This window comes from Cervus elaphus, chromosome 2 (assembly GCF_910594005.1).
Source record: "Cervus elaphus chromosome 2, mCerEla1.1, whole genome shotgun sequence".
Taxonomy (NCBI): Eukaryota; Metazoa; Chordata; class Mammalia; order Artiodactyla; family Cervidae; genus Cervus; species Cervus elaphus.
Genome location: NC_057816.1, coordinates 656,872 through 785,044, shown reverse-complemented (window position 1 = coordinate 785,044; position 128,173 = coordinate 656,872). Strand labels below are relative to the sequence as shown.

At 57.2% G+C, this 128,173-nt stretch overlaps 3 protein-coding genes across 6 annotated transcripts; 1 reads left to right on the top strand and 2 right to left on the bottom strand.

Moving 5' to 3' along the window:
- The first annotated feature begins 29,235 nt into the window (after positions 1-29,235).
- On the top strand, positions 29,236-41,625 carry MUC6 (mucin 6, oligomeric mucus/gel-forming). Its single transcript, XM_043877185.1, has 32 exons — positions 29,236-29,349; positions 31,144-31,206; positions 31,587-31,830; positions 31,898-32,024; positions 32,246-32,336; positions 32,406-32,515; positions 32,692-32,899; positions 32,994-33,116; positions 33,426-33,546; positions 33,629-33,767; positions 33,857-33,961; positions 34,098-34,170; positions 34,257-34,394; positions 34,613-34,774; positions 34,852-34,946; positions 35,033-35,165; positions 35,327-35,576; positions 35,655-35,707; positions 35,799-35,908; positions 36,363-36,514; positions 36,670-36,811; positions 36,891-37,001; positions 37,325-37,510; positions 37,586-37,825; positions 37,922-38,078; positions 38,416-38,553; positions 38,730-38,792; positions 39,272-39,304; positions 39,631-39,822; positions 39,916-40,143; positions 40,762-41,397; positions 41,612-41,625. Exons 1-32 carry the CDS (start codon positions 29,292-29,294, stop codon positions 41,623-41,625), a joined length of 4,695 nt encoding a protein of 1,564 aa, XP_043733120.1. The 5' UTR covers positions 29,236-29,291.
- A 33-nt stretch (positions 41,626-41,658) lies between these two features.
- On the bottom strand, positions 41,659-50,874 carry LOC122677234. The gene is made up of 6 exons (XM_043877180.1): positions 48,388-50,874; positions 46,843-48,201; positions 45,577-45,660; positions 44,672-45,471; positions 41,872-42,532; positions 41,659-41,666 (listed from the first exon to the last, which is right to left on the bottom strand). The coding sequence occupies exons 1-6, from the start codon at positions 50,687-50,689 to the stop codon at positions 41,659-41,661; spliced, it is 5,214 nt and encodes a 1,737-aa protein (XP_043733115.1). The 5' UTR covers positions 50,690-50,874.
- A 5,729-nt stretch (positions 50,875-56,603) lies between these two features.
- On the bottom strand, positions 56,604-126,484 carry AP2A2 (adaptor related protein complex 2 subunit alpha 2). 4 transcript variants are annotated; one of them, XM_043922751.1, is made up of 22 exons: positions 126,273-126,482; positions 92,864-92,932; positions 84,827-84,969; positions 81,976-82,169; positions 80,840-80,969; positions 78,780-78,881; positions 75,423-75,531; positions 73,988-74,138; positions 73,066-73,234; positions 71,944-72,081; positions 70,845-71,027; positions 70,235-70,332; positions 69,640-69,871; positions 68,631-68,804; positions 64,186-64,346; positions 61,550-61,632; positions 59,888-59,977; positions 58,976-59,099; positions 58,149-58,265; positions 57,995-58,064; positions 57,720-57,854; positions 56,604-56,994 (listed from the first exon to the last, which is right to left on the bottom strand). In XM_043922751.1, exons 1-22 carry the CDS (start codon positions 126,337-126,339, stop codon positions 56,917-56,919), a joined length of 2,817 nt encoding a protein of 938 aa, XP_043778686.1. In that variant the 5' UTR covers positions 126,340-126,482; the 3' UTR covers positions 56,604-56,916. The 4 variants fall into 4 exon arrangements, with proteins under 4 accessions (XP_043778686.1, XP_043778687.1, XP_043778684.1 ...); XM_043922752.1 differs by having other exon boundaries at positions 73,988-74,135; XM_043922749.1 differs by having other exon boundaries at positions 56,831-56,994; positions 57,649-57,854; positions 126,273-126,484.
- Positions 126,485-128,173: the final 1,689 nt, after the last annotated feature.

Here is a 128,173-nt window from a genome sequence, read left to right as displayed (position 1 = left end):
TGCCCCCTCCCTCCTGGGGGCCTGCCAAAGGTCGTCTGGACCATAGCCGACCCCCAGGGGCCTTGCCCTCCCCGAACCCTGCTGCCCGAGGCAGGGCATGCATGGGGTCCTGGGGGCCCAGGGGGTCCCCAACTTCAGCACAGCTCCTTCCTGGAGCCTGCGAGCTCCGTGAGGGCCCGGCTCCAGCCCACTCTCTAATCCCTTCCCCTCCCCCAGCCCAGCCCGCCTCTGGAATTACATGTAATTGGAACTTGGGGAGCCCAGCATCCTCTGGGACACAGGGCACCTGGCTCCAGGCCGAGAGTGGCCATCCCTGAGGAAGGGGCCAAGTCCTGGCAGGGAGGCAGCTCTCGGGCCTGGCCCTGCTGCCTTCCAGGACGGTGGGAAGGACCAGGGCAGCGGGCGGGGGGGCGGGGGGGGCGGCCTGCAGGCGCTCCCAGGCCATGCCTCTCACGGAAGAGGGTCCTGCCCCCAAGAGGAGCTGTGGCCTCGGGCGCGTCTCAGACCCTCAAAGCCAAGCCCAGTGCGTCTGGAAACGCCTCCGGAAAGGGGCGCTTGAGCTGCGCCAGCCCCAAACCTTAGCAGCCTCTGGGCAGTCCCCGTAACTGGTGGATAAGCTGAGGTCAGGCCTCCCCTCCAGGCAGTCTGCTCGTCCTGAAAACAGGTTGCATCCTGGATTCAGCTTTTGACTCTGGCCAACACGAGCGTGGACAACCGCTCGGATGGGGGGAGCTGAGGCTCCAGCCTCACGGTCCCCGGCTTCAGGGCAAGCCAGAGGGGCTCATCTCAGCAGTAACTCTGGACAAGGGGGCTACCCGGGGCGGGGGGGGGGGCCGTGGGACCCTCTGCGTCCCTGAGCCCAGCGCCCCCGCAGAGGCCCCTCCCGGGCCTTCCTCTCCTGACGGCCCATCCTCCCACGGCAGCACCCAGGACCACAAGCTCACCCCCAGCACAGGTGCCGGCTCCCGGGGCCCCCGCAGGGCCAGGACATCAAGGGACAGGCACTCCAGGGTCTGAAAGGGTGACTGGGAGCCACAGTCCCTGGACCCAGCCCTCCCGAGGGTGAAGCCCCTCATCCCGCCCACCGCAGGCCCCAGGGACCCACACAGCGTGGAGCTGGAAGCGGGAGGCCCGGGGTTAGGAAACCAGAGCAGCAGGCCGGCCGTGCCGCTTCCCCTGGGGCTGGCACGGCTGGCGCTGAGCCCTGGGAAAGCCCCAGGATGGCCCGCCGTGGGCCCCAGGGGCAGCCATTTTCCCCGCCAGGCTCCCTCTGCCCTGGTGAGGTTGGGGACTCCTGGCCAGACACAGGGTGCCCAGCACAACCCCTGGTCTGAGAAGGAGGGGCCCCCTAGGTCTGAGGAGGTGGGGTCCCCTTGTGCCTGAGGTCAGCCTGACGGGCCCTCTGGGTGGGCAGCAGGCCGCCCGAGGCCCCCGTGTCCGGCCCCCATCCCTCTGGGCACAGTCGCAGGTTGTCAGGCGGGCCCGTGAGCAGTGGCGTCAGCCCCCCGGACTAGGGCGGGCGTGGGGAGGGCTCCAGCCCCTGAGCAGGGCTGCGGACCCCCGGGCTCTTGCATACGTTCACCCATCCATCACACTAACCCTCGGGGACGCGGGAAGAGGCCCCGCAGGCCCTGACACTTCCTCAGTGTGGCTGGAGCCCTGTCCCCGCCCCAGCGGGACCCCCACTCCTCGCCGGGAGAGGGCTGAGCAAACTGCCCACTGTCCCTCTCTGATGAAGCTGTGACACCCCAAGGCCACCAGGACAGCACTCTGCCCACCGCAGCCGGGGCTGCCGGGGGTCCTGACTGCCTGCCTGCCGGGCGGACTCCCCGCGGGGCACAGACACGCCGACAGCCTGGGCAGTCACGGCCCCACACCCAGCAGTGTTTACCCTGACAAGACAGTGTTCCTGAGGACCACGTGGGTCACCACTGACCAAGGGAGGGGCCCAGAGACGTCACGCAACGCAGCCCAAGACGGCTGTGTGTGTGGTCTGTTCACAGGCCCTGACTCATCAGGAAGGGAGGGGAGAGAGGGGGAGGGGAGGGAGGGGGAGGCCAGGGCCTCTGTACCTGTAGACCTTGCTCAGACCCTGGGCCCCACCCCGGGGCCTCGGTTCTGGTCCGACCTCCGTGGGCAGTTGGAGGGTGCACCCAGGGAAGCCCTCTGAACACCCAAGGGAGACCCCAGCCCCAGCCAGGCCCAGATGGAATCCCTGGTGGGTAAGTGTCTGAAGAATCAGTGAGGGGCAGACAAAGCATCAGCTGTGCCCACCCCCTCCCCGAGTCCTCCCCGAGACGTCGGAAGGGGAGTCTCAGACCTGGTCAAAGACCTGGGGGTGCACAGGCTCAGGCCCCACGTCACCCCCAGGCCTGCGAGGATTTACGAGAGGACATGGCCTCCCCACCCCTGCCGCCCCCACCCTGCACCGTGTGAAAGGTGGGCGGGTCCGCACACACAGGTGTTTGTTCAGGTGTGAGTGGGGCAGAGCCGGGTCAGTGGGCTGGGCTCCTCATCCAGGCTCCTCGGAGCAGGCGGGCACGGGCATGGCCTCCCTGGGGGTAAAGGGCGACTGCCGTTCAAGAGATCAGTTCACGCAGTCTCCACCTTGAGACCCGACGTGTACCCTGAGCTTGTCCTCACCGCCCTGACTGCACTGTGGGTCCACTGCTGCCTTCAGACTGTGAACGCTTGAGGGAAGCAGCCCAGGTGGGCTCCTCCACGGACTAGCGTCACAGTAGACACTTACAAACTTCCCTCCTGGATGCGTAGGGGGGTGGATGAGTGGATGGATGGATAGGTGGGTGGATGGACAGCTGGGTGGATGGGTGGGTGGATGGATGGATGGGTGGGGGGGGGTGGCTGGGTGGGTCAGTGGGTGGGTGGGGGGGTGGCTGGCTGGCTGGATGGATGGATGGGTGGCTGGATGGATGGGTCAGGGGCAGTGGCTAGGTGGGTAGATGGATGGCTGGATGGGTGGATGGATGGCTGGGTGGGTGGATGGATGGATGGGTAGGTGGGTAGATGGATGGGAGACTGGATGGATGGGTCGGGGGGTGGCTAGGTGGGTGGATGGCTGGCTGGGTGGGCGGGTGGATGGATGGCTGGGTGGGTGGATGGCTGGGTGGGTGGATGGGTGGGTGGGTGAATGAATGGATGGATGGACGGATAGATGGACAAACAGCCTCTAGGAGGGATGGGGTGCGCCTTCTGTAGCAGCTCCACATGGCTGCCACCTCACAAGGACACGGTGTGTGCAGGCAGTGGCCAGGAACTCAGTCAGCCCACCTCATTAAAGCCCTCCACAACCTCGAGAGGTGGGCGCTCACAGTGCTTCGTTCTGGACACGAGGAAACCAATGATCAGAGCGTGCAGAGCCAGCTGTGCTCGCCCGGCCTGCTCACAGTGGCCTCTCTGCCCTCTGCCCACCTTGGCAATGGTGTGGCCATTCTTCACAGAGAGTTGACTGTCGCTCTTTGTGGAAACCCAGTATGAGCAACAGAAAATCCAATTCCTGCGTGCTCATAGCCCTGGAGAGGAATTTCTTCCCCTTCCTTCCTGGAGTGCTGCCCTGGGACAGAGCCCCCTCTTTCCCACCCCCACTGGGGCATCTTGTGTGTTTACATACAGTGAGATTGCTTTCTCACGCGCCTGCACACCATCCTGGGGTCCCCAGCCTCCTAACTCACTCCTGTACTTCGCACATCCTGAGGCTCACTCTTGGAGCTGCAGCGTTCTATGAGTTTCAGCAAATACAGTCGTGTGCCCCATTACAGTATCAAATCCCCCTTCTCCACCTCCTCAACCCTCCCCACCAAACCCCTGCAACCAATGATCTTTTTCACCATCACCTTAGTTTTGGCTTGAATATATTTTTATGATTAACCCCAAATCTCTAATTGCTAAAATAATTCTGGAATGTCATGCCATGGGCCATGCTGTGCTCAGTCATGACTGCCTCTTTGTCATGCAGCCATTATAAATTATGGCTATGATTTTCTGTTGCTAGAAGGAAAACACGATTCACTGGTCTGGAAAACTTAGTTTTGTCTAACAGCACTAATCTGAAATATGTTTTCAGTTTGACGGAAGTGTAATTGATACACAATAAGCAGCATGTGTCTAAGTGTGACCTGACCTAATCAGATCAGTTTTGACGTAATACACACCTGAGACCAGCACCACCTGAATCGAAACGGTGAGTGTGCGTGCAGCTGGCCACCCGGGAAACCTCACGCCCCTCGCCTTCGCTCTGCTTCCTGGCCCCTTGGGTGAGTTTGTGTTTTCTGGAGTCTTATGCAAACAGCCCCACACACTGTACTGTTTGCTGGTTTGGTTTCTTTCACTCAGGATAGTTTTTCTCCCAAAAGAGAGACTTCTAGTTTGGAAAGATCATAGAAGCAATCACCCTCGGGAAGCACCACTCCGAAATCATGGAACTTGCCGATTTTCCGGGTATATCCGTATCTTTCGGCCATTATTAATTCTGAGAGCCCTTCTGTACTTGTGTCTAAGCTTTGAACTAATTTCCCCCCTACCTCCATTCATTGGGTCAGCCCGTATTCCTCACGCACGTTGGTGGGGAAGAGAGAGCTCGCTGTGGGAGGATTGGCTTCCGGACGCGAGTGGTCAGTTTCTCAGGGGGTCATAACGGCTTTTGTTTTCCTACCTTTTGGCCGCGCCATGCAGCATGCAGAATCTCAGTTCCTGGACCGGGGGTGGCACCCGCGCGCCCTGACCACTGGCCCCCCTGGGAAGTCCCCCACCACTGGTCGTTCTTATTTTCTGGATTCTGGTCTCTGGCTCCTTCCTCTGCTGCCTTTATTGCTGCTGGCTCCTCGCAGAATCAGCATGATTATTTTGAGATCCATCCACAATGGCACTTGCGTGCACCGTCCATTCCTTTTTATGACTGAGTGGCTTTCTTTTATGTGGAAATAAAAGTGTGTTCGGGGCATCTCAGGTCGCACAAGTGGTAAAGAATCCTCCTGCCAATGCAGGAGACGCAAGAGATTCGATCCCCGGGTCGGGAAGATCCCCTGGAGGAGGAAATGGCACCCCACTCCAGTATTCTTGCCTGGAAAATTCCATGGGCAGAAGAGCCTGGCCAGCTCCCGTCCATAGGGTCGCAAAGAGTCGGACAGGACTGAGCGGCTGAGCACACATAGAAGTGTTCATTTCTTCTGCTGCTGATGGGCTTGGGCTGTTTCCAGTCTGACAGCATCACAGACCACACCGCCAGGAGCTTGTGCCGGACCTGTGTGCCTGGGAGCCAGGTGTCTGGGCCACACAGTAGGTGCACGTTCCAAAGTCTCAGAAACAGCGGGCTGTTCTCCAAAGGCGTCGTGCGTCACATCCCACCCAGTGGCGGGTGAGCCCCCACTCCCCACCACGCACCCCATTCCAGCCACACTTGTTCCGATAGGTGCACAGTGATACCTCACCCTAGTTTGAGTTGCATTTCTAATCACTACTAAAGTTGAGAACCTTTCCGTGTCAGAAAGCTTATCTGTCACCTAGCTGTCTTCTCTGGTGAAGTGTCTGCTCAGATCTTCTGCCAATTTATTGGGTTATTTGGGTGGATTTCTTTTATTCAGCTCCAAGACTGGTTTATCTATTCAAGATACCAATCCAGTACCAGAGTTACCCTTTGCAAATATTTTTCTTCCACTCGGTGGCTTGTTTTGCTCAGTGTCATAACAGTGTCTTTGGAAGAGTGGAAGGTTTTCATTCTGATGAGGTCCAGTTCATCCGTTTACTCTTTTACGGATGGTACCTTGGGATGATAGAGTACAGGCATGGCAACCCACTCCAGGATTCTTGCCTGGTGAATCCCATGGACAGAGGAGCCTGGTGAGCTGCAGGCCGTGGGGTCGCACAGTCAGACACAACTAAAGTGACATAGCAAGGAAGCTTTGCCCAACCCAAGGTCAGGAATGTTTCCTCCTGAGTCCTCCTCTAGAAGTATTTATTATACCTTTAGGTTTTGAGGGGGTTTGTTTGCTTCCTCTGTTTTTTATTGTTTGCGCTGGGTCTGTGTTGTTGCACGGGCTTTCTCTACTTGCAGCAGGCGGGAGCTACTGTTCATTGCGGCTTCTCACGACGGGGGCTTCTCTTGTTGCAGAGCATGAGCCCTAGCGCGTGAGGTCAGTAGCTGCGGCGTGGGCCTAGTTGCCCCAAGGCACGTAGGATCTTCCCGGAGCAGGGATCGAAGCCGTGTCCCTTGCCTTGGCAGGCAGATTCTTTACTGCTGAACCCCCAGGGAAGCCCTATACCTTTAGGTTTTACATGATAAGTTGAGATTATTTTTTCATACAGTGTGAGGCATGAACTGAAGTTTCCTTTCCTTTCTTAACCCAGCTGTTCCAGCTCCTTCTGGACAAGGCCACCCTTGCCTCCTTGCATTGTTCCTGTAAAAGTCTAGTTCTTTATATATGTGTGTGTTTATTTCTGGACTCTCTTCTATTACACTGAACTATTTGTCCATCTTTATGCTAATACCACACTGTTCTGATCACTGTAGCTTTGTAATAACTGTAATATCGCTTGATGTTCATGCCCCAATTTTGTTTTTCTTTTCCAAAGTTGTGGGTTTGTTTTGTTTTGTTTGGCTACACTCTGTCCTCTGCGTTTCCATCTGAATTTCAGAAAGTATTGATCTCTACCAAGAAAAATCCTGATCGTATTTTGACTGGGATAGCATTGAATATCTGGACCAATAAGATTTATTGGAAGAATTAAATCTTAGCAATACTGAGTCCTCCATCCCATGAACAAGGTCTATCTCTCCATTTATTTAGATCTTTGATTTCTCTCAGCAATGTTTTATATTTTTCAGTGTACAGGTCTTTCATTTCTTTTGTCAGATTTTTGTCTGAGTATTTCATGTTTTTTATGTTCTTGTAAAGGGTCGTTTTATGCCAATCTCTGATTGTTCCTAGCATATAAAAATATAATTGATTTTTTTATACTGATCTTGTAGTACCAACAACCTTGATAAACTCACCCACTAATTATAGTAGCTATTTTGTTATATTCCAGGTTCTCTACATAGAAGATCATGTTCCCTGTGAATGAAGGCAGTTTTACTTCTTCCTTTCTAGTTTAATTATTTTTGTTTTTGTTCCTGGTTGCACTGGCAATGACTCCCAGCATGGTATTGATTAGAAGTGGTAAGAACAGGTATCCTGATCTTGTTTCTGATTCCAGAGAAAAGCATTTAGGCTGTAAGTGTGACGCCAGCCGCAGGCTTTTAGTAGATGCCCTCTACCAGGTTGAGGAAGTTCTCTTCTATTTTTAGTTTGCTGACAGATCTTATCAGGAAGGGATGTTGAAATTTGTTACATGTCTTTTTCTGCATCTGTTGAGATGATTCTATAGTTTTTCCTCTTTAGTCTGATAATATTGTGAATTGTATTGACTCATGAATGTCAAACCTATCCTGTATTCCAGGAAAAAAAAATTTAGTCATGATTTTCATTTGTTGCTGGATTCAATTTGCTAAAATTTTGCTTAGACTTTTTTCATCTATGTTCATGAGGGAGGTGGGTCTACAGATTTTTTTCCCCCTTGGGTGTGTCTTTGTATGATTTTGGCATCAGGGTAATACTAGCCTCATCAAAAGAGTTGAAAATATCCCTTCCTTTTCAGTCTTTCTGGAAGAGTCTGAACAGAGTTGGTATTATTTCTTCTTAAATGCACGATGGAATTCACCACTGAAGTCATCTGGGCCTGGAGCTTTCTCTGTGGGGAGGTTTTTGGTTTGGTTTGGTTTTCTAGTTCTTTAATATATGTGGCTATTCTTTTTTTTTTTTTTTGCCAAAAGTAAAGGGGTGAAAGGAAGCTCATGAGTAAGATGAAGCAGGGAACCAAGAACTAGAGGAAAAAACAAGGAACCCTTGCAGAGGAAGCATGGAGTCCTAACCACTGAACAGACCAGGAAGTCCTGTTCTTGAGTGAATTATGTCTTTCAAGAAATTTGTCCTTTTCACTCAAGTTGCTAGATTTATTGGCAGAAAATTGTTCATAACATTCCCTTATTACCCCTTTAGTATCTGTAGAATCTGTGGTGATATCACAACTCTCATTCCTAAGATTGGTAATTTAAGTCATTTTTGCTCAGTCTGGCTAGAGGTTTACCAATTTTACTGATCTTCTCAAAGTCCCAGCTTTCGGGTTCCTTATTTTTCCTCTAGTACTTTGTTTTCCGCTTCATCTTATTAATGCCCTTCCTTTCTTCCCTTTATTTGGGGTTTAATCTGCTCTTTTTCTTTTGTGATTTCTGACAGTCGACTCTGAGGCCTTGACCTTTCTGTCTTCTTTTCTATTGTAGCTGCTTCGTGCTGACACAGGTCCCCTGAAAACTGCCTTCTCGGCATCCCTGCCTGACCCGGGGCTCTGTGTCTGGGCCCCACCTGCCCTTGTCTCTTTGTGCCTTTGGACCCAGGACTGACCTCAGAAACCCATCCGATACCATTACTGTCCCTCAGAAAAAGGAAACCGCAGAAGGTGATTCAAACAGAGCCAGTTACGCAGGAGCTGGAAGCCATGAGGACAGGAGGCCCTGGGGGCCGCAGGGAGTGGTTCCCACCCCCAAGGCTGGAGGGGCAGAGAGGAGGGTCTCCCGAGGGGGAGCACAGCCGGTGATGGGACTGCCTGCCCAAGAGCCACCGTGGTGACGGTGGTGCATAGGTGCTCCTTGCCCTCAACCAAAAGCACTTTCCAGGGAGCAGCTGCCAGGGAGCCTGGAAACACGGTTTTCAAGGTCCCAGCAACACTGTGAATCAGCTGTCAACTCACAACACAGCACCTCAGACCCAGTGGGTTCAAACCATAAGCACAAGATAGATGAGAGATTCATAGATGATAGATAAACACACAGAAAGATAGATACACAGATATACAGATGATGGCTAGGTGGTAGATAATGGATAGACAGCCATGAAATTAAAAGACCCTTGTTCCTTGGAAGAAAAGCTATAACCAACCTAGACAGCATATTAAAAAGCAGAGGCATTACTTTGCGACAAAGGTCTGTCCAGTCAAAGCTATGGTTTTTCCAGTAGTCGTATATGGATATGAGAGTTGGACCATAAAGAAATCTGAGCACTGAAGAATTGATGGTTTTGAACTGTGGTGTTGGAAAAGACTCTTGAGAGTCCCTTGGACTGCAAGCAGATCAAACAAGTCAATCCTAAAGGAAATCAACCCTGACTATTCATTAGAAGGACTGATGCTGAAGCTGAAACTCCAATATTTTGGGCACCTGATGCAAAGAACTGACTCCTTGGAAAAGACCCTGATGCTGGGAAAGATTGAAAGCAGGAGGAAAAGGGGATTGGTTGGCTGGCATCACTGACTCGATGGATGTGAGTTTGAGCAAGCTCTGGGAGTTGGTGATGAAGAGGGAAGCCTGGTGTGCTGAAGACCATGGGGTCACAAAGAGTCAGACACGACTGAGCAACCGAACTGAATGGATAGATGATAGATAGATAATAGATATATAAATAATAGCTAGCTAGATAGATAATAGATACATAGATAGGTGATAAATGGATACACAGATGATAGATAGGTGAGATAATAATAATGGTAGATAGATGGGTGACAGATGTGTCTGCAGTTGGTGTCTTTCTAGTGCTGTCCACCGAGAGGGCCTGCAGACAATAAAAGGAACTGGGGCTCCCTGGGGAAGCAGGTGAGGTTCTGGGTGAGAATGTCGAGATTACCTGGTTTGTGGCATCAGAACATGAGGAGGCAGCCAGTGGCTGGAGGTTTGTCCGAGGCCACAGGGCGGCAGGACGCAGCCCTGCTGGCAGAGACGGGTAGGCTGAGCCACCGAAGCCGTAAGTGTGATGTGTGACCATAACCCAAGTATCGAGTCCAAAGTGACACCCATCATTGAAGAAATAAACAAACGGGAAGGAACCCTCACTCATATAGAAAAATCCAATCAATCAGTTTAGAGGGGAAGAGAGAATTCGCCTTCACTGCCGCACCTTCTGTCAGCGCGGTTGGTCGTGGACCCCTCCTGCAGGGCTCACTACTTAAGAAGTGGGGGGGGGGGTCCTCGTTATGCCAGGGGCAGGATGGTGCGGCCACGCTCTCCCACACAGCGCTCTGGGGAGCCCCTCCTCCTGCATGCCTCCTTCCCAACCGCGAGGAAGCCCGCAGCAAATTCGAATCAAGGGGCGTCATGTAAAACACCCACACTGGCGCTTCAGAGAGTCCACAAAACAAGCTAAGCCAACGGCCAGGGCAGGGGGTCCAGCAGGCCCCCACCAACACCCTAGAAGCCTCACCAGACCCATGAGGGGTCCCCAGCCCCCTGCAGACCAGCCTCATGCCTCCAGGAGAACAGGTCACATCACCCTGCCCTCCAGCTGCCCCCTGGCCAGCGTGAGACCCTGGCCCACAGCTCCTCGACTGGAGGGTGGTTGACCGTTCCGAGAAACTCCACGGCCTCCAGCTGGCGGGTGCCCGTGGGCCGCGAGCACCGCCCACATCACGAGGAGATCGCAGGTGGGCGCAGGAACTGGGGGCTCGGAGGCAGGGCTGGGGGGTGAGCAGGGCCGTGGCCCCTCTACGGGGGCTGCGCCGGGGTGCCCAGGTCACTGACGGTTCAGAGAAGTCAACGGTATTCAGCAAAGAGAACCAGGTACAAATCGTCCCCACCAAATTCAGGCAGAGCAGGGGGGCGGTCGGCATGTCCCTGCTCAGAGCTGAGAGCAGCCCGGGCAGGAGCGGCGGGTGCCTGGCATCCGTCCAGCCCCGCCCACTGGCCTGGGCCGGGTGACGTCACGGCCCTCAGAGCCGCCGCCGGCCCGCCCGGGCCATAAACGCCCGCTTCCGGCCGCGGGCACCTCCTGACGCAAGCACTCAGTAAAGACGTCAGCCCAGGGCCCACATCCGGTGCCCGCCGCTGGCAGGGCAGGGAGGCCCGGGCCTGGACCCCAGCTGTCGTCCCGGCCTCGGTTCTGAAACCCCAGACACGATGCCTGGGCCCTGGGGGAGGCTCCGCGTTCAGAGACCCCGGGACATACGTCCTGACAGCACCCTGGCCTCTTCCCAGACCGGCGCCACGGCCAGGGGCTGCCCAGGGCAGGAGCCGAGCGGGGGGCTGGCCCCACGGCAAAGGGGTGTCTGAGCCCCAGGGCCCGCTGAGAACGGACCCCGAGCTAGAGGACGGCACAGCCGTGTGGGAAACGGCACGGAAGGGCCTCAAAACATTTAGCGGGCAGTCCCGCCTCCCGCATCCCCAGAGACGAGCAGGCGGGCCTCACTGATGCCTGCACGTGTTCACAGCAGCAGCGTCACAACAGCTAAGGGGGGGGAACCCAGCGTCCATCCGTGGACGGTGCTCACAGAAGAGGACGTCCTGACACTGTGAACGCGGGTGGACCTCGAGGACGTGATGCTCAGAGAAGTAATCCAGTCGCAGAAGGACGGATGCTGTCTGACTGCCCCACAGGAGGTCCCTGAAGGGGTCTCATCCACAGACACGGGAAGTGGACGGGGGGCCGGGGGCTGGGGCCGTGGGGGAGGGGAGTGAGTGTCCAGTGGGGACGGAGTGTCCGTTTGGAAAGATGAACAGATTCTGGGGATGACGGTGGGGAAGGTAACACAGCCTGGTGAATGTCTCAGGGTCCCGAGCCGTCCGCCTGGAAATTTTGTGTTATGTATACTTTACCAAAACAAAAAGACATTTTTTAAAAGAGAAAATTTACTTGAAGTCATAAATAAATAAAAGCAGGTCAGGGAAGCAGCCCCCATCTGAGACCCTCAGGGAGGGGGGCAGAGAGGGGCGGATCTGTTGAGTGGGGCTCCCGAGCAGCAGCACCTCTGCACAGGGCCACCTGCCCTCCTCAAGGTCAGAGTCCCCGAGCAGGACGAAGACGAAGTCTCCCCCCTCCGACGACCGGACAGACTGCCCCACCTGAAGACCCCTCCACAAAGAGCCTCGGCGGGGTGATATCTCTCAGTATTCGCCATGTTAGGCAATAAAAATGAGAAAAATTTAAATGTTTGTTATTTCAGTTAAAAATTAAATATACTATATGCTAACATAAATAACATTTTTACCAAAAAAAAAAAAAACATATTTTCCAAAACAAAAATGCAGTAAGAAGAGTGGCATGAATACATGTCTTTACGAATCTCCCTGACATCGGGCTTCCCAGCAGCATCTGGACCTCATCCGCGTGTCCACCTTCGCTCTGTTGGGGACACCATCCTGGTCGAAGCATCCGGAGAAAACCCGGCCTCTCCCGGCCTTGCAGCTAGAAACCAGGAGCAGGTGAGCGGCCTTCTCGGGTCATCGAGGACGTTCTCCGATCAACACTGAACCCCAGCTCGGGGCATCTCTCTGGGCAGCCGCTGTCTGGACCAGGAGCCCACCCCAGGCGTGGCTCATTGGGGCCCCGGGGAATCTTGGTCCATCTTGCTCCAAGGACGGGTCTCTAGCCCCCGTGATTCTGTAACATCACGCATCAATTGTTTGGAAAATGCTGATTCAGAGTCTCCCTTTCCATGTCCACGTGGGACTCACACCAACATCACATGCTCGGAGAAGGGCCTTCAGGTCGGGGAGCTGTCTCACTGATGCTGGCAGGTTCCAAAATTCTAATTTCCAGTAGAAAGCTCGAATTTACCATGGCAACAAAGACTGCTGTTTCTCTTGTCTGGGGGCAAACGCCTGCCAAGACCCCAGGTGTGAATAGCACGGCCGGCCCAGCACGGGTCAGGGTTCGCCCGTCGCCCGAGCGAGCACTGCAAGAGGCTGGCACCTGAGGGCTCTCGCTGAGGGCCCAGACTGGCGTCCACTGAGTCAGGGGCATTTGCCGGCTCACGCCGAGGCCCCAGGCTCACTCAGGCGCTTCCTCCCAGGGGTGTGTGTGAGGGGGTCCTGCCCGTGGCCATGCCGGGATCCTCACCGAGGAGCCAACAGCTTCACCTGCCGGGGCTTCTGCACCATCCATGCCCACAGGAGCCCCGTGAAAAAGGCAAACCACTTCTCAGTCTTGTTATGAAACTAGCTCAGCGCTCCAGCCTCCCCCCGGGCTGTCTCGGGGACCATGCTGGGAGTGGCTGGGACAGGGCACCCTCCCGAGGGCTCTGGTACAACCGCCCGCTAAAGGCTGACGCCTGGGTGCGACTCTGCGCAGGGCAGCCAGCAGGAGCTGGGGGAAACCCTATAACCTCCCCGCTTTCAAAACTAAACGAAAGTGGTTGTTTCTGCCACAAATGACCACCACCTTCCTCTACCCCCGGCCACGGTCCCAGCTCAGGGCTGGGTGAAGGCTGAGTGGACGCACACAGGCCCGGCCTTTGATCCACTGGTGGCCTCTACAGGCCTGTGCCCCACTGTTGGGTGGGTGGGCCTCACTGCAGCCCCAGGCCCCCTGGGGAGCCCAGCCACCACCGGCCCCTCCCCAGGCCCGCAGAGGAGCCCGCCAGGGCCTGGGCGGGCAGTCAATGACACCTGAGCTCTCAAGGAACAAACAAAGGTGCCCATTCCCGGGAAGGGCTGACAGCTGGGGGCCAGGCTGGGGGGAAAGTCCAGCAGGGAGGGTCAGCGGTCTAGACCGCAGCCCCACCCCTCCCCAGTTTATGGCCAGGTCCTGTTAGGGCACCATTCCAGCACCCCACCCTTCCTCCTCCAGCGGCTTCTGGGGGCTCGTCGAGGGTGCAGGCCAGGAGGGAGCTCCCCAGAGAGCAGGACACAGGCAGCTGCTCTCTGGTCCAATTCAGAGTCGGGGGCAAGGGCAGGGCGAGTGGAGGACAGGCGCCCCCACAGCCCAGGCTGCCCTCTGCCCCGTGTGCCCTGACGAGGCACACGGCCACACACTCGGGGTGCAGCCTCGACAGGACCCGCCTGTCTCCCCTGAGCCTCGTGTGTTAAACCCACTGAGGAAGGTGGGGAGGGTCAGCCCAGAGGCCCAGGGGCTTCTAAGAGACAGGTTAGGGCAGGGGTGGGGTCGGGGTACAGCTTTGGGCACAGGGCTGGGTCTGAGGACTAAGCGTCAGAACCAAGGGGGTTTGGAGGGGGGTACTTAGGATCAAGAGCCCAAGACCACCGTCAGCTGCCCAGTGGCCGGGCATGCTGCCCTGGCAAGCAGCGAGGGCGCCCACCCCATGCGGCAGAGCCTCCAGGAGCAGCTGGGGGCCTCCTCGTCCCTGCACGTGAGTCAGGGACTCACGACCACAGCCGCTGACCACTCCCTCCGGTCAGGGCCCAGGTGACCACCAGGAGGACCCACTGCCCTCAGGCCCAGAGCCACCAGGGGGGCCACTAGGCGCCCCTTACAGCTGATGGGCTAGTGCCCAGGCCACCCATCCGGCTCTGCCCTGGGGGGTGGGGCGCTGAGATGCAGACACTGGGGCTCACCTCTCCAGCCACAGGTAAGGTCACCTGGGAAATTACTTCCTCCAGGCTCATCTATGGGCTGGGGGGTGTGGGGGGAGCAATGTCCAACCTACCCAGTAGCCCCCCACACAAGCCCCTGCAAGTAGCTCCCCCAGGCAGCCTGCAGGACACCAAACAGCTAGGGGAAGGGGGGGAGGGCAGGGAGAGGGGTCTTGGCACAGCCATGGCGAACTTGGAGAGTTCTCTCAGCCATGGAGAGCTCCATCCTAGCGCCCCTGATGCTGGTGAACGTGTGGGAAGAGGTCCTCCTGGGCCTCCCACCCTCAGCGCGCCCTGCATTCAGCTGGCGTTCAGGAACAGCTTGCAGTTTTTCTGTGGTGGAGGGCGGTTCCACTGCACTCCATGGCACTTCAGGGCCCTGTGTGAGCTGCCGCCTCCTGCCCCCACCCGTGCCTCCTGCCAGAGGGTGGCCTTGGGAGGGGCGGGGTCCTGGGGGTGGTCCCCCCAGACTCAGGCAGAACCTTAGGCTGGGGTGCAGGGGCAAGGGGTGCTGTCCCCTTGGGGGGCGCTGCAGGGGCCTGGCGGCAGATAGGGGTCAGCTCTGAAACCGCACATCATCGTGGAGGGCCATGAGCAGTGGAGGAGGGCAGAACAGGCCTCCTGTATCTGGGGTCTGGGGTCTGGGGTCTGGGGTCTTGGCGGCAGCTGCCTCTTCTGCACGTTCACAGGGATGATCCAGGAGTGGGCGGAGGCCTGGCACAGCCGTGGAGAACTGGCGACCACCAGGTCCCTCGGATCAGGTCCAGCGGAGCGCCACCTCCCACCCCAGAGGCCCGCACAGGCCCTGCCAGGCCCCGAGGTCCCAGGAGCCAGAGGCCCCAGGGCCCCCCCGAGCCACCTCGTCGTTGCCCACTGCAGCGCTTCCTCTGGGCGCTCCCGCAGCCAGACGTGCAGGGAGCTCGCCCCCCACCCCGTCCAGGCATCACAGGCAAGCCCATGCCTTGATCAGCGCAACCTGACCAAGGAAGGTCGCATGGGCGGGAGGCACCGGGGATGCAGACGTTGGCCAGCAGGTGGCGCGCGTCGCCCGCACAGTCGCCCAGAGGGAAGTCTGCGCATGTGCACTCCTGCGCCGGGGCGTGGGCAGGGCTGGTCGGGGGGCGTGGCTCAGTGAGAGGGTCACGCCCCTCGGACCCTGCGTGGGCGTGGCTTGAGTGGACCACGCCCACCCGGAGATCCCCGGGGTCTGCGCCGGCCTCAGGGCCCCTGCAACCGGGTGCCGGGGTCATTCCGAAGGCGTCTCGCCGTTCCCTGACCCCACCTGTCTCTGCACCGCGGCCCTGTGACAGGTGAGCAACGCATGCTGCGGAGTCAGCATCCTGATTGCGGGGCTCACAGGGTGGACCGGAGAGAGCTCTGCCTGACCTTGGGCAGGTCACTGGCCTCCACACAGTGATGGCTTGGAATCATCAGTCGCTCTAACCATCACGACTGCTGGAGACCTTTCGCCCTGCTGGTCCTGGCCCTGGGCCCTCCCTGCCTGGCCCTGCACCACAGAAGACCACCCACCTCTGAGCCAGCGCAGGGAGCCAGGTGGAAGCATGCAGGTGCGGGGGAAATGGGCAACCCGATGGCCTCCATCCTCCAGAGAAAAGCCCCCACCCGGTGGTCCTGAGGTCCTGCCTACAACCCCCTGGGGATGGTCAGGGCTCTGAGGCCTCAGTCCCCACCCTAGAAGGCCCTTTGCAAACAGGCTATCTGGGGCCCACCTGGCCTAAACCCCTCCCAGGGGAGCCAGGGGGCAGGATGAAGGCAGCAGGGCCCACACTGCCGGCTAGTCCTTGGGGCAGGGGGTTTGTGAGGGTCCAGAAGTGCCCAGAGTGACCACCCCAGCTCTGGGGGTGGGAAGAGGTGGGACCCTGCCTGGAGTCGGCCACAATGCCACCCCCTCCCCCTGGGCAGTGAAGTTGGACAACTAGAATCTATCCCCGCTTCCCCCAGAGAGGAGCCGGTCCTCCCAGGCATGGCCACGTCCTCAGCACAGTGACCGTACAGAGAGCCCCTGATGCCCTGCCTTCCCACAGCAGGGAGCACAGCCTTCAGTGGTGACCCCCCAGGAGGGGTGACCCTGCAGCAGGCCAGGGCTAGAACCGGAGCCAGGCCTGGGTGACACAGCGCGGTGGGAGCAGGCCTCAAGGAAGCGGATGTGGCCTTTGCACCAGCAGATTACTGAGCCAGGTGAGCAGGAAAGTCAACAGAAAGCTCTCAAGGAGCAGCTGGGGGACCTGCCCTGCCCATCACCCACGGGTCAGCATCACCCCAGCGGCAGCCACACAGGGACGGGGCCCGGTGGGCAGTGCTGGACTCCAGGTAACCCCACCGACCACAGATATGCGAAGGGCAGGGCCTGGCATGGGGCTGTAAGTGCGGGCTGCAGTAGCCGCCACTGCCACATTTGTTCCTGTTGCTGGAAGCCCACCCTTGTTCTACAAGTTGTGAGTGCTTGGTGAGGCTGTACCCAGAGGGCTGGGGGCTGGCTCAGGCCATCAAGGCCCAGGCCTAGGGGTGCTACATTCATCTCAGTGACGCCCAGAAAGAGGTAGGGGGAGACTCCTACCCAGGGGTGGTCCCCCAGTGGGGGTGGGGACAGTGCTCTGGCTCAGAGGGTGAACCCACAGCCTCTGGAGACCCCAGCAACAGTAGGCAGGAACCCTGAGATGGGCCTCTTCTTTGGGACAGTGGCCCAGGCGTCTGCGGGATGGGGGGTGCGGGCAGAGCTTCGGGAGGAATGGGTCTGCCCCTGGCTCTCCAAAAGATGAGCAAAGCACACAATGTAGCCCCCAAAACGGAGTCTCCAAAGGGCAGGCGGCCCCTTAGAGAATGCACACATTCACGGTGGAAGCCCTGACCCCAGCCTCAGAAGGCGGCCTGACGTGGAAGTCAGGTTCTTACACACGTAACCACTTCAGGGGAGGTCACAGTGAAACAGGTGGGCCCTCACCCACACGGCGGTGGCCTCATAAAAAGAGGGGGCATTTGAGTTAGACACACAGAGGGAGAACGCCACCTGAGGATGCAAGCAGATGCAGTGATGTGTCCACCAGCCACGGAACCCCAAAGGTGGCCAGGAAACACTGCGGTGAGGGGCAGATCGTGGACCAGACGCTCCTCCCAGCCTCCGGGAGTCAACTCTGCTGAGGCCTGGACCTCAGACCTCAGCCTCTAGAACCGAAAGGTGATAAACACCAGGCACTCACCTTGGAAAAGTAAAACAGGCATCCTGGTGGTGCTGCCCGACGCCTCACTCAGAAAACAGCCAGGAGGAGACGCCCCGAAGGGCCCGTGCTGACAGCGTGGGTGTGGGCGGGGGGCTCCATGGGAGGGTGCCTTCCTTCTGGCCACTTCTCTGCATTTCCCCACATTCTGTCAGCAACTGTGAACCACATTACAAGGTTTAACAACTAAAGGATGGGAAAAAATATGTGAGGTTGACTGTGGTCAAGACACTGAACGTCAGGCAGTGAAGAACAGGGAACACAGAGGAGATGGGCACGCATGAGGTGGGAGCCACCTACAGTCCTGGTCGCTGCCCTGTAACTGTTACCAGGATGAGGTGTGGGGAGGGGGCTGAGACACCTGCAGACAAGGTAGGTGGGGTTCAGGGGATGCTGGAGAAGACGGGGCTACACAGAACAAGCCCTGGGCGGGCAGAACCCCGAGCCCCACGGGGCAGGGCACGCAAGTGAGGGATGTGCCCAAGCTGGGAGGAGCCACCTGCAAGGACCGGGGAGCAACACCCAGGGGCCCCACGGGCAGGGAGCAGCCCCCAGGCCACGCTGGCAAACCCCAGGATCACAGTGCAGCAGGCAGACGGCCCAGGCCCTGCCCACAGAGCACTGCGCCAGCCCCACCAGTGGCCACCAGCACAAGACCTGCTGGACCAGATGGCATCCGCGAGCCTCGACCCTGTCCCGCACAGAGCCCAAGATGCAGAGGTGGCCGAAACACCTGGCCCCACAGGGCAAAAGTCACAGTGTCTGGCATCCAATCAAGACGTATCCCAGGAAGGCAGAGAAAAGGGACCGTTCAACCCACAATCAGGAGAAAAATCAGTCATTCAGAACCAGCCCAAATCTGACATGGATGTTAGAGTGAGCAGACAAGGATGTTAAAACAGTTATATTCACCCCCAATTAAAAAATTAAATTTAAAAATTATATTCGCTGTGTTCAGTTCAAAAAGCTGGAGAAGGAAATGGCAACCCACTCCAGTATTCTTGCCTGGAGAATGCCAGGGACGGAGGACCCTGGTAGGCTGCCGTCTATGGGGTCGCACAGAGTCGGACACGACTGAAGTGACTTAGCAGCAGCAGCAATTCAAAAAGCATAGAAAATAAGCATAGGTTGACCATGTTAAGTAGAGACGAGGAAGATATATATATATATATATAATCCAAATTACAATTCTAGGGATGGAAACCATGACCGCACAGGAGATGAAAAGCGCCCCGGAGGGATTAACACTCGCTTAGACCCCACAGAAGAAAAGACTAGTGAGCCTGAAGAACAGCAATGAAAACCATCCGAGAGAAAACACAGGAAGACAGAAGAAGCCAAAAAACAAACAGCTCAGGAGTGAGCAGTGGGGAAACTGTAATCAGTTTAATTTATGTGCAGCTGCTTCCACAACAGAGAGAGGGACAGGAAACACACTGAAGAAATAATGGCCAAAATTTGTTCAGAATAATGAAAACCAGAAGCCCACAGACACGAGACACTCAACAGCCCCAAGTTCAAGAAACATGAAGAAAACTACACAAGACAAGTCGTCACATTGCTCAAAATCAGTGACGAGAAGATTCTAAAAGGAAGGACTTCCCTGGTGGTCCAGTGGCTAGGCCTCCGCGCTCCCGATGCAGGGGCCTGGGCTCATCCCTGCTCGGGGGACGGGGTCCCACATCGTCGTTGTGTGCCACAGCAAAGACCCAACACCCTGCCTGGGGCTTCTCCAAAGGCCCGCCTGCCATGGCGGGAGACGCGGGTTTGGTCCCTGGTCTGGGAGGATCCCACGTGCCGCAGGGCAACCCAGCCCGTGAGCCACAACTCTGGACCCCAAGTGCCCAGAGCCCGTGCTCCATGACAAGAGAAGCCGCCGACGTGAAAAGCCCGCACATGGGACTCGAGGGCAGCCCCGGCTCGGGTGGAGAGGCTCTCGTCCAGCGATGAAGCCCCAGCACAGCTGGTTAATTCATTAAAAAGGGGATCTCACGTGCCGTGACTAAGCTCTGGTACCGCCACATAAACCACTTTTTAAAGAAAAAGACTTCCCTGGCAGTCCAGTGGCTAAGACTTCACACGTCCAATGCAGGGGCCATGGGTCTGATCCCTGCTCAGGGAACTAAGATCCCACATGCCATGGAATGCGGCCAAAATAAAAAGCCAGGGTCTTTTTATTGGTCTTTTTTATTTTATTTACATGGAAGATGAAGATCCAACAGAACAAAGAAAGTGATCATCCTGCAAATCACTGTCCAAAAGCAGAGGCAAAGTGAGGGTGTTCTCCGACCCGCCATCGCACAGGAGAGGTTCACGCCAATCCTCTGGGCAGCAGAAAATGACCCCCAATGGTAGCATGGGGTCACACAGAGATGGAAGCAGCTGGGATGGAGGTCGCACGGGTAAATACAGGATATTTAGGATTTTTTGCTCATTTTATTTAAATCTCTTTAGAAGATAACTAAACAACACTAACCCTGTAAGGTGTGACAGTCCAGCTCACAGAGTGCGGGGGGTGAGGACGGCACTTCAGGGTCTCCCCTCACACGCCGGGTCTCTGAAGGTGGATCTAACCCTGAAAGCGACTAAAAACCAAGATGAAGAATCACAGCAAAGCAGCAGCAAAGGAGGTAAGCTGAGTCATGAAAGCTACTCAGTGGATGCAAAACAAGGCAGAAGAGATGGAAGAAAGAGAAACCAACTAACAAGGCGGCAGGCGCTAGCTGCCCCAGGTCGGCAACTGTAGTCAGTGCAGCCTCTGAAACCCCAAGGAGACAAGCGGACAATCCAGCCCGGGGTCAGGCTGCGTGAACAAGCGAGACCTGGAGAAACCCACGCTAAACACAAAAGTACAATCATTGGAAGTAAAAGGACAGGAAAAGACGTGCCAACACACAGCAGGAAAACGCAGCGGCAATGTCAACATCAGCAAAGAGGGCTTTGGAGCGAAGGGTCCCATTAGGGATTAAGCGGGGGTCACGTCATAATGAGAAAATCTGATTTCTTAGACATGACACTGGAAGCACAATCCATAGAAGAAAACTTGGTAAACTAGCTTTTGTCAAGATTAAGAACTTCAGCTTTGTAACAGACATTGGAACAGACTTTGTAACAGACACGGGGAGAGGGGAGGAGAGGGTGAGATGTATGGAGGCTAACATGGAAGCTGACATTCCCATGTGTAAAACAGCCGACGGGAATCTGCTGTGTGGCTCAGGAAACTCAAACAGGGGCTCTGTACCAGCCTAGAGCGGTGAGGTGGGAGGGAGGTGGGAGGGAGGTTCAGAAGGGAGGGGATACATGTACACCTATGGCTGGTTCATGCTGAGGTTTGACAGAAAACAACCGGAGTCTGTAAAGCAATTATCGTTCAATTAAAAAATAAATTAATTAAAAGAAAAAAAAACTTCAACTCTCTGAAAGATACTATTCAGGATTAAAAACACAAACCACCTGCTAAGGCAGGGTCACGGGTTCGGTCCCTGGGCCAGGAAGACCCTGCATGCTGCGGGCACTACATCTGTGTGCCACAACCGCAGAAGCCCACAAGCCCCAGAGACTGTGCCCCCAAACGGGGAGCCACCCGGGGAGAAAGCTGTGCCCACGACTGGAGAGTCGCCCCTGCTCACTGCAGACAGAGGAGGCCCACGTGCCGCAGTGAAGACACAGCACAGCCAGAAATAAATCAGGATGTAGATTCTCAGACAAGCCACGACTAGGAGAAAAACCTTTGCAAAGCCTGTACCTGGTAACTAATTTGTATCCAGACTAGAGTTTAAAAAAAAAAAAACTTTCAAAGTTGAATAACAAGCAAATAATCCAATTATGCAAAGATTTGAAGGACACTTGACCAAAGAAGACATACAGATGGCAGGTAAGCACGTGTATGTCAGACCCCACTACCTGTAAGAACGGCTGAAACTCGAGAGACTGACAGTGCCAAGTGCTGGCAAGGACATGGAGGAACCAGAAGTCTCGTCTGTGGTGGGCGGGCTTGCAGGCGGTAGGGCCACCCTGGAGAGCAGTTTGGCTTGAAAATTCCAATGGATACCAACTGTACAGTGCAGCCCTGCCCCGGTACCTACCCAAGAGAAACAGGAGCACGTGCCCGCCTGAGACCAGACACACCTGTTCCAGCCGCTGTTTGTAACGACCACAAACCAGAAACCTCCCGGTGGCCCCCAGCAGGGGATGGAGGAGCAGACCGGCTCACCCGAACCAGGGCGACTGCTCAGCGGCAAGATGGAACCAATGACTGGATCAAACTACAACGTGGATGAGTCTCAAAACATTTCACTCAAAAAGCTGAGTGAAAGAAGCCAGACCCAAAGAGTACATAGCGCTTGATACTGTTTACGTAAAATTCTAGAAAATGCAAATGAATCTGTGGTGACCAAGAGGAGGTCCACAGCTGCGGCAGGCTCCGGACAGGTCATTCCCAAAGGGGCACAGGACACTTCTGGGGACAAAGGAGGTGACTGCTGTCCAGGGAGGTGGTGACGTTTTCACGGGTGTGAGCTTGAGATGCAGCTGATCAAACGGGACTCTTCAAGGATGGGCAGACTCATTCTACGGTGCTTGGCAAATATCTGGCCTTTTTTCCCGCAGACTGAAGACTGGCAGCAACCCTGCACCAAGAAAGCTTACAGGCCCCATTTTCCCGCGGCTTTTGCTCACTTCCTGTCTCCGTACCACATCCTGGTCATTCTCACGGTGTTTCCAACTTCTTCGTCATTCTGTCTGTTGTGGTGACCTGTGATATCAGTGGTCTTTACTAACAGCTCCTGTGATGGTTAGCATTTTTCAGCAACAAAACATCCTTTATTTAAACTGTTTATTTTATACAGAGGATAGCTGTGATTAACAATAGTTAGGTGCACAGCAAAGCAACCCCCCCATATACATACACGTATCCATTCTCCTAGCAATAAAACATTTTTAAATTAGGCTATGTGCATGGTGTGGGTTTGTTTGTTTTATTTTTTTGGCTGCACTGGTCTTCGTTGTGGCATCCAGGCTCTCTGGTCGTGGAGCACAGACTTAGCTGCTCCACAGCACGTGGGGGGAATCTTAGTTTCCCAACCAGGGATTGAAGCTGCGACCCTGCATTCCAAGGTGGATTCTTGGCCACTGGACCACCAGGGAAGTCCCAGGGTGTGTGTTCTAGAAATCATGCCACTGCACACTTCCTAGACTACAGGAGAGCATAAACGCAACTCTTCTATCAGCTGGGAAACAGAAGGTCACGTGACCCGTCATGATGCCATCTGGGTGTTGCTGTCTCTGGAACTGACCTGCAGTACCTCCCAGGTCTGCCTGTTTATGCGTTTTCTGTGTGTGTTTGTTACACACCCACAGAGCTATTAAAAACAAGACCCATCCCCCAGTTATGCTTTTAACCTCTGGAAGGAGAAGCAGGGGGCTTCCCAGTTGGCACTAGTGGTAAAGAACCTGCCTGCTGATGCAGAAGACGTAAGAGACGCAGGTCTGATCCCCAGGTCGGGAAGATCCCATGGAGGAGGTCATGGCAACCCACTCCAGTATTCTTGCCTGGAGATTCCCATGGACAGAGGAGCCTGACGGGCTACAGTCCATGGGGTCGCAGACAGTCGGACATGACTGAGGCGACTTAGCAGCAGCAGCAACAGCCAGAGAAGCAGGAGGGGAAGGAAGAAGAAAGACCCATCCTGAGCCTTGCACCCTGCTCCCTCACTCGGAATTGCCCCTGAGTGCTAAGATCACAGGTCATGGCCCCCAGCGCTGAGCCTGGAGCAGACAGGCAGCAGCGGAGGGGCGCTGTGCCTCTGCAGCGGGGCTGGGTCCCGCCGGGACCGCTGCAGCCCGAGCCCCGCCCACCTGCCTCCCCCAGCCCCCAGGCCCCTGTCGCGCAGCCCAGGCTGGGCCCTCCAGTCCCACAAGTTCTGGGGCCCCAAGCAGCTGCCTCTGTGCCCCAAGCCCAGCGGCCACTCACTGTCCTGGGCCTGCAGGGACCTGCCTGACACCCCCCCAGGTGGCCAGAGGGACCCATGGCCCCTGGACAGCAGGTCTGGCCCCAAGGCTCCCGGGGGTCAGGGCCTAGCCTGAAGGGCCCCGGAAGTCCGCCTGGTCCCGTGCGGCATCTGCTGAGTCTCCGCGACCAGCCCTGCAGACCAGCCCCTGTAAGCCCGGGAGCCCGACCCTGGGACACTTCCCACCTGGTCTGCCCACCCTCCCTGCTTCCCACCGGTACCCAGGTCACTGCCCTCACCTTCATCCTCAGTTCACCCCCTCCTCCCAGTTCACTCGAGGCTCACACACCCTCTGGCCTGGCCCCGCTCCTCAGCACCGTCCCCAGGCCACACAGGCAGCACTTCCAGCCTGGCCAAGGCCTCTCCCCACTCCAACTCGACTCTTGGCCTGGAAGGTCTGGCTGGCCCTCCTCTAGCCCACCTTCTCCAGGAAGCCTTCCTGGGCTACTCAGGGCTCTCCCTGTTGTGTTTGCCCTCAGAGACCACTTGACGTGTGCTTCTGGGGGTCCCGCAGGGTCCCCCAACCTGATGACCCCCACAACTCAGGACCACTTATTTCGGGCAGCATATTTGCGTCTCCCCAAAATTCACACCAAGGTTGAGACCGTGGGGCCCTCTGGTGGGCTCAGTGGCCCTAGAAGAGGAGACGCTGGAACTGCCCTCCCCCTTCCACCAGGCAGAGGCGGGGCCCTCCCCAGAGCCGGCCCCGCGGATCTGACCCAGACCCCAGCGGCTTGGGCTTGGAGCCGCCAGGCCCGCTCTGCCCAGCAGCCCGACCTGGACACTCTGCCAAGAATGCCCTCCCCCCCACCACCACGCCGCCCCATCCTGCCCCCTCCCGTCTTCCCCACTCTCCTCCCCTCCCCTCCTCCATCCCATCCTTCTCCCCTCCCCGTCCTCCTCCCCCGCCCCAGATAACCCCCCAACCCCAACGTGGGCCCCCCGCGGATCCCTCCGGCCAGCCTTATCTGTTTGCTTTTCACCAACATCCGCCAGCTCTCAGCACAGTGAAGCTGGGCAGGCAGTGGGGGGGTGACGGGGGGGAAATGGGGGGGGGTGATGGGGGTGGGGGAGGGGAGGGGATGGGGAAGGGTAGGGTGGGAGTGGAAGGTGGGGGGCATGATCAACTGTGGGGTGGGGCTCCGAGCTGGGCCAGAAGCTGCAGACATCAGTGTCCCCCAGCATCTCCAAGTGGAGCCTTCAGGACCCTCAAATGGGGGCGGGAGTGGGGGCTGGAGCCAGGCTCGGAAGAAAGAGGACTGGGGTCCGGCAGCCGGGAAACCGAGAGGGGCTGCCCCAGGCCCCCAGCGGCAGGCAGAGGGGCAGAGCTGGCCCCCACAGGGGGATCGGAGGCCCCTCCCCCCGGGTCAGAGTGGGTGGCGGGCCGTGCAGAGCACAGGCCAGTGCAGTCACCGAGAGACTCAGCTCCTCCTCCCCAGCAGGAGGGCCAGGCGGCCAGGGCCCGCTTTCCCAGCCCACCTCGGCTCAATGTGCCCCTAAGCCTCCTGGTCCCTGGTAAGGGCCCCGCCAGGCCAGGCGCTAAAACGGACGCTAAGGACCCCAGGCCCAGCCGGCAGGGGCGGGCAGTGAGCCTATTCAGTCCCACCCGGCAGGGGCGGGCAGTGAGCCTGTTCAGTCCCACCCGGCCTGCGGCAGCCGTGGACTCAGGCAGTGGCGTCCCCCTCCCCAGGGCCCCCCCCCCGTGCCAAGGCCAGTCCTACACCTCACCCCCTCCAGGGACATGACGTTCTGTCCATCTGACGGCGCCTCGAAGGAGCTGGGGGCCACGGTCGGCCCTGGGGCTGCCCTGCAGGGACGGCACCCACCCCAAATCCAGGCCCAGGAGTCTGCAGGAAGAACTGGGGCCCAAAGGCAATGCTAGGGGCCGGCAGGGAGGCCCTGGGCCGCCAAGAGGAACACCTGCCCCAGCCCCTTGCAGCACCCTCACTGAGGGCCCCTCCCGGCCCCTCCTGGCTCACTGGCTCCACCGATGCCAGCTACAGGGCCGACCCCAGTAGCTGAGGGTGGTGGTCTGGAAGGGCCAGCTAGAAGCAGGCCAGTTGGGGAGTGGACAGGAGGCCAAACAGCACAGATGAGGCGGCTGAGAGTGATGGGGGGGCCTGGGGCCCCTCCCAAGCCTCACGCGGCCGCTCCCTGCTGGCTGCAGGTGGGGGTCTCAAGGAAGGGGCTGTAGGCTCAAGAACCACAGTCGGGGGGCGCCTGCCCAGCTGGCCACACACAGGACGCTGGGGTGGGGGTGGGCGGGAGAGGGCAGGCGACTCCGCCCTGGCAGAGGTCCCTCGGGGAACCCCTGCTCGGGCTACTCTGGGCCCAGGGTCTCCGGGTCAGCACGTCTCCCCAGCATCCGCTCTCAGGCCGCGGACGGTCCTGGTCCACGGCCACTCGTGGCCTCACATCTCTCCTGCCAAAGACTCAGCCAGCAGCCACTCACTCCGGGCCTCGACGCCCAGGTCCAGGGCAGTCGCAACGTTGCCCCCGGCTCAGCACAAGGTCACCGCTGCCCCTGCGTGAAAGGCCCAGCTCCCCAGTGCTCCTGGTCGTCACGGCCCCCTCTGCCACCCGGCCAGCTCACAAACAGGCCAGGGCGCGGGCACTGCAAGGCCAAACCCTCCAGGCTGAATTCGGCTGTGCTGAAACCACCACCCTCGAGCCTCAGGGCCTCCAGCGTGACACGCAGCCCCGACGGGAGCTTCTAGAAGCATCCACGGGCCGTGAGTGCAGAGTCCTCACCTGGGCCCTCGGCCACCACCCCGGCGAGCCACGGCCTAGGGGTCGGTGCCCACCCTCCCAACTGAGCCGGGAGGCTGGGGTGGTGGCTGTGAGGCAGGGCTCTGCAGCGAACAGTCGCCCGCTTGTCTGGGGCTCCGTCCCCGAGGCCGGCCGGCCGACGGGGACAGTGGCGAGAGGGCCACACACAGGCTTATCTTGGTGCGGTTTGCTCAGCACATTCCCGCGCCCCCAGGGCAGCGACAACAATGCCTGCTCTGTGATTTCCCGAGTAGAGAGGGAAGCCCCTCCCAGACCCCCCCACACCCCCCTCTCCGGGTCGCAGCAGGACCTGGGCACCAGCCGTGCTGAAAGGCCAGAGCCGTTCACTCACTTCAGGGCCTGAGCCACCTGCGGTGACAGATCCTGGACCACACGTGTGACTTTTCCAGGAAACTCAGACCAAATCACAAGTGCACACACACGGCCTCTGTGGTCCAGGCCCTGGGCGCAGCCGACTGCAACCCGGTGACATCCCCACCAGACATCCGGCTGGTAACGTCTGCACCCCTCAGGCGTCTGGGAGGTGACCCTGGACCCCATCAAGCAGACCCCTTGCCTGCCACAAGTGCCGCCCCCTCCCCAGCCCGAGACCACAGTCCACCCGAGCTGTCCCGAGGAGTGGGCCCCCTCCAGGCGCTGGGGCACGGAGGACATGAGGATGGCCGTGCGAGGGGGCCTGCTGGGAGACGCAGCTGCACCCGACGTGCAGGACGCAGTCTGGACGGAGGGGGGACGGGGTGCGGGGGGCACCCGGGGCCGCATGTGGGAAGCTCGGGCAGCTGGTACCAAGGTCCCGTGGCCGGGTGGGCGCCTGCTGGGGAGGGGCGGCAGGTGGGCACGCGGCCCGACCGATGGAGGAGCTCAGGGGCCCCCGGAGGGTCCAGGAAGGGGGATGGAACGCGGGCCAGGAGAGAGAAGGGCTTGGGGCTTGATTCCACTGCAGCCCCAGCTGCAGGGGGCCCGGGGGAGGGGCAGCCCTCCAGGCCCCTCTGCCTCACGCTGCCCACCCTGGGCTGCACCCGGGCCCTAGGCCGACGGGTGGGAGGTGGTCTGGCGGCCCCAGAGCTCTGCTTCCCTGTGGCCCCTCATCTGGGTGCACATGCCTTCCTGGAGCTCCCGCTAGGTGGAGGCCTGAGGGCAGGCCCACCCCCCGTCCCTGAGGGACCCCAGCCCCCACCCGTCAGCCTGCCCTGAGCCTTCACTCAGAGCAGCCCCGGGGTAGACAGACCCCCACCGAGGCCCCCTGGCAAAGCATGGCCAGCAGCCAAGGGCACCCATCACCCCCAGAACAAAGGCGGCTCTCAGCACCACCCCGCCTGCAGGGACAGCCACAGAGATTCCGGGGCAGGCCCCCGCCCACCTGGGCCCACGCACCCTAGGCCTGGGACCCCCGACGGGGTGCAAAGAGCAGCGGGGAGAGACGACAGAGAACGTCCCGCCTGCCCGCCCCTCGGCCTCGGGCCCCGCGGGCTAGCAGCTCTCCGAGAGTGCATTCCTCTTTAAACACTATTCTACAAACCGCAATTTCTTTAGGCGAGCGCATAGCATCTTCTGTGCTTATGAGCCAGGAGCAGGTGGCCAGGCAGGGCCATGAGGTGTGGGGAGGCCCCAGACACAGATCCTCTGTGGAAGGAGCCAGGCCTCAGCACTCCAAGTCCCTGTGGGCAGAACCCCCTCAGGAAGAGGAGAGCCCCCTCCATGCCGGCCCCCCGGCCCCTACTCAGAGCGGGGATACGCTGGAGAAGCTGGAGGATTCTGAACACCTGTGCCCCAACCCTCCCCTCGCCCTGACCCTCCCCTCCCCTGATTGAGACCCCCAGCTGACCCTCGCCCTGACCCCTCGCGGGGCTGGCGTGTGAACTGCCCGTGGACAAGCGCCCACCAGCGCACCCCCCGCCCCCCGCTTCCTGCTCCTCCAGGTGCCGCCCCAGCAGCCACGTCCTCCGCCCCGCGTTGGGGGTGTGGGCATAGCCTCTGCTCCTCTGCCTGAAGGGGCCGAGCACCCAGGGCTGGCACTAGACCCCCCCGAGATGTGCCCAGATGGGCAGCCCTGAGCCCACCTCACCCCCGCCACGCCTGAGGTCAGCAGCTCAGAGCGTGTGGGTGCTGCACGACCAGGGTCCCCGGAGGCCAGCCAAGAAGGGGGTCTCTAGGGGTGAGCTGGCCAACCAGGGTACCCACGCCGGGGAGGTGGGGTGGTCCCAAAAGCTCCTGGGGCCTCCAGGGAGGTGTTCATCTGAGCCCCAGGCCGGCCACACGATAACCCCCACCCAGGACCCCCAAGGGCGGGTGTTGACCTCTGGAGGTCCCTCCAAGGGTCCATTCCTCCCAGGTGGGGTGGGCCTGGCAGGCTGGCGCCGTTTCAGGGACAAGGGTCCAGGTGAGAATGGAGCCCACCCCCCCAGCAGTGCCCTGGGGGGAGCCCAGCATCTCCCCCAACACGGCCCAGACACGCCCCTCTCAGTGTGGCTGAAGGTGCCGGACTGACTCCCTCACTGACCCCGGGAGACTCCTGGCAACCGCAGCTTGAGTAAACACCGGAGATGTTTGCGGGACCCCAGAGGGTGTGTGCCAGCCCCCTGCCCAGGGGTGAGTAATTATGGGGCTGCTGCCCGCTCAAGAATTTTCTAAAGGCCACGTCCTGATAAAGCAGCACCGGAGATCCTGTTTGGCCGCCGTGGCGCCCGGCTGGCTGTGGCCGCTGGGGGACGGAGCGTGGGGCTCGGCGGGCGTGGCGGGCAGGTCTCGCCCTACATAAGGCGCAGGGCGCCCACTCGGGCCGCAAAGGTGCAGCCGGCCGCGTTGTGCCCCGCGGAGGCGCGGGTCCAGCAGTGACCGCTCCCGCCTCGCGCCATGCTCGGGCCACGGCTGCTGCTGCTCCTCTCCTGCGGGGGGGCCCTGCTCGGTGCTGGTGAGTGGGGGCCCGCGGGCAGCGGGGTGCCAGACCCCTCCAGGGCCCCTCCACGCGGCAGCGTCTCCAGGCCTTCTCGCCTGAGACTCGGCGGGAGGCGGGCGGGCCATGTGGACGCTGATGGCCAGGAGATGGCGGGGCGGTCACCAAGAGACGACCGGCGGGCCAGGGCGGCCTGTCCCTGCTCCGTGGCCGCCCCGCTGGCCAGGGCCCACGTGTCCGCGCAGGTCAGGGGACAGGGGCCCCTCGGGACGCAGGCGTGCTGGGCGGGGGACCGTGGTGGGGCCTCAGTGCCCGAAGCCTGGCACTGGCAAGCCCCACTGGGCCCTGGGTCCTGAGAGGCCTCTGGGGTCCCCAGGGGCAGCCAGAGGGCATGCAGGGGGCCTTGTGGGCACTGAAGTCAAAAGACTCAGGGAGAGAGCTGACTCCGGGGAGTCCTGGCTGCGAACAGCAAGCCCGAGGAGGGCTCTGGGCCTCGGTTTCCCGGTCTGTAAAGTGGGGCGACACTCCCCTTGTGTGGCCAATGTGAGGATCAAAGAAGCGGGGGCTGGAAGGGCCGCCCCAGCCAGTCTCACCTGTCAGGCTGTGGGGACGTGGGTCCCCCTCCTCCTCCCCCAGGCCCCTCAGCCAAGCGTCCCAGGCATCGCAGCCACTGCGGGCTGAGGCTCCCCGACCCCCAGCCCGGCCCTCAGAAGGGGCCAGCCCAGAGGGATCACCCCGTGGCCCGGGGGAAGCCCTTCCAGTCGGCTGACCGCAGGCACCAGGTCTGACCCAGAGCCCAGTCTCAAGCCAGGAGAAGGCCCACCTGCTTAGCTGCTGCCCCGCTGTGACCCTTGGCAGCCCCAGGGCCCCCGCAACCTCGGTGTGGAGCCAGGGAAAGGTGCCCGGCCTGGGGGCAGGCCGCGAGGCCAGTGGGCAGCCCTGGGCCCATTCCACCCTTACCTCCCACCCAGGGACCAGCTTTCTCACCTGGGGTGGCTCTGAGCACCCAGGACCCCTGCCCAGCCAAGGCCGCCTCCCTGGGCCCATTCCAGGCTCTGGGGACCCCCATACCTGGGCCCAGAGCCAGGGGGAGAGAAACGCCAGGAGCCAGCCAGGGTGGGCGTAAGGACACAGGGGTGGCGAGGGGCGTGCCTTTGGCGCCGTGGGGGTTCGGGCTGTGGATGCAGTGGGGTTGGGGCGGGCCGGAGTCTCTAAGCGCTGACCCTGTGCTGGCCCCGGAGGAGGCGAGAGGGAGGCCCTGCCTTCCTGGTCCAGAGGCCTGGAAGCACCGGTTCGACGTCTGGGGGCCGGGGACTCCGGGATGGAGGCCTCTGAGCAGGGCCCGGGCCGACCAGAATGGGCAGTGCAGGAAGGGCCGCCAAGCGTGCAGAAGGAACAGTGTGTGTGCCAGCCCCATGGGGCCTGTCCAGGGTGGCACAGCTGACGTAACTCCAGGCGCCGTGGGGGATGGTGGTGAGCTGAGAAGACGTGCCAGGGGCAGCCCCGTGTGGTGGGCGCTGCAGGGGGAGGGGGCCGGGTCGCCACCCCTTCAGCCGGCCGGGGACCCCACAGCCATCAGGCAGGTGGGCCGGCTCCTGGTGTCACCCAGAGGGGCGACATAGGCAGCCACCACGCTGAGACTCAGGAGTCAGTGTGGCCAGGAATCCAGTGCACCCCGAGGCAGGGGGCACAGCGGCGGGGGCAGGGGCGGGACCCCGGGATGCACGCAGATGACCCTGCCACCTGCCAGCACTGGGACCTCACCCCCAGACATGGGCGGCAGCACACTGATGGGGGGCCCTGTCCTCGCAGGTCTGGAGGACAGCTCCTCGGTGCCCCCAGGGCCCCACAGGGTGAAGGACGCCCCCCAGACAGGTGAGGCTCACGGGCAGCCCCCCGTCCTGAGGAACTGCCCAGGGCACAGGGCCATGGCCCGGCTACATGGCGCACGGGACCTAGAGTCTCCGCGAGGGGAGACCCCAGCCCACCCCTCCCCCGGGGGGGGATGAGCTCGTCCTGCCGAGGGGGCAGGGGTCCTGCTGAACGCAGGCTAAGCTGCCGCTTCACATCCCAGAGTCCAGGTCCGACAGAGGCCCATACTCCCGTGAGGCAGACCCCAGCCCAGAGCTGGGTGGGCATGGAGATGCAGGCCCCTTTCCCCGCCCACCCCCGGGGGTGTCTGGAGACTGGGAGGGGCCGCAGACCCTCTGCCAGCTGGGAGGACACAGGACTCCAAGACCCCACCGTCTCTGCAGCTCCAGACAACAAGGGCCGGTGCTCAACATGGGGGGCTGACCACTTCTCCACCTTCGACGGCCTCACGTATGACTTCTCGGGGACCTGCAACTATGTCTTCGCGGCCGTCTGCGAGGATGCCCCATCCACCTTCAGTGTCCAGCTGCGGCGAGGGCCTGGGGGGAACATCTCCCGGATCATTGTGGAGCTGGGGGCCTCTGCGGTCACCGTGCAGGGCTCAGTCATCGCCGTCAAGGACGTGGGGTAGGCCGGAGAGCCGGGAGGGGCAGCTGGGGGCCCGGGGGCGGCCCTGACCACGGTTGCCCTGCAGGGTGGTCAGCCTGCCCCACACCAGCAACGGGCTCCAGATCACACCCTTCGGACAGAGCGTGCGGCTGCTGGCCAAGCAGCTGGAGATGGAGCTGGTGGTCATGTGGGGTCCCGGTGCCCACCTCATGGTGAGGGCGTCAGCAGGGGTCAGGGGCTGGGCTGGGGAGCCTGGGCTTTCGAGGGGCTCGAGGACAAGCCAGTGAGAACGGGGGAGCCGGGCGGGCAGACTTGGGGAGGCGTGTCACCAGGCCCTGCCCTGTGAGTGGGCTCTGCGCCCCTGGAGTAGGCGTGAGTGGCCGGGGCCCTGTGCCCCTCCCCACCCACCCAACGGCAGTGCCCGCCCCCACAGGTCCTGGTGGAGAGGAAGTACATGGGCAAGATGTGCGGGCTGTGCGGGAACTTCAATGGCGAGAAGACCAACGAGTTTCTGAGCGAGGACGGTAGGTGAGGGCTGGCAGCCCCGCTGTGGCCCAGCAAGCGTGGCGCTGACCCTGCCCTGCCCCCACCAGGCCAACTGCTGGAGCCCCACAAGTACGCCGCCATCCAGAAGCTGGACGACCCCAACGAGATCTGCGCCTACGAGGCCATCCCCAGCCCCCGGCTCCTGCAGGCACAGCACGTGTGTGAGGCAGCTGGGGCGGGCTCCTGGGGTCGGAGGTGGGGGGCCTACCGTCGGGGTGGGGCCAGCGCATGGGGTTGGGCGGGGACCCAGGCCAGCGACACCCCAGCCTTGCGGGCACGTGTGGGGGGGGGGCGTGCCTTGGCCCCCGTGACCCTGCGTGGCCCTGTGCCCAGGCCCAGGCCTGCCTGCAGCTGCTGACCCTGGTGGCCCCCGAGTGCACCGTGCCCCGGGAGCCCTTCCTGCAGAGCTGCCAGGCAGACATGGCCGCGTGCGTCCAGCCCAGCCGGCACAACTGCAGTTGCGCCACGCTGTCTGAGTACTCACGCCAGTGCAGCATGGCCGGCCAGCCCGTCAACAGCTGGCGGAGCCCCGACCTCTGCTGTGAGTCCCGGGGAGCGAGCAGAGAGGGCCCGGGCGGGTGGTGGGGGCTCAGGCCGGGCCGCGGGCCCCTCTCACAGGGCCACTCGACCTGCAGCTGTGGGCCAGTGCCCGGCCAACCAGGTGTACCGGGAGTGCGGCGACACCTGCGTGCAGACCTGCTCCAACCCGCAGCATAGCTGCTCCAGCTTCTGCACCTTCGGCTGCTTCTGCCCAGAAGGTGAGGCCGCCACCCTCCCAGGACCCCCGAAAGGCGCCCAGAGCCGGGCCTCTGCCCTCCCACCCCAGGCTGGGAGCCAGGACCTGCGGCCCCAGACGCTCCGCTGAGACTTGCCCTAGGGAGGGCTCCGCCTCACTGTGCCCGGGCTGGTCCTCACCCTCGGGGATCGAGGCGGCGGCGGGGCAGGGCCTGCCACCCAGGGGGCAGCACCCAGGGAGGGGGCAGGGCCGAGGGTGGGGGCTCTCCCGTGCCCCCACAGGCGGGGGAGGGGTCCCTGGGCCGCAGCCCCAGGAAGCCGCTCTCCTGCAGGGATGGTTCTGGACGACATCTCCAAAAACCACAGCTGCGTGTCTGAGCCCCAGTGCCCCTGCACGCTCAGCGGGGTGGTCTATGCCCCTGGGGAGGTCACGACAGCCGCCTGCCAGACCTGGTGAGTGCTGAGCCGCGGGAGAGGGCATGCAGGCCAGCGGGGGGACGCTGGGGGCCATCTGGATCACGCCTGTCACCCACAGCCTGTGCTCGGGGGGCCACTGGGAGTGTGAGGATCGGCCCTGCCCACGGCGCTGTACCCTGGAGGGCGGCTCCTTCGTCACCACGTTCGACGCCAGGCCCTACCGCTTCCATGGCACCTGCACCTACATCCTTGTCCAGGTAGGACACAGCCTCCAATGGGGGCCCCGCCACAGGCGGGGGGACACCGTGAGAGCCCTGGGGCCTGACCTGAGCCACCCCTCCCCCAGAGCCCCCAGCTCCCTGACGGCGGCTCGGTCATGGCTGTGTTTGACAAGTCTGGTTACTCACACTCGGAGACCTCCCTGGTCGCTGTCATCTACAAGTCCAGCCAGGTGAGGCCACCCTACCTGCGCCCACCCAGGGCCCCAGGCAGACCCACCCCAGCTCCCGCTTCACCCTGCCTGGCCCGCACGAGTTGGGGGTTTCCCCTGCTCCCGGCCCCCTGTAACTCAGGCCTCCGTCCCCCAGGACAAAATCGTGATTTCTCAGGACGAGGTGGTCACCAACAATGGCGACATCAAGTGGCTGCCATACAAGACTCGTATGTCCCCAACCCCACCTGGCACCCGGGGCCTCATTGAGCCGGGTCCCAAAGCAGGACACCTGCTGAGGCCCCTGTCCCCTCAGGAAACATCACGGTCTTCAGGCAGACATCCACCCACCTCCAGATGGTCACCACCTTTGGGCTAGAGCTCGTGATCCAGCTGTGGCCTGTGTTCCAGCTGTACATCACTGTTGGGCCCCAGTTCAGAGGCCAGACCAGAGGTGAGTCCCATCCCAGTCTGCCCAGGGCTGGCCCAGATGCCCCTCCCCGCCTGGCCTGGCCACCCCAGAGGAGGAGGGCCCTGCAGAGCCTGGAGCTGACCCAGTCCATCCAGCACCACAGCTGGCCCTCCCAGTGTGGTTAGGGGAGGAGGGGGCCTTGGGGAGCACAGGGGAGGACAGGAAGGAGCTCGGGCCACCCACCCTCGCCATCGGCCCAGGGCTCTGCGGCAACTTCAACGGGGACACGACGGACGATTTCACCACGAGCATGGGCATTGCCGAGGGCACTGCCTCGCTCTTCGTGGACTCCTGGCGGGCGGGGAACTGCCCCGCTGCGCTGGAGCGTGAGACCGACCCCTGCTCCATGAGCCAGCTCAACAGTGAGTGCTGCCCAGGAGGGGCAGGGTGGGCGGGAGACCCTGGCGGGCAGCTGACCCACGCCGGCCTGCCCCCCTAGAGGTGTGTGCGGAGACCCACTGTGCGGTGCTGGTGAAGAAGGGCACGGTGTTCGAGAATTGCCATGCCACCGTGGACCCCAAGCCCTTCTACAAGGTGGGCAGGGCCGTGGGCATGGAGGGGCCCCGGGGGAGACTCTCGGGGTTCCGGGCAGACGCCGATGGCCACTGTCTGGCCCGCAGAGGTGCGTATACCAGGCCTGCAACTACGAGGAGACCTTCCCGCACATCTGCGCCGCCCTTGGGGACTACGCGCTCGCGTGCGCCTCGCAGGGCGTCCTGCTACAGGGTTGGAGGAGCAGCGTGGACAACTGCAGTGCGTGCGGGGGGCGGGGCCTTGTGGTGGGCGGGGCCTGTGGGCGGGCACACTGGTGGGCGGGGCCTGCGGGGAGGGCACAGCGGGGTGGGCGGGGCTGGCGGGGCGGACACGGAGGGCACCTCCCCAGGACGTGGCTCCTGTCCCCTGGCCCCCCGCAGGCATTCCCTGCACAGGCAACCAGACGTTCAGCTACGACAGCCAGGCCTGTGACCACACGTGCCTGTCGCTGACCGACCGAGAGGCCGAGTGCCACCCCAGCGCTGTGCCGGTGGACGGCTGCAACTGCCCCGAGGGCACCTACCTGAACCACAAGACCGAGTGTGTGCGCAAGGCACAGTGCCCGTGCCTCCTGGACAACCACGGGTTCATCCTGGCCGACCAGTCCACCATGGTCAACGGGGTCGTCTGGTGAGCAAGGGCTCCGGAGGGCAGCTGCCCGGCCTGCAGCCCTGCCCAGGCGGCACTTACCCAGCCCCTCTCCCACAGCCACTGCATCAACGGGCGGCTGAGCTGTCCAGCGCGGTCTCAGATGCTTTTGGGTATGTGGCTATGGCCAAGGCTGGCGGAGCTGGACTGCAGGGGCCTTGGCTTCTCTGTGTCCCCCTCACCCCGGGCCCCTTGTCTCTGCAGCAACCTGCTCGGCCCCAAAGACGTTCCAGTCCTGCAGCCAGTCCTCGGAGGACAAGTTTGGGGCAGCCTGCGCCCCCACCTGTCAGATGCTGGCCACTGGCACCCCCTGCGTAAGGCTGGGTGGAGCGAGGGGCAAGGGCGCTCCTTGGAAAGCAGACCCCACTGCCTGAGGAAGCCAGGGACGCCCCGGGGCGGACATTCCCTAGGTGGACGTCCGCAGCTTCTTGGTCCATGAGAGGATTCCCACAGACCCTTCAGGGATGGCAGGCCGTACTCCATCCCACCCACCCCAAGATGCGTGTGACCGACGGCCTGGCCGCCAAGCGTGCTTCTCTGTGGGTTCCTTGAGGCCTGAGCACTGAGGGCCCTGCCACTTGGGAAGGGGCCAGAGCAGCCCAGCCCCTAGGGGTGGGGTGGGGCAGCTTTGATAAGAGAAAGGCCCAGAGCAGGGTGCACGCAGGGAGGGGTCTGGGAAAAACGTGGTTGGGGGGTCTTAGAAGGGCCCAGGGCTGTAGTGGCAGCAAGTGGGGCCACCTCCAGGAGCCACTGACCCTCCTCCCACAGGTGCCCACGAAGTGTGAGTCCGGCTGTGTCTGTGCCAAGGGGCTCTACGAGGACGCCAGTGGGCAGTGCGTGCCCCCCGAGGAGTGCCCGTGCGAGTTTGCGGGCGTCTCCTACCCCCGGGGCGCTGAGCTCCACACCGACTGTAAGAGCTGGTGAGCTGCAGCCCCACCCGCAGACCCTGGTGGCCCAACTGTTGTCAAGTGCTTGGGGCGGGCAGGGGCCCCGCCAGCCCACAAGGTCAGGGTCCTGTGGGGCGCGTGTGCCCAGGTCATCCCCCAAACTCCAGGACACCCCGCTCCTTCCACAGCACCTGCTCGAACGGGACGTGGTCCTGCCAGCAGAGCGCCCACTGCCCGTCCACCTGCAGCCTCTATGGGGAGGGCCACGTGGTCACCTTTGACGGGCAGCGCTTTGTGTTTGAGGGCAACTGCGAGTACATCCTGGTCACGGTGAGTATGTGCCAGGCCACGGGGGCCAATGTGGGGCTGGGGGCCATGGGGCCAGCTTCTCAACACCCCTTCCCCACAGGATGGCTGCAATGCCAGCGACTCGCAGCCCACCTTCAAGATCCTGACAGAGAACGTCGTGTGTGCGAAGTCGGGCGCCACCTGCTCGCGGGCCATAAAGATCCTCCTGGGGGTGAGCAAGCAGGCGACCTCCCCAACTGCTCCGGGGCCCCAGAGCCTAGCCACTCAGGGCCCTTGCCGCCCTCTGCCCCCGGCCTCCACGTCCACACCATGCCGGCAGTGTCCCCCAGAACTGGACAACTGTGCAGTGGGGAGGGGTCTCCCCCAAGCCTGACCCTCAGCCCTCAGCAGATTCCAGGGTGCCCTGGGAATTTCTCCCAAGAAGGCTCTAGAGGGCAGGCCCCCAGGCCAGGAGAGCTCGGGCGGGAGGGGGAGCCCCGCAGCGCTGGGCTGCTGCCCAGGACACAGGCCGCCTGTGACAGCTGCGCCCCCCAGGGCCTGTCCATCGTGCTGGCAGACGCCAACTACACGGTGAGCGGGGAGGACCCCGGCGTGCACTTCCGGGTCAAGGCTGGCTCCCTGAACCTGGTGCTGGACGTCACCATCGGCAGCGCGTACAACCTGACCCTCACCTGGAACAAGCACATGACCGTCTTCATCAAGGTTGCCCGCACCTCCCAGGTACCACTGCCCGCCCTGTGGCCCGGGGGTGTGGGGAGCCCCTGCCCGCTCGGCACCTGACACCGGCTCCCGCAGGATCCCCTCTGCGGCCTGTGTGGCAACTACAACGGGAATATGAAGGACGACTTCCAGACACGCAGCAAGTACTTGGCATCCAGCGAGCTGGAGTTCGTGAACTCCTGGAAGGAGAGCCCTCTGTGCGGCGACACCACCTTCGCGCTGGACCCCTGCAGCCTCAACGCCTTCCGTCGCTCCTGGGCCGAGCGCAAGTGCAGCATCATCAACAGCCAAACCTTCGCTGCCTGCCACAGCCAGGTGGGCCCTGCCCCACCCCGCCCCACCAGCGCCAAGCGGTCAGCGAGGGTCAGCGGGGGAGCCCAGCCCCCACCTGACCCTGAGGGCCGCCCACAGGTCTACCGCCTGCCCTACTATGAGGCCTGCGTGCAGGACACATGTGCGTGCGACACTGGCGGGGACTGCGAGTGCCTGTGTGACGCTGTGGCCGCCTACGCCAAGGCCTGCGTGGACAAGGGCGTGTGTGTGGACTGGCGGTCCCCCGACTTCTGCCGTGAGTCCTGCTCCAGCCCTCCAGCCTCTGCGGGGCTGTGGCTGAGCTGCCCACCTGCAGCGCTTCTCCAGGATGGGCAGCGGGCCGTGCCCAGGGAGGCCTTGCAGAGGGACCCTGAGCCCAGGGGACCCTGAGCCCTGAGGGACCCTGAGCCCGGGGGTACCCTGAGCCAGAGGGACCCTGAGCCCTGGGGGACCCTGAGCCCAGAGGGACCCTGAGCCCTGGGGGACCCTGAGCCCAGAGGGACCCTGAGCCCTGGGGACCCTGAGCCCAGGGGAACCCTAAGCCTAGAGGGACCCTGAGCCCGGCTCTGCCACTGATGGTGTCCCTCCCCCAGCTGTGTACTGCGACTTCTACAACACGCACACGGAGGTGGGCAGCGAGTTCCAGTACACCCAGGGGGTCAACTGCACGTGGCGCTACCAGCCATGCCTCTGCCCCGTGTGGCCACAGAGCATCCCGGACAACATCGAAGGTTCGGGCGTGGAAGGGACGGGAGGAGGGTGGCCTGCAGTGTCAGGACCACTGACAGACGGGATGGGGGCCTGATGGCAGGGACCCTGACAGGCCCTCCAGGAGGGCCGAGGCCAGGGGAAGAGGGACTTCCGGCTCGACACTGAGGTCTGGCCATTCTCTGCGTGCACCTCTCAGGCTGCTACAACTGCTCCCAGGATGAGTACTTCGATCACGACACAGGGACGTGTGTGCCATGCAGTAAGCTCAGCCACTGCCCGCAAGCCCCCAGCCCTCACAGAGCTCCCGGCGAGCCCCTGTGCACCCCGCTCCCTGGGACACAGACAGACACACAGGGAAAAGGATCAGCCCTTGCCTCCCCCGGCAAACATCCCCTCTCTCAGCCTCTGGTCACAGGGCATGCCTAGGCCTGCTGAGGAGTGTGGGTGCAGGGCAGGGACCGCCTCGGGGTTCACCAACAGGCAGCCGGGGGCACTGACCACCACCTACAGCGACCCTGGGGCAGCACCCAGCCAGCCCTGCCAGTCCCTGCCAGGCCCACCATGCCGACGGGGGGTGAGGTGGGGGAAGGATGGAGAGCAGGGGTCCTGACACTTCCACGGCAGCTCCAACCCCCGGGTTCCTGACTCAGACCCTGGGGACACAGCCAAAGGCTATGCAGGGCCTCCTTGGGTTGGGGGGCAGGGGGGCAGCGCTCCTGACCGGCCCCCCTCTTGCAGTGCCACCGCCCAGCACACCGGCGCCCACAACAGGTGACTGCACACACACGAGGCGTCGCGGTGACGCAGGCTCTTCCCTGGGCTCTCCCGGCTCTACTCCACGGGGCGGCCCAGCCAGCCCGCCTGTGTCTGTCCGCCGGGGCAGCAGCTGGGCACATGGGTGTGGGGGGCAGGTGCACCTGGGGGAAGGAGTCAGACCGGAAGGGCAGGCAGGCCCCAATGCCCGGCCACCAAGTACTGCGGGGCCTCCTGCCCAGCCCAGGGGGCTCGGGAGCCCAGCAGGGAAGAGAGGGCTCCTCCCCAAGGGCGTGCAGGGGCAGCTGCCTACCCCCAACAGCAGCAATGCATGTCCCCCACAGGCTCGCCTGCCACAGAAACCACGCCAGCCATGGCCAGCACCACGCTGACCCCCAGCACTGGGCTTGGCTCCCCACCACCACCCACAGTCCCCACGCAGACGCCCAGCCTCCTGGCCACGGCCATGGCCTCCTCCTCCACACAGGCAGGGACAGCCCCGACCACCCGGACACAACCAGAGGTCTCCTCAGAGGGTAAGGCCCAGGCAGGGGCCCGGCGGTGGGTGAGCAAGCACCCGGGGGGCATGTGGGTGGGGCTGACGGGGACACCGGGCACCGTCCCTGCAGAATCACCTCGGAGCACCTCTGCTGTTACCACCCAAGCCACATCCACAGCGGCCCCCACGGCCACTCAAAGGTCCACAGCCACGGGCCCTCCCATCACCTGGGCCACCACGCGGCCCCCAGGGCCCTCCCTCAGCACCACCACGCAGTCCACAGCTCGGGCCACGGCACGCACCACTGCAGCCTCGCCAACCCTGGCAACGTCAGGAACCGCCACAGGGCATCCCACAAGTAAGCACGCCTCCACTGCCTGTCCCTAAAGAGGAGCCTCCGTGGGGCAGCCCCTGTGCCCAGCCTGAGCCTCTGGGCCATGTGGAACAGCGCGGCCGTGGGCAACCCCTGTGACCATGGGCCTAAGGTGGGAGCAGCCCGCCCAGCTCATTACACTCCTCTCTGCACATCTCCCAGACCAGCGGACCCAAGCAGCCTTCCCCCACGGCCACCCTCACCGAGGGAATCCACAGGCCTCAGCGTGCCAGGGCTCCAAAAGGCCCCTAAGCCAAGCACAGGCCCCAACTCGGAGGCAGGGCCACCAACTCCCCGTTCCCCTGAGAGCAGGAGGGAAGAGGAAGCGCCTGCCTGAGGCCGGGGCACAGGAGCCCACCCTGAGAGTAGGGCTGCTAGGGAGGGACCCCATAACCCACTGCAGACATTCAGGATGCAGCAAGGGCCCACAGACAATGCCGGGACAGGGGGCTGGGAGAGGAACAAGAGTCATTCAGAAAGCTGCTGGACACCCCAGCAGGCACACAAGAGGCACAGGTGAGGAGACCAATGCGGAAGGTGTGGGCAACCCCAAAGCAGGGTAACAAGGGGGAGGGAGTGAAATGACCCCCCTATTTTCAACAGCATCCTCAACACATCGATGGACCCCCGAAACCCCCATCAGCCAGGAGACACAGCGCACGGAGCCCCCATGGCCGCCAGAGAGCACCACAGGGCCCAGCACAGCACACACCGGCCTGCGACCAACGGCCCCCACCAGTCACAGCACACAGGATGCCCACTCCAAGGCCACCCCCCCTGGGCCAGAGCCCCCCTTCACTGCTCACTCCAGCACCATCCTTTCGCTTCCTGTCCCCACCACATCCCAGACAACAGCTCCACCCACGGCAACACTCCTCCAGACCACCACACCCTACCCAGCCCCATCACCTCCAAAGACCCTTCCCATCCACGTGTCAACATCGGCCACCTCCTCGGTGATGCCAACCTCTCACCAGGTCATCATCCTGACCGAGTCCCACACCACCCTCTCCACCACAAGGCCAACTGGCACCCCTTCTCCATCAACACACACCCCAGTCACAGAGACAGTGCTCACAGCCACAGCCACGTCACTGACAACCACCACAACAGGAACTACCACACCCAGAGCCACACCACTGACAGAGACAACCAGAGAAACTACCACACCCACAGCCACACCACTGACAGAGACCACCACAGGGACCACTACACCCACAGTCACACCAGTGACAGAGACCACCACACCCACAGTCACACCACTGACAACCACCACCACAGGGACCACTACACCCACAGTCACACCACTGACAGAGACCACCACACCCACAGCCACACCACTGACAGAGACCACAACAGAGACCACCACGCCCACAGTCACACCACTGACAAAGACCACCACGCCCACAGTCACACCACTGACAGAGACCACCACAGGGATCACTACACCCAGAGCCACACCACTGACAGAGACAATCAGAGAAACTATCACACCCACAGTCACACCACTGACAGAGACCACCACACCCACAGTCACACCACTGACAACCACCACCACAGGGACCACTACACCCACATTCACAACACTGACAGAGACCACGACACCCACAGTCACACCACAGACAGAGACCACCACACCCACAGTCACACCACTGACAGAGACCACAGGGACCACCACACCCACAGCCACACCACTGACAAAGACCACCACACCCACAGTCACACCACTGACAGAGAACACCACACCCACAGCCACACCACAGACAGAGACCACCACACCCACAGTCATACCACAGACAGAGACCACCACACCCACAGTCACACCACTGACAGAGACCACAACAGAGACCACCATGCCCACACCACTGACAAAGACCACAACAGAGACCACCACACCCACACCACTGACAAAGACCACCACACTCACAGCCACACCACTGACAGAGACGACCACAGGGACCACTACACCCACAGTCACACCACTGACAAAGACCACCACACCCACAGTCACACCACTGACAAAGACCACCACAGGGACCACCACCGCCATAGTCACACCACTGACAAAGACCACCACGGGGAGCACTACATCCACAGTCACACCACTGACAAAGACCACTACACCCACAGCTACACCATTGACAGAGACCACCACACCTACAGTCATACCACAGACAAGGACCACCACACCCACAGTCACACCACTGACAAAGACCACCACACCCACAGCCACACCACTGACAAAGACCACCACAGGGACCACTACACCCACAGTCACACCACTGACAGAGACGACCACAGGGACCACTACACCCACAGTCACACCACTGACAAAGACCACCACACCCACAGTCACACCACTGACAGAGACCACCACAAGGACCACTACACCCACAGTCACACCAGTGACAGAGACCACCACACCCACAGCCACACCACTGACAAAGACCACCACAGGGACCACTACACCCACAGTCACACCACTGACAGAGACGACCACAGGGACCACTACACCCACAGTCACACCACTGACAAAGACCACCACACCCACAGTCACACCACTGACAGAGACCACCACAAGGACCACTACACCCACAGTCACACCAGTGACAGAGACCACCACACCCACAGTCACACCACTGACAAAGACCACCACAGGGACCACCACCGCCATAGTCACACCACTGACAAAGACCACCACGGGGAGCACTACATCCACAGTCACACCACTGACAAAGACCACTACACCCACAGCTACACCATTGACAGAGACCACCACACCTACAGTCATACCACAGACAAGGACCACCACACCCACAGTCACACCACTGACAAAGACCACCACACCCACAGCCACACCACTGACAAAGACCACCACAGGGACCACTACAACCACAGTCACACCACTGACAAAGACCACTACAGCCACAGCTACACCACTGACAGAGACCACCACACCCACAGTCACACCACAGACAGAAACCACCACACCCACAACTACACCACTGACAGAGACCACCACAGGGACCACTACACCCACAGTCACACCACTGACAAAGACCACTACACCCACAGCTACACCACTGACAGAGACCACCACAGGGACCACTACACCCACAGTCACACCACTGACAGAGACCACCACAGGGATCACTACACCCACAGTCACACCACTGACAAAGACCACCACACCCACAGTCACACCACAGACAGAAACCACCACACCCACAGCCACACCACTGACAGAGACCACCACAGGGACCACTACACCCACAGTCACACCACTGACAAAGACCACCACACCCACAGCTACACCACTGACAGAGACCACCACAGGGACCACTACACCCACAGTCACACCACTGACAAAGACCACCACACCCACAGTCACACCACAGACAGAAACCACCACACCCACAGCCACACCACTGACAGAGACCACCACAGGGACCAAGACACCCACAGTCACACCACTGACAAAGACCACTACACCCACAGCTACACCACTGAAAGAGACCACCACAGGGACCACTACACCCAGAGCCACACCACAGACAGAGACCACCGCACCCACAGTCACACCACTGACAGAGACCATCACAACCACAGCCACACCACTGACAGAGACCACAACAGAGACCACCACACCCACACCACTGACAAAAACCACCACAGAAACCACCAGACCCACAACACTGACAAAGACCACCACAACCACAGTCACACCACTGACAGAGACCACCACACCCATAGTCACACCACTGACAGAGACCACCACACCCATAGTCACACCACTGACAGACACCACCACCACCACAGTCACGCCACTGACAAAGACCACAACAGAGACCACCACATCCACAGCCACACCACTGACAAAGACTACCACACCCATAGTCACACCACTGACAGAGACCACCACACCCACAGTCACACCACTGACAGAGACCACCACACCCACAGTCACACCACTGACAGAGACCACCACAACCACAGCCACACCACTGACAGAGACTACAACAGAGACCACCACACCTACACTACTGACAAAGACCACCACACCCACAGTCACACCATTGACAGAGGCAACTACAACCACAGCCACACCACTGACAGAGACCACAACAGAGACCACCACACCCACACCACTGACAAAAATCACCACAGAAACCACCACACCCACAACACTGACAAAGACCACCACACCCACAACACTGACAAAGACCACCACAACCACAACACTGACAAAGACCACCACACCCACAACACTGACAAAGACTACCACATCCACAGTCACACCACTGACAGACACCACCACACCCATAGTCACACCACTGACAAAGACCACAACAGAGATCACCACACCCACACCACTGACAGAGACCACCACATCCACACCACTGACAAAGACTACCACACCCATAGTCACACCACTGACAGAGACCACCACACCCACAGTCACACCACTGACAGAGACCACCACACCCACAGTCACACCACTGACAGACACCACAACAGATACCACCACACCCACAGTCACACCACTGACAGAGACAACCAGAGAAACTATCACACCCACAGTCACACCACTGACAGAGACCACAACCACAGTCACACCACTGACAAAGACCACAACAGAGACCACCACACCCACACCACTGACAAAGACTACCACACCCACTGTCACACCACTGACAGAGACCACAACCACAGTCACACCACTGACGAAGACCACAACAGAGACTACCACACCCACACCGCTGACAAAGACCACCATAGAAACCACCACACCCACACCACTGACAAAGACTACCACAACCACAGCCACACCACTGACAGAGACCACAACAGAGACCACCACACCCACACCACTGACAAAAACCACCACAGAAACCACCACACCCACAACACTGACAAAGACCACCACACCCACACCACTGACAAAGACTACCACACCCACAGTCACACCACTGACAGACACCACCACATCCACAGCCACACCACTGACAAAGACCACAACAGAGACCACCACACCCACACCACTGACCGAGACCACAACAGAGATAACCACACCCACACCACTGACAGAGACTACCACATCCACAACCATACCACTGACAAAGACTACCACACCCACAGTCACACCACTGACAGAGACCACAACCACAGTCACACCACTGACAAAGACCACAACAGAGACCACCACACCCACACCACTGACAAAGACTACCACACCCACTGTCACACCACTGACAGAGACCACCACAACCACAGCCACACCACTGACAGAGACCACAACAGAGACCACCACACCTACACTACTGACAAAGACCACCACACCCACAGTCACACCATTGACAGAGACAACTACAACCACAGCCACACCACTGACAGAGACCACAACAGAGACCACCACACCCACACCACTGACAAAAACCACCACAGAAACCACCACACCCACAACACTGACAAAGACCACCACACCCACACCACTGACAAAGACTACCACACCCACTGTCACACCACTGACAGAGACCACCACACCTATAGTCACACCACTGACAAAGACCACAACAGAGACCACCACACCCACACCACTGACCGAGACCACAACAGAGATAACCACACCCACACCACTGACAGAGACTACCACATCCACAACCATACCACTGACAAAGACTACCACACCCACAGTCACACCACTGACAGAGACCACCACACCCATAGTCACACCACTGACAGACACCACCACCACCACAGTCACGCCACTGACAAAGACCACAACAGAGACCACCACATCCACAGCCACACCACTGACAAAGACTACCACACCCATAGTCACACCACTGACAGAGACCACCACACCCACAGTCACACCACTGACAGAGACCACCACAACCACAGCCACACCACTGACAGAGACCACAACAGAGACCACCACACCTACACTACTGACAAAGACCACCACACCCACAGTCACACCATTGACAGAGACAACTACAACCACAGCCACACCACTGACAGAGACCACAACAGAGACCACCACACCCACACCACTGACAAAAACCACCACAGAAACCACCACACCCACAACACTGACAAAGACCACCACACCCACACCACTGACAAAGACTACCACACCCACTGTCACACCACTGACAGAGACCACCACACCTATAGTCACACCACTGACAAAGACCACAACAGAGACCACCACACCCACACCACTGACCGAGACCACAACAGAGATAACCACACCCACACCACTGACAGAGACTACCACATCCACAACCATACCACTGACAAAGACTACCACACCCACAGTCACACCACTGACAGAGACCACCACACCCATAGTCACACCACTGACAGACACCACCACCACCACAGTCACGCCACTGACAAAGACCACAACAGAGACCACCACATCCACAGCCACACCACTGACAAAGACTACCACACCCATAGTCACACCACTGACAGAGACCACCACACCCACAGTCACACCACTGACAGAGACCACCACAACCACAGCCACACCACTGACAGAGACCACAACAGAGACCACCACACCTACACTACTGACAAAGACCACCACACCCACAGTCACACCATTGACAGAGACAACTACAACCACAGCCACACCACTGACAGAGACCACAACAGAGACCACCACACCCACACCACTGACAAAAACCACCACAGAAACCACCACACCCACAACACTGACAAAGACCACCACACCCACACCACTGACAGAGACCACCACACCTATAGTCACACCACTGACAAAGACCACAACAGAGACCACCACACCCACAGTCACACCACTGACAGACACCACCACCACAGTCACGCCACTGACAAAGACCACAACAGAGATCACCACACCCACACCACTGACAGAGACCACAACAGAGATAACCACACCCACACCACTGACAGAGACCACCACACCCATAGTCACACCATTGACAGACACCACCACCACCACAGTCACGCCACTGACAAAGACCACAACAGAGACCACCACATCCACAGCCACACCACTGACAAAGACTACCACACCCATAGTCACACCACTGACAGAGACCACCACACCCACAGTCACACCACTGACAGAGACCACCACAACCACAGCCACACCACTGACAGAGACCACAACAGAGACCACCACACCTACACTACTGACAAAGACCACCACACCCACAGTCACACCATTGACAGAGACAACTACAACCACAGCCACACCACTGACAGAGACCACAACAGAGACCACCACACCCACACCACTGACAAAAACCACCACAGAAACCACCACACCCACAACACTGACAAAGACCACCACACCCACACCACTGACAAAGACTACCACACCCACAGTCACACCACTGACAGAGACCACCACACCTATAGTCACACCACTGACAAAGACCACAACAGAGACCACCACACCCACAGTCACACCACTGACAGACACCACCACCACAGTCACGCCACTGACAAAGACCACAACAGAGATCACCACACCCACACCACTGACAGAGACCACAACAGAGATAACCACACCCACACCACTGACAGAGACCACCACACCCATAGTCACACCACTGACAGACACCACCACCACCACAGTCACGCCACTGACAAAGACCACAACAGAGGCCACCACATCCACAGCCACACCACTGACAAAGACTACCACACCCACAGTCACACCACTGACAGAGACCACCACACCCACAGTCACACCACTGACAGAGACCACCACACCCACAGTCACACCACTGACAGAGACCACCACAACCACAGCCACATCACTGATAGAGACCACAACAGAGACCACCACACCTACACTACTGACAAAGACCACCACACCCACAGTCACACCATTGACAGAGACAACTACAACCACACCCACACCACTGACAAAAACCACCACAGAAACCACCACACCCACAACACTGACAAAGACCACCACACCCACTCCACTGACAAAGACTACCACACCCACAGTCACACCACTGACAGAGACCACCACACCTATAGTCACACCACTGACAAAGACCACAACAGAGACCACCACACCCACAGTCACACCACTGACAGACACCACCACCACAGTCACGCCACTGACAGAGACCACCACACCCACAGTCACACCACTGACAGAGACCACCACACCCACAGTCACACCACTGACAGAGACAACCAGAGAAACTACCATACCCACAGTCACACCACTGACAAAGACCACAACAGAGATCACCACACCCACACCACTGACAGAGACCACAACAGAGATAACCACACCCACACCACTGACAGAGACCACCACACCCATAGTCACACCACTGACAGACACCACCACCACCACAGTCACGCCACTGACAAAGACCAGAACAGAGGCCACCACATCCACAGCCACACCACTGACAAAGACTACCACACCCACAGTCACACCACTGACAGAGACCACCACACCCACAGTCACACCACTGACAGAGACCACCACACCCACAGTCACACCACTGACAGAGACCACAACAGATACCACCACAACCAGTGCCACACCACTGACAGAGACAACCAGAGAAACTACCATACCCACAGTCACACCACTGACAAAGACCACAACAGAGACCACCACACCCACACCACTGACAAAGACCACCACAGAAACCACCACACCCACAACACTGACAAAGACTACCACACCCACAGTCACACCACTGACAGAGACCACAACCGCAGTCACACCACCGACAAAGACTACAACAGAGACCACCACACCCACACCACTGACAAAGACTACCACACCCACTGTCACACCACTGACAGAGACCACAATAGAGACCACCACACCCACACCACTGACAAAAACCACCACAGAAACCACCACACCCACAGTCACACCACTGACAGACACCACCACCACAGTCACGCCACTGACAAAGACCACAACAGAGATCACCACACCCACGCCACTGACAGAGACCACAACAGAGATCACCACACCCACACCACTGACAGAGACCACAACAGAGATAACCACACCCACACCACTGACAGAGACCACCACATCCACACCCACACCACTGACAAAGACTACCACACCCACAGTCACACCACTGACAGAGACCACCACACCCATAGTCACACCACTGACAGACACCACCACCACCACAGTCACGCCACTGACAAAGACCACAACAGAGACCACCACATCCACAGCCACACCACTGACAGAGACAACCAGAGAAACTATCACACCCACAGTCACACCACTGACAAAGACCACAACAGAGACCACCATACCCACACCACTGACAAAGACCACCACAGAAACCACCACACCCACAACACTGACAAAGACTACCACACCCACAGTCACACCACTGACAGAGACCACAACCACAGTCACACCACTGACAAAGACCACAACAGAGACCACCACACCCACACCACTGACAAAGACTACCACACCCACTGTCACACCACTGACAGAGACCACAACAGAGACCACCACACCCACACCACTGACAAAAACCACCACAGAAACCACCACACCCACAACACTGACAAAGACCACCACACCCACAACACTGACAAAGACCACCACACCCACAACACTGACAAAGACCACCACACCCATACCACTGACAAAGACTACCACACCCACTGTCACACCACTGACAGAGACCACAACAGAGACCACCACACCACTGACAAAGACTACCACAGAAACCACCACAGCCACATCACTGACAAAGACCACCACAGAAACCACCACAGTCACACCACTGACAAAGACTACCACAGGGACCACCACACCCACAGCCACATCACGGACAAAGACCACAACAGAAACCACTACACTCAAAGCCACACCACTGACAAAGACCACCACAGAAACCACCACACCCACAGCCTCTCCACTGACAAAGATCACCACAGAGATCACTACAGAGACCACCACAGCCACAGCCATACCACTGACAAAGACCACAACAGAGACCACCACACTCACAGCCACACCACTGAAAAAGACCTCAACGGAAACCATCACAGTCACACCACTGACAAAGGCCACAACAGAAACCACTACAGCCACACCACTGACAAAGACCACCACAGGGGTGACCTCAGTCATACCACTGACAAAGACCACAACAGAGACCACCACACCCACAGCCACACCACTGACAAAGACCACCACACCCACAGCCACAACACTGACAAAGACCACAACAGAAACTACCACAGCCACACTAATGACAAAGACCACCACAAGGATCATCACAGCCACACCACTGACAGAAACCACCACAGCCACACCACTGACAAAGACCACCACACCCACAGTCCCACCACTGACAAAGACCACAACAGAAACCACTACAGCCACACCACTGACAATGACCACCACAGGGACCACCACACCCACAGTCCCACAATTGACAAATACCACAACAGGAACCACCACATCCCAAACCCCACCACTGACCAAAACCACCACAGGGACCACCATACCCACAGCCCCACGATTGACAAAGACAACAGGGACCACTCAAGCCCAAAACTCAGTCAGCACAGTAACAACCTCCACAGCCCCAATATCACACTCTACTTCAACCATCCTCCCTGTAACCACTTCTCCACCACTCACTACTATCTCCCTTACATCTACTAGTAGAGGCACTGGGACACCCGTGACACACACTACAACAGCCACCCCCACTGGGCCACACACTCCATTCACCACTCAGTCCAGTGCCACCTTTTCTGTCCACACCACCTCTCACACAAGAGCTCTGCCAACAGGAACATCCTCCCGGACCACCACCCCCCACTCCACCCCATCACATCCAGAGACCCTTCCCATCCATGTGTCAACATCTGCCACCACCTCGGTGACTCCAACCTCTCACCAAGTCATTACCCCAACTGAGTCCCATGCTACCTACTCCACCACAAAGCCTACTGGCACCCCAACGCCATTGACACACATCCCGGTCACATCCATGGCACCCACATCCATATCCCCACTATTAACAACAATAGGGACCACCACACCCACAACCTTGCCACTCACAAAGACCACAACAGGGAGCACACAAACCCAAAGCTTGGTCATCACAGCCCTACCAAAAAGTTCTAGCTTCAGCTCTCCATTATCTTCTCCAACTTCTCTAAACCCAAGCCAAAGTCCTTTAACCACTTCTGTTTCCGTGTCGACTCTTCCACATGAACACTCTTCTTCCAATATCTTGAAACCCTCCTCCTTACCCACTATTTCCTCTTCTCCTTCTCATGTGTCCTCGAACACCTCTCCTTTTATATCATCTTCCCCTTCACCTTCTGCAGTTTCTACTTCACACAGCATCCCAACTGTTAGTTCAGCTCCACACAGTCCCTCCCCCTCTGCACCTCTGACTGTATCACAAACAGCCTCCCTGTCGACCAGCCCCCCTTCCCCAGCTACCTCCACACCTATCAGGTCCTCCCTCTCACCTCCATCGTCTCCCACCCTGTCCCCTGTCCCCAGTTTTAGTACCATAGTCCTGTCTACACCCCGGACCACAGCCAGCAGCCCCACTTCCTCCGTTCCATCTTCTCAGTCCACCACCTCACAGTCCACCTCTCTCACCACCCAAACCCCCACCAACGGCCTCCTGTCTTCTACCCTGGGGGTGACAGCCATCCCAAGTTCCCCAGCCACCAACCTCACCACCAGACAGCCGAGTACCACCAGGCTGCAGACTACCGTGTTCCTGACCAGCTCCATCACTGCACACGGAAGCTCCTCCTTTCCCACCACCGGGTCTGTGTCCATTGAGAGCCAGTCCATCTCCTCTCTTGCCACATCTCTTCCCAGCCCTGCAGGTGAGCGACATCTCTGCAGCCCCCTCATGACCCACGGGGCACACTTCTTCTCAGCCTTGTCTCTGCGCTCCAGACAACACTCTGGGTCAGTCCCACTGGATCTCCGCCTTTTCTTACCCCCTCACACCTCCTGATGACCCCATGGGTGCTCTCTCCCGATCCCTGCTGCGCCCCATCACACCTTGCCCGCACCCACAGTGGCTGGTCCAGCTCTCACAGCAAGTGTGTCTTTCTTCTGCCTAAAGCTATCACTTGCCCTGCCTAGGGATGGTCAGGTGGCACAGGACAATGAGTAGACTTGGGGTCACGCATAACCAGGTGGAGCCACAGCCACAGCCTCTGACCAGCCCTGGCGTGCCACTCTAGGTCTCTGAGCTCTGGTGCTCCAGCTGCGTCCTGAGGGTGTCTAGAAGGACAGGGTCACACCTCCCCCACCCCGCCTCTCCATCTTGTCCTCTGCTGTATGCTGCTCTCATGTCCTCTGGGCCTCTCCTCAGCCTTTCTTGGCCAGGTCCCAGTGAACTCCAGCCTGGCCAGCCACCCCCAGGGTGCAGAAAGTACACACACACCTCACTTCAGGTTCCTGCCGGGGCTGAACTGGAACTAGCAGCTGGGGTGCCCATGCTCCAGGCCCAGCGCCTGCCCAGGTCTCAGCACTGCAGGTGCCTTCAGCTCTGCTCTGCCTTCCTGCTCAAGAAACCCTGTCCTCCAGGGATGCCTCTCCCTTGCATGGCATGCATCCCCTGGACCAGACTCCTCTCACACATCCCCAGGCTTCCCCTAGTGGGACTTCCACCACTCCAGAATGGCACTGAAAAATAGCATTTTCTCTTGTGGGACAAGGACTGGGTAGAGGCTGCCTGGGAGGAGGAGACCCAGAACATGGGATGAAAGAGCAGGAGCAGGAGATCGAGGGGAGGAGAGCTGGGGGCAATGGGAACCACAGGGAAGCATCCAGAGCTCTGTCCCCACCAAGTCTCTCACCTCTCACCTCTCACCTCTCTTTTCCAGTGGAAAAGCAAGGCAAGCAGGGCTTGAAGCCACAGGGAGGCCCCGCAAGGGGGCAGGTCAGAAGGCAAGAGACTGTCCAGCCTTCCCTTTTTCACTCAAGTCCCACAGTAGCAGTTCTCTGACAGGCACCCAGGACAACTCATCATTATAGCCTGTCCACTGGGATGGATGCAGGGCAGAGCTCACAGCTGGGTCCACACCCCGCCCCACCCCCAGTAGCACAGACCGCTGCAGGGAGCTCTTGTGATACCATCTGTTCCCATGGGGTACACTGACACCTACCCCGTCCCTCTCACAGGTACTGAGACCAGTAGACCAGAGACACCTCCACCCACAGGTGGGTGCTGGGGCAGGAGGGAAGGTGGCGAGGGCGGCTGGGAGCTGAGCATGGCTCCACCAGGGCCGGGGCTGGAAATCTGCCTCATCCTCAGAAACGCTTGACCTTGAGGGACTCCCAATGTAGCCAATTTTCAGTAAGAAAAAACACAACGAGAGACTTAATATCAGGCTTTGTTTCCACACAAAGCTGTGAGGTCTGACCTCAGTGGGGCTCAGACAAGGGGAGATGGCCCGGGGCCCAGGGTGGGGGCCCAAGGAAGACACCACTGTGGGCAGGAGAGAGCTGGCAGGTGCCCACATGGTCCCGTTCAGATCATGTAAGCAGTCAGGCAGCTGGCAGCCTTCCCTCGGTGGAGCCAGCACCACCCACTGTGCCACACAAAAAGGGGATTAAAAACCCGCATCCTAGAGCCAGGTATGTCAGCTCCTGCTCTCAGGGGGCCAGGTGCAGAGCCCCAGAAGTCACGCCCCGGGGTCGCTGTCTGACGCCCGCCTCTCCGCGCCCAGGGGCCTGCAGCGTGAAGGAGTCTGATGAAGAAGTCACTTACCAGGGGTGCACGGCCAACATCACGGTGACCCGCTGCAAGGGTGTGTGCACCTCCTCAGCCAGGTGAGCCATCGGCCCTGGGCGGTGTCTGTCCGGGTCTGGGCTGGGCCGGGAGCGCACCCGGCCCGACAGAGGCACTTCTCACAGAAGAGCTCCCAGCCCGGCAGCGTGCTGCCACCTCGTCAGGTCACCCTGACCCACACACAAACACCTGTCTGCGCCACACCTGCTGGGAGCGGGGGAGCTCAGAAACGGGAGCCAGCCCCTCCCTGAAGGCCCAGGCTGGAATCCTGGCACCCACCTCTCCGAGGGCCCGGGAGGGGCACCCTGAGGTGGCCGCCCTGACACACGCTCCCACCACCACTCCTCTGCAGCTTCAACACCAACACCATGCAAGTGGCCACCACCTGCAGCTGCTGCCACCCCGTCAGCTCCTACAAGAAGCAGCTCGTGCTGCCCTGTGCGGACCCTGTGGTGTGGGGGCAGCCGCTGGTGCTCACAGTTCAAGTGTTCAGCAGCTGTGCGTGCCGCCGCCAGCGCTGCGGAGACTAGAGCTGCACCCACAAAACCACCCCGACACGCTGGACCCTGCAGCCCCTTCCGAGGCACAGCCATGGCCTCCCAGAGCCCTTGGAGGTGGCTCACCTGGGCCCCTTAAAAGAAAGGGGGTGCAGGCAGCTGCCCTGCAGGTCCCGACTGGACCCAGCAGGCTGCAGTGGACTGGCTGGCCTCTGGGGCCACACGGGTTACTGCCTGCCACGCCCACTGCTCATGCACACAGCCTCCAGTCTTGCTGCGGCCAGGACCCGGGATGAGAGCAGCAAGGAAAGCCGTCCAGAAGGGGCTCCTGGGGAGGCTGGGCCCCCGAGCAGAGAGGCTTGGGGAGAGACACAGGTCACAGTGAGCAGAGGGAAGCAAAGGGGGAGGAGCACCCCACCTGCCCACCGATAAAGCGTACCTTGAGGAGGGGCACCCAGGCGCTGTGCACCGCAGCCCCGGTGAAGAGATGACAAATAAACTGGCACTGGTCAAAGCACAAAGGCTCCCAAAGATTCCTGGTGGCTCCCACGCCCTTGCGTTCCTAAGTCCCCAGACCCACTCCTGGTCCACGGGACTAGCCCAACATCAGTCTGGGCCCAGAAGGGACACTGCTGTGGCCCCAGGCCCTCCCCTGCAGGCCCTTGTCCCCCTCCTAGATCAGGAGTACTCTCCCGTGACACCCTCCGTCTTGAGGGACCCTGCACCCCACCTGTGGCTGGGTCACCCTGCCTGAGCTCAGTAGGCTTACTCTCCAGGAAGGAGCTCCTGGGCCCACTTGTCCCCTAGACCCCTGCCCTCCAGAAGGCGGGCCCCCAACATGCACGGTGAGTCCTGCAGGCTCAACCCACGTCCTGAGTCCAGGTGCAGAGCAAAAGGCACGTCATCAGGATACACCGAGGCTTCTACCCCGTGCCTGGGGAACCGGGGCCAGATGATAGCCCGTGTCATCGGCACTTACAGCCCCAAAGGACCCTTCCCTCTAGAGACCACACGTGTTCCCATCACCACCCCGGTATTGCTTTTGCTTTGTAGATGGACACTCAGCTAGAATGGTGGGTGGGGGGAGGGCATTAGCTAACAGGAAACCAGCCCAGAGCTGGGCAGTCCACACACTGGAGCTTGAGCAAAAAGCAGGACAGCCACACCATCCACCTGCAGTGCCAAGGGGTGCCACCAGCTGCCTCTCGTGTAGCCTCAGGCCCGTGACTGCATGTGCAGGACTGTGCAGGGTGGCAGGTGTGGGAACCTCGAGTGGGGCATCGGTGCTATGGTGAGGCCCCAGCACCCACATGGCAACTCCCAGAAGTTGCCTCCCCAAGGACCCACACCCGGCAGAGGGCCGCCATGTTCCCCTGACCCATGTGGCACCCCCCACGGGGCAGCGAGGGCCTGGTCTCCCCTGGAAACCAGGGAGTGACACAGGCCCCACCTCAGCATCTCAGGATGTGGGTGCGGCGCTGAGAGCCACACGCGTGGGGGCCGTTGCCACCGCAGCCCCACCCAGCTGCCCACTCCCCAGTCACACGCAGGCCTCCCTCCTCCCATCCTCAGGCCAAGGTCCACGGCACTTCAGCCTGCAGTCGTGACCCCAACAGGTTAAGGCCACTGCACAGGGAAGAGACAGCTCACCTTCCAGAATCCTCTCTTGAGGCCATGCGACACCCTGCAATCACAACCGGGACCCAGCCTTGGGCCGCTGTGGTGACCATGACTCAAATGAATTCAAAGACGCGTGAGGCCAGGAAGACACCCTCCAGGGCCAGCAGGGACCCTCCTCACCCTGGGCACGCCAGGACTCAGTCGGAGGGCCTTACCAGCCTCCCTTTAACAACACAGTGCTGGGGAAGGAAACCGAACTCAATCTAGGCAGGACAAGTTTTCCCTGACAGTAACTGAGAACACAAGCCTGTCTAACTTGGAGATGCAGAACTCAGCCGCCACAGGCCCCCAGGCCCCTAGCAAATACACCCACAGCCGTGGCAGCCTTCCCATCTCCCATCCAAGCAGCCAAGGTCTAGTCCTGCTGACAGAACACCGCCTCTCCTCTGAGGGCGTCAGAGATGAACTACCAATAAGAGAACACAGCATCTTGAGAGAATTTCAAAAAAAATTTTCACTTTCATTTGAACTTCTAATTTCCCTTTAATGTGTAGACTTAACCACAAAACTGTCTTGATTTCTGTAAGAGTTGATCCCGGGAGCCACGCCCTTCCTCCTGACTCGGCAGGCTGGCTGGGTCCAGGCTGAGCCTCCTCTTCCTCAAGGGCACACAGACTCCCCATCCATCCCCAGGAGGGACGAGGCCAAGAGGAGGGGCTGCGAGGCGCCGGGGGCTGCGACACCGGGCAGGGCACGGACCTGCAGCTCAGCAATGAAGACAGAGATGGAGACGAGGAGATGCACAGACGGGAGCCTGACCCTCCGCCCTTGCCGATTTAAAACTGTTCCGACAGCAATTCACACAACCTCTGAGAGACGGTCTCCCTGCTTGTCCGCAGTGTCAGTCGGTACATCTGGAAGAGAGGACACAGCAGGTAGTGGTGGGGCGGGAGCGCTCTGGGCAGCAGACCACCTTGGGGCCAGGCCCTGCCCAGCAGCCCCCAAAGTCCCTGCTCAGCCCTTCCCTGAAGGCAGCCAGTTTGACAGACTCAAGCATCAAAGGCGCTTTCAGCTAAAATAAAAGCTTGACAGTAACAAGCACTCGTGCTTGGGGACCAACTGGAGCCTTCAAGCACAGCTGCTGGGCATCAGGACCGCACTGCTGGCGGGGCAGCAACGCTGACGGTGCCTGGACCCCGTGAGCCTGCCAGCCCACCCGGGTGTCACCCGCAAGAAATGAAGTCACGTGCACACAAAGGACGCCCGATGTTTGCAGCAGCCCCACGTCCATGGACAGGCACGCTGGACGAGATAACCATGCACCTCCCCACAGGGAGAGCCAACATATTCCACCAGGGCCGCCCACGGACACAGCAGCAACAGGTGCCTGCCGAAGCTGGGGGCCCCACGCCGGGCCGCAGAGCGCTGCCTCCTGGGAGGCCAGGGCTGACGAGAGTGCCCAGGAACCTCGTGGGGCGATGGAAATGTCACGTGCACCAGCGGGTGGTGGTGGTTACGCAGGTGTACACTTCCGCGTAGCACACCGAATGACCACCCTTGGGACCTGCCTGTCTCCCTGTGTATAAACTCCACTGCAGTAACCACGTTCAGCACGTTCAGCAACATCACGGGGCTGCACCTGGGCTTGCAGGTTGGGCTCCAGACGCAGCAGGCACCCGATCTGGGCCGTCCTGGTGTGTATGATGCCAGCGCCCACGAAGTTCGCAGGGTTAGGGTCGACGTCCTCTAGGAGCGCAGAGCCAAAGCCGATAATCTGCGAAGAAAGGGGAGAAACAGGAGGCCATGGCACCAGGGCCGGCAGAGAGGAGAGTCCTCCAAGAGGGGAACACACCAATCTCCTCAGAGGGCCAGGCCACGTCCCGACCCTGGGAATGTCCATCGCAAGACCAGTACCTTGGCCTTGGTGACCTCTGTGTCCATCGGGTGCTTGGCCTTGAAGATGCTCTGCACCTCCTGCTGGGGGCTGAGGGGAGAGATCACCGCCCCGTCAGCTGTCTGCAACCCGGCCCCTGCCCACCTCTCCACCTACGGACAAGCTGCCACTCACTTGCTCAGCTGCTTCCAGCGCTGGAAGAAATCCTGAGAAGCCATTTCCGTGGGCTGAAAAAACTTGTTGAGTGTGATAGGCAGCTTCACAGACACGTTCTGAAAGGTTCCCCCATACCTGTGAGCAACACAGAGGTCCACTGGGAGGAGTCGAATGTGCAGAAAACCTAAGACTCAGCCAGGACCAGATCCTGAGTGCGAGACCCCTGGGGCACAGAGGGGCCACATGCAGAAGGCAGAAGGGTGGCCCGGGGCCCCAGCAAGACGGTCCATCTCCAGCACACAGTCATCAAGGGCCAAGGACGCTGGGAAACACACCCTCAGCCAACGCTGCCAGGTTGGTCACGACTACTGGGGAGAGCTGCCACCTCCCCCATCCCCAGCAGTCGATGCTCTACATTCCAAGTCAGTGTAAATTGTGTGGGTCGTTCCTCTTTCCATAAAATGACTAAAGAAAAGACTGCCTACAGAATGAAACAAAATTCTGCACATCTATTTCCCCAGATTTTACATGGTACACTGTCTTCAGGTCTCTATGTAGTTCATATTTCAGAGCATGCTTTTCCAAAATTTAACCTTACAAAATACCCAACAGGGCAGCCTGGTCACTCACTCTACTGGTCACTGAAAAACAGCAGGAACGAGCAAAGCAGCAGCACAAACATGCCACAGAAAGAGTCAGTCTGTGTCTGGGGAGTGTGATACGCGGAGCACACGCCCCGGTGAGGACCTGGCAGGCGCTCCTTCCCGCAGCCGACCTCCAAGCAGCAGGCCCCACGTCACAGCAGTGACAGCTACAGCCGTGTACTGTCCTGGCCTGACACCCACCTGAACTGGATGTTGAGAACTGGCGCCTCCGTGAAGTCGGACACGCACTCGATGTTGACCGCCTGCTGCACCTGTGCGCCCCCATCCACGGTTGGGTCCACGGGCTTGGTCTGCAGGCTCAGATGTGCGGGAGTCAAGGAGGCCGAGAGAATGAGGGGAATGCAGCCGAGCCCCGCGGCCAGAGGGGCACCAGGCGGGGCTCGGCAGGACAGAGCACACATCCTGCCCGAGGACAAAACCTGTACACTGTCTTTCACGGCTAGCCACAAACACTGAGCGTCAACAGTCTACATTTAAAAGGTGTTTACCTTAAAATAAAAATAGATCTTAGGAGGAGAAGGGCACAACAGAAGATGAGATGGTTGGATGGCATCACCAACTCAATGGACATGAGTTTGAACAAGCTCTGGGAGTTGGTGGGGACAGGGAAGCCTGGCGTGCTGCAGTCCATGGGGTTGCGAGAGTCAGACACAACTGAACGACTGAATTCACTGAAAAACAGATCTGATCTGAGGGGAGGAGGCTCCTGCTTCACACAGCTTCTCCAAAGAAGGTGGCGTCCTTGGCGGTCAAGTTGGACCGCCCGCCCCTCACTATCTGGGAGTCCATCCTCCCAGGACAGACCCCTAGATGGCAAGGCTGACAGATTGGAGGCGCTCACGTCCAGTCCTGCTGTCTGCCAGGGCTGTCTGCAGGTGCAGTTGGTCCCAATGCCCCAGCCCTTGCTCTGCCTGGGGACTCCTCAAGGGACAGGAGGCTGAAGCACGCCTGCAGGCAGTTCTCAGGGTTATGGACGCACAGCCTGAGAGCAGTCAGACCCTGAAAATGCAGGACCAGCCCCAGGAGAGTCCTCTGAGTCAACCCTCCCACCCACCCTGCCTGTGGCCCGAGGGGCAACAGGACCAAGGATATTGGCCTGGAGGTCGTCGGAACAGATAAGTGTCGGAGTAAAATTCAGGAACTGTGTGGAGGTCTTGTTACCATAAAATATGAACATCCGACCTGGAAGGAAGCAGAGCAGCTTGTTCACAGGGCACATTGCAGCCCCTGAGCTGCAGGGGGAGGACAGAGTCCCCGCCCCATCCCGATGGCACCCCGAGCCCTTGGCCACAGCGTGGGGAGCCCTGTGCCATCAGAGCAGACAATGTCACACAGGCCTCCCTGAATGTCTGCACCCTTGGAATCCAGGATGGAACCTGACCTCACGTCTCCTAGAAAGCACACGCAGGTGTGCATGGCTCCCCCCCAGTGTAAAAAACACCAAGCACCTGGGTGACCCCACGACAGCCCGGAGTTAACGCCTAAGCCCAACACAAAGGAGAACACCTCCACCCGCTTCAGTGAGAAGGGTCGGGGTCCCTGCGGGGCAGACACTCTGCCTCCGCCCTGCTCACTCCCCACTAGTAGACACACTGCCTCGCCCTGCTCACTCCCCGAATGCAGACACACCACCTCCACCCTGCTCACTCCCCACTCACTCCCAGCATGCAGACACACTGCCTCCGCCCTGTTCACTCCCTGCTCCGCCTCCACCCTGCTCACTCCCCGCTGCTTCCAGGACAAGGGCTTCCAGGACAAGGCACTGCGAGGGCACCAGAAGGGGCAGTCCCAACCGTCAGTGCATGTAATTTGGGGGGTTATGGGAAAGCAAAAACAGCTTTTATAAAAAGTGTGGTAAAATATATATACCCTGCAATTTACCATCTCAACCAATTCCAGGCGCACAGCTCGGACACTGAGACATTCACCAGGCTGTGTTACCTTCCCCACCGTCATCCCCAGAATCTGTTCATCTTTCCAAACGGACACTCCGTCCCCACTGGACACTCACTCCCCTCCCCCACGGCCCCAGCCCCTGGCCCCCCATCCATTCCCATGTCTATGGATGAGACCCCTCCAGGGACCTCCTGTGGGGCAGTCATACAGCATCTGTCCTGTGACTGGATTACTTCTCTGAGCATCACGTCCTCAAGGGTCATCCACGCTGCAGCCTGTCAGGGTCTCCTTCCCCTTTAAGGCTGAGCAGCGTCCCCTGGTGTGGTTTACAGCCACTCATCAGGGGTGGGCACTGAGGTTCTCCACCTTTTGGCGAATACATAATGCTGCTGCGAAAGTGGGTGTGCAAGTGTCTGTTCTAGCCCTGCTTTCTTTTCACATCTTTTGGGTCAACACCCAGAAGTGGAATGGCTAGGTCACGTACATGGTGGTCCTACTTTTAACCTTGTAAGAAAGCTCCACTGTTTCCACAACAGCCGCCCCACTGACACGCCCACCAACAGCACACCAGGCTCCGGTCCCTCCTGTCGTCTGGCGCTGGTTCCGCGCTCACAGCAGCCGCGGATGTGAACGCACCTCAGTGTGGCCTCACTGAACTTCCCAGGTTGTCAACAATGCTGGGCACCTTGTCAAGCGCTTCTGGACACCTGAATGTCTTCCTCAAAGAAATGTCTACTCAAGACTTTTGCCCATTTTTTCACCTGGGTTCTTTCCCTGTTTTTGATTTGGAGTCCTTTGTATATTCTGGAAACTAGACCCTTATGAGAGAACTTTTCATTAAGGAAGTAAAACACATACCTAAATTCTGCCGAAACTCAGACTTCAGTCCAATCTGAAGCAGCTGGTTTTCAAACAACACACCGTTATTTTTACAGACAAACCTGGGGACAAGGGACAGCACGTGAGTCACTCAGTCACCCGCTGAAAATGCCAAGGTCGGCTGTGAGAAGGGGTTTACGGGACACAGAGGCTGGAAAGCCTCTCTGGGACACAAGGAAGGGGAAAAGCAGAAAACATTCCAATGAACACCACTGAAAGCACCCCCCTGGAGACAGGAGGTGAGCCGAGAGCGGTGACCACAGGGGCTGGGTCAGTCATCTGCTTTCCGTGAACGTGCTGCTCACCTGCGCATGGCTTCCCACCGACACAGGCAGAACACAGGCACCCCAGCACACACATCAGGTCGGCCCACAGGCTCGGGCACCTGACATCGGGCACAGACCTCTCACGGGGCATCTGCAGGCCTCACACACCCACGCCCACCCAGCCCGCCCGGCCCCTCCCCTGCTCCCCCGGCCCCTGCTGCTGGAAAAGCTGGACAGCTCCATGGAAAACAATGAAACCAGAACACCTTCTCACACCACACAGAAGAATAAACTCAAAATGGATTAAAGACCTAAATGTGAGACCTGAAACCATTAAACTCCTAGAAGAGAACATAGGCAGAACACTCTTTCACATAAATCACAGGAAATATTTTCCTGGATCGGCTCCTAAGGCAAAGGAAACAAATGCAAAAATAAATGGGATCTAATTAAAAGCTTTCACACAGCAAAAAAAACCATCAACAAAACCCACTGAATGGGAGAGAATACCTGCAAACAACAGAACCAACACAAGAGTAACCCTCCAAACACACAAACAGCTCATGCAGCTCAATTCAAAGAAACCAAACCACCCAATTAAAAAATGGGCAGAAGACCTGAACAGACATTTCTCCAAAGAAGACACACAGATGGCCACAGGCAGGTGAAAAGATGCTCGGCGTCACCAGCCATCAGGGAGACGGGGACCAGAACAACAATACGTGGCGCCTCGCACAGGTCAGAATAGCCGTCAGCACGGACACTAGAGACAAGTGTCCGCGAGCACAGGCAGGGAGGGCGCGCGCTGCTGCTGGGGCGTGAGCTGCTGCAGACGCGCGGCAGCGGCACCCAGGGCCCTCAGAAAACTAAAGCTGGAGCGGCCATGAAAGGGGAAGGTCAGCCGCTCAGTCGTGTCTGACTCCTTGCGACCCCATGGACTGTAGCCCGCCAGGCTCCTCTGTCCATGGGCTTCTCCAGGCAAGAATACTGGAGTGGGTAGCCATTCCCTTCTCCAGGGGATCTTTCCCACCCAGGGCAACCATACGACCCAGCAATTCCACTCTAGGGCATACATCCAAAAAGAACAAAAACACCAATTAAAAAAGATACATGTACTCCCAGGTTCACTGCAGCACTGCTTACAACAGCCAAGATACAAAAACCACCCAAGTGTCCATCAATGGATGAGTGGATAAAGATGCGGGGTATATATACACACACACATACATACACACACATATACACATGACAGACTACTACTCAGCCACAGAAAAGAACGAAATTCTGTCATGTGTAACAACATGAATGGGCCGGAGGGCATTATGAAATGAATCAGAGAAAGGCAAAGACTGTGTCACCATTCACAGGTGGAATCGAAGAATGACACGAATATAACAAAGCAGAAGCGGACTCAGAGAACAAAGCAGTGGTCACCAGTGGGGAGAGAGAAGGGGAAAGGGAAGATGGGAGGGGATGGAGAGGGGCAGACTGCTGCACACCGCACAGAAAAGCTACAAGCACACACCCTGCGCACAGGGAAACACAGCTAGTTTTCTGGAATCACCAACATGATGCTGCAAATCAGCTTAACTACATTTCAATCTAAAAAAACAAAAAACAAGAGTCTGTTTTCAGCCGGAGCCAGACAAGCAGCAGCCCTGCACAGCTGCCCGCCCCAATCACTCCCGCAGCACAGGAAGCAGGTCAGCATGAGAGGTGGGCAGAGGGCAGAGGCTGCAGACCACAGATGCCGCCACGGCCCAGGACTGAGACTGGACAGCCTCTCTGCTCTTGGGGAGGGGGGGGGGGCCACACCTCTCGTCCAGACGCAGGAGTCAAGAGACAGAGGCACAAAGAGCAAGCCCAGAAGGAACAGGACCCACCAAGCAGAAAAAGCAGGGAGGGAGGGAGGCCTCAGGGAACACAGCAAAGGCAACCCCATGCAGCACTCCACCAGCCCCCATCGGGGATGCCAACGCTGGACACCAGTCACACAGGTGACGACGGGGGGGGCGGGGGAGTGGACAGAGGTGGCACACATCCCACAGGACAAAGCAGCGACTCCAACTGAAGAGCGCTTCTCAAACACCAGCTGGGCCCCTGGAGGGCAGCCACGGGCATGACTGGAGGACCGGGGCAGGGTGCAGGGGAGGGGGTGAGCTACAGCGAGAGCCCAGGGCAGCCCGCTCCCTCGCCCGCCTGGAGCCCAGTTTCCTCATTAACTGGAGATGGCGAGTCCAGGGCACAGGCCCCTCAGCGTGAGGGGCTGCAGGGATGGACACTGGCTGCCGCCTGCCTGGGACACACTCAGGAGAGGGGGGCCCATCCTCAGGACAGGCGGCAGACTACCTGGCGAAGTTGTCCTCAGAGCCGGGAGCCAGGGGCGCAACCGCAGAGGGCGAGTCTGAGAAGACGTCCACGAGCAGCCCACCGGAAGAGGGTGGGGGGCCTGCGGGGACGGGGGGTGCAGCCCCCAGACCCAGGAGGTCTGCCGACGGAGACGGTGTGGACTGGAAAACAGGGGAAGAGCAGGTCAGTGCAGAAGCTGCTGGGCACAACTTCAGACAACCCAAGTGCCTGCAGCCTCACCACCCGCAGCACCAAAAAGAAACGTCTGGTTTCAGAAACACGGCTGTGCACATTACTGTCAAGCACCTAAAAAAGTCTCAGGAGGTGAAATGACTAAGCCAGCACCTTTAGCAGGCAGCCTCAATCATCTCTAAGTCCTACTACTGTGTTACAGAGAAAAGGTAGATAAAAGTTCTGCAGAATACATTTTTTTTTTAGCTGCTTTGTTGTTTTGTCTTTTTAAGTTTTGACCCGAGGCAAAAGACAAAGAACCAAGTCCTTCCAACACCCCTCTCAAACCACAGGAGATGCAGTGCGCAGCTCGTCACAGACACTCACGTGTCTCCCCGCATAGAGATGGCACTGCCCACGTGTGGGCACACAAGTTCCAGAAGCCCGACTTATGATCCTGAGGATCATGCTGAAGCAAGAACCCAGCCTGTGAGAACTCGCCTGGACCCTCCTGCAGGCCAGTGTCCACTTACAACCCCCGAGTCCCTCCTGGAGTCACTGCGTCCCTGCCGTGAGCACTGTGCTGGTTCTGCAGAGCTCACCTTTCTGAGAGCCACCCTTCCTCTACCCAGCACGCGGACGCACCCAACCAAGGCAACAGCCCGTCTGCCCTCAGGTTATGCTGAGGACTCACACGTGGGAATCATTCGCAGTAGCTGTTCAGTCACTAAGTCGTGTCTGACTCTGTAAGACTGCACAGACTGCAGCACACCAGGCCTCCCTGTCCATCACCAACTCCTGGAGTTTACTCAAACTCATGTCCATTGAGTCGGTGATGCCATCCAACCATCTCATTCTCTGTTGTCCCCTTCTCCTCCTGCCTTCAATCTTTCCCAGCTCCAGGATCTTTTCCAATGAGTCAGTTCTTCGTATCAGGTGGCCAAAGTATTGGAGTTTTCATGTCAGCATCAGTCCTTCCAATGAACACTCAGGGTTGATTTCCTTTAGGATGGACTGATTTGATCTCCTTGCAGTCCAAGGGGCTCTCAAGAGTCTTCTCCAACACCACAGTTCAAAAGCATCAATTCTTTGAAGCTCAGCCTTCTTTCTTTACGGTCCAACTCTCACATCTGTACATGACTACTGGAAAAACCATAACCTTGACTGTACAGAACTTTGTTGGCAAACTCATGTCTCTGTTTTTTAATATACTATCTAGGTTTGTCACAGCTTTTCTTCCAAGGAACAACTGTCTTAGTTTCATGGCTGCAGTCACCATCTGCAGTGATTTGAGAGCCCAAGAAAATAAAATCTGTCAGTGCTTCCACTTTTCCCCATTCTACTTGCCAAGAAGTGATGGGACCAGAGAATCCCATCAACAGAGGAGCTTGACGGGTGAGAGCCCAAAGGGTCATGGAAAGTTGGACACAACTGAAGCAACTCAGCATGCACACAGGATGGGACCAAACACCATCATCTTAGTTTTTGAATGTTGATGTTGAGCTTTAAGCCAGCATTTCCCACTCCCCTCTTTAACTCTCATCAAGAGGCTCTTTAGTTCCTCTTCACTTTCTGCCATTAGGGTGGTATCATCTGCTTATCTGAGGTTGTTGATATTTCTCCCAGCAATCTTGATTCTAGTTTGTAATTCAACCAGCTCAGCATTTCACATGATGTACTCTGCATAGAAGTTAAATAAGCAAGGTGACAATATACAGCTTTTCCCAATTTGGAACCAGTTCATTGTTCCATGTCCAGTTCTGACTACTGCTTCTTGACCTGTACACAGGTTTCTCAGAAGACAGGTAAGGTGGTCTGGTACCCCCATCTCCTTAAGGAATTTTCCATAGTCTGTTGTCATCCACACAAAGGCTTAGTGCAGTCAATGATGCAGCAGTAGATGTTTTTCTGGAATTCCCTTGCTTTCTCAATGATCAAAAGTTGGCAATTTGATCTCTGGTTCCTCTGCCATTTCTAAATCCAGTTTCTACATCTTGAAGTGCTCGGTTCACATACTGCTGAAGCCAACCTTGAAGAATTTTGAAAACTACCTTGCTAGCATGTGAAATGAGGACTGAAATGAGGACAATTGTGAGGCAGTTTGAACATTCTTTGGCACAGAGCTTCTTAGGGACTGGAATAAAAACTCACCTTTTCCAGTCCTATGGCCACTGCTGAATTTTCCAAACTTGCTGGCATACGGAGTGCAGCGCTTTAACAGCATAATCTTTCAGGATTCAAAGCAGCTCAGCTGGAACTCCATGACCTCCACTAGCTTTGTTCACAGAAATGCTTCCTGAAGCCCACTTGACTTCACACCCCAGGACGTCCAGCTCTGGGTGACATCCTGGATGAAACCACGACCTCAGCACAAGTCACTACTCATCTCCCTGTAATATGCAGAGCACTGCACTGCATTTCTTAAACAACTACATGTGGAGGCAGATGATCTCATGTATGGATTCCACATGAAGACAAGGAAGCATCACAGAATACATGTGTGCAGAGAGGCTGTGGGTCTGGGAGGCCTGAGAACTCACGGGAGGCAGTGCACTAAGGTCCAGCCACAGCAGGAAGCGGGCTGGCAGACAGGGTGGCGCCAGGCGCAGAAAAGGCCAGGCTGGAATCCCCAGGAGAAGGGAGGGCCCAGAGGGCCGGTGGGGAAGGATCAGCAGAAGCTTTGGTGCGCCTGGGGAGTCTGGGGGACAAGTCACAGGCAACCCCGTCCACCAGCCATGTCACTATGGTTTCTGGGAGCCTGCCCACCAGCTCAGGGCTGCTCCTAGGGGCCCTGAGCCCCTGTGGACCCCACCACCTGCTGCAAGACATCTATCACTGGTTCCTGAAGAAGTTCAAATGCTTTCTAAGGTAGAAAAACCCTTTTGTACCACTAAGTCAAATGTGAACACACAAAAGCTAGGCGGTTCCTTGGGGAGATCCCCCAGGATGCCAGCTCCCTTCCCAGACCCCTCGCAGGGCCTCCACCTGGCAACACTGGAGTCACTCCTCTACACCATCTCGTCCTCTTCTCAGGATGTGAGGAGGCCCTCCCCAGGGAGCTGGCCTGGTGCACAGTCTGCACAGGTTACACTGCTCAAAGTGCTGCAGACCATGGGGTAGGGGGCAGCTCTGGGCTCCCCCGCCAGCCCAAAGCCCAGGGGACAGGCAGCCTGCAGACACCCCCACAGATGCACAGACAAGGGTCCTGGGGCCACAGGAGCCGAGCCCCCAGGACAGTCCAAGAAAACCACCTCCAGGCGGGACATGCAACCCTAAGTCAAAGGGGTTCTGCCAATGCTACACAGAAGTGAAAGGCATCACAGGTTCCCAATAAAACCCAGACATCTCAGTGTCACTTCAAGGCAGGGCCTCCCCTCTGAGTTTGGAGGCAGAAGCCCTAGGACGAGAACCCCACTCAGGAGAGACCCTGGCCCTTCCCTGCCCTCCTGCCTCACCTCTCCCACCCCCATCAGACCACCTGAGCCCTGGGGACAAATAAGAACTCACGTCCCCAGCACCACCATGGGTGCCTCTGCAGAGCCGGCATCAGGGCTCAGGTGCGAAGTCCTAACTGTGATGGGCCCCAAGCCAGGGGCCAGGCGTGAGCACAGGCTTCAAGGCAGGCCCGGGGTCAGGTGAGCACCCCCCTACGCAGAGCGCCAGGGCTCACAAACAAAAATCCTGGAGCCACACACAAGCAAACCACCCGGGCCCAGGCTGTCCACTTGTGGGCACGGGGCACCTCCACCCCGGGCACGTCCTTACAGAGGCTGCCGGACGGTGTGAGTGGCTGGCCACATCGCTGCACCAGCATCCAGGGTGGGGCCTGCTCTCCAGGCTGCCTCCCGACGTGGCAGCCACAAAGCCCGCGGTGGTCGGGAGCACCCCCCAGTGGGGACGAGAGAGGAAATACAACTCTCAAAACGGCGTCGTCGGCAACAGACGTCAGAGGGCATGTTCTCAGGGCACTTGTGTGAACAGGGCGCTCACTCTAACACGCTCACTACTGGACCCCAGGATGTGGGGGCACTGGAAACCAGCCCGGGGAGGCAGGAGAGCCCCCCACGCAGCCGTCACACAAGAATGACCACATTTTCCAAATCCAAAGCCAAGAAGAGACATGGGAGCTGACCGTGGACCCCAGATGACCATCTGACAGTCTAACGACAGACACTGCGTCTAGGTCAGCCCACCCAGGACACCATCCGGGGTCCTGAACCTCAGTACCAGGCACCCTGGAGCTCGGGCAGGCAGGGCCTTCGGGAGGGACCCACCACAGCGCTGGTGCTGGCCGGGGCGGGCTCGGGGCCCCCGTTGACATCGGCACTCCTCTCCCGCTTGGCCTCCTCCAGGTCGGTCACGGTGCTCGGGCCCTTCTTCTTCTTGAGCTTGGCCAGGATGGAGGACTCGCGCTCTGGAAAGGGGGGCATCTCCTCCAGGACAGTCGCCTGGTGGGAAAGGAGCCCAGGTCAGCACAGCACAAAGCCCCACGACCTCCAGCCCCCACCCAGGGTGGCCCGGGGGCGGCGGGGGGGGGGGGACAGGAGGGACAGGACGGCCCAGGGACAGGGGGACGGGGGGGAGAGGGGGAATGGCGGGCACCGGGCGGCCTGGGGACAGGAGGGGGACAGGGGGAAGTGGGGGGGACGGGGGGGGACCGGGCGGCCTGGGGACAGGAGGGGGACAGGGGGAAGTGGGGGGGACAGGGAGGACCGGGCGGCCTGGGGATGGGGGGGTACAGGGGGGAGTGGGGGGGAGGGGGGGACAGGGGGAAGCGGGGGGGAGGGGGGGACAGGGGGGATGGCAGGGACCGGGCGGCCTGGGGACGGGGGGACGGGGGTACAGGGCGGCCCGGGGACAGGAGGGAATGGGGGGGATGGGAGGGACGGGGAGATGGAGGGGACCGGGCGGCCCGGGGACGGGGGGTGCCAGGCAGCCGGGGGACAGGAGGGAGTGGGGGGATGGGAGGGACGGGGGGGACGGGGGGACAGGGGGGATGGCAGGGACCGGGCGGCCTGGGGACGGGGGGGGACAGGGGGGAGTGGGGGGGCGGGGGGGGACAGGGGGGATGGCAGGGACCGGGCGGCCTGGAGAGGGGGGGGGCGGGGGTACAGGGCGGCCCGGGGACAGGAGGGAATGGGGGGGATGGGAGGGACGGGGAGATGGAGGGGACCGGGCGGCCCGGGGACGGGGGGTGCCAGGCAGCCGGGGGACAGGAGGGAGTGGGGGGATGGGAGGGACGGGGGGACGGGGGGACAGGGCCGCCCGGGGATGGGGGCGCACCAGGATGTCGGTGCTGGCAACGGTGCTGAGCCGCAGGTACTCGACGGCGCGCTGCTGCAGCTCCACATCAGCGTTCCTCAGCTGGCTGTCGCTGCGCAGCACGTCCTGGATGGTGCCCTTCACCTCCGGGAAGAGGTTCACGAACTTGATGTAGGTGGACAGGAGAAGCGCCCGGGTGGGCACGCTGCACAGGTGGAACTTGGAGTGCAGAAGGTGGAACTGGGTCAGGGGGCTGTGGGGTGGAGGGGACACACGGGGCACAGGTCACCTCTCTGTCGCACGCTGCACGGGGCCTGCCCTGCCGGAGCCCCCGGGATGGCTGAGCAGGGAGCAATGAGGAGCCCCACCCTCGCCAGGGCCTACACCTGTCCAGCTCCAGGCCAAGTACAGGCTCCCCCGAGATAGCGTTGGCCCCCAGCCACACCTCCTTTCCCTCAGAATCCCCATGATCTGCACCGTTGTCCTGACGGACATGCCTTCACTCTTGGCTGTCCCAGGACTTCATCATATCAGCTGGCCTCAAGCAGGCCGTCAGATGAGAGCTGGGGCACAGGACTAGCACCTGGCCCCGGGGCTCTGGCCCCGGGCGACTCACCTGGACCTCGGGTCTCCTGCTATCAAGTTCCCAAACTCCCCAAGGATGTAGCCGCCAACTTTGACCAGGTTCTCGTGGCACGCCGGGGCCTGCAGAGCCTGCAGAGGAGCAGCCCGTGAACCCAGCGCCCCAGAGCTCACGCTCAGGTGGAGGTGGCACAGGCTCGGCCTCCGGAGAAAGCGGCGGAGCAGCGTGAAGAGCCAGGAGTGCGGCCCAGGGGCCTCCCCGGGGAGCCCGCGCTGCCACAGTCCCCAGAGCCTCCTGAGCCCTCCACACTCTTTCCAACCACACTGCCCACCTTGTGCCCCCTCCTGGCCACATCAGCAGAGGAGTCAGTAGCAGGGGAGCCCCAGGAACAGGTCCATGGTCGATCCCACCCCTTCAACAAGAGCTGCTCCCAAAAATTACAGTTCAGACCCTGGACAGGGGCAGGGGCACATGGAGGCCAGCCGGAGCCCCCTGCCCTGGGCACCTTGCCCAGGCAGCCTCTGACCGACCAGAGCACCTCACCCGGGGCAGCCATGTGGAAATCAGGGAGACATGGTACTGGGACAGCAGTGGTGGTGGACGTGGGCCCAGAGCTGGCAGGGAAGCAGGGAGGCCTGCACACCTCAAACACAGTCTTGGCGGCGTAACCCTGCACGTCGTCCCGGTTGATGACGATCTGTATGACGCGATACCACACCTCTTCACTCACATAGTCACCAGCAATGCGGATCAGGTTCAGGATGGTGTCCACGTACCACGTGTAGTCCACGGCGTACTTCTCTGCCAGAATGGCCACCTTCAGCACCTGCAGGGCACGGCCGCCGAGGAAGGGACTCAGAAGATCTGAACCCGCGCCAGAGCACCCCCTAGCTTCTCAAAGGAATAGCCCAAGTTTAAGGTTCCAGGATAGACGCGGAAGAGCACGCTAAGTAGAACAAGGGAGAAGGAATTCTGCAAGAGGCACAGTGGACCCGCCCACCCCACCCGCACTCAGTCTCGCCCACGCCCAGGAAGCCACGCCCATGCCTAGGAAGCCCCGCTGGAAAAGTGCTCGGTTAGGTCACTGGCTCCTGCTCCAACCAGCCCTACTCACTTGTTCCCTATTCTCTGCTGCCCCGGGGTGCCTGCTCCGGGCTGTGGGAAGAAGCAAGCCCCTTGCCTCCCCAGGCACAGCCTCCGCTTGCACGGAGCCGCCCTGGGCAGCATCCACCAGGGACCCAGAGCCCAGCCCTCTGGCGGCGGCAGCCCTCACGCTCACCTTGCCCCTGGGCTGAACTCCCAACCACGCCCCAGCACCCTGTCCACCTGCTCTGTACCTTCTCTGGCCTCCACATCGACCCTCCATAATGACCCCAGAGGTCATCCTGGAACACCCGCCTTGTCACTGCCCTCAGCTTCAAGTCCTTCGAGCCCAGAGCTGCCCCTAAAGCTGGACACTGGAGGCCCCTCACCGCCACGCTGGCCCAAGTGCCTGGTATGCCCCTAACCCTCTCCCTCCGTGCTAAGCCCCCTGCATCCGAGGCTGCTGCAGGGGAGGGGGAAGAGTTAGGATCAGGGCCTCCGAAGAGTGACTCTAAAACACTGGACCTCTACTGAAAACACTGATAAAAAAGCTGAATGAAGCACAGCACGCTCATCCAGCCTGTAGCAGACCCTGTGAAGAAACACTTCAGCTCAGATGCAAGCGCAGAGGCCCTGATGACAGAGGCCGCAAGACTCACAATCTCTTCTCGGATGGAGTAGTCCGCCGTCTCCAGGTAGCTCAGCATCTCAGCCACAATCTGCTGGGCATTGCTGCGGTCGCACATGGCATAGAGGAGGTCCACAGCCCGCTGCCGCACGCTCACATCCCGCTCCGTCTGGGGGTGAGCAGAGGGGCAGCAGCATGAGGGGCGCTGGGCTGGGGTGGGGGGGCTCCCTTGTCCCAGTGCCCCCTTGGAGCTCACCCCCCTCACCATCCAAGCCCAGCGTCCTGCAGAGCCCTAGCCCCACGCATCAACCACTGTCCCCTGGCTCCTGCTCTCAGACAGACCAGCTCATGCTCTGTCCCTGGGGGCAGAGGGGGGTCAAAGGCCACCCACTGTGTGGTCACAGACTGGCCCCTTCTGCGTCACCTGGGAGCCTGTCACCGTGCCGACTCCCGGCCCCACCCCAGACCCTGAGAAATGAAGGCGCAGATGCTCCACGGCACCAGAAGGAGGAGAGGTGCTGCTGAGAGCCCGCCACCGCGCACAAGGGCGTCTTTCTGATCCAGGCGGTGCCTGGGAGAGATGCCACAACCACCCAGGAGGAATTCAAAACGCCAGAAAGCAAATTCCAAACCTTTGTAAGCCCTCACATTAAAAACTCACACCAAAAATGTCTATTAAGTACACGTAAACCCAAAGGAACAGGGTCAGACCTATTCTCAGCTCTAGCGCAGGACCCGGGCAGTGGTTTGTAACTTCCCTGCCTGCCTTCGGTTTCCTAACGTGCACGACCAGCTGTGTCTGACCCTGAGGAACAAACCCTCATAAAAGCAGAATATCCTGCTCTGGAATTTGAATTCCCTGGGAAAGCAAATATTCTTTGGCAAAGAGGGAGTTTTCTTGCAGACATGGACAAAATATCTTATCCTTCCACCAAAAAGAACAGTTTCACTGATCTCAACTTTTATTGCAGGTCTGCTCACATGCCAGACCCAGCGGGAGCGGCCTATGTGGGCATAGTCTCTGGGGGGCAGAGCGCAGAGCCACCCAGGAACCCACGCATCCGAGCAGATCGCCCTGAGCTGAGCATGCGGGACCCCAGAACCACCAGTAGCTCCCACCCAGCCTGAGAGATACAGAACAGAGTGCGCTTGCCTTCAGGGCGTTGATGACCGTCTCAATGTGCGTCTTCACGGCCTCGTGGGAGAACTCGGAGCTGGCCAGTGTGCACATGCTCTCCAGGGCCAGGTAGCGCAGGTTGGTCTCCCGGTGCTGCAGGAACTGGCCCAGCTGGTTACAGGCCCGGACCAGCAGGTTCGGCTCGCTGCACAGACGGGAGAGGCAGGTGGGCAGGGGTCCCCCGCTCAGCCGGGGCCGCCATCGTAGCCACCACGGCCTCCCAGGACACGAGGCCTGACGCTCACTTTGGTTAGTACCACACAAGGGCCCCCAGGGCATCCACGGGGGTCCAGAGGGCCAGGGGCAGCCAGGAACCTGAGCCTCCACACCAAACTGGCCAGGGGGCCCCAGTTTTCATCATGCCTTGACCAGAGGGTGACACGCTCAGCCAGAGAGCCCGCCTGGCCAACAGGAGGACGAAAGCCCCGACTGGAGAAGGTAAACGCAGGTGGAGACGGTACACAGAGGTCACCAGTGTTCAAGCACCAGCTCCATGCACCCTGGGGGGGTGGGGGGGTCTTTGATCGCTTTTCACTCTGTCCTCGTGACGTCTGTGCCCTTCAGACATAGCCAAGACTGGAAAACTCCCCGGTGGGGGAGCTTGTTAACAGCGCCCAGCCCTGTGGAAGCACGGCACTCAGGTGGGTGCACCTGCTGGGACCTGGAAGCACCCCCACCCCACCCCACATGGCTTCCACACGCCTTCCTCACACACATCTTCCACACACAACCTCGACCCACGCAGCCCGCGGGACACACGCTCACGCCGCGTTCCTGGGTGGCCCTGGGAGCGGCCGGCCAGGTGGGACGCCCAGGAGGAGGGGGAGCCCCCTGGGGAGGCGAGACCACGGCACCCAGCTGTGTGCGGAGGGCTGAGGCAGAGCACGCGCCGGCCCACCTGTCGTGGTGGATGACCAGGCTGATGGCCTCGAAGAGCACGGCGTTCTTGGCGTTGGAGTGCTGCACCTTCTTGGACTTAGGCGGCTCCTGGGCTTTGTTGAGAATCGCCTCCAGGCACTCGGTCAGGCGGCCACGTACTGCAGGATCTTCTGGGCAAAACAGACAGCCATTGGCCGGCTCCCCGCGGCTCGCCCTGCCCCAGCCCGGTAAGGTAACCCTCGCCTCACACCTGATGACAGAAGGCGAGGATCCTGACTCAAACCCTGAGGCTGCTTAAGTAAGAGGATTTGATGGCCAGGGTGACTACGTGTATGTTTTAACACAAGTAACAGACACAAGTGTTTGCTGAAATATAGATTATATAAGTTGAGGAAAATAAAACCTCAGAGACATGGACAAAACACCTAATATGAAAGTTTGGCAGGGGGTGGGGGGGAATGAAAGGTTTTTTCCCCACTACCTGCTATTAACAAAAGAAACAGAGAAAACATATGAAGAGCAACAAAAAAAAAAAAGGAAAATTTTAAAATTCTAGTCAAACCAGACCAAGAAAGACCAAGAAAGTAATAAAAATATCAGAACTCCAGAAACAACCATCATACTGCATCTAAAGCACCTGTTTAACCACCACTCAGGGGAGGCGGGCCCCCAGGCACCTGGGCAGGGGGATGGCAGGGTCCCCGAAGCCGCCCAGGGCAGAGGCAGGGCTGAAAGGAGGAGGCAACAGTGAGATTCACCCCCAGGGGCTCGGAGTCGCCCCAGTCTGGGAGTAAGAAGGCAGTGGCCAGTTCCACCGAGAGAACTACTGCCCTGCTGCTGGGGAGGGCCGCCAGCAGGAGAGGTGAGGCCTCATGGGGCCCCGAGCCTGCTCACACTTTAGTATAAAAAACGCTCAGGACACGAAGTGACTTGAATTTAACAGACATACGCTGTACAAAAGCAAATGAAGACTAAAGTGAGAAGGTTACAAGCCATCTTTGTAGAAGGCAATTGGGAAGTGTGGAACAGGAATTCTCATGAGCATTGTCAAACCAGTGATTCTAGTTACTTGCCATATTTTAGAATAAAACAAACATAACAATATCCTTGACACAAACTTTTAACAATTTTGGATGTGAAGTTTCAACCGGTTTCAAGAATTATTTTAAAAGACTGTTTCAAAAACCCACAGGGATCTGACCCTACATGTACATAATACACAGAAGCAGAGCTCATCCTAGTCGTGACAAAGTGAGTGTCCTCGACTAGCTGCTCCGGGAAAGCCCAGAGCTGTGAGAGCAGCAGAGAGACCCAGGGAGCCGGCACCGGCACCAGGAGAGCGAGAGGTGGCTTGTCAACAAGAGTGCGTGTGTGTGCATGCTCAGTCGCTCAACACGAGACCTCACACTCAAGGCTGCAGAGGCCCTCCCCCAGGCTCTGCGCTCGGCTGTTACCTGGGGGTGGGTAGCACTGCAGGAGCCGCAGGAGCTTGACGGACAGCCAGGGGGCAGGGACAAAATAGTAGGTGTAATCCTGAAGGTCTGTGGAGGCCGACGTCACGATCTGCGAGGGAGCACAGGGAGATGGGGGGCGGTGGCTGGCGTACCCAAGAGCCCCACGCCGTGTGCTGAGAACAGACACGCCTGTCCAGGTCTGAGGGACAGGAGCACAGCCCCCCAGGCCCAGAAGAGCCACTGCACAAGGACACCCCCACCCCGAGGGACACAGACCTGCGGGTAGGCAGCACTTGACAGTGGCCCCACCCTCAGGACCCAGGTCTCCAGAGCCCGGGTGGGGAGCCCCGTCTTTCCCGCCTGGCCTCACGCTCCACCGTCCTCAGGCAGGCCCGAGAGCACACGGCCTCCACTCACACCCCACCACTCACACCACAGGGTCTAGGCAGACGACACACCCGCACCCCCTCGCACGCGGAGACAGCACACACCCACAAACCCACAGCCTGCGCCTCCCCACACCCCATGGCTGGGGCTTACTGCGGCTCCCCTCACAAAGCTCGGCTGTGACACTAGGTCGCCTGAAACGGGTGCGTCCAGGCCACGCAGAGCAGTGGGGAGCCCAGCAGAAGCAGCCGGGGGTGCAGACACACGGAGTGGACCAACCACGCCAGAGCACACCACCACGGGGACACAGCCGGCCACCCAAGGGTGCCTTTCCAATGCCCCTCAGGCAGCTAAACCAGGCTCAGAGTTAAACTTAGAGCATTAAATGCACATAATTGAAACAAACACAAAACAAAAGTATTGAAGAATTAATCTCAAGGGTTTGGAAGAGACTAGCAAATTAGCCCAAAGACAGTAGAGAAAAGAAAACAATAAAGATACAAGCAGAGAGTAATAAGGTACAAAAATCAAAACAGGACCAACAAAGTCAAAAGAAATTCTTACATACTTGATGAGATAAATCAAGCAAAACAAAAGGGCAAATATCCAACAACAAAATGAAGAAGGGAGACCACAGCGCAGGGCCAACAGAGTAACTTTCTACCAATACACCTGAACATTTATATGAGTTAGCAAACGATTAAGAAAAGGCCACTTAACAAAACTGATAAAAGAAAATCTGAAGCCTCACTACTTAATAAACTGAAATCATAATTAGCAGTCGCCCCACAAAAAAAACCCTAAGTTCACATGGCTTTACCAGCTAATAATAAAATTGTTAGCAAAGATATAAAAGGGAATTTCCTTAATGTGGCAAAGGACAAGGACATGGGACAAAACCTGCCAATGTCATACTTAACAGCAAAACATCAAAGGCCTTCCCTTCAATGTAGAAAAACGCACCAATCACCTTTCACTTTCAACACTGCAGGGGAGGTCCAGATTGGAGCAGTAAAGCAGAAAGTACAAACGAATATGGACTGGGAAAGGAAAAAAGCTGTCATTGTCCACAGAACACGTGACGGAATACAAAGAAGACCCAAAGCAATCTACATACAAACTGCCAGGTCTGATAAGTGAGTTTGGCAAAGTTGCCAACATCAAGAGCAGCATTCAAAGTCCACCTGCACAAACCAGCACAGACGTTTATAAAAGATAACGTTTTTAAGGTATCACTGAGAAGTGTTTTTAAAATAAAAGTATATAAAGACAGCTTAAACAAAAAAGAACCTCTACTTGAAAACTTATGAAACATATTTGACAGAAACTAAAGACTAAGTAAATGGAGAGATACACCATGGCTGTAGACTCAAAGCCTTAATACTGCAAAGATCTGAATTCTCCTGAAACTGGCCTACAGATAAAGGGAGCCCCGGCAGGACTCTGGGGGCGGGGGACACTGTTGCCACTGGACAGCAAATTAACCCGAAGCCACGCTGCTGGCGCCAGGATGCACAGACAGCGGCGGGCGTCTGCTGAGGGCAGGTCACTGTAGTTTAAAACAGGGTCTGGGTGGAGGAAGGCGCCTTCACAGCGGTGCTGGGACCACGACGTGACTCAGCGCACAGTGACGCCGGCTCAGCTGGACTGTCAACCTACAATGAGCCCGCAGAAGAGCGGCAGACCACACGTTTGGGGACACGAAGGCATTAATCCCAGAGGAAAGGATCAGGGAGCCGGACTATATTAAAACGTGCGGTTTCTGATCACAGAAGACTTCACCAGAGAGTGAGGTGGCAAGGTGTAGAGCAGGACGAGATTTTTAAACAGAGTGGGCTGAACCACATAAAGTTGCTGGCATTTTTGTAGATCAGTAATGGGTAAATGTTGGAAACTTTGTTTGGTTTAACCCAATCTAACCAACAAAGTGTTCATATCTAAAAAATACGAAGAGGAGGTTTCTGTGGCAGTCCACACTTCCACTGCAGAGGGAGTGGGTTCAACCCTGGTCAGGGAACTAAGATCCCACATGCCGGGAGGTGCTTTAGTTGCTAAGTCATGTTTGACTCTTGGGACCCAATGGACTGTAGCCTGCCAGGCTCCACTGATCATGGGGTTTCCCAGGTAAGAATACTGGAGTGGGTTGCCATTTCCTTCTCCATGCCAAGAGGTACTGCCAAAGAAATAAATACGAGTTTTTACAACAACAAAAAAGATGACATCATGGAAAAATGGGTGAAAAACTGAACAGGCTCTTCACAAAAGAAGGTATTCAAAATGCCAATAAAGGGTTTCCCTGGTGGTCCAGCTGGGATGCCATGGTCCCAAAGCAGGGGACACAGGTTCAACCCCTGGTCAGGGAACTAAGATCCCACTTACTGCATGGTGTGGCCAAAATAAATAAAAGGATGTTATCTTGAGAAAAAGTTTTTTTAAAAGCCAGTAAACACGCCAAGCTGCCCCAGCTCATGGGTGATTGAGAAAATGCAGACTAGGTGAGAAAGCAACAGGACCAAGTGCCCAGAAGGGTTAAGGCCAAGAGGCTGCAGGCCGGGGAGGCGGCCGAGGACCCAGCGCCTCCCGAGGGGACAGCCGAGCGCTGGGCAAGGCAAGGCACAGACAGGTGAACACGCTGCCTGGCAACACGCGTCAACCATCAGCAGCAGAAACGGCTCCATGACTTCACGACCCTGATGATCAGAGTGAGCCGGTCACAGAGCGACTGGTGCTACGCGCCCTCGTTAGCAGCGGCCGCTGGGGGCAGGGCTCTGCCCTGCACGCTTGCTGCGCCAACAGGACACTTCTGACACGGGGTCAGAGAAAAGCCCACCCGTCACTAACCGAGACCCACGTGCACCGCCGAATCACAGACTGCCCAAAGGCCATGCCTACTGGACAGGACACACGTCAGGTACATAAAGTGACAAAGACCAAACCCACCGTGAGCTCCCTTCCCCTCCGCAGACTTACTCTGCTTAACCTGGAGACGGCCAGAGACACAGAGGTCTTGAACTCTTCCGGGTTCTTCTGCGCCAAGGTGGTGATGAGGCTGGTGGCGGCAGTTACCACACCCTGAGGGGACACACACACATTCAGACGCCCACCAGAGGACCTGCCTCTCGTCTTAAACTCATCTTCTAAACAACTCAGACCAACAACCGGACACCCCGACGCCACCGTGGGGCCACTCCCATCAGCCCTCGATGTTTCGAGAAAGCGAGGTGCACACGCCGGGTGCCTTGCTTACCCCTCTCTTCAAACCTGGAGACCCAGCAGGCTTCAACCCAGAGCCGTGCCTCAGCGAGGCGGCGCGGGGCAGCAGCCCCAGGCCCCAGCATCCGCCCGCCCACCCCCTCGCTGCCCCTGACCTAGGTCATTCCGTGTGGACCGCAGAGGGATGGACACGCTACGTTCAGACTCACATGAATCTTTACAACCCAAATCTGAGATCGTGGGAAACAGCAAAGCCCACTCTTCCCCATTTTCAAATGTGGTCCAAGCCACGTCTCTGCCCACTGACGGGAGCCCCACTGACCCCGCAGCGAGGTCACGGGAGCCCCACCAGGCCTGGGCGACACCCGACCCCGCAGCGAGGTCACGGGAGCCCCACCAGGCCTGGGCGACACCCGACCCCGCAGCGAGGTCACGGGAGCTGGTCAGCCACCCAGCGCGGTGTCCCACGTCCCCTGCACGCTTGCAGGGGTCTGTGCAGGAAGAGGGTGTAAGGAGAGCGCTGGGGGCCCCCATGCCCAGGCTGCCTCCTCCCCCTCCTTCCAGGCAACGCCTGGGCCACTCTGGACTCAGGAGGGGCCTGGCCGGATGCGGAGCTTTCTGCGTATCACAGCCCCCCCGCCTCCCCTGCTGCTCTCAGAAGGGCTTGCTTGCTGCTTCTGGGTGGACGAGGGACTCTCTTCCTGGGGATCCCCGACCTTGAGAGCAAAGAAGCCAACCCCAGGCCTCTGGTGGCAAAGCTAGGAGGGGTGTGACAGGAGCCACGCCCACAGAAGACGGGTGCCCACTCACCCTGGGCTACGACGCAGCCCCCCTGCCAACCGCCGCTGGGCTCCTGCGGCCTAGCACCACACAGGGCCGAGCCACACCCCAGCCACAGAGCCACGCACGCGAGAACACAGACAGTAAACAGACAGCTGGGCAAAGAGACGTCCAAGGAGCAGGGCCTCCTGGCTGAGACACCCCCGCCCCAAGGAGAGGTCACCTGTGCAGACTCGATTTCCCCCGAGAGTGTGGGGACATGGAGGGACGCTGGCAGGCTGTCCCACAGCAGGCTAGCCCGCACGGCCACCAGCTCTCGCCCCGAGGGTATACCTGTGCGGACCGTGTAGTCCTCATCTAATCCTTCCGGCAGATTTCTCTTCTGGGAAAACACGGAGTAACCAGCTAACATGCTAACAACTCTCGGCTCAATGGGAAACTCCACATGGAATCTTGAGTCTCTCGTTTGTAGGACATGATTCCAGCAAGACAAAGCCACCTGTCCGGCATGAGCTCCTACCTGACCCCGCCTCCCAGCGTCAGCATGGACAAGGGCCTGTGACTCACGGCCAACCCAGACACTGCCTCACTCCACATCTCGCTGCCCTGGCCGACGATGCGGAGCAGGCTCGGGCCTGGCTCATGTCCAGCCATGTGGATTAGGCGGGCTGCATGCCAGAGCCCCTGGGGCCACAGGACAGCCCCACGGCACCCTGAAATGGGGTGCAGACAGACACGTCTCTGCAGGCGCTCTGTGGACATAGCATTTCTACATGCTAGGCTATGTTGTTTGTCTCTGCACCTACCAAGCAGGAGACCCTCCAATGCCTGGACAGTGTGAGCCAAAGATCCTGTCTCATCTGCCTTGACCCCAGGGGAGGGGCTCCCAGGCCCTACCTGCAGGCTCTCCCAGCTCGATGGCCGAGCCAGGGACATCCCCCTCAGTGTCCTGGAAGTCACACAAGGCTGCTCATGTGGCCCTGACCCGAAAGAGGCTGCCCCGCAGGAGAGGGTGGACGTGACCCAGAGGCACCTACCAGATGCTGGTCGTTGAGGAGGTGTACCACACGAGACGTCCAGTCACCCATGGGGACGAGGTCCGGGGACGTCCTGTACAAACGCAGCAGGCACAGGGCGGCGCTCTGCTTCACGCTGTCCATGGTGTCTCTGAAAGACAGGCAGCCATGAGACCAGCATGGCCCAGAGCCCATGGACAACACCCGGGAGACTCCAGGGGACAGAGCCCATGGACCACACCCAGGGCCCCCAGGGGACGGAGTCCACAGACAACCCCCTGGGGGCCCCCAGGGGACAGAGCCCACGGACAACACCCCAGAGCCCCCAGGGAACAGAGCCCACAGACAACACCCCAGAACCCCCGGGGAACAGAGCCCACAGACAACACCCGGGGCCCCCAGGGGACGGAGCCCACAGACAACCCCCTGGGAGCCCCCAGGGGACAGAGCCCACGGACAACACCCCAGAGCCCCCGGGGAACAGAGCCCACAGACAACACCCGGGGCCCCCAGGGGACGGAGCCCACAGACAACCCCCTGGGAGCCCCCAGGGGACAGAGCCCACGGACAACACCCGAGCCCCCGGGGAACAGAGCCCACGGACAACACCCAGGGCCCCCAGGGGACGGAGCCCACGAACAACCCCCTGGGGGCCCCCAGGGGACGGAGCCCACGAACAACACCCCAGAGCCCCCAGGGAACAGAGCCCACGGACAACACCCCGGGGCCCCCAGGGGACGAAGCCCACGGACAACACCCCGGGGCCCCCAGGGGACGGAGCCCACAGACAACACCCCAGGGCCCCCGGGGAACGGAGCCCACGGACAACACCCCGGGACCCCCGGGGAACAGAGGCGCACCCGTGAGGAGGCTGGAGGAACACACAGGAAAAGGCTGCTTCGGGCTCTTCACGCAATCAAGCTTGGGCCCGCCTCAGCCCGTGGGGACCAAGAGGAGGCAGAGTGAGGCTCTGGGCCCCAAGGACAGAGGCCCATATGGACCTCCTGACGACAAAGCCTGCAATCCCGACCCACCTCCACCCACGGCTGTGACGGGAGGCTAAGAGGCCAAGAGGCCCATGGAGCCTTCAGGACTCACACACTTGACTTACGCACGCAGGAGGTGACTGTGCCCTCAGCAGGCCACCAGACACATACCCGGCAACAAGGATTTTGGGAATCTCCCCCGCAAACGCCTCGGCCATCTCCCGGCTGCCCACGTTGGCAATGCAGTGCAGGGCCAGGCCCATGAAGGTGGGGTTGCGGCTGGCCAGGTCGTTCTTGATGGCGTTGTTGATCAGGCGGATGAGCTCACTGTTGGAGTTCACCAGCACGGAGATGAAGAGATAGCCCTGGGTTCCAGAGAGGAAAGAGACCACCGCTGGACACACTCGGCTGGCCCCCAGCCCCACCCCAGTCTGCTCAGCGCACTGCTGCGATCAGGCCACAGAGGACCCACCTGCCTTCTCCCGAGAACACAAGTCTCGTCCCCAGATCCCCCCCTCGGACAGTTCTGCAGGACAAACCTGAGAGGCACCGTCCCCACGGGCATCAGACACCTTGGAGCCCCACCCCCACCCCAGTCACTCGTCCACGGGGACCTGAACAGGATGGAAGGACCTGCCTCAGCTGTGATGGGAACACTGCAGACCACTTTCCCTCTCTCAGCTGTCTCAGAGCCCCAGTGTCCGCTCACCACCGGGCCAAACCCCAGCCTCCTGCCATTCCCACAGTCCACACCCTCCCCACACAGGGACAGCAGCCTCTCAGCCCCGTCAGTCTCAGGAAGAGCTCGCCTCCCGCTCTGGGTTCTGGCCACCCTGCCCTCCCACACATGGGCCTACCGCATGGGTGCCCTGTCTGTCCCCACTGCCCCCACGCACCTCTTGTCCTCAGCCTCAGCTCAGGTCCTCCTCCCCCCAGAGCCCTGCCTACTAGCTGCCCACTGCTCAGAGTCCAGAGGACTCCACCCGCCTCAGTTCCCACTGGCCACAGCTCCGCTCTCTGCAGGAGGCTGTCTGATGGCCTCACCCCTGGAGGAGAGCAGAGTCCACCCCTGCTACGGTCAGTGTCCCTACAGCCCCCAGCACACTGCTGGGACTATGGAAGGCACTCAGTAATTTATTGGTGGGAGTGTGTGTGAGGGTGTGTGTGTGTGTGTGTGTGCAGGAGTGTGTGTGTGTGTCTGTGAGTGTGTGTGTGTGTGCAGGAGTGTGTGTCTGTGGGTGTGTGTGTGTCTGTAGGATTCTGTGAGTGTGTGTGTGTGGGTGTGAGTGTGGGTGTCTGTGAGGGTGTGTGTGTGTGAGTGCGTGTGTGTGTGTGTGTGTCTGTGGGTGTGGGTGTGTGCAGGTGTGGGGGGGTGTGTGTGGGTGTGTATGTGAGTGTGTGTGTCTGTGGGTATCTATGTGTGTCTGTGTGTGTGAGGGTGTGTGTGTGTGTGTGCAGATGTGGGTGTGTGTGTGAGTGTGTGTGGGTGTGTGTCTGTGGGTGTGTGTGAGTGTGGGTGTGTGTGAGTGTGGGTGTCTGTGTGTCTCTGTGTGTGTGTGTATGTGTGTGAGGGTGTGTGTGTGTGTGAGTGTGTGTGTGTCTGTGAGGGGGTGTGTGTCTGTGTGTGAGTGTGTGTGTGTATGTCTGTGAGGGTATGTGTATGTGTGGGTGGGTGGGTGGGTGTGTGAGTGCATATGTGTGTGTGAGTGTGAGTGTGGGGGTGTGTGAGTGTGTGTGTGTCTGTGGGTGTGTGTGTGGGTGTGTGTCGGTGTGTGTCTGAGGGTGTGTGTGTGTCTGTGTGTGTGGGTGTCTGTGGGTATCTGTGTGTGTGAGGGTGTGTGTGTGTGCAGGTGTGTGTGTGTGAGTGTGTCTGTGTATGTGTGTCTGTGTGTGACTGTGTGTGTGTCTGTGAGGGTGTGTGTGTGGGGGTGTGTGTGTGTGTGTGAGGGTGTGTGTGTGTGTCTGTGAGGGTGTGTGAGTGTATATGTGTGTGTGAGTGTGTGTGTGTCTGTGAGGGTGTGTGTGTGGGGGTGTGTGTGTGTGTGAGGGTGTGTGTGTGTGTCTGTGAGGGTGTGTGAGTGTGTCTGTGAGGGTGTGTGAGTGTGTCTGTGTGACTGTGTGTGTGTCTGTGAGGGTGTGTGTGGGGGTGTGTGTGTGTGTGTGTGAGGGTGTGTGTGTGAGGGTGTGTGTGTGGGGGTGTGTGTGTGTGTGTGAGGGTGTGTGTGTGTGTCTGTGAGGGTGTGTGAGTGTATATGTGTGTGTGAGTGTGTCTGTGTGTGAGTGTGTGTGTGTCTGTGTGTGTGCACCCGCACATGCGCTTAGTTGCTCAGTCGTGTTTGATTCAGCAGCCCCACAGACAGCAGACCGCCAGGCTCCGTGTCCATGGGATTTCCCAGGCAAGAATACTAGAACTGGTTGCCATTTCCTACTCCAGAGGATCTTCCCAACCCAGGGATCGAGCCCACATCTCCTGCACTGGTAGGCAGAAGCTTTACCACTAGTGCCCACTCTTTACCACTAGCACTTGGGAAGCTCATTTCTTGGTGAGTAAACACTGATACTTAACAAAATTCCTGGGGCATCGAGGGTATTTTTTCACTTTCTGTAAGTTAAGTTTTTTGAACAAATAAGAGGAAAATATTCCTCTGTAACACCTGAAAAAACACAAATACTGTTACTCCAAGGGGATACAGGGCCAGAGGTAGGAGGCCTGGGGGCCCTCAGGGCCTAGACACCTGCACTCACCTCGGAAGGCCCTGGCGCCAGGGGGAGGCGCGGACACCTGCCCTCCTGCCTTAAAGCACTCGCACGCGGTGCCGGGTCAGGAATGGGGTGGTGGGAGGGGCTGTGCTGCGCAGGCAGGGGTGAGGGCCCGCCCACCCTCTGAGGTGGGCCCCCGGGAAAGGGCGCCCTCCCGTCAACCCCCACCGAAAGCAGGGAAATCCCCAGACAGATGGAGGGGCAGAGCAAGAGCAAAGCGCCAGGGGCCCCGGTGAGAAGCAGCGCCCTGCCTCGCACTCACAATCTGCTTCTCGGTGTATCTGTTGGAGCTGAGCAGGTTCACAGCCTCCATGTGCCCAAAGTCGATGTCGTGGCCCAGCAGGAAGATGAACAGCAGCTTGCACACGTATTTCTTCTTGCTGTAGCCGTCCAGGGCTTTGTCGCCTGCGGGAAGGGGCGGCGCAGGAATAGGATGCCCGGGCCCACCTCCAGGAAGCCGGCCAGGCCGCCGCACTGTGAGGCTCATGCCCAGCGCTGCTGAGCTGGTCGGCACAGGAGAGCCACGCATCTGGGTCCCTCGCAGACCCCAAGCCAGCCCCCCAGGCAGGCAGCAAGAACACAGCCCCCCAGCACAGCCAGGGCATCAGCCCCGCCAGCGCCACCCTGACTTCCGGCAGCCTAACCTTTCAGATATGTTTATTCATTTAGGCAGGAGAACACACTCTGAATAACCTCTCGCTTCACCCAGCCTTAGGAGAAATCACCCACCCGAAGTCACACAAAACCACCAGAAGGGCTTCTTCCCCACCCTGATGGCAGCGAGACTCGGCCTCTCCCAGGAGACATGGAAAGGCAGGTTCATGACAGGTCGCTGTCAGCACAGACAGTGCCGCTTTAAAAGCAGAGGTTCTCCTTTCACCCGAGACGTGCGCTGCATCCCCATGCAGCCTGCAGAGGTGACAGCAGGAAGCACGGCCACCTCGAGTGAGGCGCTGCACTGACCCTGACCGCAGGGTCGAGGGCCAAGCAGGACATGGGAGCCGGGAATGTGAGAGCAGCCACGGCCCTCTCTGCGAGGGCGAGTCCCCTGCGTCCCGGGACAAGCCCTGGCCGAACTCAAAGGGCACTGAGAAGAAAGACCCCCCAAGGCGCCTGAGCTGACAGTGGATCACAAGTCAGCCAGCCAGCTGGACACCTTACTCGGGGAGCTCTGAAACCCCCGTCCTTCTCAGCAGCAAACTGGCATTCTACTTAACAATCAAACAACATCAAGTCAGAGCAGGCCTGTTCCTGCTCCTCCCACTGTGACCTGCACCGGAGGAGCCGGCTCACTGCTTCCCGACGGGACCCCCGCCCCGTCTCCACAGGAGAGCATCTGAGGTGAGGGCACAGGGCCCAGGCAACCCCGCCTTACCCCCCAACCTGGCCGCCCCTCAAGGACAAGACTGCTCTCCATCACCTCTGGAAGCCTCCTCTGATGAGCAGCCAGAAGTGCTGCCCCCCCTCTCACCCCTGGAGAGCAGCTCCGGCCCCCACAGCGCCAGGCCACGTGAGGGACGCAGAGACTCGCAGACGCACTAGAGGCAGAGCTCGCAGGAAGGGCAGGGTCACGGTGCCAGAACGGTCAGGAGTCTTGGCCCTGGTGCTGCCACAACACAGGGCAAGAACCAGTGTCTCCAGGGAACGGCGTCCGAGCCCCGGTGACCGCATCCTCCTGCAGGACGTCCACCTGGGGTCCTCTTTCACCCCTCTCTCACAGAGACACGTTCAGCACCAGCCCTAACCCCCAGTGAGTGCCTGCCTACATTCAGAGAGGGGGAACAGCAACATGCCGAGCGTGGACGAAGAGGGAGCCCCGTGGTCCCCCTGAGCCAGTCTGCATGGCCCGGGCTGCGAGCTGCTGCAGGACTGTGGCACCAGCGCTTCCTCCCAGGACCCCACAGGCCCAACTGCACTCCACTGTTACAGCCACGTGGGACCACTGCACACCCACCGGGAGAACCAAGGCTTAACTGTTAGTCATACCACGTGCTGGCAAGGACACGGAGGAGCCGGGAACTCACACTCGGCCGAGTGGGCACAAAACGGGGCAGCAGCTCCAGAAAACGCGGGACAGGTTCTTAGAAGGTCAAACACGCAGCCATCACGCGAGCCAGCGGCTCCACCCTCAGGCACCTTCCTGAAGGGAAGGACACCACGCGTCTACACCAGCCCCGCACGCAGGACTCACAGCAGCTCTACACCACGCCCACGGGGAGCCAGCACCACACTCAGCCTGCCAAGACACGGGCAGACCGCGAAGGCACACACGAAGTCAGTGAGCAGACACGGGGGCCTCCGCTGCAGGAAGAGCAGCAGGACTGCACTGACCGAGGGCAGGTCCGCGCTGCCAGGCGGGGAGGGCCGAGGTGCCAGAGACACAAGGGGACATTCCCAGGGGACGCTCTCCACCTTGGCTGTGGGGGTGGCTGCACGAATACTTGCATTTGCTAAAACCCACAATGCACACTCGACTGATTAAGTTATATCTCAGAAAGGCAATTTTTAAAAAATTTTGTCAGAATCTCCCAGAAAAAAAAGAAAAGAGCGAAAGACGAAAGCACACAGGCAAAAGGATGGCACGTGTTGAAGCCGCGAAGGCCCCCAAGCAGGAGGACGGATGAATGAGCCCACGATGCACACACTCACGCTCCCTCAATGAAAACAGATGTTTTTTCCAAGTCTCTTTACACCTGTAAAACATACATTCCTTACAGAAACTCCTTTCATTCGTCTTTCTACCCCAGCACCTGGGACAAGTGAGCACCCAGCAGTGAATGCACACGTGAACACGTCCCCCGAAGCCCAGCACCAAGACGACACACCTGACCCCCGGCAGGACAGCACAGCGGCCATCTCCAGAGGCCCCAGGACCCAGGGCAGGCCCACCAGTGTCCACAAGCAGCCTGACCCCCTCTCTCGAGTTCCCAGGCCAGCCAGGCAGCCAGGGCAGGGGAGCCACCTGCCCACAAGGGGTCCAGGGCTGCCCGGCAGAGACCAGAGGCAGCCTTCAGGCTTCGACAGGGAAGCTGCACACGAGGCTGTGGCCGCCGGTCCCGTCGTGGACCAGGTCTCACACGGACGCTGCCCTGGTGCCAGGCCCTGTCCATGCCTCCCACCTCCAGCTGTCTGTCGCCAAGGACGCCACGCCCTGTGCACATCTAACACCCCCAGCGGCCCATGCGCCGCCCACATGCCCACCACGGTCCTCCTCTGTCGGCCTCCCGGACTGTCTGCTTCTGCCCTGAAGCAGGTCACTTACTTTCCATTAGCACAAGCTTCCTGGTGGAAACTCTCCGTTTTTGTCTGGAAAAGCCTCTTTTAGCTTCGTTCTCATGGAGCCAGCAGCTAGATGCAGACTGCTGGGGGCCGCCCCTTCCAGCGCGCTGATAGCAGCCCCCGCCCCGCTGCTCCTTGGTCCTCCGACGAGCCGGGCCGTACGGCTCCTGGGAGGAGGGCCCATCTCCCACCCCCTCTGGCAACTTCAAACATTTCCTGTCGCAGGCTCAGCATTCTCACATCGGTGTCTCTGGATGTAGAGTTCATTATTTACTGTAACTGCGGCCTCTGCGTCTGAGGTTCAGTGAGCTTCACGAATCTGCACACGCTGTCTGTCACACCAGCTCTCTCTCCTCCCAGGAGGCCAGCCAACCCTTCCAAATTTCGTCCCCCACCCCCGTCTCTCACCCACTCTTCGTCACACTCAGGACAGGCTGCCTCCTCACCCACCTTCCAGGACACCGTCTCTCTTCAATAAGTGTGTTGTTATATCCATGTGAGCTCTTTATTTTAGTCACTCATGTTTTGCTCCTAGAATTTCCATTTGGTCTTATTTCAAAACCTGCTATGTACCCTTTAATACTGTCTAAGGCCCCCACTGAAGCTTCCACATTTGTCTCACTGCTTCACAAGCAGTGGCCCAGCTCTGCCGCCCTCGGAGTCTCATCTCAGAGGCCCCTGCGAGCCCGCTGCCGTCACGCCTCTGGCCCCGGCCGCACCCTCGGGCTCCTCTGTGACGGTGCTGAGACGACACCCTTGAAAAGTCAACTGCAGATGGTAGGTGACGCCTACTGCATGGCTCCACCTGCGACGGTCACCTCTTCCTCCAGAGGACTGGGACAGGGCGGCTGGCTCCCAGGTCACTCCCGCCTCAGGGCACGCATCTCAGGGCTCAGCTTGAAGTGGAAAGAGGCCTCTTGTTGGTGAGCTCTGGGCTGACTTCCTCCTAGAGCCCAGCTGCTCAACCTCGGCACTGGGCCTCCTCAGGCAGACGGTTCTGGGGTGTCTGGTGGCCTCCCTGGCCTCCACTCAGTAGGTGGCAGTAGCTCGCTAAACCCAGCTGGACCAGCCTCTGGCCCTGGGGACAAAAATCATTCTGACTGATAACCACCCTCCAAGACTTTGAAGAATGGGAAAGACTAGAGACCTTTTCAAGAATATCAGAGATACTAAGGGAACATTCCATGCAAGGACGAGCTCGATAAAGGACAGAAATGGCAAGGACCAAACAGAAGCAGAAGAGATTAAGGAGAGGCGGCAAAGATACACAGAGCTAGACGGGAGACGGTCTTAACAACCCAGAAAACCGTGGTGGCGCGGTCACTCACCTACAACCAGACATCCTAGAGTGTGAAGTCAAGTGGGCCTTATTAGGAAGCGTTACTAGGAACAAAGCTAGCAGAGGTGATGGAATTCCAACTGAACTATTTCAAATCCTAAAAGATGATGCTGTTAAAGTGCTGTACTCAGTATGTCAGCAAATCTGGAAAACTCAGCAGTGGCCACAGGACTGGGAAAGGTCAGTTTTCACTCCAATCCCAAAGAAAGGCAATGCTGAAGAATATTCACACTACCACACAATCGTGCTCATTTTCCATGCTAGTAAGGTTATGTTCAAAATCCTTCAAGCTAGGCTTCAGCAGTACGTGAACTGAGAACTTCCAGATGTACAAGCTGGACTTAGAAAAGGCAGAGGAACCAGAGATCAAATTGCCAACATCCACTGGATCATAGAAAAAGCAAGGGAATTTCAGAAAAACATCTACTTCTGCTTCAATGACCACACTAAAGCCTTTGACTGTGTGGATCACAACAAATTGTGGAAAATTCTTAAAAAGACCAGAATACCAGACTACCTTACCTGTCTCCAGAGAAACCTGTATGCAGGACAAGAAGCAACAGTTAGAACCAGACATGGAACAATGGACTGGTTCAAAATTGGGAAAGGAGTACAACAGCGCTATATATTGTCACTCTGCTTATTTAACTTATATGCAGAGTACATCATATGAAATGCTGGGATGGATGACTCACAAGCTAGAATTAAGATTTCTGGGAGATATCAACAACCTACGATACACAGATGATACTCTAATGGCAGAAAGTGAAGAGGAACTAAAGAGCCTCTTGATGAGGGTGAAAGAGGAGAGTGAGAAAGCTGACTTGACACTCAACATAAAAAAAAACTAAGATCATGGCATCTGGTCCATCACTCCATGGCAAACAGATGTGGGAAAAAATAAAAAGTGACAGACTTTATTTTCTGAGACTCCAAAATCACTGCAGATGGTGACTGCGGCCATGAAATGAAAAGACACTTGTTTGGAAGGAAAGCTATGACAAACCTAGACAGTGTATTAAAAAGCAGAAACATAACTTCGCAGACAAAGGTCCGTCTAGTCAAAGCTATGGTTTTTCCAGCAGTCATTTACGAATGTGAGAGTTGGACTACAAAGAAGGCCAAGGAGCAGAAGAACTGATGTTTTCAAATTGTGGTGTTGGAGAAGACTCTTAAGAGTCCCTTGGACTGCAAGGAGATCCAACCAGTCCATCCTACAGGAGATCAGTCCTGAATATTCATTGGAAGGACTGATGTTGATGCTGAAGCGCCATACTTTGGCCACCTGATGCAAAGAACTGACTCATTGGAAAAGATCCTGATGCTGGGCAAGACTGAAGGCAGGAGGAGAAGGGGACGACAGAGGATGAGATGGTTGGATGGCATCACTGACTTGACAGACAGGGGTTTGAGCGAGCTCCGGGAGATGGGGAAGGACGGGGAGGCCTGGCGGCTGCAGTTCACAAGTGGGATGCAAACGCGCAGCCCCTGTGGAGACAGCTGGGTGGCTTCTCACAAACGTGCACACTCTCTCACCACGTGATCAGCAGTCACGCTCCTTGAAAACACAACCAGAGTAAAACCTGCACACTGATGTTTATAGCAGCTTTATTCATAACTACCCACACCTGGAAACAACCAAGAGGTCCTTCAATAGGTGAATGGATAAACGAACTGTGGTACACTGAACAATGGAATAGGAGTCATCTAAAAAGAAATGAGCTGTCAGGCCACAGTGAGACACGAAGGAATCTTACATGCATGTAACTGAGTGAGAGGAGCAAACGGGAAAAGGCCATGCTGCGACCCCAGCGCTGTGACTTTCTAGAAAGGAGAGCCGTGCAGAGAGCACCAAGGCCAGCGGGAGCGGGGGCTGGGGGCGGGGGGGCGAGGAAACACGCGGAGGGCATCCCCACAGGGAACGGCTCCGCGTGCGGCTGTGACAGAAGGCGCGCGCCGGGACATCTGTGGGGACAGCGGGGGCCTGAGGGGTCTCTGCACCTCCCTCTCAACCTTGCTGGGAACCTACAACTGCTATACACGAACACTGGGGGGATTGCAACTGACATGCACACACTGAGGTCTCCACATGGCGCTAGTGGTGAAGAACCCACATGCCAATGCAGGAGGGTTGGGTCCCTGGGTCGGGAAGATCCCCTGGAGGAGAGCATGGCAGCCCACTCCAGTATTCACGCCTGGAGAATCCCACGGACAGAGGAGCCTGGCGGGCTACAGTTCACAAGGTCACAAAAAGTCAAACACTTCTGAAGTGAGTCAGCACTCATGTGTAAAACAGACAAGTAATGCAAACCTACCGCACAGCATGGGGCTCTCCTCAGTGGCCTGTGCTGATGTAAAGGAAACCCAAAAATAAGGGGACATATGTACACGCAGAGCTGATTCACTTTGCTGTCTAGCAGAAACAGACACGGACTTCCCTGATGGCACAGAGGATAAGAATCTGCCTGTCAGTGCAGGGGAGGCGGGTTCGATCCCTGGTCCAGGAAGAGTCCACGTGATGCAGAGCAACCAGGCCCACGCGTCACAACCACCGCAGCCGGCATACCCTGGGGCCTGTGTTCTACCAAAGAAGGCCCCAGGCTGCTGCAACTGTCAACAGAAAAAGCCTGCCAAGGCAACGACGACCCAGCAGCAGCCAAAAACAATTAAAAAAAAAAAAAAAAAGACATTGTAAAGCAACTACACTCCAATAAAAATTTAAAAATAAATAAAACTGTTCTACAAAAAAGTCTAAATTTTTTAAAAGTTTAAGCAATGAAAGTTATAGACATCCCCCCCCCACACACACACACACAAGAAACATTTGTATAAGCAAACCACTCCACATAAAATTCCAAGACTTTCTCAGGCCTCCCAGAGGACCTTGGACTGGTCAACAGTAAGACAGAACACCTCCCTGAGTCCGTGAGGACCAGCCCTGGCCCCACGAGGGCCTGCGTCCTGACCGCACTGGATGCCCGCGCTCGCTCGCAGCAGCAACCGCCCAGCAGCCCTGCCGTCCGCGGCCCCTCTGTTCCGTGGGCTCACCCCGCCCTCTCCTCTACGCACTTTTTCTAGGTGATTTCAGCCACTCCTCTGGCTAACGTCTGTGCAGAGATTTGAACCAGGTCTCAAATTTGTAAAAATTTACTGAAAATTTAAATTCTACGTCCTAAGGGACATAGAATGTCCCTTGAGACATTCTATGCCCCAAGAATGAAAATCTACACCTGACGATTCTCCCAAATGTGGCCGCTCAGGGAGCGCCCGCCCCTCAGGCTGGCCGGCAAAGAGGTCGCGTGTTCACTACGCAGACACAGCTGAAGATGCCTCCGGCAGGAAGGGGCCCCCAGGCAGAGCAGGGAGCTGGCTGGGGCTCCTGCACCCTGTGGAGCAGAGTCGGGGTCAGGGGGACTGCTCCAGGCCAGTGTTCCCCCAGCTCCAGGAAAAGGCTGGACCGGGGAGGAGCCCCGCTATCCAGGATCAACGCTACATACACCATCAAACAACTCCGGAATAACCACCAGCTTTACTTTAAACATCAACAGAGCCAGGACAGCATCTGTACTGCCTTCACTTTGATTTGAAATGAAAAAAATAAAGATGAGATTAAGAGATTAAGTCCCTTTTGCAAAATTTACAAAAGAATATTGTGTGTGTGGACAAAGGTTAAACACTTACCTTTAAATTTGGATCTAATGTTTGCCAGCTCTTTGTTTATTCTCTTTATTTCTGCTTCTTTACTTTTGCCTAAAAAAGAAAACACAAAGGCATCACTTTAACTGATTTCTAAACAAACACCTCTTCCCTGACAACAGTGGCACATCAGAGCTAAAGGCAGAATCAGGCTCGTAGGAGCCCAAGGGCAGACGCCACCGGCCTCCAGGGAGGCCAGCCAGCCGCGTGCGGCCCCTCGCCAGGACCAGTGAGTCCGTGGACGCCCCTCGCGTGAGGGAGCCCCCCAGCAGCACACGGTCAGCTCTGCTCGCCTTCTCACCAGTCCTGGACCGGGGCGCTCTCACAGCGCTGCTGAGTATGCTCCGTAATAAACCACGCTCGGCTAAGCGACTGCTCCTAAAGCTGACTTTTACTTCGAGATCATTTTTTAAAGTGTCACGTTTTAATTACTGTAGGCTTCTCATTTTCTTTCTTTATGAAATTCCAGGCCCACAAAATCTGACAGGTGCACGTCTATAGTAAGCAGTGAAGTCTGGGAACCGTCTATTACATAAAGAAGGAAGGAAGACGCATTAACTGCAGGCAGCCACACCCCACACCCTGCTCTGAGCCCCTCACCCTCCTCGCCACGGTCGGCCTGTGTGCTCATCTCAGTCCACTGAGAGCTGTGCACACAGGCCTGAGGGGCAGACGCCGCCCCCCAGGGCCACACGTCTCAGCAACACTGCACAGAGGAGGCTGCTCATCACACAGGCAGGCTGAGTCGTGCGCTCCCTCTGTGTAACATCCCACTGCTTCTGCAAAGCAGGAGTGCAGCTACGACCAAAGGCCTCTGGGGGCAGGCAAGGAAGTCCCTACCCCAGAGGGAGAAGAGGTTTCCACAGCAACCGCCCCGGGACCGCCGACAGGCTGGGCGCTCACAGACGCCCTGAAGACACGGCGCCCACCGCCCAGCTCCCACCGCTGCCCCTGTGGGACTGATCCCACCCCGCAGAGAGGCAGCCCCCCGGGCGCTCCCGGCACCAGCTCTTTCACCACTAACTTGCTGACAAACAGGGCTGCGCAGCTCCGAAATAACAGAGCCCTCCTGCGAGCCCTTCTGCTCCAGCGAGGCCCGGCCGGCGGAGAGGCACGCCCTCCCACCGGGCCCTGCCCAAGGTGCCCAGACTCGGGTCAAAACAACACTTCCACCCTCAGGGAGACGATGCTCCCAGTGGGGGTGGGGGTGAGTAGAGGCTGGGTGTCTGTAACACGAGCACAGCGGTCAGCTCTGGGAGTGAGGGGCGGGCCAAGGGGACTGACTCTCCTTCCCAGCTCCAAGGCCGGCCCTGTGGAAGAGGCGCCCCAGGACCCAAGGGCACCCTACAAAGCTGCAGGCGGGGCGGTGGGTCAAGCGCAATTAAGTTTTCCTGAAAACGTTAATACCTCTGCAGCAGTAGGCTTTACCGACTGGGTGAAAGGGCTAGGAAACAAGGTCGTGGGCGCCTTCGCCCACAGGACCTGCAGGTGGCGCCCCACGCCTGGCCTGAGCAGGGGCAGGAGGGCCCGCGGGGGTGTGCCCTTGCTGGCGTGTGCTCCTCTCGAGGGTGCAGGAGCTGGTATGTGCTGCTCCCCGGTACGCGAACTCAGCTCTATCCGCCAGCCCGAGGGAAACAGGCCTGCGTGGCAGGAACTTAGTTGAGCAGAAATGACAGAGGATTGGAAAGGAGTGAAGAGGGCACCAGGCGAACGGAGGGGATCGACAGCTCAGGCTCAGAGATCAGGGGGAAGGACACACAGGAGCAAGGGGAACCACGGGGACGCTGCCCTGCCTCCGGGCAGCAAGACCGGGCGGGGGCACGAAGCTGGGGCTTTTTAGCCTAAGCTGGGTCGATTTACAGCACACACACACACACACACATTTATTTTAATGAACGGCGGGCACGCTCTCCCAAGGACAAGAGCAGGCTCTGGAGTGGGGCACTAAGGCTAGATCCAACCACTGCCTCTGGTTTGCTCTGCAACCAAGGGCAATGATTTCGCCTCTCTGAGCACAGCTCCCTCGACAAGGAAACCACAGAAAGTCACAAGGCCTCACGGCAACACACCTGGGCGGGGAGGCAGGAGAGGGCCAGTTCAGTCCAGTCGCTCAGTCGTGTCCAAATCTCTAGACCCCATGGACTGCAGCACGTAGGATTCCCTGTCCATCACCCACTCCCAGAGTTTACTCAGACTCATGTCCATCGCGTCAGTGATGCCATCCAACCATCTCATCCTCTGTCACCCCCTTCTCCTCCCGCCTTCAACCTTTCCCAGCACCAGGGTCCTTTCCAATGAGTCAGTTCTTCGCATCAGGCGGTTGAAGGCACAGCGTGGCTGTGTCCCCGCGGCTCCTCCTGCTCATGTCCTCCCCCTAGACGCCCACCCTCATGCCTTCAGTGACACTCAGCTGTGCCTCACCTGGCGAGACAGCGGAGTAGAAGGATGTGCACTCATCTTCTCCTGTGAGAACTCCAAAATTACAACTCACTGCTGAACGACCATTGACAGGAGAATGTTGGATCCCACCAAAAAAAGATACCCCACGTCCAAGGGCAAAGGAGAAGCCCCAACAAGATGACAGGAAGGGTGAAATCACGTTTAGAATCAAACCCCATACCCGCCAGAGCTGCGCAGAGGGTGCAAACAAAAACCTTGTGAGCACCAGGACCCAGAGCCTGAGCCAGACCTCGTAGCCTCCTGCGTGGGGGCATGGCTCCGGGTGGGGGTCCCAGGGTCACACAGCCTGTGACCTGAGCCCTCGTGGAGGAGGTCACCATTAACCCACTAGAGAGCAGATGACCAAGCAGATGACCCACAAACTGCAGAACAACTATACCAAAGAACTTCTCACACTGCTAAGAAAGTTCTAGGACCCATAACCCCACAGGACTTCCCTCGTAGCTCCATTGGAAAAGAAGCTGCCTGGAGTGCAGGAGACCCAGGTTCAATTCCTGAGTCGGGAAGGTGCTCTGGAGAAGGAAATGGCAAACCCAATCCAGTATTCTTACCTGGAAAATCCCATGGACAGAGGAGCCTGGCAGGCTACAGTCCCTGGGATCACAAGACTTAGCAACTAAACCACCACCAGGAGCCATAACAGATTCCCCAACCTGGAGATCTGGCAAAGGTACTGAGAACTCCCAGAGAATTTGACTTTGGAGGCCAGTGGGATTTGATTACAGAACTTACACAGAACTGGGGAAACAGACTCTTGGAGGGCTCAAATGAAACCTTGTGTGCCCCAGGACCCAGGAGAAAGGAGCAGTGACCCCACAAGAGACTGACCCAGACTTGCCTGTGAGTATCTAGGAATCTCCAGCAGAGGCGTGGGTCGCCGTGGCCTGCTGCAGGTTGGGGCACTGAGTGCATCACTGCCTGCATGGGACCTTTTGAAGGAGGTCGACATTATCTTCATTACCTCCACCAAAGTTTGGTCTCAGGTCTAGTAACAGGGAGGGAACACAGCCCCGCCCATCAACAGAAAATTGGATTAAACATTTACTGAGCATGGCCCCGCCCATCAGAACAAGACCCAGTTTCCACCTCAGTCTCTCCCGTCAGGAAGCTTCCATAAGCCTCTTATCCTTCTCCATCAGAGGGCAGACAGACTGGAAACCACTATCACAGAAAATTAACCAATCTGATCACATGGACCACAACCTTGCCTAACTCAATGAAACTATGAGCCATGTCGTGTAGGGCCACCCAAGACGGAGTGGAGAGTTCTGACAAAACATGGTCCACTGGAGAAGGGAATGGCAAACCACTTCAGTACTCTTGCCTTGAGAACCCCATGAACAGCATGAAAAGGGAGAAGGGACTGCCCCCAGGGCAGAGCGCGAGGAGCGGGGCAGAGGGCAGGCACTGCTCCTGGCTCAGAGACACCAAGAGCAGTGCCCAGTGCAGACACAGAGGAGGGCGTCTGTGGGACAGCAGGGCCACCCTGGGCCCCAGCCCACCACAGTCCAGAGGACCAACCTCTCGTAAACCACCACCACAGGGGGCTGAGTCAGGCCCACACAGAGACGGCACGCAGCAGGCAGACAGCCCCACAGACAGAGCAGCACCGGAACCGCCAGCCCCAGACAAGCTGGAGAGCAGCAAGAAAAGCGGAGAAGGGACTAAAAAACACAGAACAATTCAGATACTAGGTAAGAGAAATCAGGTAAGATAGACATTTAAAAATCATTTAAAAAATGAATAAAAACAGGGAGTTCCCTGACGGTCCAGCTGTTAAGACCCTGTGCTCTCACTGCCAAGGACCTGGATTCAACCCCTGCCCAGGGAACGAAGATCCCACAAAGTGTGCGGCACAGCCAGAAAGAGAAAGAACAGAAGGACACACACAGAGGCCTGAAGAGAAGCTGAAGATGAAGAGAGACAGAATCATTTAGATCAAATAGAAACGAAGAGCGTTTCGCTGGCGGCCCAGTGGTAAAGAATACATCTGCTAATGCAGGAGACGCAGGTTCAATCCGTGATTCAGGAAGACCCCACACGCCACGGAGCAGCTAAGCCCACTCACCATAGCTACCGAGCCTGTGCCCCAGGGCCCACAAGCCGCAGCCGCCGAAGCCTCACAGCTGACAGCTCGGGGCCATCCCTGGCCAGCTAACACATCTGCAACGGCAACGAACAGCCAAAAAAGGAAGGAAAAAAAATCCTTGGAACCTCTGGGAAAAAGCAGCTGATACAAGGAAGAAAACGAGACCTCCTCAGATCTCTGATCCTAGGGGGCTTGGGTCTGGGCTGGACCACCACGTCCACTGGCTGGACTGCGCCTGGGTGCCCTCATCACCCGGGGAAGACGACACCCTGGGGACCGAGGACATACACACTGGCCCTCACGGGCTGGCGGTGCTCCCACTCCGCAGGGCGAGGCTGTGCCTGAGCCACAGCCCGGGGACCCCCACGGCCCGGAGCATGCCCACGGCCCCAGGGACCCCCACGGCCCAGAGGACACCCACAACCCTGGGGACCCCCACAGCCCGGGGACCCCCATGGCCCGGAGCATGCCCACAGCCCCAGGGACCCCCACGGCCCAGAGGACACCCACAACCCTGGGGACCCCCACAGCCCGGGGACCCCCATGGCCCGGAGCATGCCCACGGCCCCAGGGACTCCCACGGTCCAGAGGACACCCACAACCCTGGGGACCCCCACAGCCCGGGGACCCCCATGGCCCGGAGCATGCCCACAGCCCCAGGGACCCCCACGGCCCAGAGGACACCCACAACCCTGGGGACCCCCACAGCCCGGGGACCCCCATGGCCCGGAGCATGCCCACGGCCCCAGGGACCCCCACAGCCCAGAGGACACCCACAACCCTGGGGACCCCCACGGCCCCGGGGACCCCCACGGCCCAGAGGACACCCACGGCCCCAGGGACCCCCATGGCCCTAGGGATGCCCACAACCCTGGGGACCCCCACAGCCCAGAGGACACTCACGGCCCAGAGGACACTCACGGCCCCGGAAACCCCCATGACCCTGGGGATGCCCACAACCCTGGGGACCCCCATGGCCCTGGGGACCCCCACGGCCCAGAGGACACTCACGGCCCCGGAAACCCCCACGGCCCTGGGGACCCCCACAACCCTGGGGACCCCCACGGCCCCAGGGACGCTCACAGCCCCAGGGACGGCCCTCCCGACCCCCACCACCCAGGAACTGCTCAGGTTCTGACTCGCCCGAACAGGTGAAGCTTCGAGTATGGCCATGAGGGAGACACACCACACACAGATCAACACGTCCAAATCCACACTTATGCCCCAAATTCACCAAACCGCCACCCTCCTCCGCGTGGCGAGGATGCCGGGGAGAAACACAAGTGTGGCCCCACCTCAGGTTCACAAGAGTGACCGGCCCTCCTGGCCCAGCATCTCGCCACCAAGTCCTGCCGCCCCGCATTGCTGGGAGCAGCTGTAGCAAGAAGGCTGCTCTTTCCAGATAAAGCAACAGCCCTGGAGAAGGAGAGGAGGCTGCCCACCCCGACTCAAGAAGCCCATCCTGACGGGCTGGCCACAGCCAGAGCACCAGGTGTGGGGCTGGGCCTCAAAGGCCTGCAGTGAGACCCCCATGCCTACCCCACCAGAACGCGGCAGGCTGTCGGCCACAGAAAACAGCAAGCTTCTAACAGGCAGTTCCCACAGTGGGTGTCGGAGCTCTGGGGGCTAATGAGAAACCCAGGCCAGCCCACAACCACCGCCCCCAAACCAGCTATAGTATGCACCCAGTCGGGAGCAAAGCGCGCTCTAGGGGGACAGGCTCTGAAAACCAGCTTGGAGTCTAGAGTCACCGCCGGGGCCTTTCTCCTGGAAGCACACGCGGGCTAACAACGTGCTGGTTAGCTGCCCCTTCTTGTTTGCTGGCCGCGCTCATCAGCTCCCAACGCAGTGTTCTCAGAACAGCCTACCTTCACACAAAATCACAGGGGCCTATCACAGCAAACCGCGAAAATCTTAGAGTAGTAAGTCTGAAATTTACAATAAAATTCGATCGAAACAAAGTTTAGTCTGTGTGTAAAATGACTTCACTGAGGAAACCAAAGGCCCAAAACTGACCACAGCAAAGCCTGCTTCTGAAATCAGAGGGCGGGCGCGGGGAAGACCGCCCCTCCGGCCGGGCCCTGCCGCTCCCGCAGGAGCCCCACACGGTGCGAGGAGGGCCACACCACAGGCCCTGAGGGCACGCAGGGCGCCAGGACTACTCCCGGAGCGCTCTCTTCTCGTTACCTCTGGTGCACAGGAAGGCTGGGCCTCAGCTCAGAGCAGAAACCCTTCAAACAGCGGATGGGAACCCAAGATTCCAGGGAACACAGAGCTGCTGTGCCACAGATCAAAGCAGCGTGGTCCCGACCAACGCCAACAGTGTGTCTTATTTTAACAGCAGAGTGAGACGTGACTGACGTGTCCCACAATTCACTCACCTGACGCACACCACTCGACGGCTTCGAGTACATTCAGAGACGTGCATCCATCACCACTGTCTGATTTTGGAAAATGGTCACCTCTGCAAAAAGAAACACCACACCCTCCCGCAGTCACCCCCTACCCCTCCCTCCTCAGCCAGGCTCCCCTCTTCATCTCCACGGCTTCACCTCCTCTAAATGCTTCACACGCAAACAACCTGTACATGTTCTTCTGTGGCTAGCTTCCTTCAGCACTTACAAAAGACGCCACGACTGTTTCAAGGTAGCATGGGTCAGTACCTCATCCCTTCTCACTGCTGGATAACACTGCTTTATACAGATGTGCCACATTTGGTTATCGATCACTTGATGAGTTTGGGGTTTGTTACCACTTTTTGGTTACTATGAATGTGTTGCTATGAACATCTATGAATAAGATTTTGTGTGAATATACACTTGCAGAACTGCTGGGTCATATGACAACTGCATGTTTAACACCTGGAGGAACTGACAAGATGTTTTCCCAAAAGGCAGCATCATCTCTGTTGTCTGGTCACTCAGTTCTGTCCAACTCTTTGGGACTTCACGGCCTGTAGCCCGCCAGCTCCTCTGTCCGTGAGAGTTCCCAGGCAGCAATACTGGAGTGGGTTGCCATTTTCTTCTCCAAGGGATCTTCCAGACCCAGGAAGCAAACCCCATCTCCTGCACTGGCAGGTGGATTCTTTACCACTAACCACCAGGAAAGCCCATCTTACTCACCACCACAAATGAGCCAGGGTTCCAATTTCTCCACAATTTTGCCAACACTTGTTACTGTCTATCATTCTTACCCCAGCCATCCTAGTGTGTGAGAAGTGGTTGTCACTGTGTTTTCGATGTGCAGTTGCCTAATGGCTTATGTTATCAACTGGACATCTGTGTATCTACTTTACCCATCTTTAATTAGGCTATTTGTCTTTTTTCTTTCGGGGGCCACACTACACAGCTTGTTGGATCTTAGTTCCCCGGAGGCCAGAGACTGAAAGCAGGCGCTCTGCAGTGACAGTACAGAGTGCTAACTACGAAACTGCCAGCAAGTCCCTGCTGTGCTGTGATTTTATCTTCATTTATCTCAGTGTATTTTTTTAACCTCTCTTGCGTCCTCTTCTTTGATTCACTAGCTATTTAGAAGGGTGTTTGATTTCCACAGATTTGTGAATTTCCTGCCGTTCAGTTCAGTCGCTCAGTCATGTCCCGCTCTGTGAGCCCACGGACCTGAAGCGCGCCAGGCCTCCCTGTTTATCACCAACTCCCAGAGCTTGCTCAGACTCATGTCCACCGAGTCAGTGATACAATCCAACCATCTCGTCTTCTGCCATCCCCTTCTCCCCATGCCTTCAATCTTTCCAAACATCAGGGTCTTTTCCTATGAGTCAGTTCTTTGCATCAGGTGGCCAAAATATTGGAGATTCAGCTTCAGCATCAGTCCTTCCAATGAATATTCAGGACTGATTTCCTTTAGGATGGGGTGGTTGGATCTCCTTGCAGTCCAAGGGACTCTCAAGAGTCTTCTGCAACACCACAGTTCAAAAGCATCAATTCTTAGGCACTCAGCTTTCCTTATGGTCCAACTCACATCCACAGATGACCACTGGAAAAACCATAGCCTTGACTAGACGGACCTTTGTCAGCAAAGTAATCTCTCTGCTTTTCAATATGCTGTCTAGGTTGGTCACAGCTTTTCTTCCAAGGAGCATCTTTTAATTTCATGGCTGCAGTCACCGTCTGCAGTGATTCTGGAGCCCAGAAACACAAAGTCTCTCACTGTTTGCACTGTTTCCCCATTTATTTGCTACGAAGTGATGAGACTGCATGCCATGATCCTAGTTTTTTGAATGTTGAGTTTTAAGCCCGCTTTTTCACTCTCCTCTTTCACCTTCATCAGGAGACTCTTCAGCTCCTCTTTGCTTTCTGCCATAAGGGTGGTGTCATCTGCATATCTGAGGTTACTGATATTTTTCCCAGCAATGTTATTCCAGCTTGTGCTTCATCCAGCCCAGCATTTCTCATGATGCACTCTGCATATAAGTTAAATAAGCAGGGTGACAATATACAGCCTTGACGTACTCTTTTCCCAATTTGAACCAGTCCATTGTTCCATGTCCGGTTCTAAGTGTTGCTTCTTGACCTGCACACAGGTTTTGCAGGAGGCTGGTAAGGAGGTCTGGCACTCCCATCTCTTTTAAGAATTTGCCAAAGTTTGCTGTGATCCACACAGTCAAAGTCTTTAGCATAGTCAATGAAACAGAAATAGATGTTTTTCTGAAATTCTCTTGCTTTTTCTATGATCTAACGGGTGTTGGCAATTTGATCTCTGGTTCCTCTGCCTTTTCTAAATCCAGGTTGAACATGTGGAAGTGCTCGGTTCACGTACTGTTAAAGCCTAGCTTGGAGAATTTTTTTTTTTCATTTATTTTTATTAGTTGGAGGCTAATTACTTTACAATATTGTAGTGGTTTTTGCCATACATTGACATGAATCAGCCATGGATGTACATGTGTTCCCCATCCCGATCCCCCCTCCCGCCTCCCTCCCCATCCCATCCCTCTGGGTCATCCCAGTGCACCAGCCCTGAGCACTTGTCTCATGCATCCAACCTGGGCTGGTGATCTGTTTCACCCTAGATAATACATATGTTTCAATGCTGTTCTCTCAGAACATCCCACCCTAGCCTTCTCCCACAGAGTCCCAAAGTCTGTTCTGTACATCTGTGTCTCTTTTTCTGTTTTGCATATAGGGTTATTGTTACCATCTTTTTAAATTCCATATATATGCATTAGTATACTGTATTGGTGTTTATCTTTCTGGCTTACTTCACTCTGTATAATGGGCTCTAGTTTCATCCATCTCATTAGAACTGATTCAAATGAATTCTTTTTAATGGCTGAGTAATACTCCATTGTGTATATGTACCACAGCTTCCTTATCCATTTGTCTGCTGATGGGCACCTAGGTTGCTTCCATGTCCTGGCTATTATAAACAGTGCTGCGATGAACACTGGGGTGCACGTGTCTCTTTCAGATCTGGTTTCCTCGGTGTATATGCCCAGGAGTGGGATTCCTGGGTCATATGGCAGTTCTACTTACAGTTTTTTAAGGAATCTCCACACTGTTCTCCATAGTGGCTGTACTAGTTTGCATTCCCACCAACAGTGTAAGAGGGTTCCCTTTTCTCCACACCCTCTAGCTTGGAGAATTTTGAGCATTACTTTGCTGGCGTGTGAGATGAGTGCAAGTGTGCAGTAGCTGAACATTCTTGGGCATTGCTTTTCTTTGGGATTAGAATGACAACTGACCTTTTCCAGTCCTGTGACCACTGCTGAGTTTTCCAAATTTGCTGGCATATTGAGTGCAGCACTTTAACAGCATCATCTTTTAGGATTTGAAAGAGCTCAGCTGAAATTCCATCACCCCCACTAGCTTTGTTCGTAGTGATGATTCCTAAAGCCCACTTGACTTCGAATTCCAGGATGTCTGGTTCTAGGTGAGTGATCACACCATCGTGGTTATCTGGGTCATTAAGATCCTTTTTGTATAGTTTTTCTGTGTATTCTTGCCACCTCTTCTTAATATCTTCTGCTTCTGTTAGGTCCCTACCATTTCTGTCCTTTATTGTGCCCGTCTTTGCATGAAATGTTCCCTTAGTATCTCTTGGTATCTCTAATTTTCTTGAAGAGATCTCTAGTCTTTCCCATTCGTTTTCCTCTATTTCTTTTCACTGATTGCTGAGGAAGGCTTTCTTATCTCTCCTTGCTATTCTTTGGAACTCTGCATTCAGATGGTATTTCTTTTCTCTTCTCCTTTGCCTTTCACTTCTTTTCTCAGCTATTTGTAAGGCCTCCTCAGGCAACCATTTTGCTTTTTTGCATTTCTTTTTCTTGTGGATGGTCTTGATCACTGCCTCCGGTACAATGTCACAAACCTCCCTCCACAGTTCTTCAGGCACTGTCTATCAGACCTAACCTCATGAATCTATTTGTCACTTCCACTGTATAATCGTAAGGGATTTGATTTATGTCATAACTGAATGGGTCTAGTTGTCTTCCCTACTTTTTTCAATTTAAGTCTGAATTTTGCAACAAGGAGTTCCTGATCTGAGCCACAGTCAGCTCCTGGGCTTGTTTTTGCTGACTGTATAGAGCTTCTCCATCTTCAGCTGCAAAGAATATAATCAGTCTGATTTCGGTGTTGACCATCTGGTGATGTCCATGTGTAGAGTCGTCTCTTGTGTTGTTGGAAGAGGGCGTTTGCTATGACCAGTGTGTTCTCTTGGCAAAACTCTGTTAGTCTTTGGCCTGCTTCGTTTTGTACTCCAAGGCCAAACTTGCCTGTTACTACAAGCATCTCTTGACTTCCTACTTTTGCATTCTAGTCCCCTATGATGAAAAGGACATCTTTTTTGGTGTTAGTTCTAGAAGGTCTTGTAGGTCATGACAGAACCATTCAAATTCAGCTTCTTCGGCATTAGTGGTTGGGGCATAGACTTGGATTGATACTGAATGATTTGCCCTGGAAACAAACAAGAGATCATTCTGTCATTTTTGAGACTGCATCCAAGTACTGCATTTCGGACTCTCTTGTTGCCTATGAGGGCTACTCCAATACTTCTAAGGGATTCTTACCTACAGTAGTTACTGATTTCTAATTTCACTCCACTGTGGTTGGTGAACAAACTTTGTATGATTCCAATCCTTTTAAACTTGAGGCTTCTTTTTAATGGCTTAACATACAGAGTATTCTGAGCAATGTCCCCCATGCACCTGAGAACAACGTACACACCCTGCTCTTGCCGGGCGGCACAGGCTGCAGAGGTCCGTGAGGTCCAGCTGCCTGACAGTGAAGTCTTCTGTCCACCGCTGCTCTTTCGTCCACTGTGTCTATTACTGAACGCCGGGTACTAAAGTCCCAACTACTGACACTACTGTTGAAGTATCTATTTCTCCCGTCATTTCTTCGGGTATTTTACTTTCTGTATCTTGAGGCTCTGGTACTGGGTTTAGAATTGGGAATTGCCTGGCGGTCCAGTGGTTAGGACTCAGCACCTTCACTGTCATGGCCCAGGTTCAGCCCCTGGTCAGGGAACTTAAGATTCCGCAATCCATGAGGCACGATCCAAAAAACAGAATCGACACACTGACCCTCTACCATTGTACAACATTCTTCTACATCTCTAATGACGACTTTTGTTAGAAGGCCTCTCTTGTCTGATGGAGCACTCCAGCACTCTTCTGGTTACTGTCTGCAAAGCACATCGTTTTCCTTCCTTTCACTAGTATCTTTTGTTTGTACCTTTTATTAATCTACAGTGTCTTTTGAACAAAGTTATTTAGTTGGATCATGCCTTTTTTTTAACCCATTCTGCCAATCTGTCTTTTAATTCCAGGGCTTAATTCATTTATATTTAAGATAATCACTAATAAGGTAGGATTTACATCTGCGATTTTGCTATGTTTTCTAATGTCTGTCATGTTCCTGCATTCTTCCACTGCCTTCTTTTGTACTGCATGCATGCTAAGTCACTTCAGTCATGTCCAATTTTGCAACTCTATGAACTATAGTCCTCCAGGCTCCTCTGTCCATAGGATTCTCCAGGCAAGAATATTGGAGTGGGTTGCCATGCCCTCCTCCAGGGGATCTTCCCTACCCAAGGATCGAACCCGTGTCTCCTGCATTGTCAGGCAAGTTCTTTACCACTAGTGCCATCTAGGAAGCAGAAGTGCTTTTCAGCACACCAGTTCAATTCCCTGTTTCTTCTTACTATTTATTTATTTATTAGTTACTTTCCTAGTAGCTGCCTGGGGATCATAATTAACACTTAAAACAATCTAGTGTGATTAATATAAATTTAATTTTAGGGAATTCCCTGGCAATCCAGTGGTTTGGACTTAGCACTTTCACTGCCATGGCCTGGGTTCAACCCCTGGTTAAGGAACTAAGATCCTACAAGCCATGTCGCATGGCCAAAAGAAAAACTTTAATAGTATAGAGAAATTCTGTTCCAATATAGCTCTGTTCCTTCCCTCCTCCTGTGTGGTAGTTTTGTCATACAAATTACACATTTAAACACTACAAGATCATCAGTATAATTTTATTTGGGCTTCCCTTGTGGCTCAGCTGGTAAAAAATCCGCCTGCAGTGTGGGAGACCTGGGTTGGATCCCGGGTTGGGAGGATCCCCTGGAGGAGGGAACGGCTCCCCACTCCAGTATTCTAGCCTAGAGAATTCCATGGACTTCTAATTTTACTCCACTGTGGTTGGTGAACATACTTTGTATGGTTTCAATCCTTTAAAATTTGAGGATTTTTTTTTAATGGCTTAACATACAGTCTGTTCTGAAGAATGTCCCCTGTGCACCTGAGAATTTTGTTTAAACTATATTAAAATTAGTTAAATACTACTGTTTTATGCAGTTTTCTTTTAAGTCAGGTAGGAGACCAAAAATTACAAAAATATAATGTCTTTTAGATTTTCCCATGCAGCTGTCTTTACCACTGCTCTCTACTTCTGCGTGTATTCTGCCCCCGAGTGTCTCCTCACTGTGCCTGACCATCCCCTTCAGCATTTTTTAAATTAACTTGTCTTAGCTGTGCTGGGTCATCCTGCTGCATGCAGGCTTTCCCTAGCCGCAGCAGGCAGGGGCTTCTCTCCAGCTGCACTGAGCAGGCTTCTCATTGCTGTGGCTTCTCTCGTGGCACAGCATGGGGCATGAAAGCTCAGTAGTGGTGCACGGGCTTAACTGCTCCTCAGCAAGTGGGAGCCTCCCAGACCGTGGATCGAACCTGTGTCCCCTGCATTGGCAGGTAGATTCCTAACCGCTGGACCACCAGGGAAGTTTTCCCTTTAATATTTATTGCAGCACCGGTCTCCTAGGAACAAATTTCCTCATTCTTGTTTATTTAGCAATATCTTAATTTCATTTATGAAAAATGGTTTTGTGTGTTAAAAAAGCACAAAAGAGATCTCACTTTGCCGACAAAGGTCCATATAGTGAAAGCAATGGTTTGTCCAGTAGTCATGTACGGATGTGAGACTTAGGACTATAAAGAAGGCTGAGTGCAGAAGAATTGATGCTTTCAAATTGTGGTGCTGGATCTTGAGAGTCCTTTGGACTGCAAGGAGATCAGACCAGTCAATCCGGAAGGAAATCAACTCTGAATATTCATTGGAAGGACTGATGCTGAAGCTGAAGCTCCAATACTCTGGCTACCTGATGCAAAGAACCGACTCACTGGAAAAGACCCTGATGCTGGGAAAGATTGAAAGCAAAAGGAGAAGGGGAGGGCAGAGGATGAGATGGTTGGATGGCATCACTGACTCAACAGACATGAATCTGAGCAAGCTCCAGAAGACAGGAAGCACAGAGGAGCCTGGCGCGCTGCGGTCCGTGGGGTCACAGAATCAGACAGGACTCAGCGACCGAACAACAACAGTGCACTTTACGGCGCCCCACAGGCCTCTACAGCCCTGTTCACTTTTCTTCTTTCTTTTTGCTTGCTTTTCCTCAACTGCATCTGTGCTTACCTTGATTTACATCTTATAATTAGAGTAAAAATCCTATTCCCAAATTCACTGATTTCTTTCTTGTGCCAGTTCAAATCTACTCTTGAGTCCCTCTAGTGAATTTTTCATTTTTCACAGTTATTGTCTTTTCAACTCCAGAATTTCTATTTGATGTTTTTTTTAAATAGTGTCTACCTTTTTACTGATAGCTTCTACTTGGTGAGATATCACTTTCATGTATTAATTATTTGGACATAGTTTATTTTAGTTCTTTGAACACATTTATAATAGACAATTTAAAGTCCTTATCGAGTATTATTAAACCTAGCGTCTGGGCCCTTTCAAGGACAGTCGCTATCGACTACAGTTTCCCTGTGTAAAGACCACAGTTTCCTATTTCTTTGCACATCTCATCAGTTCTTACTGAAAACTGGTATTTCAGACAATACACTGGGGCCACCCTGCAGTTCAGACTGTCCCCTTCCCCAGGGACTGCTGTTGCTATTGTTACTGGTTCAGGACTTTCCTGTAACGTCTGTAATTCCCCACAGTTTACAGCCAGCGTAAGTCACTGCTCAGTTAGCTCAGGGATTTCTTTAAATGTGTTGACTAGTGAGTGTCCTGGATGCCGCCAGGACTTGTGGACATGTTGAGGCGCACCTTCAGCCCTCAGGCAGGTACCCTCCGCCTTCAGCTCTCTCTGTGCAGGACTCAGGACTAAACCTCGTGAGAGGCCAGGGCCCCGTGCGCAGCCCTGCCTTGCGCGCCTTCAAGATCCGCAGGAGTCTGTCAGAGCTGCTCAGAGCCCAGGCCGCAGACACTCCCACTGTCTCAACCACACTCTTTGCCCCCAGCTGTGACAGTAACAAAGACACAGGGTGGGCTCCTCCCGGTCAGCTCTGCAAATGGGCTCTCCAGAGAGCCAGAGGCCAGTCAGTCACACCACTCTGAGGAGAGGACTCCTGAGGGACCCCAGATCCAATCTGGGCCTTCCAAGAGCTGCAAGGCCACGGCCATGGCTGTAAGATGTGGCTCTCAGCGACCCAGGTCATGGCAGAGGAGAATCACAAGAAGTCAAGTTGGAGGTTCAGCAGTTTTTCTTGAATAAATTGTCCTGAGATTATGTCAATGTTTAGTTTATTTGCAGAGCTCCAACACAGTTGATTTTGACCATTTTTACCAGAGTTTTCACTGCTTTTACAGACGAGTGGATTTACAAGGTCCTCACTCTACCATCCTTTTGAATGGCATTTCTGCTGCACAATTCCAGCCACTATGAGTAAACAGTGCTTTCCTACTCACGCCCCTGGCAGTTCTGACTCCTGGATCCCAATATCCACCCTGCCTTTCCACTCCTCCTGCCTTGATGCCTGCCATCTCCTCCAGACCAGAGCAATCAACCTAACTGGCTTCCCTGCCTCAAACTTCATCTAAAATCATCCTCTGCATTCAAAATTACTATTCTACTAATAAAAGGTAAATTGTAAAGCATCATTCTGCTGTTTAAGACACGTCAACGGCCCCCACCCCACAGAGGAGGTGTGCGCGGACCAGCTCCAGCGGCTGCCACGCTGAGCGCTCCCATAGCGTCCCCCGCCTGCCCGCACGGCTCATTCCGGGACCCCCACAATCCCCGCCGTGTCCCGCTGCCACTCACGCCCCTCTGTGGCGCTCCTCCCGCTTCCTGCACCCTGCAGCTCAGAAAGGCCGCCCGAGCGTGACCCGCACCACCACGCCTGGCCACCCTCTCCGGACCATCGCCGGCCCTCCCTGAGGAGCTGATGACCCTGGTTTTCACTACTCACCTCACACACTCACCACTCTGGCTACAAGGGCTCGGCCCCTCTAGGGGAAAGGCCGCATCTCATCACCCTCAGCGTTTAGCACACGAGGAAGAACAGCCTCTGCACAAGGCCTCTCCCTGTCTCCCACTTCCAGGACCCCAACCTCACCTCCGATCTACCTTCCTCTGGGTGCGCTCCGCGGCAGCCGCGCACCCTCCTGCTGTCTCTTCCACACGCGGACGATCGCCCCACAAAGGCCTCATACCTGCTGTCCCCTCCAACAAGGGCATGGCCCAGTGCCTTCCAGCCTGCTCAACTGCTACCTTCAGAGCAAGACCAGCCCTGGCCACCTGGCCTGAAGTGGAGAACCCACAGCCCTGTGTCCCCCACCACCTCCTCACCCTCACGTTTCCCTCTTGTACGTCCTGTCTTCAGCCATATGACACAACTTTTTATTTTGTTTCCACCCACCAGAATGTAAGCTCCACAGGAGTGGGCAGTTCTGCGTTTTTCAGTCACGGCTATATCCCCGGGTGCCCAGCAGGTGCCCGGTGAGGAATGCACACGCCGCTGCATGTGCCCCATGACCGCAGCAGCTATCCTGCACTCGCAACGGTCCCCAGGGCTTTCAAGCGAGTGAGCTAGGAAACAAGTAACGTCACTGATCCCCGGAAGGGCCACCGGAGCAGGTGACGCTCTCACCTCCAGTGGGGAGTTCTCCCGCAAGGCTTCGGTCCCTGAGCCCGTCCTATTGGGGCCTGGTCCACTCTGCTCCAGGACACTCAGAACCTTCATTGCCGCCAGCACGTCCCACCTCAGCTAGAACACCTCCCACCTCCCACTCAGGCCTCCTCTGAGGCCGAGACCTTCACGTACAGGGGGACCTGTCACTCGCCTGACTCTTCAGCAGCCTCCGACACGAAACCTCAGAGAGCGCAGACAGCCTGCAGGGAAGGGCCCACCCTCTACGCTCCGGCGCCCAGGGCTCCCAGGTCCTGGAGCGGGGCCACATCGGTGACTCAGCCCAGCCTGCTCCCTCCAGACCCAGCTCACGTGCTGTGTCCTCAGAGAGGCCCTCTGTGAACACCCTACCTGACGCACGCTCCCTTCCGTGCTCCACCATGATGGCATATATTCTAAAAATATTTCTAGTTTCAAAAGTTTGAGCTCAGGGTTAAAAGTAACTCTTTGAAAAGTTAGGAATCCAAACTCTCCTGACTGATTCATTATCAGCAATTACAGAATCCACTGACATCCCCACAAAGACAGACTTCCATTTACCACGTTCCATCACCAGCAAGAAACTGCCTCGATACCACAGGTCACACCTGTGAGACAGATCCTCCCAAGACCCTGTCGCCCTGCCCTGACCTCTGGGGCCCGGAGCACTGTGAACCAAGCCCCAGGAAGCAGCTGTTCTGTGAACAGAGAACAAGCCAACCCGCTTGCTGCTCGAGTCAGAAGTAAAGTAAGAGCCACAGAATCCCAGGTTCTCTCAGAAATTCTACTAGAAACTCATGTCAAACATGTCTAGTGAGAACCACCCACCCAAACTTAAGTTCACAATAAAAGGTATTATCACTCCAATTAGGAATCAAAGGTAAGAGTACATAAAGCCACATTATTCTTTCCCAACACCTTCCCTCAGGGAGCAATTAATCCACGGCATAAATAATGGCCATTAAGGTGATGAAGGTCCACATCGTGTGTGTGTGTGTGTGTGTGTATGCGCGCGTGTGTGTAATATATGAAGGTCTGCATGGGTGTGTGTGTGCGTGCGTGTGTGTAATATATGAAGGTCTGCATGGGTGTGTGTGTGCGTGTGTGTAATACACGAAGGTCGGCATGGTGTGTGTGTGTGTCTGTGTGTGTGTAATACACAAAATTAGTCCAAAGCTTATTTAAAAGGAGAAAATTATGATGAGAGTGGATACCACCACAATTCTGGACGCTGGAAAGAGACCATGGTTATGGACTCAGTCTAACAGAGCAAGCTGGACTCCAGCCGCCCGCAGGAGGAAGGACCAGTGAGAATCCAGTCTTCGTCAGAGAGCTCGACAGGCTCAGGACCGGAAGGTGCCTCGGGGCGGGGGCCCTGGGGGCCGGGGTGGAAGATTCGCAGGGAGCAGCAGCCGCGCCCCCAGCCCGGCCCCCCTAAATCCCAGCAGAAGACAACAGGCTACCCCCCACAAAAGCAGGAGCACAGAGCTGCAGGCCTGGTGACACCACCACGCGCTGGAGGGAGGCTGAGGAAAGCACAGCTGAGTGACAGACCCCAGAGCAGTGAGACGCCCCTGCCCAGAACAACCAGCCGCAACCGGCTCCCCACGCCCGCCCGCCCGCCGAGCAGGAAGGGAGCCGGAACTTCTCTGACCAAGACAGAGAAGACGACTGACACGGCTTCCCTCATGAGAGAGAGACCCTCACCCCTCACCCCTCACCCCTTGGCCCACAGCGGGGCCTCTGCCGGAGCCCTACCGGTGCTGGCCATCACTGGTCCATGTGATGGCCAGACACTGACCACGAGGCATCCCGGACCATCTCACAGCACAAGCCAGAGACGGACAGACACAAACCTACAGAAAAAGAATTCAGACCAAAGGGGCAACGCAGAGGAGGAAACCCCAAAACAGTAGATATTCTCACACAAATAGAAGAAAATACACCTTCAAGAACCAGATGCCAGCAACAAAGCAGCACTCCGATAAGAAAAAAGCCCTCGAGGGGAAGGGAAGGGTCAACCAGGAGTCTGGGGTTAATGTGCACACAGTGCTATACATAAAGTGGATAACTAAGAAGGGAGGGGTCAACCAGGAGTCTGGGGTTAATGTGCACACACTGCTATATATACATAAAGTGGACAACTAAGAAGGGGTCAACCAGGAGTCTGGGGTTAATGTGCACACACTGCTATATATACATAAAGTGGACAACTAAGAAGGGGTCAACCAGGAGTCTGGGGTTAACGTGTACACACTGCTATACATAAAGTGGACAACTAAGAAGGGAAGGGTCAACCAGGAGTCTGGGATTAATGTGCACACACTGCTATACATAAAGTGGACAACTAAGAAGGACCTACTGCACAGCCCAGCAAACTCGACTCAATGTTTTGTAATGACTGATAAGGGAAAAGAAGCCTTTAAAAATAGATAGACATGTATGTATAACTGAATCACTGTGCTATACACCTGAAACTAACACAGCATTGTACATCAACTGTACTTCAATTTAAAAAAGAGAGAAAGCCCTCAAAATGTGCAGGAAAGGGAACTCTCGTCCACTGTTGATGGGAAAGGAAACTGGTGCAGCACCCATGGAAAACAGTTACTACATGATCTGGCAAGCCCAGTCCTGGACACACACCCAGAAAAACTCCAATTCAAAAAGATACATGCACCCCAAATGTCCACAGCAGCATTATGTGCAACAGCCAAGACATGGAAGCAACCTAAGTATTCACTGACAGATGACTAGATAAAGAATATATACATTCTTTATGAATATGGCATGGAAGTGAAGTGAAGTGAAAGTCGCTCAGTCGTGTCCGACTCTTTGTGACCACATGGACTATACAGTCCATGGAATTCTCCAGGCCAGAATACTGGAGTGGGGGGCCTTTCCCTTCTCCAGGGGATCTTCCCAACCCAGGGATCGAATCCAGGTCTCCCGCATTGCAGGCGGATCTTTACCAGCTGAGCCAGCAGGGAAGCCCTGAGTATGGTATATTCACATACATATATATAGATACACACACACACGCATGCGTAAGGTACATTCTTTATGAATATGCTGTATAAGTATGTATATACATACACACATACTACTCAGTCATAAAAAGAGTGAGCTAATGCCATTTGCAGCAACATGAATAGACTGAGATTATCATACTAAGTGAAGTCAAACAGAAAAAGAAAAATATCATGTGATATCACTTATATGTGGAATCTAAAATAATACAAATGAACTTATTTATAAAACAAAAACAGAACTTCTTTGGTGGTACACTGGGTAAGAATCTGCCTGCCAAAGCAGAGAACAAGAGTTCAATCTCTGGTCCAGGAAGACTCCAGATGCTGCGGAGCAGCTAAGCCCACAGCACAGGTGCTGAGCCCGCGCCAGGCCGGCAAGCCCCGACTCCTGAGCCCGCGCCGCGGTCTGCGAGCCCCGACTGCTGAGCCCCGACTGCTGAGCCCGCGCCGCGGTCTGCAAGCCCGGCCCCTGAGCCCCGACTCCTGAGCCCCGACTCCTGAGCCCGCGCCGCGGTCTGCGAGCCCGGCCCCTGAGCCCCGACTCCTGAGCCCGCGCCGCGGTCTGCGAGCCCCGACTCCTGAGCCCCGACTCCTGAGCCCGCGCCGCGGTCTGCGAGCCCCGACTCCTGAGCCCGCGCCGCGGTCTGCGAGCCCTGGCCCCTGAGGCCCGACTCCTGAGCCCGCGCCGCGGTCTGCGAGCCCTGGCCCCTGAGCCCCGACTCCTGAGCCCGCGCCGCGGTCTGCGAGCCCCGACTCCTGAGCCCGTGCCGCGGTCTGCGAGCCCTGGCCCCTGAGCCCCGACTCCTGAGCCCGCGCCGCGGTCTGCGAGCCCTGGCCCCTGAGCCCCGACTCCTGAGCCCGCGCCGCGGTCTGCGAGCCCCGACTCCTGAGCCCGCGCCGCGGTCTGCGAGCCCCGACTGCTGAGCCTGTGCACCGAGAGCCTGTGCTCCTCAAGCAGAGAAGCCACTGCAGTGAGAGCTGCGTGCAGCAACAAAGGCCCCGCAGAGCCAAGAACAAATAAAATAAATAAATGCTTTCTGAGGAGTCAAACCATTATCATTCTCAGCTAAGAATAATATTTTCATACAGTAATTAAACGCTATAGATGAATTAAATTAAAAACCATAGCAACCTAGATGCCCATCAGCAGACGAATGGATAAGGAAGCTATGGTACATATACACAATGGAATATTACTCAGCCATTAAAAAGAATACATTTGAATCAGTTCTAGTAAGATGGATGAAACTGGAGCCCATTATACAGAGTGAAGTAAGCCAGAAAGATAAACACCAATCCAGTATACTAACGCATATATATGGAATTTTAAAAGATGGTAATGATAACCCTATATGCAGGACAGAAAAAGAGACAGAGATGTATAGAACAGACTTTGGGACTCTGTGGGAGAAGGCGAGGGTGGGATGATCTGAGAGAACAGCATTGAAACATGTATACTATCAAGTGTGAAACAAATCGCCAGCCCAGGTTGGATGTATGAGACAAGTGATCAGGGCTGGTGCACTGGGAAGATTCAGAGGGATGGGATGGGGAAGGAGGTGGGAGGCGGGGATCAGGATGGGGAACACATGTAAATCCATGGCTGATTCATGTCAATGTATGGCAAAAACCACTACAATATTGTAAAGTAATTAGCCTCCAACTAATAAAATAAATGAAAAAAAAAAAAAAAACTGAGACACATCAGAGCATGGGAAAAGGAAAGCTTAGGTAAGCTAACTCCTCATCTTCCACAGTAAGAAGTCAATAAATAATGGCCAAATGGAGAAAAACACCCATGACTGATACGCAATTTAGCATATAATTTAGAATAAGTAATCACATTTTTTAAGTAAATGTGAAATGAAAATAACTGACTTAAGTTTAGGAATGAGGGAATGGGGTGAGGGTCAACTATTTTATAATTTAATGGGATGGCAACCCACTCCAGTATGCTTGCCTGGAGAATTCCATGGACAGAGGAACCTGGCGGGCTACAGTCCATGGGGTCAATAAGAGTCAAGACACAAATGAGTGACTAACCCTTTCTTAAACTATATCCTTGATTTTGTTTTTCATTTCTTTAAACATTTATTTAGGGACAAGTAACTAGCAAAAATTAATATAATTGGGAAGATCCACCCAAATACCTACTATGACACTACTCCCTCCCCGCCATACAGGATGAATGACCCCCACAACCCTAACTATGGCGCCTTAGAAGATCTGGTCCCCCAGAGTCGCTGCTCCAACAGTCACACTCCCCACGCTCCAAAGCAGGGACCCCCATCCTCGCAGCTCTAGTGGGCAACTAGATCAGGCGAGCAAATTCTGAGCCCCACCGCCCTGCCCAGGCACTACGACCCACTCTCTGCCCCTCTCGGCCCTCACCCCATCCCAGCCAGTCCCCACCCATCAGGTAAACCGCGCCTGACCCGCCTCCTCCATCGGAGCACTTGCTGGCAAAACAGCTCCCCTTCTGCCCTGGCCTGTCATTCCTGGTCTACCTCCCCACCCCCTAGGGGTCCTCACCTTTCTCACCTGGCCCAGAGGCTCCTAACCGTCTTCCCTCCTGTCTCCCCAAAGCCAAGTCCTTCCTCTGCTCACCTGCCCTGGCTCAGCTACAAGATCCCGCCACGCACCCCCACCCTCCTCCGGCTCTGAAGAGCAGGCACAGCGGCCTACCCACCCACCCACCAGCATTCCAAGGAACCTGACCCCCAGCCTCCCGACCCACACCGCAAGCCCCTTCTATTTTCCCCTACATTCCCCTCAACACAGTATGTGTGCACACGTGTTCTGTCACTAAATCGTGTCTGACTCTGTGACCCCAGGGACTATAGCCCACCAGGCTCCTCTGTCCATGGGATTTCCCAGGCAAGAAGAGTGGAGTGGACCATTTTCTTCTCCAGGGGATCTTCCTGACCCAGGGATCAAACTCCTGTGTCTCCTGCATTGGCAGGTGAATTCTTTACCACTGAGCCACCTGGGAAGCCCCAACACTGAATACAATGCAGTGTATTTTAAACGTACTTATTTTATGTCTACCTCACTGGGATATAAGCCACACGAGGGCACTCTTGGTCGGTTTTTCTGTTCAATGTATGAAATATGCACCCAGGAATTTGCTGAACAAATGAATTAATCTTAAAAAAGCACTCTTGACCCAATCGTGATAGGCAGAATGCTCCCAAAGACACTCACACCCCAATCCTAGGACCCCATGAGTCTACGGATGTCCTCCTAAACCTGAGGTGCCCCGGGAGACCTGAGGGAGCGGTCAGGGAGACCCAGGTCTGGAGATGGACTGGCTGGGGGGCGCGGGGAGGAGAGCAGGAGAAGAAAGGTGGGCGGTCTCCAGGAGGGACTGAGGCTCTGGGAGACGCAGGCCGAGCGCCTGCTGCCAGGCTGCGCCCGCTTGGCACAGCTGTGCCCGCTTCCAATCAAAAAGGGCACGCCCATGTCAGAGCAGCCTTCGGGGTCTCCACCTCCTCCCTCCCCTCTCTGCCGCAAAGCTAGGCGGAGACTCCCGTTTCCCAGTTGTTCTGGAAACCGCCCATCAGGCCCCCTGCCCAGTCCTCTCCTGTGACCCCCTGGCCAGCCCTCCTGCCTGGCCCAGGTTGCCTGATGGCTGCAGCACATCTGGAGCTCTGGCCATCCTCCTGGAGAGTTGGCTCAGCAACGCGCTGCAGAGGAGAGGTCTGGAGCCCCAGTTGCTTGGGTCTGGGTCCTCAGGGACCATTTCAGGAGCAGTGCCTGGGCCTCCTTTGCCTCCGCTCCTCTCTCCAGAAAACAGGGAGCACCTCAGTACCTGCTGTGAAGTATCACCGTGAAGATCAGCTGCGTAAACAGAGGTAAAGCTTCTGTGACGATCGCCACTCCTTCCATCAGCTTCCAGCTCAGATTCGAGTCTCGTGGTTTAACATGCCACCTACACACAACGCCGCCGTCCGCTCACCTCCGAATTCCAGCCTTGGGATCCAAACACACACTCAACATCTCTCCCAAACCTACTGCCATAAACAGGGTCAGGATCTACCTTCCCACTTCAGGCAATAAAAACCTGAACAAAATATAGGAAACAATAGTTTTCAGACACTGGACAACAGACTATGGAAGACAGCAGTCACTGAGAGGATACCTCTCAGGTGACTGAGTGGAGAGGAGCCTCACCACTTCCCTGGGGAGGGGAGACCCAAACAGAGCCCCGATCCCCGAGCTCCCTGAAGCGTGGGGCAGGCACAGGAGACCAGGCGCACTCCTGTGAGAGCAGATACACAGAGTAACGCGGACGTCAGTTCTGTCTGCTCTCACAGAACTTAAGTCTCTGAAAGAACAGGGACTGTGTCCCTTCGGTTACGCACTGAATCCCCGATGCCTAAGATAATGCCCAGCACGCAATGGGCACCAACAGATTTCTCAAATGAACGAATGAATGGAACAATTATGTCAAAAAATACAGTCCAGAAAAACAAAGAAATAAATTTTTAAATACACACCTTTAAAACACCCTTCACTCTTGGAGTTGTATCAAAACTATTACAAAACAAGAATGTAATATGAAAACAGTATCTTCTTGGCTACTTACACAGCAGATTTACGTCAGATCTACAGTAAACGCTGCATCGGAGAGCACACATCAGACAAACATCAGCCCCAACAGAACAGCACCTCGTGTCCCTCTGTGACCAGCTTTCCCAAGACAGTCTAGGAGGCTGTGGACACAGGACCTACAACCCATCCACGGAAGGCAGCCTCAGAAAGGCCAGGCCTCGGGAACTGGACTCAGCAGCACAGACCTGCCAGCCCTCCAGTCCTGCTCCACCCCCGAGCCAGGGAGGCCAGGGAGCTGCTCCAGACGAAGACGACTCAGGCCGCAGGTGAGCGGTGAGAGCCGAAGTCTGGACGGGGAACTGACTGACCGGAAGCCGTGTGCTAGAGCCCCTGAGTCTGTGAGGGGTGCATCCAGGGCAGGGGCCCGCGGAAGGCGCCCTGCAGATGCATTCGAGCCTCCATCCACCACAGGCCGCACTGCGACCGAGCACCCGCCGCATCACCGGAGGCTCCGCTCTCACAGGCACAGCGAGGGTCAGAAGAAGGTTCTGGTCGGGTAGCACCATACAAGACACACCCCCCTCACAGTAACCGGCCAGAAAAAGCTGTTTTTCAATAGCAATAAATGCAATCCAAAAGTATTCCAAAATATTCATTTTATTGCTCTATTTTTCCCACTGTGCTTCAAAAGACTATTCAGTATCAATGCAGTCCCCTTTTTCAGTGCTGTTTAAACTGCAACACAAACACGTAATTGCCCTCCCAACCCCACCACAGGAAGGACGACCTTAGGAAAAGCAGAGCAGGATCCCCACACAGCGCCTGACCCCACCTTAAGGAGCTCAAGGTGCTCTAAGTACACTGAACACCTAATCCTCACAACACCCTTCTGCTGCCATCAGAAGGGACTTTAAAGGGGAAAAAAAGACACTGCAGTGCAAAACAGAAGCCAAGCAACCCAATTTGGATTTGGTCTTCACACTTTTAAGCAATCCTGCAGATGAGGGCAGGTGGAAAGGATCACACAAAGGAAACACCTCAAATACAAGGATGGGTGAACACAAAACCCCTTCAAGTTTCACAGAGTGAGGGAGGGGGTAGATGTTTTACTTTCCTTTTTTTTTTTTTTGCCTATGCTGTATGACTTGCAGGATCTGAGTTCCCGGACCAGGGATGTAACCCAGGCCATCAGCGGTGACAGCACCAAGCTCTTTCTATCCACTGTACTGCTGGGGGATTCCCTCACTGGGTTTAAATTTGAGGAAAAATGAAGACTCCCAGCTGTCTTGGGCCACAATTTGCAAAAGTGAGAAAGAAAAAGGGACAGAATCAGGATCCGACTCCAAACACTGGCCAGACGCCCCTGCCTTAATGAGCAGGTCCAATCCTCAGCCAGCCACTCCCCCTGCCCAGGGCCAGGAGTGAGCCGGGGAAGAGGCGTCGGCCAGAAAGGAGCACAGGCCAGTGCGGGCACCTCACTGCCCTCCTTAAACCTGGAGCACACAGCTGCCGAGGGCAGACCGCTGGCCCAGCCCACACCGTGCGCTCCCACGTCTCACCAGCGGCTCCCCCAGCAGCCCGAGCCCCCGCCCTCGAGCGCACGGCAGGGTTGCCCAGCAGGGACTGCACCCCAAGGGCATGCTGCGCGGGCGAGGCAGAGCCTGCCTCTTCCCTTTCTGGCACCGCACGTTGGCCCCACACCCACGTCGGCCTCCGAGGCATTGCTTTAAGTCGGGCGCTTCCTCCCGACAGGTTCTCTATTCCACGCATCCTGGCATCCCTCACAGCCCTCCCTCCACACAGAGGGCAAGGGCTGACCTCAGCACACAGCCCCAGCTCCCCACCACGAGCGAACACCCACTGCAAGCCAGCCTGAAATTCTCCTCCTAGGCAAGCGACTCACATTGCTTTCCATGACATCTCACCCGTGTCAATTTTCATCCCAAAGTCATGAAGACTCTGAAGAAGGCCAACGCCAGCATCAGTGAGCCCAGTTTTATGGTCTGACCCCTCAGACATCCTGTGACCTAGTGAAAACTGCTCATTTTTTCTTCTAATGAGTATCTCTCAATTCGTTTGGTAAGCTGATGGTGAAGTGACTTCCCTTTCCTCCATGCTGCACCCATGGGAGCTGACAGAAGCCACGGGCTCTCTAACTCCCCCTGTGGGGTCCACCAAGCCCAGTGCCGACCAGAGGGAGGGACGCATTGCTGCACACGCTCCCTTCATTTCCTCACACAGAGCAGGGTAGGGAGCAAGGACCAGACAGGCTTCGAGGGAAAAAGATGCTCCACAGGGCCTCAGGCAAACACGCAGTGCTCCCAGGCAGACTCGCACTCCCTGCTTTGGGTGCCAAGCATCTGTGACCCTCTATTACTCCCTCTGCCCCCTCCCCAGACCCCCGCTCTCCAACCTGGGGGCTCCCTCAGAGCAAGGACCCACCTCCTCCACCCTGTCTACCTAGTCCCCCAACTCTGCAGACGTAGACAGGAGCTCACCTCCCATGTGTTGTCTGCAAGCACCTCTGGGGCTGGGAGCTTCATAGTCAGCTGCTCAGAACCCCAGCGGTGTTTCACACAACAGGCCCAGACGCTACCCTTTAACTGAAACCTGAGGCCCATGCTGTCCAGAACTCAGAACCGCTCAGCCTCTTGGAGAAAGCCAGCACATGACCGGGGCCACGGCCCCCACGTGTTCTGTTCACCGGGAGGGGACCACCTAGAGCTTCACGGCAGCACTGCAACCAGACAGGTTTGCCACAGACTCACAAAGACTTTCCCTCCTTGGAGCCTCCGAAGCTTTGAAATCCGAACTAAGGGAGGCTGACCTCGCACCCAAGACCTGCAAGTGACATCCGAGGAACGAGAGCCCTGCTGCTCAGAGCTCCCACCAGAGCCCCTAGGTCCGCTCACAGTAAGGCCAAGTGCCTCTTCCCACTGCACTCCTGAACCTTACCCTTGGGTCTGACCCTGTTTGACTTTTTTAAAGCCAAGAAATGCCACTTAATCCCCAAAAGACGGTCTTTCCAATAACTTCACAACTATAAAATCCTGACACATGTTACTGCCAAAAAATAAATAAATGAATGGAGTGAAAATCATTTTAAGAGGAAAGAGAGGTAATGCTGAGTATCTGGCTGGAGAATACACTTTTCACCAGGGCACCTCGACATCTCAGAGAGGAAACAGAGAGGAGCCAGGAGGACACAGTGGGGACACAGGGACTTCCTGGAAGCCGCAACGTGGTCAGACCAAAGACTTCCTTCCTCTTCCAGCCTAGAGGTCCGTCCCGTCCCCAAGCCTTGGCACAAACTTGCTAAATCAGTTTCTAAGGAATATAAATTATGCATAAGAGTGCAAAAGGAAATATGCAACAAGAGCACTTTTTTCAAAGAGTCAGCATTTTTCAAATGTACAGACAAGATTAAACTGAACCTTACTTAAAAAAACTTTAAAAAGTTAAAATGCAGACTGACCATCCCTGATTCTGATCTTTACTACTACCCAGGAAAATCAAGTGCTAACCCTATGTTTCATTTTAACATTGAAGTTTTACACTGAATTTAAATTTTCATGTCCAATTTATGACTCATAACAAATGAAATTTTACAAACAAGTAAAATTTTTTAAACTTTAGTCATGCTACAATTCAAAGGAGTGCCCAGTTTCAGCGAAGTTATTACCAACAGAAACGGGGGGGGGGGGGGGGGGAGCGTGGAATCGAGCTCCGTGGTGACCACAGGACGGGCACGGCCAGTCATCCTCAGTTAAATCACTGCGCCTGCAGGAAAACCACATGCTTTCTCCAAGAACACGGAAATTGTTTTTGGCCAAATGGCTAATTACATCTGTCCACTTGAATCCCTTCATCTGAGTGAGTGCCAGGAGGAATTAAATAAAAAGCCTCCAAGCACCGCTGAAGTGTCTCCACTCATCTGTGCAGCCCTAGCTTCCACCACCGCGTGCGTGGAGGAGCAAATGGCATTTTCCCGGCCACTGGCAACATGGCGGGTTCTACAAGAATGAAGTCTCATCGCTCCTCTCCCTCAGCACGGTCCTGGTTACTCTGTAGTCAGTTCTGACGTTTTCAGCAGGTTCTACATCTGGAGCAATGTTCTAGAATCAACAAGTCAATCCGTAAAGCTCCTCCGCTGATACTATCATACGTGCAAAAGCAAACAAAAGTTCCCAAACAACCAAATAAACAGCAAATAGCCATTATTTTACCAGTTTCAGCAGTTCTTTCCTTTTGTTTGCTGTTTGTTGTTTTGGCCACTCCATGCAGCCTGTGGGATCTTAGTCCCTGACCAGGGATAGAACCCGTGCCCCCTGCATTGGGAGGGCAGAGTCTTAACCAGTGGACCACCAACGAAGGCCCAGATCCTTCCTTTTGACTTCAGTGCCTGAATGGATGGCCCTCCAGGGACTGTGCCAGTGAGAAAAGCCAGCCTCACTCAGCAGGTCACACACTGCACGGCATCCTTGAGAGGTGACGCAGAGACGGAGAACACAGGAGTGGCTGGGGCAGAGGCTGACCACACGATGTGGCACAAGAGGGCTTTGTGATGGTGAAACAGCTCTGTATCTTCTCCGAGGTGGGGTTACATGAAGCTGTACCTGAGGAAAGCACACAGACCTTGGGACTTCTCTGGCAGTCCAGTGGTTAGGACTCCTCGCTTTCACTGCGGAGGGCCCTGATGGGGGAACTAAGAGTCCGCAAGCCTTGTGGTGCAGCCAAAAAAAAGTACACAGACCTACACACACATACACACACGCCCTCATGCACACGCACATACATCCTGCATACAACACTTGAGAAATGTGACTACCCCGAGCGTCAGTTTCTTGGTGTTGAAGCTATACTGTCATGAGAGGGGGGAGACAGCTGAGGAATGCTGGGGCCTCCCTGCCCATTTCTTTGCAACTTCCTATGACTCCATATTTATTTCTGAATAAAGAAATTATTTTGCAACTAGGACTAAATAAAAGGAATAGAATGTTTTTAACAACATATTTAAAAACGATCGAGAGAAACAGTTCATGAACTCCCACACACCAAATTCACTGAGTCAAATTTAGCTGGCTGAAGTCAGTAAGACAGGACCAAGTTAATGTATGAGGCACAGAGCTGGCTTGCTACCTGAGCCACAAAGCTACACGGAGCACCAGGACTCGGGCACCGCTCAGGCCCGGCAGCATTTTGCAGCCAGCCGCCACCTGAGGCAGAGCTCGCGCTTCAGTTCAGTGGCTCCGTCGTGTCCGGCTCTGCAACGCCATGAACCGCAGCACGCCAGGCCTCCCTGTCCATCACCAATTCCCGGAGTCCACCCAAACCCATGTCCATCGAGTTGGTGATGCCATCCACCCTTCTCATCCTCTGTCGTCCCCTTCTCCTCCTGCCCTCAATCTTTCCCAGCATCAGGGTCTTCTCCAGTGAGTCAACTCTTCGCATCAGGTGGCCAAAGTATTGGAATTTCAGCTTCAACATCAGTCCTTCCAAAGAACACCCAGGACTGACCTCCTTTAGGATGGACTGGTTGGATCTCCTTGCCGTCCAAGGGACTCTCAAGAGTCTTCTCCAACACCACAGTTCAAAAGCATCAATTCTTCGGCACTCAGCCTTCCTTATAGTCCAACCCTCACATCCATACATGACCACTGGAAAAACCATAGCCTTGACTAGACGGACCTTTGTTGGCAAAGTAATGTCCCTGCTTTTTATTATGCTGTCTGGGTTGGTCATAACTTTCCTTCCAAGGAGCAAGCGTCTTTTAATTTCATGGCTGCAATCACCATCTGCAGTGATTTTGGAACCCAGAAAAATAAAGTCAGCCACTGTGTCCACTGTTTCCCTATCTATTTGCCATGAAGTGATGGGACCGGATGCCATGATCTTAGTTTCCTGAACGTTGAGCTTTAAGCCAACTTTTTCACTCTCCTCTTTCATCAAGAAGCTCTTTAGTTCTTCCTCACTTTCTGCCATAAGGGTGGTGTCATCTGCATATCTGAGATTATTGATATTTCTCCCCGCAATCTTGATTCCAGCTTGTGCTTCCTCCAGCCCAGCGTTTCTCGTGATGTACTCTGCTATAAGTTAAATAAGCAGGGTGACAATATACAGCCTTGATGTACTCCTTTCCCAATTTGGAACCAGTCTGTTGTTCCATGTCCAGTTCTAACTGTTGCTTCCTGACCTGCATACAGGTTTCTCAAGAGGCAGGTCAGGTGGTCTGGTATTCCCAATCTCTTTCAGAATTTTCCACAGTTTATTGTGATCCTAAAGGGGGACATTTAAGAGACCACATCATGCAGAAAGGTAAAGGAAGCCACAATTTTAGAGCTGAAACACTTCAGAGATACTTCAGCTACACACCCACTGTCCGTGTCTGCAGGGGAGATGGAGCTCTGCGGCTGTGGGTCCAGGTACCCTCTCTGCACAGGGGTCACTCTCATGACAGGAAAGCAGAGCCACAAGCAGAGGAAACGGGGACCCCTCACCTGCCACCGAGGGCTCAAGCTCAGAGCAGCTCTGACCAGGCGGCAGGCTCTCAGGTCGGACCTCCTCCTCCTCCCTGCTGTGCCCATGGTTCACCGGGCCTGGCCAGAACAGGCCCCGGATCACTCCCAGGGGAGAGCTCTGCACTCGCCTACTCAGCTACTGGGTGACCGTCCCACACGGACACGGCGTGTGGCCCCCACCCTGTGGGGCTTCCAGGGCGGGGCAGGGCGGGGACAGAGAGCCACGAACTGCCCACGCTGTCCTGACAGGAGAGGACAGCCTCGAGGCTGATGAGGGGTAGCAAGGTGCGGTGGGAAAGCTGGTTTTGAGGAGAGGGCCACGTTAAACAGAGGCCTGAGCCCACCCCTGGCCCTCCGAAGGATTAGGCACTTCTTACAGCAGCTCCTTCACTGAAGACACTGTCTAATTCACTGCTCCACACCAGTTGCTCAGGGCCCAGAGTGGGGATGCCCCCCAGAGCAACAGCTGGAAACATTTCTGGTTGTCACAACTGAAGCATTTAGAAGGTAGAGGCCACAGGAGAGAGTCACACAAGTGATCAGTCTCAAATGCCACAGGGCAGAGGTGGAGAAAGTCTGTCTATACTCAGTCGACAAGCCAAAATCTCACGCTGTGGCAGACCCAGCACAGAACACATCTAGTTAGGAGAACTAGTCTACAAAACTGAGAAAAGGGATTTCAAGCTCAATGACCCGCCCAAAGCAATTTTCTTCCACAAAGAAAGGACAGATGTCAAGGTTAATTTAAGGCAGCTGAGCCCTGGCCCAAGGGTCTCCTGAAGCAGCAACACACCCACATTTAGCTTTACAAGACACATTACCACTATGCATATTATTATCTAGAAAATCACATTACACAGCAAAGGAGAACAAAAGGATACTGCCCTACTTGTAAAAGCGCAGACCTCAGGATGTGTTTCCACGTGGATTTCTTGCAGAAAAGGGGAAGGAAAAGAAGATCGAACCTTCCCCAGTCTGGGTCCTTCATCCCAGTGTAAGGAAGTGAGGCGATCAAGGGAGGGCTCCGGACAACAGCACAAACCAGCAGGTGGTTACACGCATTTTTTAAAAATATACAGTGAACCTCAACCACTCTAATCCACAAATGTCTGGTGGGTAAAAAATGAAAATTAAAGCCAGACAAGAAACTGGTCTTGTGTGTTTTACTTCTTAATTAAATAAAAGGAAAAGTGAAGTCGCTCAGTTGTGTCCAACTCCTTGCCACCCCATGGACTGTAGCCTGCCAGCCTCCTCCACCCATTGGATTTTCCAGGCAAGAACAGTGGAGTGGGTTGCCATTTCCTTTGCCAGAGGACCTTCCTGACCCAGGAATCGAACCCTGGTCTCCCACACCACAGGCAGACTCTTTACCATCTGAGCCACAGGGAAGCCCAAACGAAGGGAACATTACCTGAAAATCAACAGGAGTTTCTGCACACCAAAGTTAAATGTTATGGTGGAGGAACGGTGCACCCCCGCCTCCGGCCGTGTTCACCTTTCCGTGCGGATTTTTCCACGCTGTGAGGGGCACACGTCGCTGAGAACGCGGTCCCTGACCGAAGACAGCGGGCAGAGCAGCATTTCCCCTAGGCCATCCCACCCCACCGCCCGGGGCCGATTCCCTGGGAACGAGTCACTCTAATCAGGGCCTAACAGGCCGCCAGGACCCGGGCCAAGCAGCTGCTTCCCCGCAAGACGCGGGTTTCGCTACTCCCACTCCCAGTGAAAAATGCACACTATTCTGGAAAACGCTGGGTTAAATGCTCCATTACTAGAAAGACGGCTCGGGGTGACATCATGCTGGGGAGGGGCGGCTTCGCCAGAAGCCCCTCAGCGGAGCCAGGCCCCTCGCGCGGGTGCTGAACGCTGCCCGCACCCCGGACCCCAACCCCAGGCCCCCCGCCCTCCAAGTCCGCGCCCCGGACTCCACCCCCAACCCGAGGACCCCCGCCCGCCAGGTCTGCGCCCGGGAGCCCAGCCCCAATCCCAGGACCCCCGGCCGGGACCCTAGCCCCAACTTCAGGACCCCCGCCCTCCAAGTCCGCGCCGGGGACCCCAGCCCCCAACCCCAGGACCCCTGCCCTCCAAGTCCGCGCCCCGGACTCCACCCCCAACCCGAGGACCCCTGCCCGCCAGGTCCGCGCCCCGACCCCAGCCCCGAACCCCAGGACCCCCGCCCGCCAGGTCCGCGCCCCGACCCCAGCCCCAACCCCAGGACGCTCGCCCTCCATGTCCGCGCCCCGGACCCCAGCCTCCGAAGGCCACTGCCGGCCAGCCCTTCACCCCGGCCTGCGCCCCCGCCCCCCGCAGGCCGGTCCGGCGCCCAGCCACTCACAGTTGCGGATATCCGAGATGAAGACCGCCAGGCCCCGCATCCCGTCCCCCTTCGACACGGCCGGCATCTTCGGGCCTGGGGAGCGGCCTGGGCTGGCGGGCCCTGCGAAGGAGAGGGCAGCGGGCCGCAGGAGCGGGAGCCGGGAGGAGCCGCCTCAGCCCAGTCGCCTCAGGCTCCAGCACCGCTGTCGGGGCCGCCGCGCGCGCGCGCGCACGCACGCACGCTCGCTCGCGCGGCGACCGACGGCGGCCGGGGCGCGGGGGCGAGCACGTCGGCAGCGGGCGCGCACAGCCGGGCGGCGGCCCCGGGAGACTTGCGCCGCGGGAGGGCCCGGCGGAGGCGAGAGAGCGCAGGCCTCCGCGGCCGCGCGACTCGCTCCCCCCGGCTCCACCGCGCAGAATCCTCACCGCCCGACCCCCGCCGGGAACCCCCACCGCCAGCCGCCCCATCCCGCCGCCCCGCCTCCGCCCCCTCTCACCGCCCTCCCCGCCCGGCTCTGGGGGCGCTTGCCGCCGGCCTCCCGCGGGGAACCTGTCCCCACCCAGAGCTCTGGGGCCAGCTGTCCATCACCCGTCCGTCCAGAGCCGGCCCATCTCTTTACAGAGGAGACTGAGCCCTGAAGAGACGGCTTCCCCCCACTCCTTGACAGCACCAGGGGACCAGGGCTCACTGTTGAATTCAGTTCCTTGGTAACCAACCGCACCTTTTGCCACTGTTGCCGCCACGCACCTCCGCAGCCTGAGGAGGTGGAGGTGAGGACCAGGGCCCACCCGTCGTGCACTGCAGGGGCCTTAGCAGGCAGAGACCCCCAGGAGTTTGTCTGGAGAGCAGGTGGCCCTGCCAAGCTCTCCTTCACGAAGTGGGATGGCTTTGAAGAGGATCCTTCCTCGTTTGGGGTTATCCAGGCCCTGTAACCTGTGTCTGTCTGGAGAGAGGTTCCAATGCCACAGCCCAGACCCATCCCAGCTCACTTCCCAGTAAGTGGCCGGCCCCTGATGGACCCTGGCTAGGAGAACAAGGGGCAGGTTCCCTCCCGTGGACCAAGGACCCAAGCTCTGGTCCTTTGGGACTCCTAGGGGAAGCCAGAACCTGTGGAGACCCGTATCCATATAAGGCAGCAATTTCACCACCTTCCAAAACTTCCAAAGGGCGGGCCCGCAGAGGGCTTCCTGAAGGAGAGACCCCCTAGGGCCTGCTTCCCCAGGCCAGGAGATAACCTTACCACAGCTAGGCCAGGGGACTCAGGCGAGGAGAACATGACCCACCTCTGGCAGCCATTCACAGGGCAGGGCAGTGCCAAGAGGCTGCAGGGGCTCATGCGGGGCATGGACAGATGGCAAACTCAGCCCACAGTAGAGGGGCTTCTTGGAGGACAGGCTTAGAGATGGACAGGCATCACACCTCTCTCAGTGCTGACCCTGGGCTTCCAGCACCTCCTGGGATCCCTACACATGAGTGTGTATGTTGGTGGGGTGGGGGGGTTGAGGCGGGGGCGGGGGGCGGGGGGCGGTCAGTGTCCAGAGACTGATGAGACACGCCACTGGCCATGAGAAAGACCCCAGCCTCCTGCTTCCTGCCGTGCCTTCACCTGCCCTTCAGGTCACTTAACCTTTCAGCAACATGCAGTGCTCCATTTCTTGGATTGTGTGAACTGGACCAGCCAGTGCTGGTTCCCAGGCCCTCCTCATTCCGTGGCCGGTGGGAGGGGGAGGCCCTTGCATTCTGAAGGAGAAACAAAGGTGGGGGAGCCCAGAGCCAGGGCCCGTGGTGTCCAGAGTGATCCTGCTTGTACCTGGGCCTGTCAGTTTTACGAGTGACCCAGTTTCCTTCCCATAATGTCTGGAGGGGGTTGCTGACAACAACCTTCCAGAAAACTGGGGTTGGCATCCTGGCCCAGACAG

Bases quoted from the DNA above. Each gene is read 5' to 3' on its own strand.
- LOC122677234 (XM_043877180.1), bottom strand. From the start codon at position 50,689: ATGGTGGTCCCTGTGGTGGTTTTGGTCAGTGGTGGGGTTTGGGATGTG. The intron at 48,202-48,387 runs GTATGGTAGTTT...GTGTGACTATAG, and splicing joins TGTCAGTGGTGTGACTGTGG to GTGTGGTGGTCTCTGTCAGT. The intron at 45,661-46,842 runs GTGTGGGTGTGG...TGGGTGTGGTAG, and splicing joins TGTGGTGGTTTTTGTCAGTG to TCTTTGTCAGTGGTGTGGGT.
- MUC6 (XM_043877185.1), top strand. From the start codon at position 29,292: ATGCTCGGGCCACGGCTGCTGCTGCTCCTCTCCTGCGGGGGGGCCCTG. The intron at 33,547-33,628 runs GTGAGTGCTGAG...TGTCACCCACAG, and splicing joins ACAGCCGCCTGCCAGACCTG to CCTGTGCTCGGGGGGCCACT. The intron at 34,395-34,612 runs GTGAGTCCCATC...CCATCGGCCCAG, and splicing joins GTTCAGAGGCCAGACCAGAG to GGCTCTGCGGCAACTTCAAC.
- AP2A2 (XM_043922749.1), bottom strand. From the start codon at position 126,339: ATGCCGGCCGTGTCGAAGGGGGACGGGATGCGGGGCCTGGCGGTCTTC. The intron at 82,170-84,826 runs GTGAGTGCGAGG...TCTGGAACCCAG, and splicing joins GATACACCGAGAAGCAGATT to GGCTATCTCTTCATCTCCGT. The intron at 61,633-64,185 runs GTAGTCTGCCGC...CCTTGTCCCCAG, and splicing joins TCTGAGGACAACTTCGCCAG to GTTTGTCTGTAAAAATAACG.